The sequence below is a fragment of the Copadichromis virginalis genome, linkage group LG3, assembly GCF_057382275.1.
Source record: "Copadichromis virginalis isolate Kocher_CV1m ecotype Utaka linkage group LG3, C_Virginalis_male_GT1.1, whole genome shotgun sequence".
NCBI classification, from domain to species: domain Eukaryota; kingdom Metazoa; phylum Chordata; class Actinopteri; order Cichliformes; family Cichlidae; genus Copadichromis; species Copadichromis virginalis.
This window is the reverse complement of record NC_140620.1, coordinates 9,506,095-9,614,927: the sequence shown is the minus strand read 5'-3', so window position 1 is coordinate 9,614,927 and position 108,833 is coordinate 9,506,095. Positions and strand designations below refer to the sequence as shown.

The following is a 108,833-nucleotide window of genomic DNA, read 5'->3' as shown; positions in this document are numbered from 1 at the left end:
TGAGTTTTCATAGACCTTCTCAATCATTTAAAAAAGGACATGTTATCTTACTGACACATTATTTTTAATGCCATAGTTTATCCATAACAGTGACACCACTTCCACGTTTCCAGTGTGGCATTATTGTTAGAATTATTATGAGAGAAGTTTTTATTTATGGGGATAAAAACAGATAGCATTGTTATATTTGTATAAACTTTATCAAACCAAACATTACAATGTGCTTTACAAAACACGTGACTCAGAATAGCATGCAATCATTCAGGCACCATAACAAAGGGTTAAAATAGCACAATTGTAAATTATAAAAATGAAATAGGAACATTTGGTGTATCCAGTTAAAATAAACCTGCACTCAACGCTTTTCTTTCCAAGCTCCTTAGACTACGATGACACAAAGCAAGATAAACAATGAATGAATGCCAAAATGAATGAGTTGACATTATTATTCCTTTTTAAAACGACAGAAAATACCAAATACCATTAAAAATATGTAACAACTAAGATTTACAAGCAAGGCAACAATGTGGAGAATTGAGTAGTACTGTTGCTTTACAGCAGAAGGTTGTGGCTTTAGCTGGCTGAGATGTTTCTATGTAGGTTTTACATCTTCTCTCTCTATGTGCTTTCTCTCTCAGTTGGGTGTGAGTTCAATTTAATGTCATTTACAACAACAGTCACCTGGAGGCGTTTATATTGTAAGGTAGATCCTACAGAGAAAGTGGAGGGAGACGAGGATAAAAACACACTGTGGAACAGAGCCAGACAATAAAAGTAACTACTGCTCCAGAGCTTAATACAGGGAACTGTAATGATGAAACCATCAAGCGTGTTTCACTGCACTCTCAGAAATATGAAGCTGGGAGAAGTTAGTTTATATATGAAACTATTTCATTTGAGCTTAGTTTCTGTTAGTTTCAGTTTCCGTTTTTATTCATTATTATGTTGTGGAGAGCATATGTCAGAGGCCGGATTATGAAAGTACGTACAGGAATTACGATAAAAACACAGAACTTCACAGAATCCATCAGTCTCATCAGACAAGTTGCAACCAAACAAAACAATGCTGAAAATAATGATATGTGTTTTTATGATAAATGTTTTCATATCTATTTTTAATAACCTTGGCTATCAGATCATATTTCTGTCATGGTCTCTGAGTTCTGGCCCGCCTTCTCTCTCTCTCTCTTTTCTTCCTGTCTCAGTAAGCATGTGTGGGCATGTGCTGCTTACCTCTCTTAGATGTGGTTCCTGCAGTCTTTCCCGCCCTCCTGTCAAACCCTCACATGTTGAAGACTGACTCAGCTGCTCCTCAGCGCATGGAGGAAGAGGACGAATGATAGAGTGAGAAGCTGTACAGCAAGCGGCTTCTTGATTTTTGAAAGCAGTTTTTGGCACAATCTGGATTGAGAGTGGATCAGAACGGCGAGCTGTAGTGTGGTGTACAGTGGGAAAGAAAAAAGGAGGGGCGAAGGAAAGATTCTTTGAGGGAACGGCGTTACAAAAAACACTGGAAAAAAAGAAAATTAATTAATTAATTGATTGATTAATTTTTAATTTTGTACTGTGTAAAGGTTTGTTTCCAGGTGAAATAACTTTAATAGAATATGATTTTTAATTAATTTTTTTCTGAGTTTTTTTTTTTTTTACTTATATTTGGTTTACTCGGGTGTGAAACTACAAGGAAAGCCGATGTCCTCTTCTTTCCTCAGAAGTGATCTGTGGCCGTCTGAATGACTTTTCCATTCCTTCCACAGATGTGTTTTCACAAAGTGTGAAGCTGGATGGATGTAATCACAGCTTTTTAGTCCCACACAAATCAGCAGGAGCTCCCGCCTCTGTCTGCAAACAGGCCCAGCAGCATTATTCTGCTGGTGAATGCATTTAACTCAGTGAAGAGCATGAAACACGAGGCCTTCACCCTGCAAAGCCCAGAGTGTCAGGCTTGAACCAGGAATTGTTGAAGTTTTTGAGAGTCCCACAACATCAGAGGGATTTTTACTGCCCAAGAAAAGAAGTAAATTGTAATTTATATGTTTAAGGAATAAGCTGAGAATGAGAAAGTAAGAGATGTACGAAGTCACACACACACTGGAGAGTGTGATTAGACAGTTTGTGAAAGAGGAAACATGAAAGTGAGAGGAAAAGGAAGTTTAAAAGGAGAATTCAAAAACAAGAGAAAGAAAAGGGAGAGTAAGAAGAGGTCGAGCTCACAGGAAGAGAAAAAGTGGAGCATTGTAGAAATTTGGAGGGATGTTGGCGTTCATGCCAAATTTTGCAGATATGTAACATGGAGGGAGGAGCAGAGGTGACCTTTGACCAGCCACTCAAGGCACTTCATGATGACTGATGTCAGTGCAACAGAGCATTAGCATTTCAGCCAGGAGACCTCTGATTTCTTAGGGACGGGGATGATGGTGGTTGTTTTGAGGGATGTGGGGACCACTGACTGCCTCAGGGAGAGGTTGAAGATGTTGGTGAACACCCCTGCCAGCTGGTCGGCGCATGCTCTGAGAACCCGGTAAGCTTCTCCAAGATCGTATTCATATTGCGTTCAATGTGCACAGTCTGAGTACTCACGACTGTCCTCACTGCTTCAATCATGGCAGTCAGCTTTGTGGGGTTCTGAACAGCTGTGACAGCAACACCGGGAATGTTTTGCAGACGTCCACACACAGCTTCACAGTGGTCCCCCTGAGGGTGTCCAATTAATTTCATCTGCATACTTTCCCAGTAATTCTGCTATTACAGTTGTATACATGATTTCTGTCATGGTCCGGGTGAGTGCCGGGTCTTCCCACAGGGCGTTTCCACCCCTGGGTGGAGCCGCCACATCATGCTGAGAGGCTGCACCTGAGCCTAATTGGAATTGCCGGCTTGTTAAGAGCAGCGCTCAGACTCACACCTCGCCAGATCATCTGCAAACCTTTGTCAGTCAGGGCTTCCACAGTTTCAGCTGTTCTTAGCCGTTTCATGTTTTTTCTGACGTTTGTGCTTTCTCCACTCTCAGAGGACCTCCGGACATTGCAAAGCCACTGCTGTAATTTGTTTAGATTTCAGCGCTGGTCTGCTCACAGTTTCGCCGTGCCCACCTGCCCAGTGTTCAGGATTACCCCCCCCCCCCCCCCCCCCCCCCAGGAGTTCCTGTACTGGCAGATTACCCAGTGTTGGGTTCTCCATCCCATCCACAACAGCCCCATGGCTTCCACCGCGGACACTTCTAGTGCTCTTTTTAGCTTTATTTAATAGAAATGCCAAGTCGGCCATGTGTGTTTCACAGTGAAAGGTTATGAATTTCTGAGTTAAACCTGTGTGTCTCCAAGCGGAGTAATACGAATCATAGTGTGCCTCAAAGCTAATGTTATTGCCAATCATGTTCCAAGTTCATGTTCCAGAGTAGAGTTTCTAGTGTGTTTTTTAAGTTTATTTAGGCTGCCGCTAGCCCTCAGTTCCTCGAGTGTTTTTGAGTTATTCCTTGATTACGTTGAGCAGTTCTAGGTAATGTTAAGCTCTTTGAGCACCTCTCACTGTTTTCGCTGTTTGCACCAATTGCACCATTGCAAATAAAGCTTTGTCATGCTCGGTCCCTGCGCCTCAGAGTATTGTTTGCCTCTGTTTTTCCCACTGGCCTCAGGCCGTGACAATTTCTCTCCAATTCAGGCAGATTTTCTGCAGAAGATCACGACCCAGCAGACTAGGCATCTCTCCTTGCACCACACGTAGCGTCGCTGCAGTTTCTTGACCCTGATATGCTGATGCACCTCTATAGCGCCAAGCGGGTGAATGCATTCACCGGTGTACTGTCTCAGTCGCTTGGAAAGCCGGCATCCCGCCCAAGTGCCACAAGCTGTGGTAGGTGGCTTGGCTGATCACGGAAGCCGAGGCCCCTGGCTCAACCTCCATTTACTGCTCTTCCTATTTACATGGATAATGGCATAGATGGGCTCCACAAAGCACTTATTAAATCCATGTAAATGCATGTTTAGTTTGGGTTAAGTTTTCCCATTCCTTCTTTAGTTCTCTTTCATTTCTTGGCTTAGTGCCCCCATTTTCTTGCAGTTATGGCAGATACTGTCTTTACAAACACAGTACTTGCCAAAATGTGCCTCCCACACTCTTAGATACTTGATGTGCATCGGCTTAATTCATATTGTTGTCAGCTTTCCGTAGGTCTTTAGTGTTATTAGCTGCTGTTTCTCTTGCTTTAGTAATTTCCAACGCTTTCTTAAAGTCCAGTGTGGGCTCCGCTAACAACAGCATGTCATCCAGCATGCCTCCAACTCAGTGCTCTGAAAGCTGTCTCAGCTCCACCACATATGCAGCCATTGAAACTCCTGCGTGAATGAGTCTGGAATTTGAAATGCTGAACAGTCACGGAGGGTTTCAGGCAGTGATGATTTTGCACCAAGGTCACCAGTTCTTTGAAGCTGAAGTCCACAGGTTTCCCAAGTATTGTTAGGTTACATATCAACTCTTACATCCTCGATCCACATGCACTGAGAAGACTTGACCTTTTTTTTTTCGTCCTCAATGCCGTTTGCCAAAAAAGTGTTCCAGCCTATCATATTCAATCCAGTCACCGTCTGTGAACTCCATGAGTGACCCAATCATAGTGATAGATGCAAATTGGTGATCTGACTGCAAATTCCGTAGCAAAAACTCAAAGCTGTCTACATTTAGTTTTTACGCTCATCACCAAAAAGGTGTTATAACCTCAGGAAAATGATGCTCGGAAACTAAGAGCCTTAATCGGGACATTTAATGATGACTTTCTGAGACGTCAACAGTTAGCCACAACACATACAGAAACCTGAAACATTCCAGCAGGGAAAACTCTGAAAAACCTCTGAAGGATCCAGGGTGCAACGCCACGAACACTCTGTACAACAGCCACATTAACCATTTACCCCACATATTTAAACTATCTGTCACCATGTATTTAGGTTTAGTATTATTCACTTATATCACAACTCTGCACCACATGTTATGTGAGCTCCTGTTAACCCACTGTTTTTTGTGAGATTTAATCATTAGGATTAACATGTAAAACACTGACAAACACATTTAGTCATAATTGTTGCAAAATCAGTCTTTGTAAAATTGAGAAAATACCTGTAGTTTAAACTTAAACTAACTTGACAAGGAGTCAAAAGTTAAAAGCTGGCTAGAGGAGGGGTACAGGATCTCAGAGAAGTAGGGTCAGAAATGTCCCCATCAGCGCTTTCTGTCTAGATCCCGGTGCATGTTTCGCTTGCTTTGCAATGTTGTTTTGCAGTTCATATGACCGTTTAATAAACTGCGTTTCAATATTTATCTTTTCTAGAGGATATTTGAGTGATTTTAATTGGATCTTTCAATAAAAAGAAGGTGAATCTCTACATCATCCGGTGGTCATCATTTTATCTTCAAAATTTGCGACCCAACACCCTTAAAAAATTTAAAAAAAAAACCAAAAAACTTCGTCATCTGTGCTCATGAGCTGACATCATGTAGTTCATCTTCTCACCAGCAGAGGGTCACAAATCACCATCAATGAAGAGATCATGGAGATGTTAGTGACATGAGAGCTGTGTGTATTGACCTGATCAATACATGCAGTTTGTTTTATTGGATCAATTTTTAAAAGCAGCTGTTTTTATACAATGACAGAAACATGAGACGCTGAATGTCTTTAATAGTTTATACACAGTACTATTGGATGTCCACTCATTCAGTTATGATGGAACAATCCAATTAAGAAAGAAATGAAACATTTGGATTCATTTTAATGAGCTCAGACTTGGTGAAAATGCAGAGGAGCTGGTTGTGACCTGAGCTTCACAGAAACACCACATACTATATTCACTGTGACGCTTTGAGTGGGAAAAGACAGAAAAACAACAGGTGGATCCTGGAATAATGTGAGCTTCCATCTTTAAGGACTGAAGAGGAAGAAGTTTACAAGGAATCATTCAGAACAGTTTAAAACATCAACTGATTGAATCCATGAATCTGAAAACGTGTTTGTGAGTGAAAGAGACAGACATGTACAGACTGAACTCTCTCTTCAACAGTCAGAATCTTTCTCTAACAGGAGACACTCTTTACACTCCACTCAGCACAGGGACACTGAAGAATCATAGTCAAATGAAAACCCAGGACAAAGAGTTTCAGTGAATGTGGTGTTGAAGGTGTGGAGGTGGATCAGAGTGTCAGAGGAGACTCTGTAGAAGGACAGAGTGCCAGCAGGACAGTCCACATACACTGCTACTCTGTTAGAGACAGAGGAGGAGGAGGAGGAGGAGGAGATGGGTCTTTGTTTGTTGTTGTGCCTGACAGATTGAGGACCATCATCAGAGCAGATCAGACTCCAGGAATGAGCATTGTATCCAAGCACACAGTCAATGCCCTTTCCTTTCCTTCTGATTCTTCTGTAACTCACAGATATAAAAACTATTCCTCTCCACTCGACCTCCCAGTAACAGCGACCAGTCAGACTATTTTCACACAGCAGCTGTGGATGCCAATCAAATCTGTCTGGATGATCAGGATATGAAAAAGTGTCCCACACACGTGTCACCTTCGTGTTGTCGTCAGACAGTTTGAGCCATCTGTGAACTGTGTTTGTGTCGATTGTGAGTTGACAGGAATCTGATGGAGAGAACAAACACAATCCAGCTGCAGTTATTGATCCATCATCTGTTCATTGATTGACACTTTGATGATGACTCCTGACATGATGAAGATGGTTGAATGTGTGCTGCTTTGTTTTCATGAATCCCATTAAAAACACACTTACACTTCCTCAGACCTGGTGTCAGCCATCGTTCTCCAGCAGGCTCCACCCTGAAAGGAGGGGGGGGGGGGGGGGGGGGGTGTCAGACCAGCACAGCCTTAGCATGCACACATGAGCATTACATGGCTCTCATACACACTGTTACACACTAACAAAAGGAACAGTACAACATTTTTACAAATACACTTTAATCTAAACGTGGATAAAACTGCTGATGACTGGACTGATCCTGGATCTGTCAGTACACCACTGTATTGAATGAAATATGACTGACGGGGTTCAAACACTTTTTTCAGGGTTAAATTCAAGCACTTTAAGCACCTTCAAGGTCCATTTTAAAGGTTTTTCCAGCATATCCCCCCCCCAAAAAAAAGACAAGAATGGCAGTTTCGACTTGCATTACCTGAGCAAGACCATGTGAAAATTATAACAAATCCTCGGTGAACTGTTCCCCTTTTGTTAAAATGTAGAAAAATGCACCACACAAAAATAATGCAAAAGGAAAACTGTCAGTTTTTGTATTATTGATTGTCATTTATGCTTAGAAATATCTACTTATATATGCTTAGAGTTTTATAATTAGTTGTAGATTGGTAGAGGTTTGATCCTTAATAGTCTGCAAGCTTTGTGTGCACACCTACATCCTGGGAGCATGGGAGAGGTCGTACATTGTCTTATTGTTTTATGGCAGGATAAACGTGGCTGTATCTGTTTTAGGCTAAGTGCCTTTGGTTTAGATGAACTGCTGGACTTCCAGACCAGCAGGTTTAGGGAAGTCATTTATGGGGTCACACTCTGACCCCCCCCCCACACACACACACACGGTACTCTTTGTTTGTATGTAGACGTCATATGTTAATGAACCTATGCATATTAATGTAAGCTCAATAAAAGAGCAGTGTTACAGGGGAGCGGACGAGAGCAACTGGGGTCAAGCGAAGGAACGGCGTCTGTCCGGTTCTCTCCCGTGCACGAGAAACATGAAGAACTTTGCCTACTTCGTGTCTTGCTGCTGTGTAATTATATTGTCTTCAACGTTCCAGCGAATAGGTTCAAGCTACAAACCTATCAAAAACGTTGCCTTATATAACACACATCTCACTCCTGTTGAAAAAAAAATTAAAAAAATGAAAACCTTCTCACCAGATAGATTTTTTTCTTTTGTTTTTTTAAAGCCAATTCCCAATAAAACGAACTGTAAGATGTTTAACTACATTGCTGTTTGTATTATTGCTCAAGTCCTAAATGATCGCTTTTAAAAGTGTCTGTGCTAATAACAGTTTGTCCCGTACTTCAGCTAGAATGGAAAAAAGACAAAGCTCAAGTTATTCTGCGTCTTTGCTGCACAGCTGCCTCTTCTTCTCTCATTCTCTCCCCTCCCTCTTTTGTTGCTCCATCAATCATGAAACTGATCAATGATCAGCTGATCGGCTTTTCTCTCTCTCTTTTTTTTTTTAAATAAAATCGCCCACTTTGCGCCAGAAAGCTTGATCAGCTGTTGTTAGAATGTATTTAATATTAATTTCTAGTATCAGCTGATGTTTGCTGGAGCCACAGCTGTAAAGCTGCTGGTCATGATGTCGGTTTGGATATGTGGTGAGAGGGAAACATGAAGATGAAACCAGGAGATGTCCTTACTGAATCATCAGAGCTGTGATGGAGAAACAGGTTTACCTTTTAGGTGACATGAATGAGTTGAAGGGAAGTTATGAACTGTTTCTGAGAGACAAATAACACCAGCATCCTTTTTTAGGTAGCTGACAGCTGGTAACTGTGCAGGGGCGGGTCTAGCAAAGTGTTGCCAGGGGGCCATGAAGGGCATTAACAGGGAGAGGGATTACTTTTCTTTCTTAAGCTACGTCCACATGTACACTGGTATTTTTGAAAAACAGTTTTCCCGTTTTTGTTTTTTTAAAATCAGGGAAAACGCTGCTATGAACATGCCAAAGCAACAGGTGGCGATATATTCCTAACCGTATAGAAATGTTGGCCAATCTGAAGTCCAGAAGGCTGGGTGAGAAAGAATAAACAAAGACAGCACATAGAAGCAGAACTGAGTCCTCTGTGGAGGGACAGTAACTGTGTGTATATGTAAGCATTTAAACACTGCAGAGAGTAACAGTATTTTGTGCAAGTCCACCATTGTAGAAATTCATTTCACCGAGACAACACGGCGCACAGTGTGACGTCAAAAAAGGCGCACACCTTTGACGCTGTGTTTTCTTTTCCTCATCCACACGTGAATGCAAAAACTGAGTTTTCAAAAATATCTACCCTGGCAGGCGTTTTTAAAAATCTCAGTTTTTAGTGACCAAAAACGCCGTTTATGTTTGGACGAAAGGTGCAAACGCATAGAAAAATCTGCGTTTTCAAAAATACCTGTTACATGTGGAAATAGCATTATTCTCATTTAAAATATCTAGCTTTTAAAAAAAATTATCTGAAATTTACAAACTATTAATACATTTATACCATCAAAACAGTGTACATCACTGTCACAACTAGGGATGGGTATCGAAAACCGGTTCTTGTTGAGAACCGGTTCCCACTGTTTCAATTCCTTGGAATCGTTTGCCATTTTTGCAAACGATTCCCTTATCGATTCCAGTCGCCCCGAATGACGTCACCACGTTGCGGAGCGTCATTTACCTGGCAGGAAACACGGCGCCTAAGCGGCTCAAACGCTCAAAAGTTTGATTATACTTTATGAGAACCGATGACAACAGGGCAACTTGCAAAGTAGATATTTCATTTAAGGGAGGAAACACTACAAATATGCAAAAGCATTTGCTCACAAAACACGCGATGACACGCGTTTTTAATTCCGCTCCGGACTCGTGACTCTCAACCCAGCAGCAGCGCTAACGTTTGCACGTCCTCTCCCGTTAATGCGGCAGGTAAATAATCAACTAACAGTGCATATTATGTTAGCGCAATCTGCCTTATTACAAGACCTGCCATTACTGTACATGTAGGTGACCATGATGAGAGAGACAGACAGAGTCTGGCTGGCGCTCGCTGGCAGTTCTCGCTGCAGTCTACCGGTAGCGTCTCCTTTCAGGCCAGGATAGACGAATGTCACCGAGCAGTGACTAAGTTTGTGGTCAAAGGCTTGCACCCGTTTGCCACAGCAGATGATTTTTGGTAAGTGAATGTGTTTAATTGTAGGCAGGGACATTACTGGATATTCTTGTGTAATTGCCACAGAACAATTTATGTTATACTTTGTTATTGCTACAGAACAGGGGTGCTCACACTTTTTCCGCATGTGAGCTACTTATAAAATGACCAAGTCAAAATGATCTACCCACTACAAAAATCCAAAACATATACTTATTTATAAATATATTGAGGATTCTTTATATCTACAATGTATATACATGCATAACCGCAATATCCAATATTTCACAACACAATTAACTATGTAAATTTTTTGTCATTACCTGAGTTTACTCTGATGACTTGCACTGAATTGAATCAGCCAGGGATGCATAGTCCGGACAGTAGCTGCTGACGGCCAGGTTTAAGAGAAAAAACCGAGAGCTAAAAATTGGAGTTAACTCGCTGACTAGCTTGTCAGTTTTACTACACTTCGCGCCGCTGTTTGCGCATGCGCAGCGACCTAAGCGTCAGAAAAAATCTGCTGTCATCTGACTGGCTTCCCTGTATCAATCAAGTGACGGGATGGATGATAGGCTGGCATCTATTTTTTTAATGCCATGCGATCTACCAATACTACCTTTGCGATCGACTGGTCGATCGCGATCGACGTATTGAGCACCCCTGCTACAGAAGAATATTTATTTTATTATTTTATATTTACAATTTTTTTCCTTGGGGACCCTGTGACACCACATTGAAGAGCCATAGGCTGGAACTCTTAAGATCTCACTGTTGGGTTTGTAAGGCCATGTTACTCCTAAATTTCTATCTTGTTCAAAGAGAGGATATAAAACAAAGTTCTAAGCTAATCGACCTTAGTGTTCTCCTTTTTTTAAAAAAAAAAAAGAATCGATAAGAGAATCGATAAAGAATCTAATCGTTAAACAGAATCGAAAATGGAATCGGAATCGTTAAAATCTGATTGAGCATGCATCAAGAAAAATAGGAAGTGAGTGAAGGACACAAGAAATGTTTCCAGCTCTTCCGCCTTTGTCAGGCATTCTCTCCATACCTGAGAGTGTCCAGTCTCCAACGTGGATCCTTTTGTCCAGCCGACAACAGCTCCATTCCTGAGTGTCCTGGATGATTGTAGCTCAGGTCCAGCTCTCTCAGATGGGAGGGGTTGGAGTTCAGAGCTGAGACCAGAAAAGTACAGCCTTCCTCTGTGATCAGACAGCCTGACAGACTGCAGACACACAAAATAACAAGCAATCTGTGAACAACAATTTTATGGATGGCTGATACAACAACATCCATTTCCATCCATTATATTTAAAATGACTTTATTTATAAGATAAACTAAGTGGAGAGGAGAAAAAAAAAAGTTAAGGACATGCGGTAGTGACATATAAAAGCATCAGTAGTAAAAATAGGGGAGTGGAGAAGAAAGCAGAGAATCACGGGAAGTCCACCAACAGTCTGCGCCTGTAGCAGCATAACTAAGGGATGGTTCAGGGTCAACTGATCCAGCTCTAACTATAAGCTTTATCAAAAAGGAAAGTTTGAAACTGATCTTAAAAGTAGAGAGGATGTCTGTCTCCTGAACTCAAACTGGGAGCTGGTACCACAGCAAGTTGTCCTACTGTGAGAGAGACTTCAACACTCATATGGGTAAAGACAATGAGACTTGGATGGGTGTGATTTTAAGGAACAGCCTAAAGAGAGGGGCTGAGCTGTCAAATGATCACCACCTGGTAGGCTGTTGGATCAGATGGCGGGGAAGGATGCTGCACAGACCTGGCACACCTAAACCTATAGTGATCTTGCCCTAAGAACACTTGGCAGAGGCCCCGGTCTGCAAGCTCTTTAACCCCCACCTGTAGCTGAGCTTCTGAGGGAGAATGGGGACATTGAGTCCGAATGGATGACGCTCAACACCTCCATTGCCAAAGCTGCTGCACTGAGCTGTGGCCACAATCCTTAATTTTTATCTACAAGGGCCTGATATCAATTTATGACATCACACTGCCACTGTTCTATCAAAATTTAAAACATATGTGGATTTTATTTTTCTCAGAAACAAAAATTAGGTACAAAAAACAAAACAAATTATCTGTTAATTCTTTGTTTTTACATTCATCAGGTCCCAATCTCCCTCATAGCAAAGAGAAATTAAAAATGCATGCCATGACAGAGTTCGGGTCTTAGGAGATTAATCCCCCCACCAGCCCAACCAGAAACCTTTCTACCGGGTGCACTGCGCTGATTCATGTTTCTAAGCTACCACAGTGGTTCTCAAACTTCTCACAATGAGTACCACCTCATGGCTCTTGAAGTATCACCCTTATGATACTTTTTGTGCAAAGATATAAATCACATTTTAAACGATCCTCTGTGGAAAGATTTGAATCCTGACCTGAGAGTTTCAAGGTTACATTGTGGACTCTGCAGTGCAGCAGACAGAAACTTCACACCCAAATCCTGCAGGTTGTTGTTACTCAGGTTTAGCTCTTTCAGACTTGAGGACTGGGAGCTGAGAACTGGGGACAGAACTTCACAACTTCCCTCTGACAGGAAACAGCTACTCAGTCTGAAAAATTATCGAGAACACAACACCTGTGTTAAAGTGTAATCGTAGTGAAGAGAGAAGTTATGAAATGATATAACACATAGATGACTTTTATTGAATTAGCTACAATTATTGGTTATTTTTGGCAACTGATAAAAATAAATAATACTGTTGATCTGACCTTAGTGTTTCCAGTGTACACTGTGAAGCCATTATTCCTACAGACCGAAGATTCATTCCTGAATCCCACAGCTCAGAATTATTCAGGTCCAGCTCTCTCAGACTAGAGGATTGGGAGCTGAGAACTGAGGACAGAGCTTCACAGCTTCCCTCTGAGAACTTACAGCCCATTAGCCTATTTAAAAAAAAAAAAAAAACATCCACAAGAGTTAAAGTGTTGTCAGCATGGCGTTATTGCCAATATTCAATCCTGTTTTTTTAAGATGCAACAATGATTGGCTAAACTTTAATCAACTTATTGATTAATTCTGAAAAATAAAATGTTACTTGATCTGACCTCAGAGTAATCAGCTTGCAGTTTAGATTCTGCAGTCCAGCAGAAAGAGTTTCAGAGCTGCTCTCCGAGAGGTTACTGAGATTCAGTCTGAAAATTATAACATGAACAATGAAACACTCGTTTTACTAATAAGCTACTACATTTAGCAATGTGTTTTAAAATAATCCTTAATGCCTGGGATTAAACAGGTTAGAAATGTGACAGTTTAACTTGGGGATAATGAGAAATACTAATAAACACTTATGAGTGGCATTTTTAACCGTTTCATTTGTCAGCTGAACAAGGGAGAAAAAAAACAAAAAACAAAACAAAAAACTGAATATACTGACCTTAGAGTATTCAGTTTACAACATGAACTCCCCAAGGCTGCAGACAGAAGCTTTACACCTGAATCGTCCAAGCTGTCGATCCTAAGGTCCAGCTCTGTCAGACTAGACGACTTGTAGCTGAGTACTGAAGTCAGAGCTTCACAGCCTGCCTTTGACAGCTCACAGACACTCAGCCTAAAAATAAAGAAGCATGAAATCTGTGACATTTGTTAAAAAGAGAGGGAGGAAAAATAAATAACACCCCCACAAACACACACGCGCGCGCTGTAGGGACACTACAAGTCATGGTTAACTAAAAATTTCAAAATGTAAGCTGGAAGGAAGGAACAAGACATAGCACAGAAACCATAGAAACAACCAACATATGCAAAAGTAACCGTAAACAATAAATGTTACTGAGCAGCAACCAAGATAGTGTGTTTCTGGGATTACTTGTTTGTACATCTCTGTCCACACCTGTGTCTGAGCGCACTTGTATTCATAGGGTTTCTCCATGTAAATGTCTTATACTGGGTGTGGCGAGGAACAGCCCTGCCACATAGGACATGAAGCAGACATGGAGGAGACTCGGGCACCAGAGAGCCAGAGGCCCTTCCTCCCCAGAGCTCGAGAACCCAAGGAGGACCACAATCACACCACCCCACCTAGAAAAGTCACCCAGCAGCACAAGTCACAGGCGGCCGCAGAAATGAGCCCGCAGGCTCCACTGGCAGCTGGCCAGGCCAGAGCAGACTGAGCCCTGGGCCAAGCGAACCGAGGACCCTACACACCCCGGAAGAGGGAACCCCGTTCCCCGAAACCCAATAATAGCATGGTGTCCAGGCCCGGGCCCATCTAGATTGGGTACCCTGTGCATGCACTCACCCACCCACAACCTGGCAACACACCAGCCATGACCCAAGACCCCCAGAAGTCCAAGTCCCCAAGCCCACCCAGGACCCACCAAGGAACCACACAGCTACCAGGCATAGGACTGACATAGGAGCCTGAAAGAATCTTATTTTGGTATACCGTATTTTCGGGTCTATAAGGCGCACATAAAAGTCTTAGATTTTCTTCAAAAAGTGCGGCGCGCCCTATAGTGCAGTGCGCCCTGTGTGTGTTGTAAGGAGGACGTAGTAGAGATCACCATGAGAACGCTAAAGAGTGAAGTGTGGGCGTTGATTGTATATACCGCTACAATCGCACATACCTGTATAAAAGAACAGGTATGTGCGTTATGCAGAACTTTGTTGTTTTAACAACCCTGAAAATGGCAAAGAGACACGCTTATGAAACACAGTTTAAACTGAAGGCCATCAGCTACGCGGAGGAACATGGAAATCGAGCAGCCGCGAGAGAATTTAAGATTAATGAATCGATGGTTCGCAAGTGGAGGAAGCTGGAAAACGAGCTCCGAGAGGTCAAGAACACGCAGCTGACTTTCTGCGGACATAAGGCAAGGTGGCCCGAGTTGGAGGAAAGACTCGAGCAGTGGATCATCGAGCAAAGAACGAGTTGGAGAAGCGTTTTGACGGTCACCATTCGACTAAAAGCAGTTTCGCTAGCAGAAGAAATGAAAATTGAACATTTCCAATGAGGTCCGTCTTGGTGCTTTTGTTTCATGAAACTGTGCCATTTTTCCATCCGGACCAGGACTACGGTAGTGCAGCAACTTCCAGCGGATTATAAGGAAAAGCTGGCCATCTTCCGCTCCTACTGCAGCAAACACATCGCCGACAAACACATCCAGCCCAGCCACATCACTAACATGGAAGAGGTGCCGCTCACTTTCGACATCCCGGTGAGTCACAATGTGGAGAAGAAGGGGACCAGCATGGTAGCGATACGCACAATGGGGCACGAAAAGTCTTCTTTTACTGTTGTGCTTGGCTGCCATGCTAATGGACAGAAACTGCCGCCAATGGTGATTTTTTAAGAGAAAGACTTTGCCTAAAGAGAAGTTTCCAACAGGAATCATCATTAAGGCAAATGAAAAGGGCTGGATGGATGAGGAAATGATGAAAGAGTGGCTGAGGGAGGTGTATGTAAGGAGACCAGGTGGTTTTTTTCCACACATCACCATCGCTGTTGATCTGTGACTCTATGCGTGCCCATCTCACAGCCGATGTGAAAAAAACAAGTTATGCAAATGAACTGTGAGCTTGCTGTCATTCCGGGAGGCCTGACAAAGGAACTCCAACCGCTGGACATTGGTGTGAACCGGCCGTTCAAAGTAAGGCTGCGAGCGGCGTGGGAGCGATGGATGACCGATGGAGACCACAGTTTCACCAAGAGTGGAAGGCAGCACCGGGCGCGTTACGCCACAATTTGCGAATGGATTGTAGATGCTTGGGCTAACATGTCTGCTGGCACTGTTGTTCGAGCTTTCGCAAAAGCCGCCATAATTTCCGAGGAGCCGCACAGCACGGAAAGTGACTCTGACGGTGAAGAAAGTGAACCTGGAATGTTTGATGGAGATTTAGCGCAGCTGTTCAATTCAGACAGAGGATGAAGACTTCGATGGGTTTGACTGGTGACGATTACAGGTAATAAAAATGTTAGTACCAAACTCAGTTTTGCTCCCGCTTTAGTTTTAAATATGCATACTTGTATGCACCCTATAATCAGGTGCGCCTTATGTGTGTGTTAAATACAGTAATGGCACACATAACTGAGACTGCGCCTTTCAGTACAGTGCGTCTTATGGTCGTGAAAATACCGTAATGGATACTGGATGTGCTTGATGTTGCCAGCTGAACTGGATATAATGCACCAGATCAGGTTGAAGGGAAATAATAATGTTCCACCAAGAACACTTCTTATGAAATTTCTCAACCCAGTCTTGACTAGGTGGTGATGGAGGCGATACTGTGCAAAGGAGGTAACACCTCAAATCTGATGAAACACCTGGCGACGCATAGCGTTTTTTTAAAAGCCGCGAAATACATCGTATTTGACAGCTTGCTGCAAGACCTCACAACAAGCACATCTACTGCGGGTGTGGTGCCTGTTATCGGACCCGGAGTTAGCAACATCCCCCAAGAAACTGAAGAGTAGAGTCCTGGCCCCTAGCCCTGCCAGTGTAGCAGAAATGGCGACGGATGATGATGACAGCAGCAGCTGTTCTTCTCTGGGCGAGTAGCTTAATGTCGTTTGTGTGTAATTTACGTTGAGTAGGCTAACCACGTTATTACATTAATGCATGCAAGGTGAACTAGCAAACACTGTCGTAGTTACATGCGGCTGTCTTCTTGTTTGATGGCAGGTACTCCCTTCATGTTGTATCAACAGAAAAGGCTAACTTGGTTATCATTTTGCAGAAAAATAGAGACTGCTAAAAAAAAAACGTAAGAGGTTTTTGCACAAAGTTTGTGTTCTCCATTCTTTAAGCACAGTTTAAGAACCGGCACAGTTTCAAAAGTACTGGTTTGGCACTGTTATTGGATAAAACCTAAACGACACCCATCCCTAGTAACAGGACACTGGATTAGTCCATGAGTTTTTGGTATAAAGTAAACCGTTTTGAATGGTACTTTGGTAAGTGTTACACCGACAGATGTCTCAGAAATGTTGATACTGTCTGTTGCTTTGAATTTTTAGGAGAATCATATACTTGATTTAGTGCTGATGATCATTGCACTTTAAAGTTTTTTTTTTTTGTTTTTTTTTTTAAATGGACGAGCACCCATCACAGTGCTCGTCCAATTTGTTCATGGCACGATTGTGCCATGAACAAATTGCAATTGTTACTAGAATAAATATTTAGAAAATAAAAGCCTGATCAGAAATTTCCTTACAAAGCTTTGTTGGAGACTTTGATCACTGGCAGCAGCCCCACAAGAGCCCCTTCTGAAGCAGAGTATTTTTTCAGGTCAAACACATCCAGATCTTCTTCTGATGACAGTAACATGAAAACCAGAGCTGACCACTGAGCAGGAGACACTTTATCTGTGGAGAGACTTCCTGATCTCAGGGACTGTTGGACCTGCTCCACTAGAGAACGATCAGTCAGTTCATTCAGACAGTGGAACAGATTGATGCTTTTCTCTGCAGACAGCTTCTCATTGAGTTTCTTCTTGATGTACTGGACTGTTTCCTGATTGGTCTGTGAGCAACTTCCTGTCTGTGTCAGCAGGCCTCGTAGGAGAGTCTGATTGGTCTGTAGTGAAAGACCCAGGAGGAAGCGGAGGTACAAGTCCAGGTGTCCATTTGGACTCCTTAAAGCCTTATCCACAGCAATTTGGTAGACATGTTGTTTTTTCATCAGATTGACTTCAGAGTTGATGAAGGTCAGATGGACATGAAGAGCAGCCAGAAACTCCTGAACACTCAGGTGGATGAAGCAGAACACCTTGTCCTGGTACAGTCCTCTCTCCTCTTTAAAGATCTGTGTGAACACTCCTGAGTACACTGAGGCTGCTCTGATATCGATGCCACACTCTGTCAGGTCTGATTCATAGAAGATCAGGTTTCCTTTCTGCAGCTGATCAAAAGCCAGTTTTCCCAGAGATTCAATCATCTTCCTGCTCTCTGGACTCCAGTGTGGATCTGTCTCAGCTCCTCCATCATACTTGACCTTCTTCACTTTGGCCTGAACCACCAGGAAGTGGATGTACATCTCAGTCAGGGTCTTGGGCAGCTGTCCTCCCTCTCTGGTTTTCAGCTCATCCCCCAGAACTGTAGCAGTGATCCAGCAGAAGACTGGGATGTGACACATGATGTGGAGGCTTCGTGATGTCTTGATGTGGGAGATGATCCTGCTGGCCTGATGCTTATCTCGGAATCTCTTCCTGAAGTACTGCTCCTTCTGTGGGTCAGTGAACCCTTTGACCTCTGTCACCATGCCAACACAGTTAGGAGGGATCTGATTGGCTGCTGCAGGTCGTGTGGTTATCCAGAGGTGAGCAGAGGGAAGCAGTTTCCCCCTGATGAGGTTTATCAGCAGCACATCCACTGAGGTGGACTCTCTGGGGTCAGTTAGGATTGTAGCTTTGTGGAAGTCCAGAGGAAGTCGACACTCATCCAGACCATCAAAGATGAACACAACCTGGAAGTCTTCAAACCTGGAGATTCCTGCTTCTTTGGTTTCAGTAAAGAAGCGATGAACAAGTCCCACCAAGCTGAACTTTTTTTCTTCCAGCACATTCAGCTCTCTGAAAGTGAATGGAAATATGAACTGGATGTCCTGGTTGGCTTTGTCTTCAGCCCAGTCCAGGGTGTATTTCTGTGTTAAGACTGTTTTCCCAATGCCAGACACTCCCTTTGTCAGCACTGTTCTGATTGGCTCGTCTCTTCCAGGTGAGGCTTTAAAGATGTCTTCTTGTCTGATTTTTGTTTCTGGTCTGTCTGGTTTCCTGGATGCTGTTTCAATCTGTATGACCTCATGTTCATCATTGACCTCTGCAGTCCCTCCCTCTGTGATGTAGAGCTCTGTGTAGATCTGATTCAGGAGGGTTGGGTTTCCTGCTTTAGCGATCCCCTCAAACACACACTGGAACTTCTTCTTCAGATTAGACTTGAATTTAAGATGACGATGACACTTTTGAAGAGCCTCTGAATTAAAAACAGTAAGAAGGATGATTAGTCTATTATGGTTTTTACAGTGTCAACCATTATTTATATAATCATGCATTTCCATCTTAATAACTTTCGTTAAAATCTCAGGAGATATTTGGGTAATTTGAACACAAATCAAATTGGACCTTTCATTGAACCATCTTCAATTAGCATGAAAATGACATGTCACAAAGGTTAGAAACATACAATTCTAGATATAGAAAATACTTAAATATTTTATTGAACAAGGTCATTTATTTATATTAACATCCATGAAGATGCTAAAAATGATAGCCTAAACACAGCATTTAATTAGTTAATAGACTGAATTGGCTTCTCTCAGTGTGTAAAAGAACCCACACAGATTTAGTTTTAACATATGGAATAGAAACTGAACATCTAACAGTGTTTACTGAAAACACTCGTCTGATCATTCCCTTATAACAAAGCCTAATACAATAACGGATTACACAGCAGTGGAGAGTAGATTTCACCTGCACCTTAAAGCGGGATGAAATCTAATAAGCCAGAGATGAAACAGCGTGTCACAAAGTTAGAAGATCATAATTTAGCCTCGAAAAATAGTTGGTTGCTTTATAAGAAAGCCCTCCGCAAAGCCAGAACATCTTACCATTTGTCACTGATTGAAGAAAATAAGAACAACCCCAGGTTTCTCTTCAGCTCTGTAGCCAGGCTGACAAAAAGTCAGAGCTCTGTTGAGCCAACCATCCCTTTAACGTTAGCTAGTAATGACTTCATGAACTTCACAAATAAAATTTTAATCATTAGAGAAAAAATTACCCATAATCATCCCACAGATGTAGTATTAGCTACAGCTACTTTTAGTACCGTTGATATTCATTTAGACTAAAACAGCCTCAGTTTAATACATATCACAAAATTAATTGTGATAATGTTGTATCTGCATACTGCGCAGTCCGACCTTCATTCATCCTCTTTAAAATCGAGCTCGCCACCTCCATCTCATTGCCCGCATACGTCTGCAGCACCAGTGTAACTGTTTTCAGTCTGTCTGCATTTTCCAGTTGGCGTTTAAAGACTTTGGGGAAGTCATCGCCAGGGTCATTGTGCAGGTAAAACTGGAAATGTTTCAGCTCCTCGTCTCCCAGATTGTTCAACATTTCAAGCAGCTGCACTTTCACTGCCTTCTCCGTCTTTGGCCTGTAAAACATGTGGACATGATTCATAGTCAGTAAGTCTCATCATATGTCGAATATACTTATTTAGGACATTAAACAGCAGAATAAATCTTTGCAACTGGATTATAAGGACCGAGGTTTTTTTAAACTGTCCATTTTACTTATAGATTTTTGTGGTATTTTAGTAAACGCATGAGGAGATAAGGCTTGTTTGTGTAACAACTTGCTTATTAAATTATAAATGATTAAAAAAAGTGACTAATTTTTATTATAGGAAAACAATATTTGTTCAAGAAAGTTAGTCTACTGCAAGAGGCAAAAAGTAAGATACAAATATCAGCAACAAGGATTCATCTACAAAACATGAAATGTAGAATCAGCAGTACTACATCTTGGCAATGACATCTACTAGGCATGTATATGTCACTTGATGTAACTTCAGCCTTGACACTGCTGTTGATATACACATTTAAGGAAAATTAAGAACACTGAGCAGCTGGAGTCCTACAGACACTCAGCCTCTTCACACCTCCTACAACATCCATTCTTTACATGATGCATTTGTGGAAACACTCCAACACACACCGCTTCACATATAAACATAGAAATGTGTGTGAAACACAGCTGAGCTGACATTAAACATGATGGAGGATTTATTCACAAACACTGAGACACAACATTTAGACAGACATTACCTCTTTGCAGGAGGACAGACGTTTTCTTTAAACTCATCATCCATGTCCTTTGACTCGTCGCTGAGTGGAGGTCCAGGTTGGTTCCTGTGAATAATGATGGAGCAGTGATGTGAGTGCTGAGCTGTGACATGGAGAAGAGTCATGGACAGTTAGAGATGGTCATCTCACCTCTGAGCTTTGGTCTGGCTCTCATGTTCCCCACACAGAGTGCTTTTAGAGGGAGGGACTCCCTCCTCTCTGTCCTCACACTGATCCATGCTGCTCAGCTCACACACACTTTCTACCTGCAGAGGAAACAAATCATCAATCGAGAGCTTTTGATGTGTTGGACTAACATCCACAGCTTTCATCAGTTCACAACAAAAAGTGTCACAGAGAGATTAGCCTCCAAATCCTCCATTCCTGTAGTCCTACAAAGCAGCAGGTCAAACATGGCCATAACAATTCCCAGGACCAAGCTGACAGTTCATATTCTAACTGCTAGCTAAACTAAGTATCAGTTAACCCTTGTGTGGTGTTCGTATTTTTTGTTACTCAGCCAGTGTTCATGGGTCTGGTGGACCCGCTAGAGCTTTGGCTTTCCAAATTAACACTATCAAACAATTTTATGTTAAATTACTCAACAATGTTTACTTCATCCCACTTACAAGCCATATGAACAGCAAACATGGTTAATTTTTCCCTTTACCTCTGTTAGATCACATTTATGAATTAATGTGCTTCTCGTTTTTGTTTTGTTTTTATAAAATGTTATAAAAAATAAAATCAGTTATAATCAAGTGGAGTGGAAAGACAACATTTCTTGGGATAGAAGATCATTCAATTTCTCCATTTTTTTTTTTTTTACATCCATATTTCTTCATTTGTTGTCTGGTGGGCTTGTTCTGGTCCTGGAGCTGGCTTCTCATGGGGTACTCATCTTCATTTGTTACTAAATGGCACTCAACCTCACCCTCTTCTTCAAAGTCACTGTCAGACAAAAAATGTGATCCTCATATTCTGAAACTTCTTCCCCGGCATCATCATCAGAAGCTCCTCTGTCTTCCAAAATCAATAAGGCCCTCGCAGCAGATAATCTTTTGCCATCTTGAGCAGTTGTGATAAAGAACCACACTGGCAAAGTCTTATTTACAGCATTATGCCCCTAATTTGCAGGTGGGACAGGGTATGAGAACATAAAATTTGGATCCCTCAAGAAAGAGGGTAAAATGTGTGGGAATGTCAGAGCAGACGGTGTTTGTGCGGAGCAGGAGGGGAAGAAAACACTATCAGCAGCACCAGAAAGGAGGAAGACAGAGTGTGGGAACACAGGACCTACACTTTCAACACTTTTATTAGACCTGGGTCCAGTGGACCCGAACACCTTGCATGTAATGTAAATGCGTGGGGGGGTACAGTATGAGGTCATTGAAAATTAGTTCGGATTTATGTTCTTCACAGAAAATAAGCCAAAGCCAATGAATTTCAGGTTAAAAAATATTAACTGTTTAATTTTTCTTTTGAAAAAAACTGAGTACGGGTTAATCTGCCAGCAGTTACTGTGGAACAGCGGCCGAACTCCGTGTTTAGTCTGATTGCTGGATCACAAACAGTAACAGGAAATGGCGGACACACTCGGCCGAGTCACAACGGGCTGACTGTTTAGGAAACGACGGTTTTGTTCCAACAGTTTGTTGTTTTAAGAAATCAAACATGAGCTGAACTAATAGTAAAGTTCATGAAGACAAACTGTTAAAGGAGGAAACAAAGCAAACTTACAGTTTCTTCGCACAGAGACACGAACAACAAGCTCCACTCCACACCCGAACACTAAAAGCTAGCGTTAGCCCGCTGAAAGCTTGAAGCTCCGCGGGTATGCTTCAGAATCCCTGTCTCAAAGTGTGATTTGTTTGGCCAGAGTCACGTGATCAGTGACGTCGAAGAATTCTTTAGAACTTAACTGTTTCGGTACCTGATTTAATGGTTCGTAAGGAAATGATTAAGTGATGGTCAGATGAAGCTTTCTGAAGCTCATTATTCAAAGCTGTTCAACACAGTCTTCTCTGATGACATCAGATGCCCCAAAATATGAAGAACAGCTTTAATCTACAAAATAAAATGAACTGGTTCGTTATGAATTTCCACTCCACAGAGTGGAGTTCACAATCTGATTTTGGGCCACCGTTGTGTTGCTTTGAACATGTATTTTTCGGGTACGTATTTTTGACCTGGGGATAGAATTGGTTGTTAAGTGGAAAGAAAAAATGTTTATGAACTTGTAAAGTAAAATCATGGTGCATTTAAGGTTACCCTGTTTGGGTTTCATTTAAGAAGAGAATTTGTATAACCTTGAGACCAGTTTTCCCGTGCTTCATTCGTGTAGCCTACATTAGTTTGAAGAAGAAAAACTTCCACGGGACTGCGATGTGAAAAGATATAACAAAAATGTATTCCACAGCTTGCAAATCTTACAGGAGTAATCAGGTTGAACTTATCCTCAACACAAAAAACTTGCTCTGTTCTCCCTGGTTGCAGCGTCCCTCCCACATCGCATGCACTCATTTGCATAAATCCATGTAAAGTATTATTTGGTCAGCTTTTTCAGCCTTAACATTTTTCTGAAATTCCCTGGACTCTTTGAGGAGTGTGACATGCATGGATGATGAAGTATGAAGAGAGCCTGAATATTAGTTTAATGACATTTCCTGTTCAATTTTCAAATCGTTGAGCTCATTCAAGTGTAAAATTTCCCACGCATGGGACTAATAAAGGTTTTCTTATCTTAAGCTATCCAGGGATTTATTTCTGTTTCTCTTTCCTTGATTTTCTTTTTGGATTTTATCCATGTGTGTTCCTGGACATATCCTGATGTTTCATTCAGATTTTCAGGAATTTTCTTCTCCTTTCTTGATCTATTTGTTTTCTGTAAAAACTGCCAAATTATTCGTTCCTCCTGGCGAATGAGTTTTGACAAATAGTGAATAAGTTAGGCTGATCCCTCATTCACAAGGGGTCACTGTTGCAGTTAGCTCTTATGATAGATGATGAATAAATGGCCAAAGCATTAAAAGAGGCAACAACAAAAAAGAAAAAAAATCCCCGAATTATTGACCAAATATGTTGTCGCTTGAAGCACCTACCATTCTTACATGCAGCATGTTCTAGATTTCACCATGAGAAACCAACGGAAACAATTGTTCAACAAGTACAGTAATTAGCTGTTAAACATTTTAAATGTACATACTAAAACACAGTTTTAATTCTTTGTCATTACACTCAGTACAGTCACCCATTATTTTAATGAGTCATTTCTGCACTCACATCTAAAACTTTGTACATTCACATGAGACACGGACCTTCACAATAAAACCGGAAACAAGAAATAATTCACAATAGTGATGTGAGGATCGATACTGAAATATCGATTTCCTCTGATACCAATCATCATCATCAATCATCTATGTTCTAGAATCGATTCTTACATTAAAATATCGATATTTTAGTAATTTAGGGTAAATTTGTAGTTTATCATTAACAGGAACACAGCGGAAAGAAACTATTTCATTCGGATTGTCTACAATTGGAAGGAACTACTCCCTCTCCCACCTTTCATAGTCATGTGCGAAATAAGGCTGTATAAAAGTCTCGCAGCCCCTTGGCGTGCGCACTCACAACAATGGCTGAGCGTAATTGGAGTTATGTGCGGACGTATTTTACATCCACAAACAGCCAAGACGTGGTTTGCGATACATGTGGCAAGAAAGTGAGGTGTTGTGGCAACACCACAGATTTGTCAAACACCTCAGAGTAAATTATATCACAGAATATGACGAGCATATGTTGAGGCAACAGGTGCAGGCAGGCAAGGTGTTCAAATAGCACAACTTCAGGTTCTTTATTTCTATATGATGAACTCTGCATTATTAAGTGATAAGAACAAGTAATCTGATGTCCTGTAATCATTATGAAACTATAATTTGAGATACAATAAATAAAATACGTTTTTGTACAAAGTATCGGTATCGGATCAGTATCGTCGATACCACCCTGAATATTACTTGGTATCGGATCGGAAAGGAAATCAGTGGTGTAGGAGCCATATGAGTTGTTCCTTTTTGACTAAATGGGTTGGTTTAAATGGACTCACTGTATTGGTGCACAGGTGTGGGGCATGACTCATGGGTGTGGTGGATGATAAATGTGTTTGCACTCACCTAGTGATGGCCAAATGAAGCTTTCTGAAGCTTGTATTGAAAAACGGTTCATTACTCGAAGCTTTTCAACACAGTCCTCTCTGGTGACATCTGGTGGCCAAAAATATGAAGAGCAGCTTGAATCCACAAAATAAAACCAACCGCTTCATTATGATTGCCCACTCCACAGAGTGGAGTTCTGTCTGATATTGGGCCTCCATTGTGTTGCTTTGAACGTGTATTTTTTGGTGGTTAAAAATGTGTTTTATTTGTTTAATAAATAGTTTTGACCAGTAAACTCTCCTTGTTTAAACATGCACCATGGTGTGGTCTTCCTTTGCTTGTGACTTCTTCATGTTGGTAAATACAATAATTGAAAAATACCACGTTACATATAATATACATATAATAATGTACAACACATTATGGAGTATGCTTCTGCTGTTAGGTCCTGCCTCCTTGTACTTATGCAATTAATCGCCGGAGGGGTGTATTTATAAATAATATTATATTAAGGAAGTTTTCCCAGACATATTTTTGACCTGGGGGTAGAATTGATTGTGAAATGGAAAAGGAAAATGCTTATGAACTTGCAAATGAAAAACATGATGCATTTAAGGTAACCCTTTTTCATTTTTATTTAAAAAGAGAATTTGTTCTAGTGTGCGATGGCCGAACCTGTTCCTTTTCGTGGAGATAATTTCTCCTGCCTTAAGGAAAATCCCTTCACATGGCACATAAGAGGCTGGAGTGCAGAGAAACTGGTAGAGATGCAGTTATACAGTCTACCTGGGCCCCACAAACTATCAGCTGAAGAGAATAAAGAAATTCAATTGCTGCACATTTGGCAGACTAACATTTTCAGATTAATTAAACAATAAAATATATATTTTTACAACATTGCATGTAAAGAGTCAAGTGGAAGTTTTTCTAAAGTTATTTAATGATATTTATATAATGGAAGCAGATTTTTGACATTTTACCTTTTTCCCGTTTTCAGATATACACTCAACAAAAACATAAACGCAACACCTTTGTTACTGCTCCCATTCCCCATGGGATGGACGTAGAGACCTAAAATTCATTCCAGATACACAATATAACCATCCCTCCCAAACAGTGGTCACAAATCAGTCCAAATGTGTGGTAGTGGGCACATCTGCTATATTGAGATAATCCATCCCACCTCACAGGTGTGCCACATCAGGATGCTGATCTGACATCATGAGTAGTGCACAGGTGTACCTCAGACTGCCCACAACAAAGGGTTAATAACGTTCACCTTCACTCCATTTTCAGAGTGAAACAATCACTTGTGTTAAAATCTGAACATGCCCATGGTGTTGATTCAAAATGTGCTCTGAATGGCGTTCAGTTCTGTGTCTCCATGTTGGGTGATTGCTTAGTATTAGTACATGTGTACACAAAGGGTTGTAATGCATGTTTGTGTCTGTGTCTGAAATAAAGCATCAGTCCAGTTTGAGTTCTTCTTGTTTGTGTGTGTTTTTTATTTCAAGCAGCAGGAATAAAAAAAAAAGTAAAAATGTTAATGAAGTATTCATGTGTGAGACAGTATGCTGACAGTACTTTGTTCAGCTTTTACATTTTACCAGTCCTGGCCTCACAGCTTCTGCTTTTATTGAACCATAAGGGTTCCTTTTAAACTCTGTGACTATTTTTGTATGCAAGCTCTTCTTCAGCTTTCTATTTTGGCATCTCACTAATCTGCCGCACTCTTCATCACCTCTGTTCTGGTTATAAGAAGAATTTTTAGATATTTAACACATTATGCATCTACTGAATTTCTACTTTGAACCAACCAGTTATTAAACCAATATCAGATTACAGAAAAGCAAATAATAAATGCAGTCTTTCACATCACAAAAGCTAAATAATAATCAAAGTCACCACTGAACAGCCAATATTTAATGCGGCTGTAGATGTGCACAGAAAGTTTCCTGCTGCAGTTTATTTTAATTGGATTCTGTCACAGTCTCACAGTGAGTCATAGTCATGCCACTTTCACTTTTAATTCATGTTTTCCTTTACATTTTGCAGTATTTTATTTTTACAGTACTTTAGTGATCACTCTCCATTTACATGTTTTTTGTGATTGTGGTGTATTTGTTTCATACTAGTCAGAGATTATTTTGTAGTGTCTTCAAATGTCCACTAGATGTCACGAAAACTCCCCGAATATGGAACATGAAGTAGATTAACCTCTCTCGTCGTCTTTATGGCATGCTCTAAATACACATACATGCATAAAAAGCATTCACTCACCCATTCAGATCATTAAATTTAGGTGTTCCATCTCTCTCATAGTCACAAGTATATAATGTCAGCACCTAGCCATGCAGACTGCTTCGACAAAGATCTGTGAAAGAATGGCTCGCTTTCAGGAGCTCCTTACATGTCAGCGTGGTGTCGTGCCAGGATGCTACGTGCGCAACGAGTCCGGCCACGGTCCGTTAGGGTCATGGATGAGAAAGTCCGGTGTGGAAGAATTTGACTGGACTGCACAGAGTTCTGAGCTGACATTATTTCTTATGGATTAACTGTTGTTGTTGTTTTTGTTTTGTTTTTTAAATTCAGTATTATTAAACTTAAGAGACGTGGTCAATTATTGATTATATTATTAATAATGATTATATTGATCCTAATGATTAATACATTCATATAATTTCATGTCTACAGCATCAAAGGTCTGTGATGATTTCTTAATAATGTCGTTATGAATTTGTTTGTGGAATCGGCTTAGATGAGAAAGTGGATCTGTGAAAAAGTGTTAGAGGTGTGTGGTGTCTGCCAGCAGTGTCTGCTGCTCCTCTTCTCGCCTCACCCAGGCACTCCTCGTTTCCCCTTTCAAAAGGCTTCTTTTGTCTATTAATAGACAAAAGAAGCCTTTTGAAAGGCTAGCTAATCTCCACCTGATTTACCGGGTCTGCACTACACCCGCTAGTCGTTGAATCCAGCGCAGGCGTTGACGTTACTGTCGGCTGGACCTGCGGAGGGATTCTCAGCTGTGATGGGTTCTCATGATTAGAGTAGTTTGGTCAGAGACTGGAGAGTTTCAGGTGTGGCCTGTCATGATAACTGTGACAAAAAGATACCTGAATAAACCTGCATTTTAACAAACTATTACTTGAGATCGGGAAGCCCAGGGACCTTCATGCATGAAGCTGAGCTGTGGATCAGCTTCATGCCTCACAGCCCTGTCAGACTTCAGCCTCACGCCGACACTTCCTGTCAAACCGAACCTAGCCTGCTGTCAGAGTCACAGCTGAAGGAAGAGCAGGAGTGTGTGGGAGCTGCTAACAGGACTTTGTGGTTTTTAAAGGAGGATGATGATGTTGCTGCTGCTGCTGCTCATTAACGGTAAGAACCTCTCTGAATAATGATGGACCGCGGACTCTTTAGCGACATACACACACGCACATGCAAGAAAATATCAATTTAATATCTTTACTGGTGAAAGAGTGAGGGACGGTCTGAGGAATGCCGGTGTCCCCTGCGTCGGGAGGGCTCACTGGGCTGTCCAAATCACGGACAAACAGTATCCCACATTCTTGATTTTAGTTCACATACACTTATACTATAAAGCAGTGTCATCAGCCAATAAAGTGAATTTGAACAATTTAGACACATTGTGCATCATTTATGTACAACACAAAGAGTTTAGGGTCCAGCTCTGTGCATGCTGATATCTATCGTTAAAATAACTCATTAACAGTGAGTGTGTGTTGTGTTTATATCACATCTCTCAAGATTTTCTCTCAGTAATCTGGGCTCTGTTGTATCAAAGGCTTTTGTAAAGTCACAGAACAGCTCACACTGTATACACTGGTGTCCACTGCATTTGCTTTAGCTTCTATAAGCTGTATTGCGACGACTGGATTTAGAGCAACCTCACTGCTCTAAGTCCACACTGGTAACAACTCAAACTGTATTTTTCAATAAAATGATAAAGAAATACAGTTTGTCTAAAATCTTCAAGAGCTGGGACATTGATCTGTAATTGGAGTATGGATGTTCGTCTCTCGTTGTGTATGTTGAAATGATTTTTGCTGTTTTCAGAAACAAATACTTCACTGGATTCTTACTCTGGATGAAGAGTGAGGGTGACCTAAAGTAAGAATCCAGTGAGATATTAGTGTCACCTGTCCCTGTAATGGGAGTTCAAAGATGAGAATATTTGTAATCTGGGTAGAGTATTAAACTAGTGAAAAACTGCAGGCTACAGTAGACTGTGGTGTTTCTGAGCCAGTCGGCACCTGTACCGTAATATGCGGAAGAAAGGCGCAACATCGTTGTAGGTGCGGCTGGCTCGACTATGACTTTGCATGTGAGGGCTCACTCTAACGGGACTTTAAAACTGCGGTCAAGCGAGCCTTTAAAGGAGGATGAAGCTGCTGCAGCTGCTGCTCCTCGTCAGCGGTAAGAACCTCTCTGTTTAACCCGCAGTTTGAGCCTCATTACACGGATACATGCACTACTGTGCGTGTGTTCGTGGGCCGGACAGCCGGACTCAGACTGTGATTGTTATTGTTATTGTAACCGAGGACAAGGGATGAGTAAACGGGGCAAAGAAATAATTGATCATTTATTTATTACATGAGTTAGACATACTAATTCCCAGTCATTTCCAGACAGGACTTACAACACATCCTGCTGATATCCCAGCTGTACATGAGACTTACCACACAAACTGTGCGAAAATAACACTGCAACCCGTCACACCCCGCTTAGTGACACTGCAATCGTGGCACACACTGCAAACAATTCGGGTCTCAGCGCAGCTGGGAATCAGTGCTATGTATGGCCTGTGATCTGAGAGATAAAGGGAAGTGGCACAAACAATTAAACAAAAAAACAAAAGGGAGGTTAGTCCGCCCTTACACAACTCACTCTCAATCAATAACCGCCTCTACGGCTGGACGGACTAACCAAAACAAAATTACAAATCAATCAAAAGAATGAAAAAAAAAAAAGGACAGCAGAGACAGCACAGCTGAAAAACAAACAACATTATCGATTAAAATATTACCCAATAAAATAGCAATTTTATAAAACCATTCAAAATCATGAAGCTAAAACAAACAATATACCTACAATATTGATCAGTTTCCCTGCGAGCAGTCGATCTAGGGCTTGATCAATTCTTCTATTAAAATTCGTGGTCACACTAAAAAAGTCCAATGACACCTTAAAAACAGGCACATGCAATAGCAAACGATCCAAACAAAAATGGCAAAAATCTCTTACCGACAGTATACCCACTCGCACCTGAGTGAATTAATTGCCTCTGGTTTTTTCCACAGAAGAGCGCTGACTTCACCCCACACACCCACTACCTTTTCAAAGCTCTTCAGCCAATCACCTGGCAGAGAGCAACAAACTGCCAGGTGACACTTGTTACATTATTATACCTACATAATAACTAGAGTCATAAAGATCATTGCAAAACAGGTCATGTCTTTATTTAATATTTTCTCCTTCATAAGTCTTGTTTGTAAAGTCTCTGTATTAATATAAGTAAACATATTAGACACATCTCTGCTGTGGCTGTCAGAGAGCTGCCATCCATCAGTGAAGCTGAAACTAGATCAGATTACATGAAATGTTCATGCCGGGAGAATCAAAGCAGTTTTTCTCTAAATGGGATTCAGCATTTTATCCAATAATAGCACAAATAATGAAGTCCTCTATAAAAAGGCTGTTACACTCCATCAGTGTTTACTGGTAATACTCAGGTAAAAGTGAAAAAGTACAGACTCTGAAATTTAATCACAGTAAAAAAGTAAAAATTAGCTCCTTGAAGAACAGTTCTACTGATCATTATTGTACACAGGTAACCGAACGTAGTGCAAAATAATCATAATAATAAAATATTATTAGTGAAGGAAACGGTTTCCAAGGCCTAATCCGTGGATCGACTTCCTTCGAGGTGTGGACGTCTATCAGCAGAGAATGTACCTTCACCTATCAGCAGAGATTGTCCCTTAGTCTGTAACACAGTCAAATATATTCTCAAGTAATATTCAAGCATGCCATTCAGCGTGTTAGTACGAGCTCGGGAGCAGCTTGGGAGAACAAGAAAACAGAGACTGCTTTAGATTGTCTTCCCAAATTGACTCAACTTTATTCACAAGTACAACAGTTTATATAGAGGGTAAAATTCATGAGACAGCAGATTATCAGTTTAAACCAGTACAGACCAAGATAAGGGAGTGTTTCCCTGCCCATGGGTGAAGAAGCATCCTTTGTGTAGTTTATCAGTTCAGCTACAATTGTGATTATCTCAGCGACATATTTTCAAGGCACAAAACAAAGAGTTCTTTCATTAGTGAAATCTGTAACAAACCATTTGGTCTTCAACAGGCGTCTCCTAAAAGATTAAGAAACTAATGTAGCTGAGGGAGTGATCTCTGTGGTATTTCAACCTTGTACCAGCCTGTGATTCTCACACATCAATTCTTGGGTCAAAGAGAAAAATAACTAAAACAAAGGGGCCTTATTGAATGACAGAGTTTTCCTGCATAATGTCACTGCATTCAAACAACAGTGATCACCTGAAACAGCTGGACAACCTTTACTGTGGCCGCGGAAAGATGAACAAAGACCTGCTGAGAACTGGAGACCTCAGTCTGACCCTGAAATACCCCACAGAGAGAGACAGTGGAGGATACATCTGCACCATCTACAGGGACAAAGACATCCTGAGACAGAAAGTCGTGCTGCAGGTCAAAGGTCAGAGATGATGACACAGGTCAGAGGTCAGTGTTGTGGATTAAGGTCAGAGCTCAGAGGTTATGGTGCTTTTTATGCTTTTCCACAGAACCATTTCTAATCTGGAACATTGTTCTTGTGGTTCTCCTGGTTCTTCTTGTGGTTTCTGGAGGTCTTTTATTTCATTTCCGTCAGTATTTCATGTCAGGTGAGTGTCTCCTACTACACTACCCATAATGCCGATGGTTAGCAGGTGTCCTCTGGTGGCTCCTTGACTGCGGCTCACACAAACCTGTTCCAGAAGCTGAAAGAGTTGAGAGTTACAAACAGCTGATACAGAGAGCTGAAGAGAAACTTCCAGGTTTGTTCCAGAAGTCAGAAAACCTCCTTCAGACTCAGTCATTGATCAGTGAAACAGCTCCACAACATGACTTTACTAAACAGTGTGTGTGCTTCACTGCATTGATCTGACACAGAGGCTGCATGTGGACAAGCTGTTCTTCTTCTGTGGTGGTAAACAGCAGCTGACATGGAAACATGTGCTGACAGTAAATGTTGCAGCAGCTTCAGTAAATGTTCCTCCTTGAGTTGTGCTCAGTCATGTGGTGGAGAGCTTCAGATGTTCAGACACACGAGATCTTCATGGTTTCTGTGCTGATGTGTGTGAGACATGGCCGACTGTGGAGGCTCAGTCTGTCTGTTCTTCTGCTCTTCATCCAACATGTCTGGAGCACTTTACAGGACGCTGCAGACTAGTTACCAAAGAAGAAGAGTCAGCAACACATCAGGAACAAACTGAGACACAATCTGACTGAGACTAGAAGACAAGGAGGGACTGGTTATAATGTTGTGCTTTGTTGTCCTCTCAGCTTACCAGGTGGAGGTGGATCCAGGGGTGGAGTCTGTCCAGCTGCCCTGCAAAACCACACACTGCCTGCCCAAAGACGCTATAGTGGAGTGGAAGGATGGTTCTATGTATGACAGGAAGGTCCACGTGTATCAGAACGGCTCTGACCAGTCTAAAAAACAGCATGAGGATTACAGAGGCCGAACAGAGATGAAGAGAAGCCTACTGAAACCTGGAGACCTCAGTCTGACCCTGAAACACCCCACAGATGAAGACACAAACACCTACACCTGCACTGTTTACAGCAAGGAGGGAAACATCCTGATGAAGAAAGACGTGGTGCTCATCTTCAGAGGTCAGTGCTGTAGATACAGGTCAGAGGTCAGACTCATGATGGTGGTTCAGTCTCAGTGGCTCCATCCAATAATGTTACAGTGTTAGCATGTCTGATGTTTGTGGCTGTTTTGGTTTTTATTTGATTTCCAGCCAAATGTAAAAGCTTCAGCAGATGAACTGTAGGAGCAAAGTTCATGTGTGAGACTTCATCTGAAAGGTAACATCTTCTAGTTTCTGAACATGTGTTTGTTTAGCATGTGGCTAAAACACAGGCTAAGCTAAGTCAGCTCAAATCTCAGTAACAACCTTCTTTGGTCCTCATCTATAATCAGTCATATCTGAGTCACAATAACTAGAAGATGATTTCTAGCAGAAGTGTGAACATCTCCACATCCTTTCTCCATGTTATCATCCAAAGCTGTGTGAAGTTTCAGACCTCTGCAGGTAACAAACGGAGACTTAAATGGAGTTGTGATGCACTTCATAACTGACATGGAGGTTGATGATGGGGTAGGTACAGGCTTGGGGTGTCTGGGGACACTCTTTCGAGGATGCCAATGTTCACATTTTGGACAGAGAGGACAGACGGTTTGAAAGAGGAGTGAAAGAAGCCATCTATGTCCACTGTGAGCGACCATCTTTGAACAGAGGCGGGGGTTTACGACACCAACTCTCTGCCATCTATAATCCAGTTTTGAGATCCCTCCCCAGACGCCTTAACGCCCACTCACATCCTGGGTCATTTTTACCTCAATAAGTCATCTTGGTGGGGCAAGGTCTAACAATTGGTTTACCCAATAATGGCTGATAATGGGCTACACCCTTTCTCACATCTTGGTTTATGTGATGAGTCACACATCAAAGGCCCATAAACCACCAACTCTGTTCAAAGATGGTCGCACAGTTGTGTCATACGTTTGTGAAGTGGCTGTTTGGTCTCTCCAATGTAGAGGTCTGGGCATTCCTCGCTAAACTGTACAGCTTACACATTCAGTTCAGTTCAGTTCAGTTCATTTTTATTTCAAACATTTCAAACATGTGCCTTCACAATCATTACAAAATATCATTCCAGTATTTGTTTGAAAAGGAGTAGGCTGAAGTATTTACTTATTTGTCCCTACCCCCTCAAGTTTTACCTCTCATTCATTTAATTTTTTTTTGTCTTAAATTAAACAAACAACATATGAAACATATGAAGTAAAACAAAACATAACATACATAAATCAAAAACAAGAAATTAGCAAGCCCCACCACAGTATAGTTTCTTTCATATGAAAAATACAGAATGTGTATATTTGCAGATACACAAGTTATGGAAAAACAACAAAACAAAAAAAAAAAAAAAAAAAAAGAACCACAACACCATTACCAGCTACATTACCGTCCTGGGTTAACCCCGTTTTCTTCATTCTTATACTTATTTAAAATTAGGTTTTTATATTTTACTTTAAACTGTTTTATGTTTTGACTGTCTTTTATTTCTTCTGTTTGACTGTTCCATAATTTAACTCCTGCAATTGACATAGTTCTTAAAGTTGTTCTAGCACTTTGTATTTTTAAATTCCATTTCCCTCTTAAGTTATACCCACCTTCTCTTTCTATGAACAATTTACAGATTTCTTTGGGAAGCAATTTATTTCTTACTTTATACATTATTTGCGCTGTTTTAAGCTTCACCAAGTCTTGGAATTTAATAGCTTGCATTTTGACAAAGAGTGCATTTGTATGGTCCCTGTACCCTACATTATTTATTAATCTAATGGCCCTTTTCTATATTATAGTTATTCTTTGTGTGTTACTTTTGTATGTGTTTCCCCAGACCTCTACACAGTAGCTCATATATGGCAGTAGTAAAGCACAGTATAAAATGTGCAGTGCTTTCTGATCCAACATATGCTTTGCTTTCCCCAGGACGGCAATGCCCCGTGCCAATTTCCCCCGAACATAAGTAATGTGTGGCTTCCAACAGAGCTCGTGGTCAATGATCACCCCAAGAAATTTTATTTCATTTACTCTTTCTAAATATACATTGTCAACACATATTTCTACTTCGATGTTTTTCTTTTGGTTTCCAAACAACATAAATTTGGTTTTATCGAGATTCAATGATAATTTATTTATATCAAACCACTTCTTTAATATCGTTAATTCCTGTGTGACCATCTCCAAAACCTGTGGCAATTCCTCTCCTGAACACAGTATGTTTGTGTCATCTGCAAATATTACAAACTTTAAAATCTCCGATACTCTGCAGATATCATTTAAGTACATAATAAACATTTTTGGACCCAGTACTGAACCTTGAGGTACTCCACAAGCTATATCCATCAAATTAGATTTATATTCATTTATTTGTACATATTGTTGCCTATTCCCTACATAGCTTTTTAACCATTCCAAAACCACTCCCCTAAACCCGTACTTTTCCAGTTTTTTTAATAGAATTTCATGATTAACAGTATCAAACGCCTTCTTTAGATCTAAGAAAACTCCAAGCGCATACCTCTTATTATCCATACATTCCGTTATCTTTTCCATTAAATCTATCAGTGCCAAAGCTGTTGATCTGTTGCTTCTGAACCCATACTGACTATCTGTCATTAATTCATATTTTTCCACAAAACTATCAAATCTTTTTATGAAGAGTTTTTCCAGTATCTTAGAGAACTGGGAGAGTATTGACACTGGTCTATAGTTTGTAAAATGATGTCTTTCACCGGTTTTGTAAATGGGAATAACTTTAGCAACTTTCATTTTTTGTGGAAAAACTCCTTTTTGAAACGACAAGTTGAATATATATTTTAATGGTTTTACGATACCATCAATAACTGTCTTTACCGTTACCATATCAATATCATTCCAGTCTGTACTGGTTTTGTTCTTAAGTCCTCTAACTATGTCATAAATCTCTTTCTCTTCCACTGCTCTTAAAAACATTGAGCTACTATTCCTTTCAATATTTTCACCAGTGTCCCTTTCTATTCCATCAACCTTTATTTCTTCTGCCAGTTTTGGCCCTATGTTTACGAAGAATTCATTAAAGCCATTTACTATCTCCTCCATGTTATTAATACTTCTTGTCCCTTCTATAAAGTACCCAGGGTAATCATTATTCCTTGTTTCATTTTTGATTATTCTGTTTAATACATTCCATATATCTCTTGTGTTATCTTTATTGTGTTCTAACCTTTTAATGTAATACTCTCTTTTACAGGATCTCATTATATTAGGTAATTTGTTTTTGTAAGTTTTATACTTCATTTCAGTTTCTATTGTTCTCTTTTTTATGAATTCTCGATATAGGGTATTCTTTTTTTTGCTGGCATTTTGTAGTCCTTTTGTCATCCATGGTCTTCCTGCATAGTTGTGTTTCCTATTGATTTCAATTACTGGGCAGTTTTTATCAAGTAATGTGTTAAATGTTCTTAAAAATCCTTCGTAAGCTTTATTAACTTCTGTTTGTTCATATACAATATTCCAATCTTGCTTTAAAAGTTCATTTCTAAGACAATTTAAGGTCTTCTCTGTTCTTATTCTTTTGTAAATAATCTTATGTCCATCGTTGTTCACTTTATAATGGCATTTATAAGATCAGAATCAGCAATCAGAATCAGAATACTTTATTGATCCCTGGGGGAAATTATTTTTTGTTACAGTGCTCCATTTTAAACCAAGATGCAAAGACTGGTAAATGGTCACTTATATCATTGATTAACAGCCCACTTTTTATCTTTCCTTCTATTATATTTGTAAATATATTATCTAATAGAGTTGCACAATGAGATGTTATTCTGGTCGGTCTTGTTATCAGTGGAAATAAACCGATGCTGTACATGGAATCAATAAATTCTTCTGTACTCTTCTGTACACATTGTTAAGTCTGTGTTTGAGTTTTGTCTTTGGAATGAACCAGTTTCTGTCTGAGTGTGTTGCTTGGTCTGAAATATACTAGGGGATGGCAATGTTGTTTCATTTGTCTTTCTTATCCTCCCTAGTTGGTGTCTGGTCTTCTTTTCTGTGCATCTTTGCTACCTTGATGAAAGCCCATCTAGGATAACCACATGTTTTGAGTGCTTCCTTTACATGTGCGTGTTTCTTCTGTTTCCCTTCAGGCTTAGAGGGAACATGTTCTGCCCGGTGGTGTAGGGTCCTAATTACTCCAAGTTTGTGTTCCAGAGGGTGATGAGAGTCAAAGAGGAGGTACTGGTCCGTGTGTGTGGGCTTCCACTAAACTTCAGTGTTTACGTTTGTTAACACCTCAATTCTTTCATCTTTGGGCCGAAGGAAGGACAACACTCGTTGTTCAAATGCTTAATCAACAATCTCTTTATTCCATACAATTCTTATTATTCCATACAACACTTTTGAGCATAAACCATCCAGAGGGGAGATGAGCGCGGGAGGGTGTCCGCCTGATCTCGATGTGTCTGAGCATTTCTCACATTCTTATAGCTTCAGGAGGCCCCCACCTAGTCATAAAACCTAAACATCCACATTCTTTCTCTCTCAGTGAGCTTATGACCTTGGCTTCCTGTCCAGTATGTTCTGTTCTTTTCTAATTAGACAAATAAGGCCATGACTCTCTGAAAACAGTATTTCTTATAACTCAGTATAATGCATCATAAAACAATATCATTCATTCACCATAAATCAGCAGTCTAATGTAATACAAATATAATAGTCAAACACAAGTGTAACTTATAAACACATGTTCATACTTTTATTACACAATCAGAGAGAAAGAGAGAGAGAGAGAGTGCAGGACAGATAGACAGGTGACAGTCTCAGGTGTGCACACTGCTACAAACAGCAGGATATAGTGTTTGTGTTATTACGAGTGTAAACAAGAAGAGTTCCAGATGGTGCAGTGGACACATGTGTGACTGCTGTGATTAAAGCATCTTTCTTTCAGCTTAACGAGTGAACCGTCAGCTCGTTCAAACACACGTTAAAGTCCGTTTGGCTCGACACCACCGAACAGAGGCAGCAATATAACATGGCTAACATTAACAGTGCAGTGAATCCTGCTGGTGCCGTGATATTCAGGACTGCAAACAGAGCAGCATCACTGACTTTCAGCTTGTTGTGTTTGTGGATATATGACTGACTTTAATTATCCATAAAATCATCACATCTCTGTAGGATTAAGGTCGACTATCGAACGGCGTATGAAGCATATTCAGTACTTACTTTTGAAAGTTTACTCTTTGGCCGCTCCACTTCTTTGAAGTGTCTCCCAGTCCCAGTGCACTTTGTGACACACTTGTTAGCACTGTCACTACCCGATCCGTATCGGAAACCCGATCGGTGCCCCGCATGCGCGAAAGGTGTCTACTTCCGGTCGAAGCATTTTACGATAGTTACAGGTCAGAGTATCTGTTAAGATGTTAAGAATAACAAGTATCTCTTAAAATGTTTCCGATAATGAAACATTTAATATAATGTAGACAAAAACAAAAAAATAAAAAGATAGTGACAGATCGGGACTCCCGATCCTTACTGCGCATGTGCAAAGTCGGAGCGTACAAATCAGGTCTACCCGATCCGTACCGCGCATGTGCAGGGGTTTTCTTCTTCTTCTGTTCCTTTAATGGCAGTGTACTCCCCAGTGTACGAGGATACCGCCACCTGCTGACTGAGCGAATGAACCCTATTGTAAACTGAATTAGCGTCATTACAAACGTGTGTTAAATTTGATTTAGTGATAGTCGAGTGTGTTTATGCTTGTCTGTGCGGAGAGGATTGTTGGAAAAGTGATGATGATGTCCACGATCACTGTCAATTGCCAGTAAACACTTCATCTGGCTGATGAATCTTCACGTGACATATTACAAAGTCTGTATTATTAACTCTGTAATTAGGCGCCATTCTTCTTATTTTACGGCGCTGTTGTTCAATCGGGGAACGCTCTCTGTTGAGGAGAAAAGCAAAAATTTGTTGCAGATACGGATTATCCATTGTTTAAATGTCCCGGTAGTCGAAAAGGAGGCAGAGCTGCTGAGAAATGCTAGGAGCTAACTGGGCGCTAACCGTGTCATTCAAATATATTGAATGTCGCAATGTTGACAAAGAGAGGAAGTGACGTAAAATTTGCGCATGCGGGGTACTGATTGGGTTTCCGGTACGGATCGGGTAGTGACAAGCATGTTTTGGTTCATGCAACTGGTCCGTCCGGTTATTGTCTCCCCAGAAACATTTCCGTTGTCTTTTTTCCTATTTCCGTTGTGCTTTGTGTGCTTTTGCAGCATTTTTCTTTTTGCAGCGTTTTTCTTTTTGCAGCGTTTTTCTTTTTGCAAGTGTTTTCTGAAGTTGCAGTCCGTTTGGCCTCTCAGGGCCACCGTACCATATTGTTTGTATAACATCTTTTTAAGTTTTGTGGATATTATACATGGTTATGCTGAGGATATGTTGGCCAATTTCCACTGGAAATGCCTTTTGGTTAAACTGTCAGCAAGGAATTTGCATTTGCACTGTTAATTGTTTATATAACTTTAATTCACATAAAAAACTGCTGCTCGTTTAAGTGAAAATACATTGATGGGTTTTTTTTGCACTAATAAAGTTGTGGAGTTGTATTTTGTCTAGTGTCAATTATATCATCAGTTATATCGTTATGGCAAATTTTCAAATGTATATCGTGATAAATATTTTTGGTCATATCGCCCTGCTCTACTGTGAAGGATTCCACTTCTTGTGTTTTGATTTTGACTCAGTTGTCTCTACGTATCTGTACCAGTGGCTGGGTACTCTCCCCTTGAAAGAGCCAAGAGCCTTTCTTTCCACTTCCTCCATGTAAAGGTTGGCTACATGGCACAGCCATGTTTTCGCCTGTAGAAACCCTTGTTGCGTTTGAAATATGTGGTGGTGAGGCAAATCTGATCAGGGGTGAAGTTGGTTCTGTCTTCTTGTAGGCGTTTTCTGACAGTCTCCACGGCCTCCGTGGTGGGTGTGCATGTGAAGAGAGAGATTACATCAAAGGACACCATGGTTTCATCTGGATCCAGGGTAAGTTTCTGGACCTTGTCGGTGAAGTCGGTGGAGTTCTTGATGTGGTGTGGGGTGTTTCCCACAAGAGGTGTAAGGATGCAAGGTGTTTCAAAATGTTGTAAGTGGCTGAGTTTATGCTGCTAACAATGGGTCTGAATGAGGTACAATGCATTACCAGTGAAGCAGCAGCGTGCAGCAGTCAACACAAATGTCTCCATCCAACCTTGTTTTCTCCTATGTTGTCCCACAGATTACGCTGAGGTGAAGCCAGAGCACTCTGAGGTTGAATATGTCGAGCTGCCCTGCAAAACCACACAAAACCTGCTTGAAGTTGCTAAAGTAGAGTGGAAGGAACGAGGCAACAGGAAGGTCCACCTGTATGAGAACGGCTCTGACCAGCCTGAAGAACAGCACCAGGATTACAAAGAGCAAACGAAGATGAATGAAGACCTGCTGAGAACTGGAGACCTCAGTCTGACCCTGAAATACCCCACAGAGGAAGACTACTCCATCTACACCTGCACCGTCTACAGCGTGGAGGGAAACATCCTCCTGAAGAAGCAAGTGAAGCTGAAAGTCAGAGGTCAGTGCTGTAGATACAGGTTGAAGGTCAGAGGTCATGTAGGAGTTTATTTTCTAAAAGCTTTTAGTTTTAATCTATTTTTAGTTTATTCAAATGATATAAAATCTTTAATGTTTTGATGTAAAAGCCAAAAATGTCAGGTGGAGCAACTGTCCATTTAAATGAACAGACTAAGAAGACGATTAAAAATGAAGTTTTAACTATCCTAACTTCAAAATAAAAGCCTCTGGTGTGATTGAGTTTGGATCAAATCAGTAGTTTTGTTAGTTTTGTCTATCAGAGTATGAATGCATGTGATTGTCAGCACTATATGAGAACCAGTTTACCATTTACCATGATCCAGTCATTTGGGTGTTGTCAAATGTCAGGGTGTAGCAGCCATAAATATGAGGCTTTTATTGTGAAGTGAAAGATAATAAGAGTGAAAATGATGTGTCCATGGATTCTAAGTTAATACAGATAAAATACTATTTAAATTGGCAATTTGACTCACTGACAATAAACAGAGCCACACTTGCTGCAGTAAGTTTGACACCACAGCATCATGTAGAGGTACTTTACAGCTGTAAATGAAAATTCAATACATCCATCCATCCATCCATTCGCTTCCGCTTATCCTTTTCAGGGTCACGGGGGGCGCTGGAGCCTATCCCAGCTGTCATAGGGCGAGAGGCGGGGTACACCCTGGACAGGTCGCCAGTCTGTCGCAGGGCCAACACACAGGGACAGACAACCATTCACACTCACATTCATTCGCACATTCACACCTAGTGACAATTTGGATTATCCAATTAACCTATCCCCACAAATTCAATACAATTTTATTTATATAGTGCCAAATCACAACAACAGTCGCCTCAAGGTAGGGCTGCTCGATTATGGCAAAAATGATAATCACGATTTTTTTCACTGAAATTGAGATCTTGATTATTTGACGATATTTATTTAACAATAACAATGTGTTGAATAATGGCTTTAAAGATTGTCAAAAAATCATATAAAATAGTTTGCAAATACTGATAACAGTGCAAATGTTTGCAATATAAAAAATAAATGAAAAATGTAAACATCTATGTTTAGTGAACTTCAAAATACTGCATAATATTTATGCATACAAATAACCAAACATCAAGGCAAGCTGTGTAGCCACACAATGCACAATTGCATCAAACTGACATTGAGGTATGTCAATTTGTAGTGTTGCTCTGTGGTGCAGCTACGACACCGTAGCAAAGTTTACACACTATGTCTGCTTGATCCACGTCTGACTCCGCCAACCCATACTGTTTCCAACCACTGAAGTTGTTTTACTTCTCTTTTCAACCAACAGCATTCTTTCTTCAGCAGCCATTATCCTCTCATCTCTACAATTAACTTCTGCTTGGCTTTCCGAGCTTGCCTCGGGTGCTCTTAATTGTTTTGACGTGTGTTTGAAATGCAGAGAGGTGCGCTCGATTTGCCACACGGAGCAGCGCGAGAGTAAAGGACGAGGTGCTAATAGGGCGAAGTCAAGGAGGCCATTTACATGAAAAGGGAAAGACCATCTCTGAATCGAGGAGGGTACATCTGTGACCATCTTACAATGCTGTGATTGCAGACATTCCTCAACTCTCTGTGAATGGTACTCATGGCTATTGATCAGTGGTCTTTGATCAGTGAGCTTTGATCAATGGTCATGACAACTTGCAAATAAACAACCTGACCTCTCAGCCCCTTGTTCATTCAGTGGTGCTAGTTTCAGTCATTATGCAAATGTACTGTACTGTTCTCAGTCATCCAGGTCATTGTAGTCTAAGGAGCTTGGAAAGAAAAGTGTCTGGACTTCTTTAAGTTTCTTGAAGATGGGCCAAGCTCCTTAGAATGCAAATGTATTGTTTATAAGATTGGGGAAACCTGCAGTCAGCTGAGACTGAAGAAGTCACTTGGATGATGATGAAACGTTTTTCCCACTGAAAACACTATGTCCAGATGAACAGAATTTGGAATTTACTTACCTGGATGATTGAGCATGCATCAAGACATTTGAGTTGTTCCAGGCATGTTCCACTGGAAGGAGGCCCTGGAGTAGACCCAGGACTTGATAATGAGATCATATCTCTCACCTGGCCTGGGAACGCCTTGCTGTTTCCCTGGAAAAGCTGTAGGGGGTGGCTGGAGAGGGAGGTGTGGGCTTTGTTGCATAGACTGCTGCCCCTGCGACCTGGCCCCAGATAAGCAGAAGAGGATGGATGGATGGAATTATTTCTCTCCATGAGCTGTTTCTCTGCCTGAAGGAGGCGCCACTCCATCGCTTCATTTAGTGCAGAACAAGAGTCACATGATGCTGCTCTGAACACCAATCACACTTTGTACAGCTCATGTTGTGTTTGTTGTCCTCTCAGTCTGTCAGGTGGAGGTGGAGGAGGGGGCGGAGTCTGTCCAGCTGCCCTTCAAAAATCACAGAACCTGCCTGGAGATGCTGAAGTGGAGTGGGTACACTATAACCCAAAAAAAGACGATCCATGTATATAAGAACGGCTCTGACCAGCCTGGAGAACAGCACCAGGATTACAGAGACCGAACGAAAATGAATGAAGACCTGCTGAGAACTGGAGACCTCAGTCTGACCCTGAAAACCCCCAAAGAGAGTGACAGTGGAGAATACAAATGTGTAGTGTATGGGAAGATCTGGAGAGCGAAAACTGTGCTGCTCAAAGTCAAAGGTTTGTTGGTTTGTGTTTGTTTGCACGTGTGTGTGGGTGGGGGGGCAGGCAATCGTTCGTGTGTCTGACTGTCTTTTGTCTCCTCTGCAGGTCAAACAAGGGACAATATGAACAGAAACAGCTGCATTGATCCGACTCCTCGGTCAGCTTAGGCCTGACATCATGTGCAAAACCTTTATACAGTGGTCCCTCGCTATAACGGGGTTAACTTTTCGCAGCCTCACTGTTTCGCTGATTTTTTGGGGTGCAATTTTGCATGCTTTTCTTTCTTTGTTTTGTACAGTGCATTGTGTTCTGCGTCCTGATTGGCTGCAGACCATTGTCAATCAATGTCTTGATGCATGCTCAATCAATCTTGTGCCGTGTCTCCTGTCCAGTACAAAATGCTTCTCAAATATACATAAATCTTGGCTAGCAGAAGACAACAAACACAGCAATGTCGACATCAAAGGCACCTGCGGTAGCACCCAAAAGGCAGAAGAAGATGCTAACCATTGCACAAAAAGTTGGACTTCTGGATTCTGGGCTGGACCAATTACAGCCGAGGAGGTCGAACTTTAAAGTTCCATAATGAGGTAAAAAGGAACATGATTTGTCCCGTACTTCAGCTAGAATGGAAAAAAAGGCACAAAGCTGGAGGTATTCCGTGTCTTTACGCTGCACAGCTGCCTCTTCTTCTCTCATTCTCTCCCCCTCCCTCTCCTGTTGCTACTTCAATCATGAAACTGATCAATGATCAGCTGATCGGCTTTTCTCTCTTGTTTGTTTATCGCCCACTTTGCCCCAGAAGGAGGAAACCAGTGGATAAACTACAGCACGTTTAAGCTTGATAAACTGTTGCTAGAATTTACTCAATATTACTTTCTAGTATCAGCTGATGTTTGCTGGAGCCACAGCTGTAAAGCTGCTGGTCATGATGTCGGTTTGGATATGTGGTGAGAGGGAAACATGAAGATGAAACCAGGAGATGTCCTTACTGAACCATCAGAGCTGAACAGGTGATGGAGAAACAGGTTTACCTTTTAGGTGACATGAATGAGTTGAAGGGAAGTTATGAACTGTTTCTGAGAGACAAATAACACCAGCATCCTTTTTTAGGTAGCTGACAGCTGGTAACTGTGCAGGGGCGGGTCTAGCAAAGTGTTGCCAGGGGGGCCAGGTAGGGCATTAACAGGGAGAGGGGGGCACAAAGAAATTTCTTTCTTATTCTCATTTAAGATGTCTGGCTGTTATTAAATAATTATCTGAATCTTACAACCAAAGTGATCATCTGATTAAATGTATAGAAGTCCATTATTGTATATAGTAACTATTAAGTCTTATATATACCCTAATAAGCTATAGTACTTTTTTCCTTTGGGAATCCATCCATTCACTTCATTTTTCATCATGTCAAAGAGACTGAATAAAGTCCTGTCCCACTAACAGCAGCTCCATTGTATTTTGGACATTAGCGTGTCCCCTAATGTATTTTGTAATATATTCCGTTACTTTACTCAATGAGAGTAACATATTCTGAATACTTAATTACTTAATATATTGTCATGCTTTTTACAACTACATGAATGTACTATTGCTGTGTCATTTATTACTATAACTGAAGGTCACTCGCCATACCAACACCAACTAGATGTTTAAATCTTAATATAAATGAGTAACAGTAGGTGGACATTAGGTAAGGCTGCACTTTTTGCAGCGATCTCGTGTAGAAAACTATTCCCGTGTATATAAAACAGGTCCGCGGCTCCGAACCGTAGTAAAGGGACCTCTGGCTAATACGTCGGGCTCTGTGTCGGGCTCGTAGCTGAAAACTAGCTTTACTTTGTTGTGTGGGTCAACTTTGCTTGCGAGAGACAGAGAGAGGCGTTGAAAGGCTGCTCCAACGGAACTTATTGTTTTCGGAGGAAAACACCAACACAGTGTACAGTCGAGTTTTAATAGCTTACTTACAGCTGGGCTCGTCAGGCACTCTTCTTGGCTGCAGTGGTTATTATTATATTTACATGCTTCATACATGCTATGCCCGTAACTCTCTGCCTATTGCCTTCATATTAAATCATTTTTGAATAATACTTTTTAAAAATATTTCTTCACGTTATTATGTGGGCCGCAAGTAGAGGTGACATGGGCCGTGAGATTGAGACACGGGCATTAGAGCCTCCTAATGCGTGTTTTGTTTGGGTTTCCACCGGCGTTGAATTACCCATAGAGGGCACAGCCTAAAATATGAAACAGGAAAAGACCGCCGTGTAATCAACAAAGTAACTGTATTCTGAATACCACCTTTTAAACGGTAACTGTAACTGAATACAGTTACTCATATTTTGTGTTTTAAATACGTAATGCTGGTGCATGTATTCAGTTACTCCCCAACACTGGTGACAGCTGGCAACTTTTCAGGGGCGGGTCTAGCAAAGTTATGCCAGAGGGCCAGGTATGGCATTAACAGGGAAAGGGGGGCACAAAGAAACACTTCTCTTTCTTATTCTCATTTAAAATCTCTAGCTTTAATAAATAATTATCTGAACCTTACAACCAAAGTTTGTATTTGCTGTAACATGTATAGAAGTCCATTATTGTATATAGTAACTATTAAGTCTAATATATACCCTAATAAGCTATAGTACTTTTTTCCTTTGGGAAGATACCATCTGTGCAGTCTGCAATTCTGTTAATGAAAGATGTTGAATCTATTTAATTATTGTAGAAAAAATGATTTATTTGTATTTGTTTTACACATGCATTAAATTAAAGTCAATTACGTCGATTAAGCATCATGAGGCAGAGGGGCTGTTCCCTATTTTTTTTTTTTTGCTGGGAGATGGCAACCCTGTTATTTAGGTTGTTTAATATTTCTGCTAAGTACTGTTTAGAATACCAGAATATGGAGGATGGTGCAGGTTTAAGTTTATTAGATTGATCGTTATTGCTGAATTGTAAAATATTGTGGGTGCAGTGTATTTTTTGCATACAGGTATAACAGAATAGCTTTAGTGTTTTGTTTTTTAAAACTTGTGCATGAACGTATACAAAATGCAGTAAGATATTAAAAATAAAAACAGTTTCATTGATTATAAAAAACACTATCGGATTTCTATTGGTAGCAATCTTAAGCTCCTCCATTGTTCATGAATGTGCACTGTCCCTGTGGAAAAAGTCCAAATAAAAACAACTGGCTAACCGTTAATCTGATCCAGTGTTTTTCTTCTTCTGTGGTGGATGTGTTTGAGGATAAAAGCGATCCTACATGTTCTGAAATTAGATTTAAGACTTTTTAATGTCACCAACAATGAAACCGTCTGTCTGACTGCCATCCATCAGACAGCAAGAAAGAGAGATCTGACTTCTCGTGTTTCTGAAGGTTTGATTTAAGACATTTTAATTTAATTAGACCAATTCAAGACTGTTTTTAAATAATTTAATTAACTGAAAGATTCAGCTTCATTTGCTTTATTTTTTTAAAAGAAAATTATCTTGTAAAGTGTCACTTGCTGTCTGCAACCAGCAGTGAGCTCTGCTGTCAGACTCTGCTTCTCTCTTCTTGTTGTGTGATGCCATCTAAAAGCCTCCAATCACCTTGCAGTAACAGTTTTAAGGCTATTTCCATGGAAATGGTAGGGTCAAGCAGGTATGAGCTCACTTCCTGTTCAGTTTTCAGTTTTATTTGTCATATGCAAGTTAGCACAGGGTCAACATTGCAATGAAATGTGTTTGACGAGCATCAGTCACTCAGCAGCATGATACAGTAGGAGAAAATATAATAAAATAAAGTAATAAAAAAACAGAAAAATAGTAAAGAGCAAAATATTAGAGAGACATGGTAAAAGAGAAAAGATGACTGAATATATATGTATCTATAAATATAAATATATGTACACTAGTGATTAAATAAGAAAATCTTGAAAAGAAATATGACGGGGGGCAGATGGGATATTGCACAGGAATGAGCAGCAGAAAATTTCAGTATTGCACTTTTAAATAGAAATATCAATGACAATAAAGTGGAGTGACCAGTGCAGATTAAACAGAGTACTTGTGAAGCTGCAGGGTAGCTTCTGAGTGCTGTGTTGTGTGTGTTTAAGTGTTGTGGTTGAGGTGTCGTATGTCTTGGTGGTAAAAACTGTTTTTGAGTCTTATAGTCCGAGCAGACAGACTCCTGTAACGTCTGCCAGATGGTAACAAGGAGAACAGCTGATGTGCTGGGTGGCTGTGGTCCTTGATGATGCTGTGTGCTTTACGGAGGCATCGCTGGAGATAAATGTCCTGAATGGCAGGAAGCCTCGTGCCAGTGATGTGCTCTGCTGCCTTCACCACCCTCTGCAGTGATTTACGGCTGCTGGCAGAGTAGCTTCCGTACCAAACTGTGATGCAGCTCGTCAGCAAGCTCTCAATTGCACACCTGTAAAAATTTGAGGTGATGTTGGCGTTCATGCTAAACTTCCTCAGCCTCCTCAGGAAGTAAAGCCGCTGGCGAGCTTTCCTGATAGCAGTGTCTGTGTGAAGGGTCCAGGAGAAGTCCTCTATGATGTTGACTCCAAGGAGTCGTTGGTGTCGTTGTTGGTGGAGCCTTTGTGGAACAGGTGGATCGCTGATTACCTGGAAACACAAACACAGCTCAGACCACAGAGGAAAGGATGGCAGAACCCTAAAGGAAGCGTGTACAATTCAAACTGAATTGGTCCTAGCACAGAACCCTGTGGCACTCAACACACTAAGTGTCTGACATCGTCAGTGGCATTTCTGCTTGTGTTGGTGCCTCAGTGTTTAATGTGTGGTGGCATCTGAGAGAAACAAATAAAATGCTGGGACTCTTTACTTAAATATCCTAGCCTTTTTTTTTTTTTACTAAATTGACTAGGATTTTTCATCAAAAACTACCAAAAATCAGCATTTGATAGGAGAAGGTTACACCATGTAGGCTCTGTGAATTTTTGTGGCCTGAATAATTGTTATGATTCATTACATAAAACATGAATGTAATTTTTAATCCTGTTTTCCTGAAACACTGAACAATCATTTTGCCAACAGCAACAAAGCTACCTTCTTCTTGTTAGTGTCTATAGAAACACTATTAAAATTTGCAAATAAACAAATGTACAAACTGGTTAAAGAAAACTGTAGAAGAACTATTTTAGCAGCAGACAGCAGGTAGGTGTTGATGTGTGGCGTTTCCCTGCAGTCCACAGGAAATTTGAGTGATGGATCTACAACAGGCACGACTGTGAGAACGTTCAGAGAGGTGTACTTCAAAGGAAATTCAACACTCACATAGCCTAAATTCATTTTTAACCTGTTCTCCTTCGGGCTCTGAGCATGCTCACGTCATTTCACAGTAATAAATAAATAAATAAATAGTATTATGTATATGTGGCCATCTCCCTGTACAACCCTTCCCCATAACACACTGTTTACTGCAACAGCTACACATGTTCTTTTTCAGCTATTTCTTAATAAGTGACTTTTATGTATATATGCCTGTATATATTGTACTATTCTTAGTTAGTGTATTGTCTGTCTTTGTTAATGTTTGTTTATAATGGAGCACTGTAACGAAAAATAATTTCCCCTAGGGATCAATAAAGTATTCTGATTCTGAAAAATAACAACAGCATTGAAGCTAAAAAATGGAAGACGCTTTTACTAATTGAGTTTAAATAAACTACAGCTGTTTTCTTTTAAATTGATGCCAAACACAAGAAATGACCACCAACATACTGTGATTTTCACTTTGCACAACAATGAGTAATTGTTGAACACAAAAAGCCCCACACCTTTCACCACTACTATCCAGGCTCCCTCTACCAAACGCAGAATCACTGATATCTGCGACACACGGAGACTTCCTGTTAAAACGAAAGTAAACTTTGTGCGTGGGCGTGTTTGGGAGCTGCAGGTGTGTCCAGGTGTGGGTTCGTTGGGTCAGCAGAGGATCTAACGGGACTTTGTGTCGGTTTGAGTTGTTTTTAAAGGAGGATGAAGACGCTGGTGGTGTTCCTGCTCCTCATGAACGGTAAGAAAGTCTCTGTTTAACCTGCAGCAGCTCCACAGTCCTCTTTGACCGTGCTACACTCAGGCGCAGCTCGCTCCTCTGACGAAATTCACACAGTGTTGGAAATACAGATTTAATCATGAGGATTTAATAGTGAAAGTAAGAGGGAAGGTTAGAAACAGACCAGACTAACAGACTGTGGACTTTGTAGTCACAGATTGGATACTTCTGATATGGCAGAGCTAGCTAACATGCTAAAGTAGCCTCGGGTTGCGCTGTTTCCGGTTTGAGCTGAGCACGTTCAACCCTCTGAGTACTAAAATTCACGTCACTGTACCAGATTGACTAGTGTACATATATATATATATATATATATATATATATATATATATATATATATATATATATATGTGTGTGTGTGTATATATATGTGTGTGTATATATATATATATATATATATGTGTGTGTGTGTATATATATATATATATATATATATATATATATATATATATATATATATATATATATATATATATATATATATATATGTGTGTATATATATATATATATATATATATATATGTATATATGTGTGTATATATATATATATATATATATATATGTATATATGTGTGTATATATATATATATATATATATATATATATATATATATATATATATGTGTGTGTATATATATATATATATATATATATATATATGTGTGTGTGTATATATATGTGTGTGTGTGTATATATATATACACACATATATATGTATATATGTATATATGTATATGTATATGTATATATATGTATATATATATATGTGTATATGTATATATATGTGTATATATGTATATATGTATATATATGTGTATATATGTATATATGTATGTATATGTGTATATATGTATGTATATGTGTATATATATATATGTATATATATATATATATATATATATATATGTGTATATGTGTATATATATATATATATGTGTATATGTGTGTATATATATATATATATATGTGTATATGTGTATATATATATATATGTGTATATGTGTATATATATATATATGAGTTATACCCACATTTATATATGTATAAAAAATAGCATTTGTTCGGCTTTTCATTTCGCCATTTGTTGATTCACTTGAAGAGCAAGTAACGTAATATTGGTCAAGTGATCAGTTTGATATCAATCTTTCGTGATGCACCGTCATATTTACATTATTTGTACGGTACGAATGATTTGCTTTGGTACCTGCTCAAACTTAAGCTCTCCTTAGTATGGCTGGCTCCGTTTCTCCAACAGCGCACTCACAGGCAGCAGCTGCCCCGCCCCCTCGCTCAGTCGCTTAGTGCCTGAGCTCGGATCATACCAATATCAGGGGGGATTCACGCACAGTCATAAATTCCCACAGTGTGCACTATGTGCTTCGAATATTGTGTGTACTTTTTGTTTTATACAGTTGTCAGCCAGGCATCTAACTATGAAAAATTACACTCCAAAAGACCCCGGGCTTCTGACAAAACAACCCGGGCTTAAGCCCAGTAAGCCACCCCCACGCTCCGCCCCTGATTGAGAGTATACCTTGAATTGTTCCATGGAGTACAGTCTGCCTTCAATCTCTCTGGTGTACCTCTTCAAGTGACTAGCCAAGGTGGTGAATCTTTGCTTAGCAGTTTTCAAGGCTTCAGGCATGGACAGCTTGCTGTACTTCTTAGACATCCCTTTCTCCATCGCACAATTATGCAGCTCTGGTAGTTTGCTAACTTTCTTCCATGCTATATTGATCTTGGCCTCTAGTCTCCTTCTTCATGGAGGGTACTGATTCTTGTGGCTGTTCATCACTGATCAATGCTGCCGTGGTTTAGATCAGTTGATTAGTCTCAATGATGGTCCCACTGGGGATTGCCTAGAATACATAATACAAACCTGGCCTGACATTCTTGCTCCCCCTTGGCGTAGCACCAGTTGTGGTCGCTTCTTCTGAATGTTATCCTCTTAATGCAACCCCCTTCTGCTTGAGTTACTTGCTTAGTAGCATTCCAACAGCAACATGTTCTCATCCTTTGCCCATTTATGTCTTCTTGTTTCAGTAGCCCACTTCTCATCAGTGTAATCTGACCGTTCACATCTGAGGCCGGCTGGGTTAGCATGGGGGTTATAGCCTGGGGACGCATAAAGGATAGAGACACCCTGGTTGGGAGTCAAACCCCAGACAAGAAGTTCCAAAGGCTACTCAGTACACTGGATAGCATAGTGTCATGTAAGCTTTGTGTCCCTGATCACTGATGTTAGAGTAAGTGGATCCAGATAATGAAAAGATATCCAGGGTATGCAGAACTCATAATATTTATAGAATTTCATAATAAAGGGCCAAGGTTTTGGTTAGCTGGCTTAGAGACCTGCAGCCAGCAGGTGTAGGCTCAAATGTCTCTGTCTTAAGCGTCTGATTTAATTAAATTTTTATTTGAGTGTCTAACTACAAAAGTGTTCTTTTTGCTCTCTGCAGATAAATGTGGGCTCTGAGACAAGCATCAACAAACAGTTAATTTGTTTTTCTGTTTGCGTGTTTCTTCACAGTTTTTCAGCATGCCCTGGCTGTCGTAGTGGAGGTGTATGAAGAGGAAAACTCTGTAATGTTGCCTTGTCAGTTCTCCAGTTATATACCTATACACCCAACAGTGATGTGGAATCGCAATGATATTGATCCCAAATCTGTCCATGTGCAACGAGAACGAGGAGATGATCTCAGAGGACAAAACCAGCATTACAGAGGACGCACATCAATGAAGCCTGATGCTATGGACACTTCTGATTTCAGCCTCACTCTGAGAAAACCAACAAAAGCTGACAGCGGCAACTACACCTGCTCCATCACAGATGGGAGCGAAGAAACAAGACTGGGAGATATACAACTGCAGGTCAAAGGTCAGCAACAGACCACAACATCTGCTGTAATTTCAGATTACATTCAGTTCTGTAGATAAAAGTCAGATTCAACATTTGCTAAATTGTTCTGAAACACCTGAAGAAATCAAAAACAACATTTCCCACAGATCTAGCCTTAGAGGAATTAGCAGCAAAGCTGAATAGAAGAGAACCTTACTGCTACAGCATTTGGAGTGTTTATTAAACATGGAGGCTAGATTGAGAACATTTAGAATGTTTTATTTACTCTAAAACACGGAGCTACCTGGACTAATTGGACTGATAAAATGCAAGTCCTGTAGGTTTTTAACTTGTCAGCAGAAATGGATCATCACTTTTCATCCATTTAGATATGATGTGAATGAGACTTTTAGGTTGGAACCACTGTCTTAGGATATGTCCATTAGGGTTGGGCGACTGGACGAATATATCGACTTTCGATAGTTTTTACAAGGGCTATTTATTTATTTACCCGTGAGTAAGTTTGCTAATAACGATGGAGCTAATAGAAGCAGTCAACAGAAAAAAAACTAATAGCGCTGTTTTAACAGCACCCTCTTTCATCTGCGAGCAGATGCACCTCCTCAGAGTGCCCCCAAGTGCTTGTCGATGGAGCTGCAGAATCTGGTGATAGCTTAGCATACTCAGCCAGATGGTGGACACGTACATGCTCATGCAAGTTAGTCGTGTTTGAGTGCTTTGCTCGCACTATATTTCTGCACAAGTGGCACACCGCTTTGATTACATCCTTAGGTTTAAAGCCAAAGAAATCCCAAATTGGCAGCTTTATATTTTTTTCCTGCTGTCAGCGTTAATGCGCCGTTATCACGACTAACGCGATTAACAATTAATCCATCTGGAGCGCGTACTGAGTCAAAACCCCAGAAATGTCTCTGTCAATGCATTTCGGCAGTTTGTCCATTCTGCGCTCCAGATAGGTTGAGAGCATTAAAAATGTTAATTGTGATAACTGCGTTAACGGGGGGGTTAGTTTTTCCATGTTTGAACTTCTTCTGTGTTGTAAACGCACAAATCAGTCCGCGCATGCTTACATTGCCCCGCCTGTTTTTCCAAAGATTGAATTTGCAGAGGTTCTCCACTCAGGAGCCTCAGCAAACACACCCCTGATTTTGCAGTAGTTTGTAACTGTAGCAGCATTTTATCACTTTCAGTTTCCATTCAAACAAAAATGATCCAGAGACTATTATTATATATGATTACTGGTAACAGGTGAGTCAGAGGTCAGAAATGTAGATACTCAGCTGTGCTTCAGTTACCATCAGTATGACTACAACTACATCTACTGCTGATACTTTGGTTTATTGTCCTCTCAGAAAAGCAGGTGGAGGTGAGTGTGGGTGAAAGGTCAGAGTCTGTCATCCTGCCCTGCAAAACAAAACCTGACCTGCCTGAGGACGCCACAGTGGAGTGGACTCGCTCTGACCGAGAACTGAAGATCGTCCGTGTCCATGCAAACGGAAGGGACCGCCAAAATAACCAAAATGACCTTTACTGCGGCCGTGCAAAGATGAATGAAGACCTGCTGAGAACTGGAGACCTCAGTCTGACCCTGAAATACCCCACAGAGAGAGACAGTGGAGGATACATCTGCACCATCTACAGGGACAAAGACATCCTGAGACAGAAAGTAGTGCTGCAGGTCAAAGGTCAGTGCTGTAGGTCATAATAGACCTCTGGTACAGAGGAGAGATTTCCACCTCCTAAAAGACAGTTGTCTTGAGGCAGCTGTTGTTATTTGGCACTATATAAATAAAATGTAATTAAATTGAATTAGAAAACCCTGATGGGCGGTAACATACACTCAACAAAAATATAAACGCAACACCTTTGTTACTGCTCCCATTCCCCATGGGATGGACGTAGAGACCTAAAATTCATTCCAGATACACAATATAACCATCCCTCCCAAACAGTGGTCACAAATCAGTCCAAATGTGTGGTAGTGGGCACATCTGCTATATTGAGATAATCCATCCCACCTCACAGGTGTGCCACATCAGGATGCTGATCTGACATCATGAGTAGTGCACAGGTGTACCTCAGACTGCCCACAACAAAAGGCCACCCTGGAATGTGCAGTTTTTTTGCGCTATTGGGGGTCTGGGGACCCAGAACCGGTCAGTATCTGGTGTGACCACCATTTGCCTCATGCAGTGCAACACATCGTCGCATGGAGTCTATCAGATTGTCAATTGTGGCCTGTGGAATGTTGGTCCACTCCACTTCAATGGCTGTGCGAGGTTGTTGGATATTCGTGGGAACTGGTACACGCTGTCGTATACGCCGGTCAAGCACATCCCGAACATGCTCAATGGGTGACATGTCCGGTGAGTATGCTGGCCATGCAAGAACTGGGACATTCTCAGCTGCCATCTGCCCTGAACAATGTGAACCATGATTCATCCGTGAAGCGCACACCTCTCCAACGTGCCAGACGCCATCGAATGTGAGCATTTGCCCACACAAGTCTGTTACGGCGACGAGCTGGAGTCAGGTCAAGACCCCGATGAGGACGACGGGCATGCAGTTGAGCGTCCCTGAGACGGTTTCTGACAGTTTGTGCAGAAATTGTTTGGTTGTGCAAACCAATTGTTCCAGCAGCTGTCTGGGTGGCTGGTCTCAGACGATCTTGGAGGTGAACCTGCTGGATGTGGAGGTCCTGGGCTGGTGTGGTTACACGAGGTCTGCGGTTGTGAGGCCGGTTGGATGTGCTGCCATATTCTCTGAAACGCCTGTGGAGACGGCTTATGGTTGAGAAATGAACATTCAATGCACGGGCGACAGATCTGGTTGACATTCCTGCTGTCAGCATGCCAATTGCACGCTCCCTCATTGCTTGTGGCATCTGTGGCATTTTGCTGTGAGACAAAACTGCACATTCCAGGGTGGCCTTTTGTTGTGGGCAGTCTGAGGTACACCTGTGCACTACTCATGATGTCAGATCAGCATCCTGATGTGGCACACCTGTGAGGTGGGATGGATTATCTCAATATGGCAGATGTGCCCACTACCACACATTTGGACTGATTTGTGACCACTGTTTGGGAGGGATGGTTATATTGTGTATCTGGGATGAATTTTAGGTCTCTACGTCCATCCCATGGGGAATGGGAGCAGTAACAAAGGTGTTGCATTTATATTTTTGTTGAGTGTAAATAAAATCTCAGATTTCCTGCTAGGTCTCTGTGATGTTGATGATGATGCTGGATTACAGTAAAACCTTTGGGATTGCAATGATCATTGAATGTTGTGTCAGTGATTAAGGTCCTTGTATTTGAAAAAAAACTTAGAAAAGCTGTCCTCAAACATCAGCAGTGTGTGTATGTGTGTCTTCACAGTTTCCCAATACACCTCAATTATCAAGCTGCATGTAGGGCACCCACTTGTTATGCTGCCCTGTGAGTTTCACACTTTTGAACTGAGGGACCCTATAGCGGTGTGGAGTCGCTCCGACCTCAGTCCTCCAACCGTCCACCAGCGTCAGGTTCAAGGAGATGAACTGAAAGATCAAAACCAGCTTTACAGTGGCCGAACATCCATGAAGACTGACGCTCTGGAAACTGGAGACCTCAGCCTGAACCTGACCAACCTCCAACTGTCTGACAGCGCCACCTACACCTGCTCTGTCAGAGCATTTGGGCTAGGACACCACACACTGAGAGAGGTGCAAATGCAGGTCACAGGTCAGCAACAAACAGCTGCTGTAGATACATCTCACATCATTAATATAAAATATTATATTAACAATGTTAGAATAACCATACTGGCTCTTTGAACAAGTTATAGGGCTGTTCATTAATTTTAGTTTGTTTGTTGTTTTTTGTGTTCCTCCACAGAACGGTTTCCATCCTGGGCCAAAGCTCTCCTGGTTCTCCTGGTTCTTCTTGTGGTTTCTGGAGGTCTTTTATTTCATTTCCGGCACTATTTCATGTCAGGTGAGTGTCTCAGAAAACCTTCAAACTCATTGATCAGTCACCATGTTTCTGAAGTTTTTGGCACTAAGTACAATGAACTCACTTTATCTGAATTTAGGAGAAGAAAATTGTCGAACATCCAAGCCTTCATGTCTTTAACACATTCCTGTAGTTTAAATCATTGATTTGTGTCATCTGGCATCATAGACAAATAAAACGGGGTATCATCTGCATAGAAATGAAAAGTGTATACAGTGTTTTCTAATATTATTACTAGGGGTGCAACAATACTCGTATCGATATTGAACCGTTTGATACAGTGCTTTCGGTTTGGTACGCATATGTATCAAACAATACAAAATCTTTTATTTATTTTATCAACTTTCCTTCTGACGATGCTGTCTGTGTTGAGCGCTCAGTGGATCTGCGTTCAACTACTCCGCCTAGGCTGCACTGTCGACTGCAGATCCACTGAGCGCAGCACAAGCTAGCAAGACAGAAGCTAAGCTCGTTGCAACATGGCAAATTGAACCTCCCCCACCCTCATTCAGATCTGGCGTTTGGTACTATCTTGGTTTCATCATTTCATGTGACGTATGACCCTGAAGGTAAGCGCGTCATGGACAAAAGTAAAACAGTATGTCGGATGTGCCACGCAATGCTCAATTACATGGTGGGAACTACTGCGTTAGCGCAGTTTGCTCGTTAACGTGTTGACGGCATCCAGCCCCACGCACGGGGCGATCCGCGGTAACTTGTTAACGGAGATTTGCCGCGTTATGGCGTTAACGTCATTTCAACGAGATTAACGCTGACAGCACTAGTGGGAACACAACGAATATGACTGCACATTTACGCCGACATCATCCTCGTGCAAAGACAAGTGGAAGCAGACAAAAACAACAAGCATGCATGCTACAAACTTTACCGAGTCATTTAGACAGCCGTTAGCACATGATTCTCCTCATGGGGACCTGATATGTTTAATATGCTGCTGAGAATATAGCCCAGAAGAAGCGGATAGTATAGCTTTTATTTTGGAAAGAGCCATTTCTCTGTAATAAACTCTCTTTTCCAAAGACGAGTGATTCCTCAATCAGATATTTTTTTATTATTATTTTGTTGTTTCAGCAACATTAAATTTAAAAACTGTACTTTTGAGTTAAAATATATATTTATAATTTTAATAAATGACAAATTAAAAAAGCATGAACATTTTTTTGTATCGAACAAATATCGAACTGTGACACCAAAGTATCGAACTGAACCGAACCCATTACCTAAGAGAAGCATGTATAATGTAAATAGAATTGATCCCAACACAAAACCCTGTGGAGCTCCATAACTAATTCTTGTTTGTGAATTCTTGTTTCCGTTACATGGAAGCTGGAATCTATCAGATAGATATGCGTCAAACCATTGCACATTGTCCTCTGGTGCATTCTGGCAATATCTATAGTAAATTACTGTGATAAATGGTATCAGATACTACAGTGTGGTCTGTCAGAACAAACCACACTGCCTCATTTCTTCCTCTCTTTCTTTCCCTCCAATGTCCTGTCAGTCTTCAGTACATCTATCTTATAAAGCCTGAAAAAGGCCAAAGATTTTTTTTTTTAAAGTCTACTGTCCGGAAAGACTATTAGTAACTTCACTACAGCTCATGTTCTGCTTTGTTGTCCTCTCAGTCCCCCAGGTGGAGGTGGATTCAGGGGTGGAGTCTGTCCAGCTGCCCTGCAAAACCATAGTTTGTCTGCCTAAAGACGCTAAAGTGGAGTGGAAGGACAAAGACAACAGGAAGGTCCACATGTATGAGAACGGCTCTGACCAGCCTGAAGAACAGCACGATAAATACAAAAACCAAACAAAGACGAAGAGAAACTTACTGGAACCTGGAGACCTCAGTCTGACCCTGAAACACCCCACAGATAGAGACAACTCCACCTACACCTGCACCGTCTACAGCAGGGAGGGAAACATCCTGCTGAAGAGAAAAGTGGAGCTGAAAGTCAAAGGTCAGTGCTGTAAATACAGGTCAAAGGTCAGAAGTCAGATCCATTTCATGCACTTTATTCCACTTATTCAGTCTGATGTTCTCTGATCTGTTTCTCTTGTTTAGTGTCTTAAAGGCTGCCAGTGCCTCTCTTTGCTTTAACCAACCTTTCTCTTTATTTCTGAGCTTTTTAAGGACTTTAACTGATGCTTCAACCTTTATAAACCCCACAGTGTGTCAGACTGTCAGTCTTTGCATAAGTTGTTATTGGTTGTTAGTGAGACAGCGTATTAAATTGCTTTCTAACTACTGCAATTTATTTGGCCTTTCTGGTGGCTCTATAATGTGCTTATAATATCCTTGTAAGCTCGAGATGATCCTAACTCCAGCTCAGATCACGCAAAAAACGAATTCCAGCATTTTTTCAACAACTCAAATCACATAGTAAGGCATGAGTTTGTTTCAGAGAAACAGAACCTCATTTATCTTTGGTCACATGATATTCTAAAGAACGATATAGGTCTAAACCAGGGCTTCCAAATGTCTCCATCCAAGCTCATGTTGTGTTTTGTTGTCCTCTCAGTCCCCCAGGTGGAGGTGGATTCAGGGGTGGAGTTTGTCCAGCTGCCCTTCAACACCACACTTCACCTGCCTGAAGACGCTATAGTGGAGTGGAAGGACAGTAGCTATGATGAGGTCCATGTGTATATGAATGGCTCTGACCAAAATGAAAAACAGCACCAGTTTTACAGAGACCGAACGAAGATGAACAAAGACCTGCTGAAAACTGGAGACCTCAGTCTGACCCTGAAACACCCCACAGATGAAGACAACTCCACCTACACCTGCACCGTCTACAGCAGGGAGGGAAACATCCTGCTGAAGAAACAAGTGCAGCTGAAAGTCAGAGGTCAGTGCTGTAGATACAGGTCAGAGGTCACAGGTCATGCAGGAGTTTATTCTCTAAAAGCTTTTAGTTTGAATCTATTTTCAGTTCATTCAAATAAAATAAATTCTTTGATGTTTTGATCTAAAAGCCAAAAATGTCAGGCGGAGCAACTGTGTGTTTAAATGGACAGACTAAGAAGACGATTACAAATCATCCTAAGTTTGGGGTGGTGACTTGTACAGAATGAGAGGCACCCTGAACCAAAACGGCTACCACTGCATTCAGCAACACCATCCAGAACCCTCTGCTAGTTGGTCAGGGACTCATCCTACAGCAAGATAATGACCCAAAAGTGCAAGCTATGCCAGAACTACCTCAGATAAAAAGAACAAGGTGGTAAGCTTGAAAACATGGAGCGTCCATCAAGTATCCAGACTTAAACCCCATCGAGCTGGTTTGGGATGAATTGGACAGAGGAGTGAAAGCAAAGCAGCCTACAAGTGCAACATTTATGGGAACTTCTGCAACAGATATAGAAAGAACTTTCTGAAGAATATTTGATTTCTATTGTAGAAAGAACGCCCCAGGTGTGTTCAGCTGAAGTGCTCTAATAGGGTGATATGATACTACAAGGTCATTAAGATAGAGATAGAGAAGAGGGGGCCTGATTATTTAAGACCTTGTATGTGAGGAGCAGGATTTTGAATTCTGGATTTAACAGGAAGCCAAAACAGGAGAAATCTGCTCTCTCTTTCTAGTCCCTGTCAGGACTCTACTGCAGCACCATTCACACTTTGTACAGCTCATATTGTGTTTGTTGTCCTCTCAGTCTCTCGGGTGGTGGTGGAGGAGGGGGAGGAGTCTGTCCAGCTGCTATGCAAAACCACAAAAAACCTGCCTGAAGATGCTGAAGTGCAGTGGGAACGTGAAGAACCTGAACCTTCATTGATCGTCCACGTGTATGAGAACGGCTCTGACCAGCCTGAAGAACAGCACCAGGTTTACAGAGACCGAACGAAGATGAATGAAGACCTGCTGAAAACTGGAGACCTCAGTCTGATCCTGAAACAGCCCAAAAAGAAAGACAGTGGGAGATACACATGTAGCGTCTTGACTAATGACAAAGTCACAATCAGATTCAAAACAGTGCTACTCAAAGTCAAAGGTTTGTACGCCCGCGTGTGTGTGTGTGCGCGTGTGTGTCTGTCTTATTTTCTGTGTGTGTGTACGGGTTCTTACTATCTTGGTGGGGACCAAAATCCCGGTCCCCACGGGGTTAAAAGCTATTTTCACACTCAAAATGTGGTTTTAGTGTCAGGGTTACAATTAGGTTATGGTTTAGGGTAAGGGTTAGACATTCATTTTTGATGGTCAGAGTTAGGGTAAGACGCTAGCGAAAACATTATGTCAGTGGGATGTCCCCACGAGGATAGCAATCCAGACGTGTGTGTGTGTGTGTGTGTCTGACTGTGTTGTGTCTCCTCTGCAGGGAGAGTTCAGGTCCAGGATCAAACAGGGGACATCAGGAACAGAAGCAGCTCCATTGATCCGACTCCTCTGATGGCTGATCAATCAGTTTGATCTGTGTGTTCTTTGATTATTGATCAGTGATGTCAGAGTGGAGTCAGTGTGATGTTGTTGTTGTGTGTTTGAGACTTTTAGTGTCCATGAAGGTCTCTGCTGCCGTAGATCCTCTGAACTGTGACAGAGGTCTCACTCTGGAGGAAACTCTCAGCACTTTCCAGCAGCTCCTCCATCATGGAGGACGTTCCCTCACTGTAACAGGTGGAGGAGAGAGGAGAGGAAGCACAGGTGGATCCTCTGAGGAAGAGGAGCGTTCTCACAGTAATGTTACAACATGAAAAACAAAGGACATTATCACATACAGGGCTCTAGAGTGCGACCAATTTGGTCTCAAATGCGACCAAATTTTTCAGTGGTGCGACTAAAAACATATTTGGTTGCATCTGTGCGACCAAATGTTCGGGTGGAAAAAAAAAAAAAAATCTGCAACCTTCCCTGTGGTCAACAACAGACACACATTTTGCCCCTATCGTGGACTAAACCAATCAGAGATAGTCAGGGGCGGGACCTCTCTGATTGGCCGTGGTCCAGTAGAAAGTGTAGGTGGAAGTGGGAGGTGAGTAGCTTGAATAAAGCGATATCAATTCATTAAATCCTGAATTGACTTTTAAATATAACTTTGTTTTGCCAGAAACGCCAGATTCTCAGATTAAAGCTCACAAAACCATTTCAACAACAACCAAACAGCAGATGAGAGCAGGTACACGGACTCCACGCAAAGACGTAAACACAGAGCCGACGCATCAGAATCAGCTTTGTCTTTCTCGGCTTTCTCACCCGACGGCCTGCAGACGGACACGCTGTCGGAGCTTAGCGATCCTGATGCGTCCGGTCCGCTGTGATTACGTCTTTTTGCGCTGATTCTGAGCTGCAGGTTTTGTCTCTCCAACCAAAATCCACCGAGCCAGCAGCAAAAGAAGCAGCAAACTGCGCTTCACATTTGATCAATGTCATCATGAACTTTGCTGTTTTGCTTCCACGACTATTAAAATCACACTCCATGCACAGCTAGCTCTCTCTCTCTCTCTGTACTCCAAGAACAGTTTCCCGTCTCCAATCTCTGTTTTCTGTATTATTCATTCGCTTATTACCCACCAGTCTACCGTTGTTTACAGCGCTGTGGCTGCTGTCTTTTTCTTTTTTCACTTAAATGACCTCGGACAAGAAAGCCTATTTTTTCTGTTATTCAATACTGAATTGAAACTTTATATGCAGAACATTGTAGAATATTTTTAAGGTTATCTGCTATAAAAAGCCAGACCAGGGAAATCTCCTTCATGTTTTTCTGTTTTATTCTCAGTTACTTTCACACAAAGGCATCTGCTGTGATGTTCACAATTCTGATGAAGTCAGTACTGATAAATGATCAGAATTATAATATTTCTGACTGTCTGAGGCTAAGTTGAATCGAATCGGGACTTTGAAAACCGGAATCAAGTGGATTGTAGAAATCAGTGATGATACCCAGCCCTATGAGCAGCCTAGGCCCGACAGAAGTGGATGTAGCTGTAATAGGAAAGGAACTATTGCTAACTTTTCTGTTAAGTTAAGGCCTGATCTGAAATTCATAGCCAGTGCTCTGACACGGTGTCATCAATCTTTGAATGCTGAAAAAGCCCAGTGTATCCAGAAAAACACATTAGATTATATCAATTATTATACAATTTGTGTGCGCCTAACTTTTGTGCCGGTGCGCCCATGGCAAAAAGTTAGTCTAGAGCCCTGCACATAGTATATCACATCAGTCCATGCTGTGCCCTCACTGAGTGTCTTAACATTATTTACTCAGTAACCAACATGAACTTGTATTATCAGCAAGTGTGTGTATTTTTTTTGGTTAGAATATCAAATTAGTTTTTGATTGTTTTTGTGCAGCACTTTGGTCAGCTGTTATATTGTTTAAAAGTGCTTTAGAAATTGAAAGTGAAAGTGAAATAAAGAAATGTGATAATATCGATCCTTTGACACCCCACATTCAATGGTTTTACTGTGAGATATTACAGGTGTCTATCGCTCCCTTCCATACACCTGAGTGCTGTGGCCCTGACACCATCGTGGTATAAGCACCAATAAAAGTCCACACTCATCTTCATTATGAAGGTCGACGGCAGAGTGTGAGCTCATCTCCATTAAAAGCATCCTCAGACCTGGACTGAGATTCAGAGTGAGAGGAGAGCTCAGGGACCGCCTACAAAGTGCAACACCAACAAAAAACCCAATAAAGTTTGGTGACTGTGTTTTTAATGGACGTCTACTTTAAATTACTTCCTCAAAGTGTGTCAAGTTCATCACTGTAAATGTACATATTAGTAAAAATGGTTTGATAAAAGCAGATCATGAGGAATTTTTAGATTTTTCACTGTGAGAAGAAGTTATTTAATAATTCTAATTTAAAAAGATCACATTTGTATTTATTACGGCAGAATGATGGACAAGATGGCCCTGCAGTATAAAGTGATCTGGGAGAAATGCCACTGTACATGATTGGAGCAGCAACGTCTTTGTGGTGTTGCACTTTGTAGGCGGTCCCTGAGCACTTCACTCCACCCAGCTGCACCTGGAGCCTAGCGGCATTTATTTCACATCCACCTTGATGTTGTGATTCACGCGCTGATGGTGTCCTTTCTGAAGTGTTATTGATCCTGGAAGTTCAAATATGTGACATCATGTCAAACTTAACCTTGAAAAGTGACTAATATGGTTCTTTAAATGAATCAAATGATAAACTTGATCCACATGCTCACGATAATGAAACGTGATCCACACTGAAGCCGTCGTATTTCAGCTGCTTTGGAATCAAATGGAGCTTTTGCCACAGTGAATTCAGGGGCAGATCTAGAGAGATCTTCTGAAGGTTCCATTGAAATCAAATGAGGTGGCAAAATTAAAGCAATTTCTTCATGCATATGGTGTCACATCCTGTAATGTGCATTATATATGCTTAAAATACATCAAATGCAGTAAGTATACACTTTTTTCATATAAATATAGTGTATAACCTTCCTATTTTCTTTAGCCCACATAATAAACTTTACAGTTACATAAAACATCTGAATTTATGTATTGTAAAGTTCATATAATAAATAAGTATGTAACCCAATAAATACAACATTCTGAAAGCATAATTTGTTGATCTGAGGTCCAAAAACTGGCATTTTTTGACTACTTTTGATTCTACATTTGTATTTCACCTTTAAAAACTATTTTCCTTGTTTGGTATCAACCTCATGTGTTTGAATGTACAGTTATTTTTTCATTGACATACTGTATTAACACAACTGATCTGAAATTACACAAAAACATAAAATTCTAGCAGTAGTTATATTTTTTTTACTGTAAAAACATGTTTATTGAATGATTTTCATATTATGAAATGCAAATATGCATTTGTACATTTCAAAAACCTATGCATACATTTTGTAAACAATAAAGTTATATACAACTATTTACCCAAAAATGCAGCCCCTGCATCTGGCATTTTTGTACAACCATTTAAAAATACTCAATACACAATAAGATGCCCTCAAATCTTTTGTTCCAGCACAAAAAATACAGCTGTAGCCAAAAGTTTTGAGAATGACACAAATATTGGTTTTCACAAAAATTTGCTGCTTCAGCTTTTATGATGAAAAAAATGAAAATTAACTTGATCTCAAAACACCCATTTCCACTGCATTTCATTGCCGCCATAAAAGGAGCTGCTGAGATCATTTCAATAATCTTCTCGTTAACACGGGTGAAAATGTCTATGAGCACAAGGCTGGAGATCATTGTGTTGCGCTGACTGAGTTAGAATAGCAGACTGGATGTGTTAAAATGAGGGTGAAGCTTGAAATCATTGTTCTTCCTCTTAACCAGACCTTCCCAAAGTGTGGGGCAGAGCCATTGCAGGGGGGCTGCTGGAGGAAAAGGGTGGAAAAAAACAAAACGCTTGGACACTGCTAGCACGGGGGCCTACAGAAACGCAAAGCAGGAGCTGAAGCATCGCTGAATATGTTTCCAAACCAACTTCATTCTAAGCCAAAGACTAGAAAATATGGTGAAGCAAATCTTCCCTTTGGTTTCACCTGCACAAGTGCCGAGGTAGGTCTCCCTGCAGAATTGGTTTTCCCTGCGTCAGGAGCACACGCTGGGCTCTCCAAATAACGGACAAACAGGATCCCACATTCTTGATTTTTAGTTCACAAACACTTGTTGTAATGACTAACTACTCCTGACATTTTGGAGATGTTAGCTCTTTATACAGTTAAGTTACAGCAGGATACAAATAATATCAGGCTGATCCTGCCATGACTTGTTCCCCTGGTTCAAATCACGGACAAACAGGATCCCACAGCTGTTTATGTTTTTAAGCCCATTTTACACAGAGAGGCATTTTTTGAAAAATGTATTGATAGCAATGTTGAATATTATTATACAGGAAAAAAACAACTACACGTAAAATAATCTGCCTCTGCCTTTCTAAACGGAGGGACAGTAACTGTGTGTGTGTGTATGTAAGTGTGTAAAACCTGCAGATAGTCAGATTAACAGTATTTTGTCTCTATCTGCAATTCCTCTCATGTAAACAATAACGTGGCGCGCAGCATGACGTGAAAAAAGGCACATACCTTTGACGTTGAGTGACCAACTCTGTATTCCTTGTCCACACGTAAACACAAAAAAGGAGTTTTTAAAAAAATCTCAGTTTTCGGTGATTCGTTTACGTGGACGAAACAGCTGCGTTTTCAAAAATACCCGTGTAGGTGCGGACGTAGCCTAAAAGAGTTAGTAGTTTATTTTCTTACTACCTGTAACTTATTGCAGATTACTTGTATTTGCTTAATTGTTTACTAAATGTTTGAGGTGTGAAATAAACCGCAATGGAGCAAAATATGGGCGTGTGTGGTTGGATGGTGTGAGCGCGTGCACGCGGGGGCGTGCGGACATTTTTCTTGTAAAACAAAGGGGGGCCCAGCAAAAAAAGTTTGGGAACCACTGCTCTTAACCATGGTTAAGAGGAAGAAACACATGCAGCCATCATTGCATTGCATAAAAAGGCTGTTGTTGCTACTAAGATTGCACCTAAATCAACTATTCATCAGATCATCAACAACTTCAAGGGAAGAGGTTCAATTGTTGTGTGCGCCAGGACCGTGTCCTTGTGACAAAGTGACTAGAATGGAATTAATTTGCCATTTGTCACTTGCATATATTGTTATTTTGTGTTCTGTTATTTTACAGTCAGCCATAATGCTTTGATTTAGACATTGCTGGTGTAACTTCTCTTAACACACACTATCCCTGGTTTTGTTTGTGGTCGCAGTAGTTACATCCTTTACATCCATGCATGTGTTTTAAAGCAAACACTACTAACTATCAGGTCATCTGAATTTTCTTCTGTTTACAGACACATGTCTGGTAAATTATGTTTCTTTATGTTGCTTTGGTTATACTTACCATGTTGTGCATTCAGGTCCTATATGTGAGACAGGTGTAGGGGAAGGGCTGCCCGCTACTTCCTGTTTATATAGGGTCATGAGGTCAATGATTGCATCACTGGGTGTAACCAAATGGAGAGTTTTTCATTTTGTATAGTATTGTTTGTTTTCTTTAAAGTAGCCTTTTGAGTTATATTGTATGCAGTGTTTTACTTTACAAACTATTTAGTTGAGTAAATGAGTTTGTCAGTTTCATGCATGACTTTATTCCTGTTCTTTGTTTAGAATTGTATTTTATTTGGTTTGACCTATTTTGTTTCAATGGTAGGGACTAACGAGGTCAGGTGTGGGCAAAGTCCTGTATAAAGCAAGTGGGATTTTTGCATGCCTGATTGATTGTTTTATGGTAAAAGTAACTTAAAGAAGTCCAGACGCCTTTCTTTGCAAGCTCCTTTGACTACGATGACCTGGATGCCTGAGAATAGTGATGGCCAAATGAAGCTTTCCGAAGCACTGAAGCTTGTATTGAAAAATGGTTCATTACTCGAAGTTTTTCAACACAGTCCTCTCTGGTGACATCTGGTGGCGAATATTTTGAAGAGCAGCTTGAATCTGCAAAATAAAACGGACTGCTCAATTATCACTGCTCACTCAAGAGTGGAGTTCTCTCCGATATTGGGCCACCGTTCCGTTGCTTTGAACATGTAATTGGTTTTGTTTTCTCGATTGGGGGGCTGAAAAAATGTAATGCGTATTTGCGTAATACATTTTGATCAATAAACTTTCCCTATTTAAACATGCACTATGGTGTGGCCTTTCTCTGCTCATAACTCCTTGATGTTGGTAAATACAATAAGTGAGCAATATATATAATATACATATGAGAATGCACAGCACATTATGGAGTATGCCCCTGCTGTGGAGTCCTGCCTCCATCTACTTGTCATTTAATCACTGGACAGCTGGACAGGTTCATACAAAATATTAGATTAGGCCAATTGTCCTATACATATTTTTGACCTAGGGGTGGGATTGATTGTGAACTGGAAAGGGAAAATGCTTAGGAAGCTGAGTACGGCTGCATCGTCACTGATTTGTAGAATCCTTTTGATTCGATACAGGATCCGATTTGATTTGATTGGAATCTGGAAAGTTTTGCCTCAGTCAGAAATATTACAAGTCTGATCATTTAACAGTATATATCCATAATTTCGTATCTATTAAAAGAAAGCTGACACATGTGAGACTTAATTAGAGATGTAAACAGAGAGTTATGAAACCTGCAGCTGCAGAAGCCAGCGAAGAAAAAAGAGGCAAACACAGCGCGGACCCGACGACACACCAAAATCTGACTCTGACGCGTCGGGTCCGCGCTCTGTGTTCACGTTTGTATGCAGAATCCGTAAACCTGCTCCCAGTTACTGTTTTAGCTGCATGGTGTTTGACAACATGTTGTGAGGTTTAACCTGAGATGCTGGCGTTTCAGGCATAATAACGTTAATTTACAAATCGACACGGGATTGTAATGAATCAATATCACTTTATTCAATTTAGCATGGATTGTAATCAGAAAGGCGATAATCAAAACCCACCCCTAATCAAGAACTTGCAAAGTAAAAACATGCTCTATGTAAGGTAGCCCTTTTGTTATTTACATTTAAAAAGAGGATTAGTGTTACTGTGCGCTGGCTGAGTCTGTTTCTTTTCTTAGAAATAGTTTCTCCTGCCTTGGAGAAAATCCACTTGCATGGAACAGAAGAGGCTGTGGAGTGCAGGAACCACACTGCAAGCTGGTAGATATGCAGGTATTCCTGGGTCCTGCAGACTATCACCTAAAAACAATAAACAAAATGATTTTCTAAACTGTAGCAATGTAATGTACGTATAGTGTCAAATACATTTTTGTAGTCTTCATCAGCTTTAATTCACATGGAAGTGTTCCTAAAGTCATATGCTGTAATGATATTTACATTATGAAAACATGATTTTGGACATTTCAGGTTTTTCACTTCGGCAGATAAAATGAATTGAGCAAAATCAACTCAAAATATTCCCACACGCCAGAACGTCCTCTCTTCCTCGCTGGCTCCATATCTGTCAGTGGAATGATCACCTCGTCGCTCTGTCACCATCAACACACTCCACGAATCCCGTGGATGATTCACTTCCTTATATCCGTTTGAATCAGGTACCGAAGCAGTTACGTGCGTAATGAAGCTTCGGACGTCACTGGTCACGTGATTTTTGCCAAACGAAGCAAGCCTCGACACAGTGCTTCTGAACCAGTGTGTTGTTTTTTTCGACACACGCTCCAGAGCGCCAGCTTCAAGCGGGCCATCACTACCTGAGAACCTTCACAGACATATGGTAAAAGGGAGATGCCAGCAATAAAGTATGCTTAAAAGAACTTCAATCGTCTGCTAATGCTATTTACTTATCAGCTTCCTTGCTGCTTAAGTTATGCTACATCACACTCCTAAAGATGATTCAGCTGCGGGATCAGACTACCACCATTGCAGAGCTTGCTTAGGAATGGCAGCAGGCAGGTGTCAGTGTATCTGCATGCACAGTGAGGTGAAAACTTTGGGAAGATAGCCAGGTGTGAAGAAAGGTAGCAAAGAAGCCACTTCTCTCCAAGAAAAAAAACAGAGACAGACTGATATTCTCCAAAAAGTACCGTGAGTGGACAGCTGGGAACTGGAATAAAGTCATTTTCTGTGATGAAGCCCCGTTCTGATTGTTTGGGGCATCTGTAAAAAGGATTGTCCAGAGAAGAAATGGTGAGCGCTACCATCAGTCCTGTCTCATGCCAACAGTAAAGCATCCTGAGACCATTCATGTGAGGGCTCACAGAGCCATGAATAAAGAATGGTATCAAAACATCCTCCGACAGCAACTTCTTCCAACCATCCGACAACAGTTTGGTGAAGAACAATGCATTTTCCAGCATGATGGAGCACCGTGCCATAAGGCCGAAGTGATAACTAAGTGGTTCGGGGAATAAAACACTGAAATTTTGGGTCCATGGCCAGTAAACTCCCCAGACCTAAATTCAATTGAGAACTTGTGGTCAATCCTCAAGAGGCAAGTGGACGAACAAAACCCCAAAATTCTGACAAAATTCAAGCATTGTTATGAAAGAATGGGCTACTATCAGTCAGGATTTGGCCCAGAAGCTGATTCACAACATGCCAGGGTGAATTGCAGAGGTCTTGAAAATGAATAAACAACATAGAAAGTATTGACTCTTTGAATAAACTTGATGTAATTGTCAATAAAAGCCAATGAAAATTATGAAGTGCTTGTAATTCAACTTCAACACGTCACAGAAACAAATGACACAAAGATCTAAAAACACGGATTCAGCAAACTTTGTGAAAACCAATATTTGTGTCATTATCAAAACTTTTGGCCGTGACTGTAGTTTCTGTCCACCACAAGACAGAGGAGCACATCACAGGCCTAAACCCTGCAGGCGTCAAAGCAGGAGGTGTTTCACTCCTGTTTTGCACCTGGAGACGGTTTATACTGCAATCTGCAACAAACACGCTAAACATAACAAATCTCTCACATCTTAAAATTGACTGTTGATATCGTTCGATCTCTCTCTCGCTGCCGTCACTCCCAAAACTTTCCCTCTTCCTAAATAACCAAATCCCAGATGTTTCCATCTCATGTTTTTTTATTGGTTGACATGGTGCATTTTTCAACCAACAGGAAAGTGGTGGCATATTGCGCTGTCCTTAGAAAATAGTCCTAGAGCTATTTTGTAAACTTTGTAATATATTCTATTATTTAATTAGTCCAGTGTGTTACTGTTCTTCTCTTGGAGTTAATGTATCCACATATTTTTCTTAGGCATTATTGAAGTATTTTGATTCTGACCATGTATTCTGAAAAAAAGCTTTTTTAATGATAACTCTGGTTTTAGTGGCCTATCAACATATTTTAAAAAACAGGATTTAGAAGCGTCTGTCAACCCCAAAGGGTTAATAACGCTCACCTTCACTCCATTTTCAGAGTGAAACAATCACTTGTGTTAAAATCTGAACATGCCCATGGTGTTGATTCAAAATGTGCTCTGAACGGCGTTCAGTTCTGTGTCTCCATGTTGGGTGAGTGCTGAGTATTTGTACATGTGTACACAAAGGGTTGTAATGCATGTTTGTGTCTGTGTCTGAAATAAAGCATCAGTCCAGTTTGAGTTCTTCTTGTTTGTGTGTGTTTTTTATTTCAAGCAGCAGGAATAAAAAAAAACAAGTAAAAATGTTAATGAAGTATTCATGTGTGTACTGACAGAATGCTGACAGTACTTTGTTCAGCTTTTACATTTTACCAGTCCTGGCCTCACAGCTTCTGCTTTTATTGAACCATAAGGGTTCCTTTTAAACTCTGTGACTATTTTTGTATGCAAGCTCTTCTTCAGCTTTCTATTTTGGCATCTCACTAATCTGCCGCACTCTTCATCACCTCTGTTCTGGTTATAAGAAGAATTTTTAGATATTTAACACATTATGCATCTACTGAATTTCTACTTTGAACCAACCAGTTATTAAACCAATATCAGATTACAGAAAAGCAAATAATAAATGCAGTCTTTCACATCACAAAAGCTAAATAATAATCAAAGTCACCACTGAACAGCCAATATTTAATGCGGCTGTAGATGTGCACAGAAAGTTTCCTGCTGCAGTTTATTTTAATTGGATTCTGTCACAGTCTCACAGTGAGTCATAGTCATGCCACTTTCACTTTTAATTCATGTTTTCCTTTACATTTTGCAGTATTTTATTTTTACAGTACTTTAGTGATCACTCTCCATTTACATGTTTTTTGTGATTGTGGTGTATTTGTTTCATACTAGTCAGAGATTATTTTGTAGTGTCTTCAAATGTCCACTAGATGTCACGAAAACTCCCCGAATATGGAACATGAAGTAGATTAACCTCTCTCGTCGTCTTTATGGCATGCTCTAAATACACATACATGCATAAAAAGCATTCACTCACCCATTCAGATCATTAAATTTAGGTGTTCCATCTCTCTCATAGTCACAAGTATATAATGTCAGCACCTAGCCATGCAGACTGCTTCGACAAAGATCTGTGAAAGAATGGCTCGCTTTCAGGAGCTCCTTACATGTCAGCGTGGTGTCGTGCCAGGATGCTACGTGCGCAACGAGTCCGGCCACGGTCCGTTAGGGTCATGGATGAGAAAGTCCGGTGTGGAAGAATTTGACTGGACTGCACAGAGTTCTGAGCTGACATTATTTCTTATGGATTAACTGTTGTTGTTGTTTTTGTTTTGTTTTTTAAATTCAGTATTATTAAACTTAAGAGACGTGGTCAATTATTGATTATATTATTAATAATGATTATATTGATCCTAATGATTAATACATTCATATAATTTCATGTCTACAGCATCAAAGGTCTGTGATGATTTCTTAATAATGTCGTTATGAATTTGTTTGTGGAATCGGCTTAGATGAGAAAGTGGATCTGTGAAAAAGTGTTAGAGGTGTGTGGTGTCTGCCAGCAGTGTCTGCTGCTCCTCTTATCGCCTCACCCAGGCACTCCTCGTTTCCCCTTTCAAAAGGCTTCTTTTGTCTATTAATGAGGTGGTTAAACTAGCTAATCTCCACCTGATTTACCGGGTCTGCACTACACCCGCTAGTCGTTGAATCCAGCGCAGGCGTTGACGTTACTGTCGGCTGGACCTGCGGAGGGATTCTCAGCTGTGATGGGTTCTCATGATTAGAGTAGTTTGGTCAGAGACTGGAGAGTTTCAGGTGTGGCCTGTCATGATAACTGTGACAAAAAGATACCTGAATAAACCTGCATTTTAACAAACTATTACTTGAGATCGGGAAGCCCAGGGACGTATCTGCCTTCATGCATGAAGCTGAGCTGTGGATCAGCTTCATGCCTCACAGCCCTGTCAGACTTCAGCCTCACGCCGACACTTCCTGTCAAACCGAACCTAGCCTGCTGTCAGAGTCACAGCTGAAGGAGGAGCAGGAGTGTGTGGGAGCTGCTAACAGGACATTGTGGTTTTTAAAGGAGGATGATGATGTTGCTGCTGCTGCTGCTGCTCATTAACGGTAAGAACCTCTCTGAATAATGATGGACTGCGGACTCTTTAGCGACATACACACACGCACATGCAAGAAAATATCAATTTAATATCTTTACTGGTGAAAGAGTGAGGGACGGTCTGAGGAATGCCGGTGTCCCCTGCGTCGGGAGGGCTCACTGGGCTGTCCAAATCACGGACAAACAGTATCCCACATTCTTGATTTTTAGTTCACATACACTTATACTAACTTATTACTCTTGGAATTTTGGAGGTTTTAGCGCTTTATACAGTAAAGTTGCAGGAGGGTACAAATAAGTATCAGGCCTCGTTTTTTTAATAATCCCGTCCGATAACACGTGAGAAGAATAAATGTAGCATTTTCTGTTGTCACCAACAAACAGATCGATTATGTACCGACACTCATCTTTCACTTTTTCACTGAAGTAAACCTCACTACTTCCACGTCTAGTTGTTGGATTGGAGACGGAGTCAACTGAATCCGTTCTCCCTTCCGAGCGCGCTCCCGACTGGTGGTTATACCTACCTACCTTGGCACGACACATGGATTAGGACTGATACTGTGGATTATGTAGTGAAAGGTGACATTTGTGTCAAGGCTGCTGTGTGGCCAGGTGAGCCAGATGAACAGGTAAACGGTGAAATGGGCGTGTGGTGGATGTGGTTTTTCTTTCGATCTTTAAAAAAAAAAAAAGTAAACGCTGGAAATATTAGAATAACCAACCAGTGCAAAATTAAAAAACACCAAGTTACATTTAACGACTGTTTAATGGACAAAACTGTTTAAACCTGTGGTTCTCAAACTTTTCACAATGAGTACCACCTCATAAAATATATGGCTCTTGAAGTACCACCATTATGACCGACATTAAAGTACAGTAGTATAGGCCTATTAACAGTTTACAGGAGACAATTTTATTTCTTATATGAACGTTATTTATTTTAACTGTCATGAACAGGATGTGACATAATGATAACAACTATACTGCATTAAAACATTCACAGCAGGTGGGATATCCAATCTTTAAGTCATGACCTGATGAAACCTGCTTCCAGGTCCAAACTACTGTGTTTATTAAGGCTGTGATCAGTCAGTGATCACTCTCTGGGTTTTAATCATCACTATTCATTTTAAAGCTCAATTTTTAAAACCTTACGATGTAACTACAGCCCAGCCCATGCAGCAGTATATTAATGACTAACCTTATATTGTGGATGGATTATCTCAGTTGTTCTCCTGACTGAAGTTTGGTCTGTGTACAACCTCCTGCCATGCGATTGCATTTGTCCCTAACCATCGGGAACCCTCACGTTAACTTTTATGGAGTGGAAAAAAGTTAGCGTTCATCCTCCAGCTTCACTGTGCCTTGCCAACTCCCCGCCTCTGACCTCAAAGGACCTCATAGACAGAAGACTGGCTACTAGGAGCTTCTTCATGCAGGCGATATTTCCGATGGCATCTCCCATGCCCCCACAATTCTCCCCGGGGCCTCAGACTCATTGATAGTGACTGGGATCACGGCACCGCGGAAAAGGGCTGTGTTTTTACGATCAGCGTTTTGTCCCCACAGCAAAACGCTGTCTGCTGCCTTGCAGTTTTAAGGTCCAAATTGGAGATTTCCCGCGTACCACCAGAGAGAGCCCAAGTACTACCAGTGGTACGCGTACCACAGTTTGAGAATGACTGGTTTAAAGAAGTGCATCTGAATCCATTGTAGGTAACAGAGACTTCATGAAGGCCCAGTACTCTAGTGAGACACTTTATATTGTTTTTGTTTGTCTTTTTTACTTTTATTTGTCAACATTCAGTACAGTTTGAATACAGTTCATCATTAATGCAGACTGGTTCAAACCAAATCAAATCAAAATTTATTTATATACCACATATTAAAACAACAGTGTTGACCATAGTGCTTCACAGTCAGTAAAAACATGAGACAATTAAAACAAACAATAAAACAGGACAACAAACAATAGGTAACAACACAATAAGCTAGACCAGCCAACTAGAATCAAAGGCCAAAGTAAAAAGATAAGTTTTAAGATGTGATTTAAAAGACTGGATCGACTCGGCAGTACAAATATGAACAGGGAGGTTATTCCAGAGTCTAGGTGCTACGGATGCAAAGGCCCGGTCACCTCTCGACTTCATTCGAGACCTAGGTTGTGCTAGGAGCATGTAATTGGATGATCTAAGTGCTCTGTTGGGATTGTATAAGTGGAGTAGTTCAGAGAGACAGCTGGGCGCTAAATTATTCAGAATTTTAAAAGTGAACAAAAGAATTTTAAAATCTATGCGATATTTAACAGGGAGCCAGTGTAATTATGCTAAAATTGGAGTTATGTGTTCATAGATTCTCGTACCTGCTAAAAGACACGCAGCTGCATTTTGAATTAACTGAAGCCGGTAAAGAGAAGAGTGTTGGAGGCCCGAGTAGAGGGAGTTACAGTAGTCCAATCTGGATGTGATAAATGTGTGGACAAGCTTTTCAAGGTCCTTTAAAGGAAGGAATGGCTTTGCTTTAGATATGTGACGCAACTGGCAAAAGCTGTTTTTTTACCACAGTGGAGACCTGTATCTCAAGTTTAAAAGAGCCATCCAGGAACACTCCAAGGTTTCTTACAGTGAGCGAGAGATGGCTAGCGAGAGGGCCTAGGGCATCAGCTAACTGGTCTAGCGGAGTGTGACTACCAAAGACTATGATTTTGGTCTTATTCTTGTTCAATGTAAGAAAATTATGTGATAACCAAATTTTAACTTCATGCAAACAGTTGAACAGATGCAAATGGTATTAATGAAAAGTTTCAGTCTGGTTTTAAACCTCGCCACAGCACAGAGACAGCCTTACTTAGAGTTTTTAATGATCTTCTTTTAACTGTTGACTCTGGATATTTCGTGGTTTTAGTTGACTTATCTGCTGCTTTTGACATGGTTAACCACAATATTCTTCTATCAAGATTGGAACATGTTGTTGGTCTCAAAGGTACGGTTTTAACTTGGTTTAAATCCTACCTCTCAGAGAGGTCGTTCTCTTTTGCCATGGGGCAACACTCCTCGGCTTCTGCCCCTATTTATTGTGGTGTGCCTCAAGGGTCTGTGCTCGGTCCTGCTCTTTTCTTTTTGTACATGTTGCCGTTGGGATTAATATTTAGAAAATACAACATCTCCTTTCACTGTTATGCTGATGATATCCAGATTTATTCACCTCTGAAATCTGATGTGTCTGCTTCGTTGCAACCTCTAAAAAGGCCTGATGTTGTTTTAGAACTACCTTTTCCAATATTTTGGAAATAAAAGGGAGTTTGGAGATCGGTCTGTAGTTAGTGAGACCATTAGGGTCAAGATTTTTCTTTTTTCATAATAGGTTGCACAACAGCATGCTTAAAGACAGACGGTACACAACCTGATGACAATGATGCATTCAGCAGAGATAAGATACTAGGACCAATAACATGTAAAGCTTCCTTAAAGAAATGAGAAGGAAGAATATCATGCGGGGAGCCAGAGATTTTGAGATGATCAATTATATCTTTTAAAGCAGAATAAGACACTGGCTCAAACTGTTGAAAGACAGTCAAGCATTCAGAGGCTGGAACTGGGTCTAAAACTGATGATGAATGAGATGGATGAGAAGCCCTTAGAGCTGAGATCTTTCCAGAAAAATATTTTAAGAAATTATCACAAAGAGCAGGGGAAGCATCCCTATAAGTGGTAGTGCAAGGGTTTATCACAGAGTTAAAAGTATTAAAAAGGGCTCGGGGGTTGTGGCTATTAGTCATAATAATGCGAGACCAGGGCCATAACAAGACAAAAAGGCAGATTTGGCAGCTTTAACAGACTTTTGATACTTAGATAAACAATTATGGAGGATGTCCAGAGAGACGTGGAGTTTGTCTTTCCTCCATTTTCTTTCAGCACGACGACATTCACGCCTAAGGGCGCGAGTAGTATCATTTAGCCAGGGTTGTGAGGATTTGGCACGTTTAATCCTCAGAGGTGCCACAGAGTTAAGAATGTCAGCGCATGTAGTATAAAAGAGGTTAGTAAACTCATCCGCTGATAAAACCCCATTACAGTTAGCATCAGAGAGGGGAGAGTCAAGGAAAGCATCAATGAAGTGGGCGATTGACTGGGAGTTAATCGTGCGCGTTTGCCACACAGGACCATCACTGTTCAAATCCACTTCGCTCGCTATAGTATTAAACAAAACCAGGAAGTGATCAGAAATCCCAGAATCCTTTATGTCAATGATGCAAATATCCAGACCATAAGATAGTACCAAATCAAGTATATGACCTTTAGTGTGAGTTGGTTCACTTACCCATTGTGTGAGATTGAGGGTGCTAATAAGAGCAAGGAAATCCTAAGCTAGTGAACTGTCCTCACAGCAAACATGAATGTTGAAGTCACCAACAATTAGTATACGGTCATAACGTAGCACAAGGCTCCCCAGTAGATCAGCAAATTCTGGAAGAAAATCCTTGATAAGTTTCGGGGCGCGATACACCACAGCGCAGAGGATGGAGGGGACGCAGTTCACTTCCAGTAACTGCATCTCGAAACTGGGGTACAGAACAGGTGGCAACTGCCGACATCGAAGTTTGTCTTTAAAACCTGAAATTAGCCCTCCACCTCTTTCAGTGGTCCGGGGTGAGCTAATAAAAGTGTAGTCAGGTGGGAGCAGCTCCGAGAAGGGAAAAAGTTCACCGGGGCGAAGCCAAGTTTCCATCAGGAATAAGAAATCCAGTCCCAACGATAGAATAAGATCATTTAAAATAAAAGTCTTATCCGTCAACAGAGATGGGCAGTAACGCGTTACTTGTTACACGCTACTGTAATCTGATTACTTTTTAAAGTAACGAGTAAAGTAAGGGATTACTATCGCAAAACGGTAATTAGATTACCGTTACTTTCCTGTAGGAATGCTGCGTTACTAAAACCATGATTTTTTTTTCTTTTTTCTTGCGAGAATGTCTCATGGCAATGACATAAGCGAGCGCGACGTTCGTGACAACAGCTGTGTGCAGATCAACAATGGATAATATATCGATTGTGGGAGAGAGTATGAGCGTGCAGCGTTTAAAGCGTGGAAGTACTGACCTTTGAGTTTGATTCCATAAAAAGTGAAAAAACATTAGTGTCCGTTGTGCGTGGGAAGAAAACTTCTTTTTACAGCGAAAAAAAACCCCATAAACAAGCACCGAGTGCGCAACAACATAATGGGAAATTCACAGAGAAACTCGCTGATTCTTCCACTGACCGCAGCACACCTGCACCAGGGTAAACCTCCGCCTACCCCACTCCTGCTTTACAGGTGAAAATAGAGCAACAGGACCGCTGAGTCTTTGACTTTATTTATTTTCTGCTGTGTTTTACTTGCATCTATTTGAAAGAGTGAGTGTAAACACACAAAAAAAATATTTTATGTGCTGGAATGTGCAGAAAATAGGTTTAAATGTTAAACTAATTTCTTCAAGTCAGAGAATGTTGCATATAATTAAATTTTTGCTTGATGCATGAAGTTAAAAGATTAAAACTGATAAAACAAGTTTTAAAAAGAGACTTTTCCATATTATTACATTTTGTATGATGGATTATGCAGAAAAAGTAGAATTGGGCTGAAAGATCTATCACTTTATCACCTCTTCAGGTTGTAAATCGTGTTTTTAAAAAGTAACTAAGTAATTAATTACTTTTGAAAATAAGTAATCAGTAAAGTAACAGGATTACTTTTTTGGGGAAGTAATCAGTTACTGATTACTTTTTTCAAGTAACTTGACCAACACTGTTCGTTAATGACCTTGTATTTAGCAAGGCCAGAGTGGTCACACTGTTACTGGTAGGAGAACGCCGCACCAGGCGAAGGTTGCCAAGATTCGCACCTCCTCTGGAGGACCGCACCCAGCACCGAGCAGGTGGAAGATCAGCTGGGAGGTCCAGGTAACCATAAGGTACAACAGGGCGAATCAAGCGGTGACAGAATAGTCTGAAGTTAGCATGGTCCCAGAAGGCAGGAATAGATGACAAGATGTTTATAGAATAGCGATCATTTGTCGCAACATAGGACTTTAAAAAGGCCTTGATACAAACACGGATGCCGCCACGTTTACCCCGTCTCCGTGAACGTTTCCTTTGAGAGAAGGTAGATGGTAAGTGGCGGAGGTAATCAGGAAAGTCCTTTGAAAGCAAAGGAGGATTCACAGATCTCCATTTAAAATCTTGTGGCTGGTAGTCCAATGGCCGGAGATTCAAAAGAGTTTGCCGATCATAGGCAAGTAACGTGGAGACATCAGGGCAGCAGGTAGAGAGAAGGACGACAAACAACAGCGGAGGAGACGGCTTGGCGTGAACACTGGCGCCATCTTGTTGTTCACAGTAAATAGAAAACCTTCTTTCCTCCATCGGGCTGCCACAAACGATTATTTTGATAGTCGACTAGTCACCGATTATTTTTACGATTAGTCGACTAATCAGATCATGCATCTATTGGATGTAAAACATACAGCTAATTGCACCAGCATGTCTTATATAACTATCATTAACTTACAGCTTAATGTGTTTAAGGTATGTGCTAATATAAAGACAAGATGATAGTTTATTAAACTTTTAATGAAATTTGTAGACTGTCTCTGTGGAGTTCAATAAACTCAGCCGTCTGCTCCTTGCTATCTAAAATATAACAGGACACTGGAGTACACTCTCGATTCTGTCACATTTTGGTTTAATCAGTTTTCTGTTTGACGTTTATTCAGCTTTGTGAAAACTATTACTTTAATCTCAGCCAATCTCAGACTATTAAATTAGTCGTTGATGTTTTTGATAGTCAATGTAATCGTGACTAGTCCACTATTGGTGGCAGCCTCAGTCCTCCAAGACATTTAAGAAATTTGAAGCTGCTTCAGGGTTTAAAGGCAGTCTTTGGAAAGTACAGTAAAGACCAGGAAGAAGCAAATTTTCCAACATTTACTCCAGACCCAGAAAACAATAATTGATAATCACAAAAAAACTGAATGATTTTACCCTCCAGACCCCTGAAATGAATAACAAACCATGTTTTGGTTTGGGGGATTACATCCTGCACAGTTCTTTAAGCTTTGCGAGGTCTCACGCAAGCAGTCAGTCAGTGTGTGAATGGGTGGATGACTGGATGTGTAAAGCGCTTTGGGGTCCTTAGGGACTAGTAAAGCGCTATACAAAATACAGTCTATTTACCATTTAACAGATTAATGTTTATATATTTTTGACTTCACTGTCTAAATTAAATTGGATTGTCTCACTGTAAACTGTTCTCTCAGTTCCCTCAACATAAACATGGACTCTGAGACAAACCCACTGCATGCAGTTAATTTGTGTTTCTGTTTGTGTGTCCTCAGTTTCCCAGCATGCCCTAGCTGTGGTGGTGAAGGTAAATGAGGGGGCAGAGTCTGTCCTACTGCCCTGTGAGTTCCCAGGTTTAATACCTCATGATGACCCCACAGTGATGTGGAATCGCAGTGATCTTCATAACAAATCTGTTCACCTACTACGAAAAGGAAGAGATGATTTCAGAGAACAAAACCAACGTTACAGCGGGCGCACATCTATGATGCCTGATGCTCTGACTAACAAAAACTTCGGCCTCACTCTGAGAAAACCACAACTGACTGACAGCGGCAACTACACCTGCTCCATCGGTGATGGAAGAGAAGAAAGGAGACTGAAAAATGTACAGCTGCAGGTCAAAGGTCAGCAACAAACCCAAATACGTGCTTACAGGTCAAAAGTCAGTACTATGGACAAAGGTCAGAGGTCAAATTTAAGGGAGTAGTTCTGATGCATCTTATGGCTGTAGTGCTGAGAAAAACTTCTAAGATGGTGTTCTTGTATCATCTGGACAGAGAAAAGAAGACAAGGAGACTTTGGTGGAATGAGAAAGCACAAGAAGTATTCAAAGGAAGACATTAGCAAAGACAAACTGAGTAGGTCAGCTAGAGGAAGAAAGTAGGCAGGAGTAATGGGAGGCATACAGCAAAGAAAGAGGTGGCAAAGTCTTAGTTTTTTGTTTGTGAAGCTGGATAATAAGGAAAGAGAAAAAATAACTTGTATTGATTGGGTAGGCAAAAAGATTGAGATGAAAGGCATGATTAAAGTTTTTCTTGAGTGTTTCTTCTTCACTCACCTATTTTTACACTGCTTTGAAAGCCTGGTTCTGCCAGAGGTTGTATATTTGTTGGGGCTTTCTCTGTAGTTTTGTACGGTCTTTACTTTTGCTTTCCTACAGTAAGTCTGGTCTACTTTCCTAGACCAGACTTACTGTATGTTAATGTGTAAGCACCACATAGGATGTAACCCTCTAAAATAGCTGTAAAAACAGAAATGAATGCACAGTATTCTTCTTTTCAGTGGGCTGGTCACGATAATGGTTAAAGATGAGCAAAAGATTCTAGTTTGATTTAAGGAGGCAGACACTTTGACATGAATGTATACAACATTTTGTGATATTATTTCTTTGTGGTTAGCGTCACTTGCTCTAAATCTAAAGTGTTTACAAACAGCAGACGATGATCCTCTTACAGTTTTTCACCTTCTGCTATGCCAGTCGCATATGCAGTCTTACACGCCTCTCTGCAGCTTCTCTCCTCCTGTTATCCCCCAAAACCATATCTCCATAGAGAGTGTCAGCTCCCAAACATACAAAAAACAAACTACCAGCAAAAAACAACTTAAACATAAAAAATCACAAAGAAAGAACAATACAGTATCCACAGCTGAACCAAAGAGTAAAACAGTGAAATGTGGATTATTAAACATTTGGTCTCTCTCTTCCAAGTCTCTGTTAAAGCGCTATACAAATACAGGCCATTTACCATTTGTTAGTACATGACTTAATAATTAATCAATAATAATGACAATTCATTTGAAACTCTAACTCCTAACACTGTTTCCTGAAAACCCTATCTTGTCTGACCATTTCCAATTAATATTTACATTTACAATAATAAATTACACAGCAGTAAAAAGATCTGAAAAATCTGGCCTCAAATCAGAAGTACTTGACCCCGTGGTATAATCTCCAAACAGATAGCCTAAAGCAGATAATGCGTAATCTCGAGAGGAAATGGCGTGTCACAAATTTAGAAGATCATCATTTAGCCTGAACAAATAGTTTGTTGCTTTATAAGAAAGCTCTCCGTGAAGCTAGAACATCTTACTATTCATCACTGATTGAAGAAAATAAGAACAATATATGTATATCTGTGTATATTAATGTAGGGTCTAATTTTCGATATTGTGGCGAGTTCAGGAATCACACAGCAGGGACTTCACAATTAGATGCTGACTCTTTAGATGATCCTCTTACCCCACTGGCACACAAGGCTGAGCTCCTTTTTTTTTTTTTTTTTAACACTGTGCTTCCAAGATGGTAAATAACCCTGCACATAACTTCACTCATGGTGTAACATCTCTTTTCCACCTTAACAACAGCTGTGCATTAAAACAATTCAGCAACATCTGCAGGAACAAAACTAAAAGAGTTGCATACCAATAACAAATATAGAAAACAAAATTTCCTTAAACTTAACAAGAAGTTTTCCAGAGGCATGATGGGAGATTATATTTTTAGGTTTTCGGCATGGTTATGTGTAAAGTGCCTTGAGGTGAATGTTGTGATTTGGTGCTATATAAATAACATGAAACTGGTTGTTTTTATTTTTATAGAAATGTGTCAGAAGCTGTTTGTTTTTTAAAATTCTATAGAGAGATTTTAATGATCTGACACCAAAAATAGTCATTATGATCGCTCAGTAATTGGTAGCCAAAGCAATGTTTCATAGACTACAGTTTAGCTGACATTCAAAACAAAAGAGCCGGAGAATATTGTTATTATATGATTATATAATTATATGATTCAAGGATAGAGTTAGAAGTCAGGAATCTCAATGTAGGTCAGAGTTCATATTGTTATTTTCTTTGTTTCACCACAGAACGGTTTCCATCCTGGGCCAAAGTTCTCCTAGTTCTCCTGGTTCTCCTGGTTCTTCTTGTGGTTTCTGGAGGTCTTTTATTTTATTTCCGACAGTATTTCATGTCAGGTGAGTGTCTCCTACTACACTACCCATGATGCCGATGGTCAGCAGGTGTCCTCTGGTGGCTCCTTGACTGTGGCTCACACAAACTTGTTCCAGAAGCTGAAAGAGTTGAGAGTTACAAACAGCTGATACAGAGAGCTGAAGAGAAACTTCCAGGTTTGTTCCAGAAGTCAGAAAACCTCCTTCAGACTCAGTCATTGATCAGTGAAACAGCTCCACAACATGACTTTACTAAACAGTGTGTGTGCTTCACTGCATTGATCTGACACAGAGGCTGCATGTGTGCAAGCTGTTCTTCTTCTGTGGTGGTAAACAGCAGCTGACATGGAAACATGTGCTGACAGTAAATGTTGCAGCAGCTTCAGTAAATGTTCCTCCTTGAGTTGTGCTCAGTCATGTGGTGGAGAGCTTCAGATGTTCAGACACATGAGATCTTCATGGTTTCTGTGCTGATGTGTGTGAGACATGGCCGACTGTGGAGGCTCAGTCTGTCTGTGCTTCTGCTCTTCATCCAACATGTCTGCAGCACTTTACAGGACGCTGCAGACTAGTTACCAAAGAACGCGTCAGAAACACGTCAGGAACAAACTGTTTGTCTGAAATCCACTTTAATTTTTATTTGCCTATATTTGGCTTCTGAGATTATTTTTATGAAGTGACTTCTTAACTTGAATGGAATATTTTTCAGACCGTAATAATTTGGTTCATTTGTTGTGCTAACCTCTTAATAAACAATTAAAAGTTGAAATCCGTTTTTCTTCAGAAAGTTCATAATAACCATCCCGATGAACATTATCTCTTACTGGGCTTCTTGGGTTTGTTTAGCCACAATGACAGTGTGGAGATGTTTAACTTTCATCATAATATATCCCTCAGCTAACAGGGTTAGAATTTCACTTAAGCTTAACTTTTTACCTGAAAATCCTGGCTCTGTCACGCTTGTCACCACTATTGCGCTTCATACCAGTCGAACATGTTTTAACTACAAATATTTGATGTCATCCAGTCAAATAAATGGTGCTCAGTGCTGCTGATGTCTGTACAGCTCATGCAGTGATCTGTGTCCTCTCAGACCATCATATAGTGGTGGATTCAGGGGTGGAGTCTGTCCAGCTGCCTTTAAAAACCAAAGTTCACCTTCCTGAAGATGTTAAAGTGGTGTGGAGTAACTCTTACGACAAAAATGTCCACGTGCATGAGAACGGCTCTGCCCAGCCTGGAGAAATGGACGATGAATACAAGAACCGAACAAAGATGAAGAGAAAGTTACTGGAACCTGGAGACCTCAGTCTGACCCTGAAACATCCCACAGATGGAGACAACTCCACCTACACCTGCACCGTCTACAGCAGGGAGGGAAACATCCTGCTGAAGAAGGACGTGGAGCTGAAAGTCAGAGGTCAGTGCTGTAGATACAGGTCAGAGGTCATACTAATGATGGTGGTTCAGTCTCAGTGGCTCCATCCAATAATGTTACAGTGTTAGCATGTCTGATGTTTGTGGCTGTTTTGGTTTTTATTTGATTTCCAGCCAAATGTAAAAGCTTCAGCAGATGAACTGTAGGAGCAAAGTTCATGTGTGAGACTTCATCTGAAAGGTAACATCTTCTAGTTTCTGAACATGTGTTTGTTTAGCATGTGGCTGAAACACAGGCTAAGCTAAGTCAGCTCAAATCTCAGTAAAAACCTTCTTTGGTCCTCATCTATAATCAGTCATATCTGAGTCACAATAACTAGAAGATGATTTCTAGCAGAAGTGTGAAAATCTCTACATCCTTTCTCCATGTTATCATCCAAAGCTGTGTGAAGTTTCAGAGCTCTGTAGCTAATAGAGACTTTTTTTCCCCCGCCTGTCCTGTTTGTTTCATTTGCCATCAGAATTATTGTCTAAAGGCAAAGAAAGATGCCCAACGGATATACTTTACCAATTAAATTTTATGTGGAGTGAATAAATAAAAGTATATTTACGGTACAAACTCCAAAACGCGTACAAAAGACAACAGAAGTGCTCCAGGATGGTAGGGCACAGTATTGAGCTTTTGTTACCTTGTGGCTACACAAGCCAGGAAGTACCAATGACTGGATTTTGTGTGTGGTAGTAACAGGTAAATGAACATTTTTTTTAAAATTATTTGAATATATATGAGTGCTTGTGTATAAATACACAAACAATACACATATGCTTTCAATTGTGTTATTTAAGTGATCTAGGTAGCTCTGTTTTGGAAGTTCAGTTAACGCTAGAAATGTCTGTGAAGGTTCTCAGTCATCCAGGTCATCGTAGTCAAAGGAGCTTGCAAAGAAAAGCGTCTGGACTTCTTTAAGTTGCTTGAAGACGTTTCACCTCTCATCCGAGAAGCTTCTTCAGTTCTAAGGTCAAATGGTGGAGAGTCCCAGATATAAACCTAGTGGGAGTATCCCCCCACAGAGGGACAAAAGGACCCCCTGATGATCCTCTAATCGCCTGAGACAAGGTGTGAAACTGGGTGTGGGCTCCAATCAGCCAGAGTTTCGGGTGGGTTCATTGTGAAACCTGGCCCCACCTTATCATGCGAATTCCTGAGGTCAGATGGCCCAGGATGTGAGTGGGCATTAAGGCGTCTGGGAAGGGATCTCAAAACTGGATTATAGATAGCAGAGAGTTGGTGTCGTAAACCCCCGCCTCTGTTCAAAGATGGTCGCTCACAGTGGACATAAATGGCTTCTTTCATTCCTCTTTCAAACCATCTGTCCTCTCTGTCCAAAATGTGAACATTGGCATCCTCGAAAGAGTGACCTTTGACCTTAAGATGCAGATGGACTGCTGAGTCTTGTCCTGTGGAGGTGGCTCTTCTATGTTGTGCCATGCGCTTGTGAAGTGTTTTGGCGTTTTGTCTTTCGGGTGAACCAGTTTGTGTCTGAGCGTGTTGCTGGGTCTGAAATACACTGGGATGTCATGCTTGGAGAAAACTCTCCTGAGTTTTTCTGATACACCGGCTACATAGGGGATGACAATGTTGTTGCGTCTGTCCTTCTTATCCTCCCTCGCTGGTGTCTGGTCTTCTTTTCTGTGCCTCTTTGCTGACTTTAAGAACACCCATTTAGGATAGCCGCACGTTTTGAGTGCTTCCTTTACATGTGTGTGTTCCTTCTTTTTTCCTCCAGGCTTAGAGGGAACATGTTCTGCCCGGTGGTGTAGGGTCCTTTCTAATGCTAGAAATGTGTTTTGGAGTTTGTACGTGCTTTTTGGAGTTTGTACGTGCTTTGTCTCTAGGGGCCACCGTATATATTTATATATAAACATATATAAATAAAAACATTAGTAATTCTTTTTGTGCATAATTTTATATTATTGTTAATAACAAATAAATTAAAGCAACAAAACAACCTGAAGAGCCAGTTGGGAGCCGAAAGAGCCGGCTCTCCAAAAGGAGCCGGAAATCCCATCACTATTCAGAGTGTGCACTGACAAAAACGTGAAAGAATGAGGGATCCTCAACATTTGGACCATATACACTTACAATACAAGTATCTATCTATCAAGTATAGAGAGTTTAATGATTAAGAAGTATATACCGTTTTTAATGTTGGGGAAACCTGCAGTCAGCTGAGACTGAAGAAGTCACTTGGATGATTGACGAAACGTTCCTTCCACTGAAACGGCCAGATGAACAGAATCAACTTTTAGGATTGTTGTCAGTCTTCATCTTTCTGCTGCGTCTCCTGTTCACACTGACCTCTTTCTATCTAACAGTGAGCTCCCAGTGAAGCAGCAGCCTTCATCACCCATGGGCTGTCCACCAGCGTGTCCTCTGTTGTTGACTTGGCTGTCTCTGACCACTACTGTGTGTTTTTTAACATCACCGGTTTTATTCAGCGGGAGACCTCGGTGCGACCTGTGAGGAGGCGCTATCTAACCTCTGAAGTGGCTGCAAATTTTACCAGGGTTTTAGACGAATGCCCCCCTGTGATTTTACCTGAACCCTGTGATTTGATTTTTAATCATTTCAACAGCAAACTGAAGAAAAGCCTTGACTCCGTTGCTCCACTCACCACCAAAAAGATTAACGTAAAACATGCATCACCCTGGAGAAACGAAGAAGTTAAAAAACTCAAAAGAAATTGCAGGGCAGCAGAAAGGAGATGGAGGAAAAATAAAAATACTATCAACCATCAAATATTTTCCGAGCAACTTAAAATGTACAATAATACATTAAGGAAGTCAAGAAATTCATACTTCGCCAAAATAATCAGTATTAACAAAAACAATCCCAAGGTCCTCTTTTCCACCATAGATCATTTATTTAACCCTGATTTTAACAGCTCCCAAAGAACCCCCACAGACTCACTCTGTGAGCAGTTTGCAGACCACTTCAGGGGAAAGATCAGCGCCATCAGATCTGATGTTTTATCTAATCGCGATATGATTGTAAACACATCTGAGGGCTCGATTGTACCTGAGGAGACACTGGACAGCTTTGTCCTGGTTAATGCTGAGAACCTTCAGAAAGTTTTCTCCACAGTGAGACCCACCACATGTCTTTTAGATCCAATCCCTTCTTCACTCTTTAAAACACTTTATGGATTCTTTGAGGCTGAGCTTTTATACATGATGAATTGCTCTCTTCAGTTGGGTGTCTTCCCTGCTGCCTTTAAAACGGCGGTGGTGAGGCCCCTTCTGAAGAAGAGCAATTTGGATTGTAATGATTTTAATAACTACAGACCTGTATCCAACTTACCATTTTTAAGTAAAATCTTAGAAAAACTTGTTTTTACTCAGATTAATGACTTTTTGAATGATAGACAGATCCTGGAGATATTCCAGTCTGGATTTAGGGTGAACCACAGCACAGAGACGGCTCTCCTAAAGGTTTTAAATGATCTTAGATGTAACTGGGACTCCCAAAAGCTCTCAATCCTGGTGCTACTGGATCTAAGCGCAGCCTTTGATACAGTAGACCACGCTGTTCTTTTAAACAGACTAAAACACATGGTGGGCCTCTCTGGTGCTGTACACAACTGGTTCACTTCATATCTCTCAGACAGAACTTTTATGGTGAGTATGGATACATGCTCCTCTAAGATCCATAGAATGACATGTGGTGTGCCTCAAGGGTCGGTTCTAGGCCCTGTACTTTTTAATTTGTATATGCTCCCTCTTGGCTGTGTCATCAGGAGTGAACTTCCACAGTTACGCTGATGACACGCAGCTGTACATCTCTGTGTCTGCTGATGACACCAGACCAATGGATGCCTTTTTTAACTGTATTTTAGATATAAGATCTTGGATGGCAGAAAACTTTTTACAGCTTAACCAGGACAAAACCGACGTTTTAATCATCGGTCCTGAGGCTCAGAGAGAGAAACTCTTGTCTAAATTAGAGGCATTTTCACTATGTCCATCGCTACAAGTGAAAAACCTGGGTGTTATTTTTGACTCTGAGCTTGGTTTTATCCCACATATTAAACATGTAACCAAAATTGGATTTTATCATCTAAAAAATATAGCCAGAGTCCGCCCTATTCTCTCTCGGGCCAACACGGAGATGCTGATGCATGCTTTTATTACCAGTCGCATTGATTACTGTAATGCCCTGCTCTCTGGTCTTCCTAAGAAGAATATTTCACCTTTACAACTTTTACAAAACTCTGCAGCTCATGTGCTGACGAAGACCAGAGGGCGGGCCCACATTACACCGGTTTTAGAAGCGCTGCATTGGCTCCCCGTGTGTTTCAGGATCGATTTTAAAGTTCTTTTATTGGTTTTTCAAATGTCTTAATGGTCTTGGGCCTTCTTATTAGTGATGGGATTTCCGGCTCTTTTTAGAGAACCGGCTCTTTCGGCTCCGAACCGGCTCTTCAGGTTGTTTTGTTGCTTTAATTAATTTATTATTAACAATACTATAAAATTGTGCACAAAAGGAATTACTAACGTAAAAAAAGTGGTTTTATTTATATATGTTTATATATAAATATAAAACACATTTCTAGCATGAATTGAACTTCCAAAGCAGAGCTACTAGATCACTTAAATTACACAATTGAAAGCATGTGTGTATTGTTTGTGTATTTATACACAGGCACTCATATATATATATTCAAATAATTTAAAAAAAAAAGTTCATTTACCTGTTACTACCACACACCAAATTCGGTCGTTGGTACTTGCTGGCTTGTGTAGCCAATAGGTAACAAAAGCTCCACACTGCGCCCAGCATCCTGGAGCACTTCTGTTGTTTTTTGTACGTGTTTTGAGTTTTTATGTGCTTCTGAGTTTTTACGTGTTTTTACATGTTTTGGAGTTTGTATGTGCTTTGTCTGTAGGGGCCACCGTAAATATACTTTTATTTATTCACTCCACATAAAATGTAATAAATAAATCATATAATACAAAAATCAACTATTCACATTTCAACTTTTAACTATTTAAATTTTCCGCTTTTTCCTTTTACAAATTTAAAGTGAAACAACACAAAACACTGCAAACCACAACACAATTAAATATAAATTATAATATGAAAACAAAAAGAAGATGCATATTCTCTGTCATATGGGCCTGCATGAATAAACTTTCTGAATCCTTTATCATCTGCAACCGAAAATAGTTGTGGATGATTACTATACCTTTCTAATGTGACGTTGTTGTCCCTGGCTCTCTTTCTCTCTCTCTGGCTCTGTTCCTGCTACTGAGTGTAACTACCGCCCCTCCCCCCTCTGCCCAGCGTAAAGCACAAGGCTCGCTTGCTGAGTGAAGCGGAAAAAAAGTGCGAGAGAGGCTGAGAGAAAGAAAAGAGAAAAAAAAAAGTGACGGCTCGCGATAAGGAGCCGGCTCGCGTCGTTCACTTCAAAGAGTCGGATCTCAGAGCCATTTCGTTTGCGAACGACCCATCACTACTTCTTATCTCTCAGATCTGCTTTTACCATATGAACCCTCGCGGACCCTGAGGTCCTCTGGTACTGGCCTTTTGATTGTTCCTAAAGTCAGGACACATACTCACGGAGAGGCAGCTTTTCAGTGGTATGGCCCTCGTCTGTGGAACAGCCTGCCGGAGGAGCTCAGGGGATATGTGTGTATTCACATCATTTATGTTAATGAGAGTGTGGGGAGTGAGTTGGAGGGTGGGGTGGACTGCTTTTAACTATGTAAAGCACTTTGTGCTACATTTTTTGTATGAAAAGTGCTTTATAAATAAAGACTGATTGATTCAACCTGTTAGAGTCAACGCAAATGTCTCCATCCAAGCTCATGTTGTGCTTTGTTGTCCTCTCAGTCCCCCAGGTGGAGGTGGATTCAGGGGTGGAGTCTGTCCAGCTGCTGTTCAGCACCACACTTCCCCTGCCTGAAGACGCTAAAGTGGAGTGGAATAATTACAATACAAAGGTCCACGTGTATAAGAACGGCTCTGACCAGCCTGAAGAACAGCACCATGTTCACAGAGACCGAACGAAGATGAATGAAGACCTGCTGAGAACTGGAGACCTCAGTCTGACCCTGAAACACCCCACAGATGGAGACAACTCCACCTACACCTGCACCGTCTACAGCAGGGACGGAAACATCCTGCTGAAGAAACAAGTGGAGCTGAAAGTCAGAGGTCAGTGCTGTAGATACAGGTCAAAGGTCAGAGGTCATACTCATGATGGTGGTTCAGTCTCAGTGGGCTCCATCCAATAATGTTACAGTGTTAGCATGTCTGATGTTTGTGTCTGTTTTGATTTTTATTTGATTTCCAGCCAAATGTAAAACCTTCAGCAGATGAACTGTAGGAGCAAAGTTCATGTGTGAGACTTCATCTGAAAGCAGCGGCAGTTTTTGATATGGGCAACATGGGCCATTGCCCAGGGTGGCATCATGGATATCAGCAAAAAAGAGTTTCTTGCAATCATGCGGCCCTGGCATCATGCCAGCACATCTTTGTGATTGCATGGGCACCGATCAGTTTTCTATTGCCTATTTGCTGTAGTTAGGCTGCCCTACTGCTTGCGGCACAGAGTGGAATGCGGCACAGGGCAGCAGGGGATTCTCTGACTAGCTGGAGCGGCATTTAATAATCAGCTCACAAAATAAAATAAAAACAAACCAATAAACACAAAAGCACCAGACATTATGATATAGACTTATAATTTGCACTGATATATTTTCTAAATATATCAACTTTTTGGGATTGCTGTCAGGCTTCATCTTTCTGCTGCGTCTCCTCTTCTTACTGACCACTTTCTATCTAAATGTAGTGGAGATATCAAAGATAGGCACGGCTGTGGCACTGATTCAGTCTTTGAGCACCCGGTGTGTCGGCCAGAACACCACTTAAGGCCAAATTGTCCCAGAGTATGAAAGAAGGGAGCTTGAGGTTCCGTTTGAGGCACTTTATTGTCACCACTCAATTTCTGGGGCTGTAAACACAGCGGGTGTACATAGTGTCATGAGTCGCTGTGTGGCAGGCAGGAGTTGGACCCAAAATGCAGGCACTCAGGCATGAGGTTTAAACACAAAAACTCAGCTTTATTTGCTGGCAGGGGCAAGTCATAAAAAAGCAAACTAAACTAAAAACTCATAAACAAAACACACAGGGAGATCCAAACAGCATGAGGGACGACACGACACAGACACAGAAACACAAGGCTTAAATACACAGAGGGAGCAATCAGGGAATGAGTAACAGGAGGGAAACACAGCTGGGGCAAATCAGGCCTAACGAAACAAAGGAAGCACAGCCACACGCATTTACATGAGAACACGGACTTTCAAAGTAAAACAGGAAACATAACACAGACTGAACTTTAGACACACAGACAGGCACTACAGAGGGAACAGAGACGTGGGACCAGGGCAGACACTGACTGGACACGGGGATATAACCGACAGGGGAGACAGCAACTAAGGATTACACAGAGACATAAACCATAAGAAAGAACTCTAACAAAGAAACCAAAGACTAGAAAAGATAAATATTATAATAAACTCAAAAACCCTGGGTCAACGACCCAGGCATCCTAACACATAGGTGTGTGTGTGTCTGGTTTCCTACAAAGGAAATAAACAATGGAAATAGCAAGAAATAAAGAGAATAGACAAGTAAAACACTCAAATACAGACATACAATATACTTAAATGGGAAATAAGATCTACTTCCGTTAGTTGTACGAAATAAAAGCATCCCCATTATAATCAGCTGTAATGCTCTTATTGTGAAGGGCAACTGGTAACGCCATACTTCCGGTCGAACTACGTTCTTTATTTTACTAATCCTCGTACCTAATTGTTCGCTATAAACTCCGCTACTTTAAAATAAACAATCACAAGCATCACATACAACATACAAAGAAGGTCTGATAACACAGGAATGACGTTATGGACATACGAGCGACCGTACATGCGTCAGCAAAGTTAAACCGCGGTAATCTAACAACATAAATTAGCATATGAAATGAGGGTGAACTCACGCGTTGCATGTGCGGCTCCCACTATGGACTACATTAGCTCCTAAATGGTAACATACTACAGTACTGATACAAATGAAGGCAAAATACAACACAGGCCAATACTTACTTGTCATTTACGCACACATAACTTTCCCCAGGAATCAGTGCACCCCCAACACTGCTCATCCGACATTAAACTGCCCACCTTACTAACCGGATGATGTCACTAGAAGGTGGGCTGGCCCAAACTGACAGAGGACTGAATATTAAATGAACTTATATAAACTTATAAACACCAATAAAACTATTCTATGAACGTTGGGGCCTTTTATACACTAACAGTGAGCTCCCAGTGAAGCAGCAGCATTCAGCCTGTTAGAGTCAACACAAACGTCTCCATCCAAGCTGATGTTGTGCTTTGTTGTCCTCTCAGTCCCCCAGGTGGAGGTGGATTCAGGGGTGGAGTCTGTCAAGCTGCCCTTCAACACCACACTTCACCTGCCTGAAGACGCTAAAGTGGAGTGGATGGACAGATACAGCATGAAGGTCCACGTGTATGAGAACGGCTCTGACCAGCCTGAAGAACAGTTCCAGGCTTACAGAGACCGAACGAAGATGAATGAAGACCTGCTGAGAACTAGAGACCTCAGTCTGACCCTGAAACACCCCACAGATGGAGACAACTCCACCTACATCTGCACTGTCTACAGCAGGGAGGGAAACATCCTCCTGAAGAGAAAGGTGGAGCTGAAAGTCAGAGGTTTGTGCTGTAGATACAGGTGAAAGTTCAGAGGTCATGCAGGAGTTTATTTTATTTGAATAAACTGAAAAAAGATTCAAACTAAAAGCTTTTAGAGAATAAATTCTTTGATGTTTTATCTAAAAGCCAAAAATGTCAGGTGTGTGTTTAAATGAACAGACTAAAGACTAAAAAGATTCTAGATTAAAAATGAATCTTAAATGATCTCAATGACTACTCAGTCATCTGGGTAAGGAAATCCCGCAAGGCAAGGCAAGTTTATTTGTATAGCACAATTCAACAACAAGGTGATTCAAAGTGCTTTACAGAGACATTAGAAACAAAAACAAATAAAAAGCATGATTTAAAATTGATTAAAACAAGCAAACTAACAAACTAATTAACAAACAAACAAAACAGTATATAAAATCAAAACAGATAAAATCAGAACAGTAGATAAAATCAGTAGTTAATGTAAGTTTTGAAATTTAAGCTTAAAAGTGTGGATTTGGTGCTTTATTCAAATGCAGCTGAGAACAGGTGAGTCTTCAACCTGGATTTAAATAAACTGAGTGTTTCAGCTGATCTGAGGCTTTCTGGGAGTTTGTTCCAGATATATGGAGCATAAAAGCTGAATGCAGCTTCTCCGTGTCTGGTTCTGACTCTGGGAACTGATAAAAGACCGGATCCAGATGACCTGAGGGATCTGGAAGGTTCATACTGGGTCAGGAGGTCACTGATGTATTTTGGTCCTAAACCATTCAGAGCTTCATAGACCAGCATCAGAACTTTAAAGTCTATCCTCTGACGGACAGGCAGCCAGTGTAAAGACCTCAGAGCTGGACTGATGTGGTCCACTTTTTTGGTCTTAGTGAGGACTCGAGCAGCAGAGTTCTGAATGAGCTGTAGTTGTCTGACTGATTTTTTTTTAGGTAGACCTGTAAAGATGCTGTTACAGTAATCAAGCCTACTAAAGATGAATGCATGGACTACTTTTTCCAGGTCCTGTTGAGACAAGAGATCTTTTATCCTTGAAATATTCTTGAGGTGATAGTAAGCTGACTTTGTTATTGTCTTAATGTGTTTTTCTAAGTTTAGGTCTGCATCCATCACTACACCCAAATTTCTCGCCTGGTTTGTGGTTTTTAGATGTATAGATTGAAGTTCTCTGGTGACCTGTAATCGTTTTTCTTTGGCGCCAAAGACTATTACCTCAGTTTTGTTTTTGTTTAGCTGGAGAAAATTGTGGCACAACCAGTCATTAATTTCCTCAATGCATTTACCAAGAGCCTGTACAGGGCCTCGGTCTCCTGGTGACATTGTGATATATATTTGTGTGTCATCTGCATAGCTGTGATAGTTTATTTTGTTGTTCTTTATAATCTGTGCCAGTGGGAGCATGTAAATGTTAAACAGAAGGGGTCCCAAGATGGAACCTTGGGGAACTCCACATGTGATACTTGTCTGCTCAGATGTGAAGTTACCTATTGATACAAAGTATTTCCTGTTTTCTAAGTATGTTTTGAACCAGTTTAGTACAGTTCCTGAAAGACCTGCCCAGTTCTCCAGTCGTTTGAGTAATATGTTGTAGTCAACTGTATCAAATGCTGCACTGAGATCCAGTAAAACTAAGACTGACATTTTTCCACTGTCTGTATTCAGACATATGTCATTAAACACTTTGGTCAGAGCGGTTTCAGTGCTGTGGTTCTGTCTAAAACCTGACTGGAAGGCATCGTAGCAGTTATTCTGTTTTAAGAAGTAACTGAGCTGTTGAGAAACTGCTTTTTCAATGATCTTACTTAAAAATGGGAGATTTGAGATCGGCCTGTAGTTGTTCATTTGTGTCTTGTCAAGATTGTCCTTTTTCAGTATAGGTTTTATTACAGCAGTTTAGTGATTCTGGAAACACACCTGATAATAAAGAAAAGTTGACGATCTGTAACAGGTCTGACTCTAAAGTCTTTGAGACCTTTTTGAAAAAACTTGTTAGCAGGACATATAAACAGCAGGAGGAGGAGTTCAGTTGACCTAAGATGTCCTCTAGGTCTTTGCTGTTAATCGGGTGAAACTGTTTCATGGTGTCACGGCTGGCGGAGGGAGCCGTGTGGTGTGGAGGAAAAGGAGGACCCAAGATGCAGCAAACTGATGATACGAGTGATGTTTTATTTACAAAGGTGGTGGTGACAAAAAACAGGCAACGAGGTATGAGTACTTTACAAACGGAAACCTAAACTGGGAGAAACTAAGTGACAAACCTGAGACCATACAAAAGGGGTGCGGGGCAGAGAGACGCAGAGACAGGAACACCATAGAACGCAGAGGTAGACGGATGAATGCAGACGAGCCGACAACAGGCAGGAGAACACACAGGGCTTAAATACACACCAGTAATCAGGGGATGAGGGACAGGAGGGCAACACAGCTGGGAGAAATCAGAACTGACGGGACAGGGGAAATGTAAACTGAACACACTCACATCAGACAGAGACCTTCACAATAAAACAGGAAACTCAGACACGGGGAACCAAACAAGACACAGATCTAAACAGACAGCTTCACGAACAGATGGGGTGACACCATAGACAGACAAATACCGATGCAGACTCAGAGGCAGACCGAATATAACACAGAACTAAAACAATAATCATCATCATCATCATCATCATCATGAAAATGACAAACTAAAAGCGCTGGGTCACCGACCCAGGACCATGACAGTACCCCCCCCCCCGCAAGGGCTGGCCCCAGACAGCCCAAAACAAAAACAGACGACCAACCCAGGGCGGGCGGCGGGGGACCAGGACGGAGGGACCAACACCAAACAAAAACAAACTCCAGTGACCCAAAAGAATTGACCAAAACACAACACACACTGGAGTCCCCGAACAGGGTCCCAAAATATAGCTCAGGAGGCCGGCCCGGCGGCTGACAACTCAGGAGCCTAGAATAGTTCATCTCCGGGGGCCGACCATGCGGAAGGCAGTGGCGGCGACGGGGAAACCGTTCAGGCGGCCGACCGTGCGGACAGCAACGGCGGCGACGGAGAAACCGTTCAGGCGGCCGACCGTGCGGACAGCAACGGCGGCGCGAATGCAGGTCCGGGGGCCGACCGTGCAGACGGCAACGGCGGCGTGTAGGAGGTCGTCCACGCAGCAGGCGGGGGTGGCAACAGAAGTCCGGAGGGCGGCCACGGTGGTGATGATGCCCAACAAGCGGCCTGGCAGACGACCGATGATGTGAAGGTGGTAGTAGGGGAACTGAAGGCTGCGTGGCCCCTGCAGCCCCAGGCGAAGCGGAGGTTGGACCAGACAAGGCTGAAGCCGATGCGGAGGCTGGTCCAGGCGACGGCGTAGGTGAAGCAGAAGCTGGACCAGGCGATGCTGATGAGGATGCTGAAGCAGAAGCTGGACCAGGCGATGCTGATGCTGGACCAGGCGATGCTGATGCTGAAGCGGAGGCCGGACCAGACGAGACTGAGGTGGAGGCCAGACCAGGCGTGGATGACGGCAGCGGGACGGCTGCAAAACCTGACGGCAGCGATGCTGCAGGAGGTGATGTGGAGATGTGCTGGCTGGGTCCTCCAGGACCGTCAGCAGGTGTGAGGATGTGCTGGCTGGGTCCTCCAGGACCGTCAGCTAACGAGGCGTGGTGCTGGGTGGGCTCCTCGGGCCCTCCAGCAGACGGCACTTGAGGCTGGCTGGGTTCTCCTAAACCCCCAGCAAACGACACTTGAGGCTGGCTGGGTTCTCCAGAACCCCCAGCAGACGAAACTTGAGGCTGGCTGGGTTCTCGGGCCCTCCAGCTGACGAGGCGGGAGGCTGGACGGGCTCTTCGGGCCCTCCAGCGAGAACAGTCTCAGGACCAGTGGGCACAGGGGCCCCTGGAACACACGCAACAGAACCAGCAGGCACACGGGCCTCTGGCAGGAACAGGTCAGAACCAGCAGGCGCACGGGCCTCTGGCGAACACAAAGCGGACTGCAGCTGCACAGAGCAGTGACTCAGTTCAGGCAGCGACAGCCGGATGCAGTCCTCAGCTGGCTTCTTGACCTCCAGGGGTCCAGAGTCGGCTGGGGGCTGGAACCCAGCCTCTGGGGAGGCCCTGGAGTGCGTCACAGTCTCTGTACTGGCCAGCTGTTGGGGACTGATTACTGCGTTATGTGGCGTGTCTCTCTGCTGGACATGAACAGGTGAAAAACAGTGCTTTTTGGGTTGGATGGACTCTACCAACTGAGCTATTGACTGGGCTATGGACTGTAACATAGTGTCTAATGAATCTGACTGTGACTGTAACTGGGCTATGGGTAGTGAGGCTGAATGTGATGGAGGTGGCGACTGAGCGGCTAACTGAGCTAGTGGCTGCTGGGCAGCTAACTGAGCTACCGGCGGGGCAGCTGACTCAAAAAACACAGCCCCGGAACAAACAGTCACACAGTCCAAAACAGAAAAAGGGTCCTTCTCACTCACCACAGCCAGCAGTTCCGAAGTCCTAATCTCCGGCTGTGGGGTGACGCGCCAACGGCGCGATCGTCGCTTCCTCCCGGGCAAAACCTCCGGCGGGCCGGGCAAAACCTCCGGCGGGCCGGGCAAAACCTTCACCGCCGGGCTGGGTTGGGAAGCGGTAGCGGCTGGTGGGTGAAGGTGCAGCTCGTGAAGAAGGAAGTCTTGTGCTAGCGGGTGAAGCGAGTCCAGCAGCCAGGAGTGGGCAGAGATTAGCTGCTGTAGCCTGGCTTCTACCGCGCGGTGAAACCCTTCCCCCTCGTGCTCGAGCCACAAGTTGACCAACCTTGAAACAGTGTCAATTAATTCCTCCCGAAACTCCTGGGAAGGTGCGGATGCTGCTGGGTCCATGTTGGTCGGCTCGTACTGTCACGGCTGGCGGAGGGAGCCGTGTGGTGTGGAGGAAAAGGAGGACCCAAGATGCAGCAAACTGATGATACGAGTGATGTTTTATTTACAAAGGTGGTGGTGACAAAAACAGGCAACGAGGTATGAGTACTTTACAAACGGAAACCTAAACTGGGAGAAACTAAGTGACAAACCTGAGACCATACAAAAGGGGTGCGGGGCAGAGCGACGCAGAGACAGGAACACCATAGAACGCAGAGGTAGACGGATGAATGCAGACGAGCCGACAACAGGCAGGAGAACACACAGGGCTTAAATACACACCAGTAATCAGGGGATGAGGGACAGGAGGGCAACACAGCTGGGAGAAATCAGAACTGACGGGACAGGGGAAATGTAAACTGAACACACTCACATCAGACAGAGACCTTCACAATAAAACAGGAAACTCAGACACGGGGAACCAAACAAGACACAGATCTAAACAGACAGCTTCACGAACAGATGGGGTGACACCATAGACAGACAGATACAGATGCAGACTCAGAGGCAGACCGAATATAACACAGAACTAAAACAATCATCATCATCATCTGGAAAATGATAACAAACTAAAAGCGCTGGGTCACCGACCCAGGACCATGACACATGGTGTTTAAACAGTTTTTCGGTGGACACAGTACATATCCTGGATCTGCTGTTGATGTACCAATTGCTTGTCTAATCTTTTGGATTTTTTCTGTGAAGAATTTGGCAAAGTCATTGCAGGCCATGGTCGAATGAAGTTCAGCTGCCACTGACACAGGAGGGTTTGTTAGCCTGTCAACTGTAGAAAATAAGACCCGAGCATTATGGCTGTTTTTAGTGATGATGTCAGAGAAGTAGGATCTCCTTGCACTCCTCAGTTGTAAATTATAATTGTGAAGTTTCTCTTTATAGATGTCATAATGAACCTGGAGGTTTGTTTTTCTCCATCTGCGCTCAGCTTTCCTACACTCTCTTTTTTAATTTTTCACCAGTGTGGAGTTTCTCCATGGAGACTTCTTCCTTCCAGAGATAACCTTCACCTTAATGGGAGCAATAGTGTCCATTACATTTAACATGTTAGCATTGAAGCTATTGACGAGCTCATTGACTGACCCTCTGGACAGGTCAGGTGTTAATGGGAAGACCTGGTTAAAAATTGTACTACTGTGTTCAGTTATACACTGTTTTGTGATCACTGTTGTTGATATATTTATGTGGGCTGAGATTTTACTTTCAAAGAAAACACAGTAATGATCAGACACGCCCACATCAGACACAGTAACCTTTGAAATGCTCAGGCCCTTGGAGATCAGTAGGTCAAGAGTGTGTCCTCTATTATGTGTGGCCTCTGTTACCACTTAGAGCCCCAGAGAGCAGCCAGTTGGCTTTTCTACCTTTAAAACCCTCCTACCAGCCAAATGGCTTTTAGCTAGGCTTTAGCTTCAGCCAAGTGGAAGCTAAATTGGCTAGTCATTCATATGTAAAATAGGTTGTTACCTGGGAATTCTGGAGGGAGGGGAGTGGGGGTGTGTGAATGAGGGGGTGGGGGAGCTTCTAAAAGCTGTGAACTTCCTTTTGTGTTCGTCTTGATGCATTCTCAATCATCCAGGGAAATAAATCTCCAAAAGTCACCAACTTGGAGTGTTTCAGTTTGCCATCTTAGGGAGAAATCAACACACATGGGTGTATGTCCTTTGTTGCTGAGATTTATTGATAAAAACAGTACAAAAAACCAACCATTTGTACACATATTTACAAATAATAATAAAAAGTGAGTGAGTACATTTCAACATTTTCAGCAAGACTGAACCACGCTGTGCATGCTGCTAAGAATATAGACTGTCTTCTTCCGTTTGGCCGCATACGCCGTCAGCGTGGCAGCAGAGGTTGAAAACACCTAAGAAATAAGATAAATTGTTATTTCCATAGCCCTTTTACACACAATGAAACACATAAACATAGAACCACAAAAGACCTGCAACATACCTGAGTGGTGAATTCATTGCGATCTGTCTGTCTAGTGGATTGAGGAATTTCCCTGCGAATCTTGTTGACTGTGCCGAGGATGGTGGTTTTCCGTCTAAGAAGTTTTTGCGCAAGTGAAAGCGATGTGAAAAAATTGTCCGTGGTAACATTTCTGCCCTTGTCTAGGAATGGTTCCATCAGCCTCATTACTACATTTTCAGAAAGTCTCTCCCCAGGGGGACGATTGGGGTCCTTGCCAAGATATGGGAAGACATTGCAAATGTCCTTGGATTTTAGGTCGCAAGCCACCCAAAACTTGATCCCAAACTTGTCAGGTTTACTTGCAATATACTGCAGGAAACAGCACCGAGTCTTTGATGGGAAAAGCTGTTCATCAACGGTGATATGTAGACCAGGGTTGTAGCACGTGATGCAGTTGGTGACAAATGATCCCCACACACTGGAAATTGCAGCGAACTTATCAGTCTTTGCTCGATCACTGCGGGTGGACTTGTCATCAAAGCGTAGGTGTTGCATGATGTCTTGGAAGCGGTTTCGTGCCATAGTTCCAATTATCTGTGGGTTTCCCAGGTTTGCTGACCAGCAGTCACGTAGAGATGGAACCCTGTTAACCCCCCGCAAGATGACAATTGCAATAAATGCCATTAGTTCAGGGAGGTCCATGAACCAATGAACATGCTCCGTTTGCTGTGCATGTTGAATAGTCCATTCTCGAATGCTACGAAGCATGTCAAGAGTGATGAAACACAGGAAGCTCTGAAGGCGACTCGAGATACTTCTCCTGGCCTTAGCCGTTGGCTCTCCATCTGCAGCGTACGCTTCTATTGGGGTGAAAAGGAGACAGGTCCCCACCTGTTCTTCACGCCACACTGTGCCATCTTTCACTGTCTCAGTCCCGAAACAAGCTCTCTTTTTAGGTGGAAGCAGTCTCCTCATCTGCATAACCCTAACCAGTGGTCTGATTGATGCCACTGGTATAATAAAAGCATATTTATCAAAGACCAGTGGTCTGATTGATCAGACCACACAAATCTGCTGCAATGACCCAGTTACTGTGTTCACCAGATATCAACACAACTTCGATCCGCTCCTAACATGTTAACCTCTTCGACATGTCAATGGCTGTGAACAAAGAGAAACTTGTAAATAACTCATGAAAGAATAAAGTTAAGTTGAAACCAAGCACACCATTGTTTTTCTTGTGGCATTACCAATAAGTTTGATGTGTCACATGGCCCTCTTCCTATTGAAAAAAAAAACAAAAGTTGTATCCAAGATGGCCGACTTCTAAATGGCCACCATGGTCACCACCCATCTTGAGGAGTTTGCCCCCTCACATATACTAATATGCCACAAACAGGACTTTAATATCACCAACCATTCCCATGTTATTACACTGTATCCATATAAATGGCCCACCCTGTAGAGTCCTTCACTGCTCACATTTACTCTGTGAAGAAAAACAAAGTTCAAAAGGATAAAGAAAGAGGGAAATAAAAACAGCGGGGAAGAGGAACGGTGATAAAGGGCAAAAAACAAAAACAAAAAGGCAAAAATACATATATCAACCACCTGGATCACTTGTTGAGAAAGAAAAAAGAGAAAACAAGCAAAAAAAGAGAGAGCAATATCATAAATAACATCCTCGCGATGATCTTTGTGAATATAACAGTAAATACTAAACATTGAATATTATTGTGCAGCACGTAAAATCGACAGCTCACAGGGTGCTTTGAGGTAGGAGCCAAAAAGGGTGTAGTTTGTGTGTGTGAGCACCCGTGTGTACACCTGTGAGCATGGACGCGCTTGTATTTAAAAGGTTCCTTCATGTAATGATCTGCTAGAGGGTGTGGGGTGGGGGGGGGGGGGGCACAGCCCCGTCCACCAGGGCATGAAGCAGGTATGGAGGAGATCAAAACTCCAGACATCCAGAGGCCCTACGAGGAGGCTACGAGCCCTCCTCGTAGCCTTTTATTGAAAAACTGTTACAATTCACAATAGTTTACACAAGCAAAACCCCCCCAATGGTTCTAAAAGACAAGGCACTATGTGTATGTGTGTGCACATGTATGCATGTCTATGCATGTGCAAGAGTGTGTGTGTGTGTGTGTGTGTCATGGGGGTACGTTTGTGTGACCTCCTTTTCACCAATAGGATCATAAAAGCAGGAAGCTTACAACACAAGAAACAGATATTTCAGATTGGATGTACAAACAGAACCTCATTTATCTTTGGTCACATGATATTCTAAAGAACAATATAGCTCTAAACCAGGGCTTCCAAATGTCTCCATCCAAGCTCATGTTGTGCTTTGTTGTCCTCTCAGTCCCCCAGGTGGAGGTGGATTCAGGGGTGGAGTCTGTCCAGCTGCCCTTCAACACCACACTTCACCTGCCTGAAGACGCTAAAGTGGAGTGGAATGACAGATACATCATGAAGGTCCACGTGTATGAGAACGGCTCTGACCAGCTTGAAGAACAGTTCCAGGCTTACAGAGACCGAACGAAGATGAATGAAGACCTGCTGAAAACTGGAGACCTCAGTCTGACCCTGAAACACCCCACAGATGGAGACAACTCCACCTACACCTGCACTGTCTACAGCAGGGAGGGAAACATCCTCCTGAAGAGAAAGGTGGAGCTGGAAGTCAGAGGTCAGTGCTGTAGATACAGGTTTTATTGTGAAGTGAATAGAATAAAATGGAATAGAATGCCTTTATTGTCACTATACATATATACATATAAAAGGGAGACACACAATCTCCTCCTCAGCGTAAACACGTAGAAGGGGGGCACAAGTGTATATATACAGGGAGTGCAGAATTATTAGGCAAATTAGTATTTTGTCCACATCATCCTCTTCATGCATGTTGTCTTACTCCAAGCTGTATAAGCTCGAAAGCCTACTACCAATTAAGCATATTAGATGATGTGCATCTCTGTAATGAGAAGGGGTGTGGTCTAATGACATCAACACCTTATATCAGGTGTGCAGAATTATTAGGCAACGTCCTTTCCTTTGGCAAAATGGGTCAAAAGAAGGACTTGACAGGCTCAGAAAAGTCAAAAATAGTGAGATATCTTGCAGAGGGATGCAGCAGTCTCAAAATTGCAAAGCTTCTGAAGCGTGATCATCGAACAATCAAGCGTTTCATTCAAAATAGTCAACAGGGTCGCAAGAAGCGTGTGGAAAAACCAAGGCGCAAAATAACTGCCCATGAACTGAGAAAAGTCAAGCGTGCAGCTGCCAAGATGCCACTTGCCACCAGTTTGGCCATATTTCAGAGCTGCAACATCACTGGAGTGCCCAAAAGCACAAGGTGTGCAATACTCAGAGACATGGCCAAGGTAAGAAAGGCTGAAAGACGACCACCACTGAACAAGACACACAAGCTGAAACGTCAAGACTGGGCCAAGAAATATCTCAAGACTGGTTTTTCTAAGGTTTTATGGACTGATGAAATGAGAGTGAGTCTTGATGGGCCAGATGGATGGGCCCGTGGCTGGATTGGTAAAGGGCAGAGAGCTCCAGTCCCACTCAGACGCCAGCAAGGTGGAGGTGGAGTACTGGTTTGGGCTGGTATCATCAAAGATGAGCTTGTGGGGCCTTTTCGGGTTGAGGATGGAGTCAAGCTCAACTCCCAGTCCTACTGCCAGTTTCTGGAAGACACCTTCTTCAAGCAGTGGTACAGGAAGAAGTCTGCATCCTTCAAGAAAAACATGATTTTCATGCAGGACAATGCTCCATCACACGCGTCCAAGTACTCCACAGCGTGGCTGGCAAGAAAGGGTATAAAAGAAGAAAAACTAATGACATGGCCACCTTGTTCACCTGATCTGAACCCCATTGAGAACCTGTGGTCCATCATCAAATGTGAGATTTACAAGGAGGGAAAACAGTACACCTCTCTGAACAGTGTCTGGGAGGCTGTGGTTGCTGCTGCACGCAATGTTGATGGTGAACAGATCAAAACACTGACAGAATCCATGGATGGCAGGCTTTTGAGTGTCCTTGCAAAGAAAGGTGGCTATATTGGTCGCTGATTTGTTTTTGTTTTGTTTTTGAATGTCAGAAATGTATATTTGTGAATGTGGAGATGTTATATTGGTTTCACTGGTAAAAATAAATAATTGAAATGGGTATATATTTGTTTTTTGTTAAGTTGCCTAATAATTCTGCACAGTAATAGTCACCTGCACACACAGATATCCCCCTAAAATAGCTAAAACTAAAAACTACTTCCAAAAACATTCAGCTTTGATATTAATGAGTTTTTTGGGTTCATTGAGAACATGGTTGTTGTTCAATAATAAAATTATTCCTCAAAAATACAACTTGCCTAATAATTCTGCACTCCCTGTAGATCTGAGTGCGGCATTTGACACAGTGAATCATAGGATTTCCAGGTGGTGGCCTAAGGGTACATGAGATGAACAGAATCAACTTTTTAGGGTTTACTTTCCTAGATGATTGAGCATGCATCAAGAGACTCTTTTTTGCTAGACTTCCTTGATGACATTAAATGTTTTGAATGTAAATGAACAAAAAAAAATTGTACTATTTGGACCTTCTGACCCTTAAACGGTGACCTTGCCCCTCTGGAAAAGTCCAGAATTCCCTTTGTAAAAAAAATCTGAGAGTGTTCTCTGATGGTGGTTTTTCATATGAGAAACAAATAAATTCAACTTCTTCCAGCTTACGGTTGTTGATAAGATTAAGAACAATTTGTCGTCTGCTGACTTCGAGAAAGTTCTTTATTACTGTAACATTCTTTATTTTTGGTGTCAGCCTGGTTCTGCTCTCTCGTCTTCAGCTAGTTCAGAATGTTGCAGCCCAACTCTTCACAGGCATATATAAACACCGCCATATTTCCCCAGTCTTGGCCTGTTTACACTGGCTTCCAGAACGTTTTAGAATTGCTTTTATTGTTTGTTTTTCAATGGAGTAGAATCATATCTACACAGCTTGATGAGCGTTTCAGTTGTGCCACAGTCCTTCAAAGCTCCTCCACAGAGACTGGCACAAAAGAAGATCAGATATGGTGGCTGGGGTCGGGGACATCAAGAAAAGAATCAGGAGCTGCTGTTTTGGATTTCCTCTCATTCTTTTGATCCTTCAGAAAGTTTAGAAAGTGAAGACGTTCCTCACTCGATGCCGTAATCTGATGAGAACTTGCAGGATTTCAAAGACGCTACACTGAGCTCCAAAGAGCTCCAAAGAGCTCTGGGCTGTGCTTATTAGAATGAATTAAAGGAGAGAAATAAATTTACTTTAGCAAGCAGCATGTTTATGTGCAAAACATCAAATCAAGCTGATGGGAAGTTGTAAAATCCTTCAGAATAAAAGCCTGACTATTCAGAGCTCCAACATTAAGAAGAGCAAAGTGAACCAAGGTGGATGGAGGCAGCAGAGAAACTGTAGGGTGGAGCTGAATGCTTCATCAGTGGGATGATGCAGCAGATTTCCTCCACCTTGCACAAACTGTCCTGTTAGTTATTATGACTGGAACATCCAAAATGTCTCCAGAGGCTCCGAGTCCAGCTGAACATGTATTAGTGTTTAGAGTGGAACTGAGGTGATAGGGACTAGGACCTGGGGGACGTCAGTCAGTGACAGAGCGGTCAGCAGGTGTGGGCAGGTGTGGACAGGTACTTGATGGAGTGTTTCCTGCTGGACTCCATATGATATGTTAGCAGAGAGGATCTGGCTCCTGATTGGTTGAAGTGGAGCCCGTCTGCTGCAGAAAGATGCCTCCTGTCCCAGAAAACATTGAAGTTGTCTCTAAAGCCCAGGCTGTGGGAGTCACACACAGAGGAGAGCCAGGTGTGGAGGCCGAGCAGCCGCCCAAACGCCCCACGGCCACAGGTGGGAGTGGGGCCGCAGATACAAACACTACGGTGGGCTTGTTTCACAGCCTCACAAAGACACACAAAGTCCAGTTTGAGGAAGTGGGAGCGCTGTTTGGAGTCCGGTTGGTGCCCATGTGGATAAGGATGGTGTCGGCCTCCGGACGGGATCGTATTCTGCCAGGAAACTTGTCTAAAACGTCCCAGAGCGTCGGGCCGGGAAAAGACAGAGCGCACGCCTCCTTTATTGTGAAATTCCTCACCATGGTAACTGAACACATCAGCTGGTCTGCAGCAGGTCATGTTCAGAGTTTGAGGCTCAAAGTGTCCCATTTTCACTGATTGTTTCCCGACGACATGCTTCACGTGTGATATGGATCCTCTGCTGAAGGAATCTGCTTTCTATCCACAACCTGTTGATCCGTGTCTGACTAACAGCAGCGCAGGAAGCCCTGCAGTTACAGAGAAACTGTCTGAGTCGCATTGTTGCTGCAGTTTACCTGCAACTGCTGTGAAGAAAAAGTCTCACTGTGTTTGTGTTTGGTCCTAATCTGCTGCCTGTCTGTTTGACATGCTGGATTTCCAGCTGATAGATGACAGATTAGAAACTGATCAGTCTATTGATCACACAATATTCCATCAATAGAATTGATTTGACTTTGATTTGTGTAACAAAGTGATTTCCACGTCTCCTTCATGATGTGACAGTGTCAGAGCTGAATGCACTTGTAGAGTATCATGTTTTTATGGCTCACATTTAAAGTGTTGCAGCTCTAATGTACAGCTGTCATATTAGAAATAGAAGCAGCTCTGATTTTAGTGCTCAAAGAAATCTATGAAGTGATGAATTCACACATGAACAGTTTTCTGCAGCGTTCCTCTCGGCCTTATTTGCAGCTCCACTCTTGTTTTTGCTCTAATAATTATTTCTCTCCATGAGCTGTTTCTCTGCCTGAAGGAGGCGCCACTCCATCGCTTCATTTAGTGCAGAACAAGAGTCACATGATGCTGCTCTGAACACCAATCACACTTTGTACAGCTCATGTTGTGTTTGTTGTCCTCTCAGTGTGTCAGGTGGAGGTGGAGGAGGGGGCGGAGTCTGTCCAGCTGCCCTTCAACACCACACAAAACCTGCCTGAAGTTGTTAGGGTGAAGTGGCGACATTATGATCCAGTCAAAATGGTCCACCTATATGAGAACGGCTCTGACCAGCCTGAAGAACAGCACCAGGTTTACAGAGACCGAACAAAGATGAATGAAGACCTGCTGAAAACTGGAGACCTCAGTCTGACCCTGAAACAGCCCACACAATGGGACAGTGGGAGATATGACTGTGGAGTCTACAGCAAGAACATCTCGAGATACAAAACCGTCATGCTCATAGTCAAAGGTTTGTGTGTGTGTGTGTGTGTGTGTGTGTGTGTGTCTCTGACTGTCTTGTGTCTCCTCTGCAGGGAGAGTTCAGGTCCAGGATCAAAGAGGGGACATCAGGAACAGAAGCAGCTCCATTGATCCGACTCCTCTGATGGCTGATCAATCAGTTTGATCTGTGTGTTCTTTGATTATTGATCACTAATTTCCAGTGTAGGGACTAACGTGTTATTAAGTAACATGTTACAGTAACTAGTTATCAAAGCCAAAATCAGGAACGCATTAATATTTACTGGGATTTAGATATTTAGATATTAGTGTCGTTACTCGTTACTTTGTGTGTTGTGTGTTCGACTCACCTTGGAAATTGGAATACGGACATGGGAATGATGTCGCACTCGAGCAAACAGCGTTCTGGTTAGTGTCCTGAGTGTGACGACTCAGTGTTTTGTGTTTCTTTATATTATTCTATGTTCTTGTTTATTCTGTTATATCTTTTGTTAAGGTTTGCCATTTGTTAGGGTTTTTGTTCTATGACTGCTCCCACTTCTGTGTTTCCTCTGTCATCGTCTGTTTGTGAATTTGTCTGTCAAGTTCAGTGTCTTGACTGGTTCTGTGTCTGTGAGTTTCCTGTTTTATTCTGAAGGTCTCTGTCTCATGTCAGTGTGTTCAATTTATGTTTCCCCTGTCCCGTCAGCTCTCATTTCTTCCAGGTGTGTTCCCCTCCTGTCTCTCATTCCTTGATTACTGCTGTGTGTATTTAAACCCTATGTGTTCTCCTGTCTATTGCTGGTTTGTATGCATTATCTCCCGCTGTCATCTGTGGCCAGTCCCTGCATCATTCTGTGTCATCTCCCTGCGTCTCCCTGCGTCGCCATTTCAGGTCTGTTTTGTAGCGATGGTGAGATGAAACCTCACGATGAACTGAAGCTTTCCACTCAATTGGTCGACTCATGGTTCGAAGCATTGTGATGATTCATTTGCTCTACTGCGCCATCAAGTGGACAATTCAAGTGAAGCGGGCTCTGTGATTATAATGATGTGTAAACTCTAAACTGAATAAATAAATTGTTTTCATGGTTATTTATCCCGAATATTGTCTCAGTGTGTGTGATACAAAAGAGAAAGTGGGAAGTATCAGGACAGAGTTTTGGTATGAATGTGTAACTGTCAGCCTCAGACAGTCAGTCAATAGTATAATTCAGATCATAGATCTGTACATTTGCATATTTGTATAACTATAAAAAGAAAGCTGACACTATCGAGACTTTATCTGAGGTGTGAGCATCACAGCAGATGCCTTTGTGTCAACGTAGCTGAGGCTAAAACAGAAAAACGATTTTATAAAAATATTCAGCATACCTGTGTAATCATGCTTATGTACATTTGGATAATGACACAAATTAGTGTTTGGTGCTTCACTTTTTAATAAACTAAAAGACAGAAATCAGATTATAGGATGTGTAGTGTTGTTTATTTATATTTTGGTGTTTATCATTTGTGATATTTATTACTGTGTGCATACTTTATTAGGAGAGACAAAATTAAAAAAAACATCTCTTCCTTGCTGGTTCCATTGAAGAAGAAATGCTCAAGTAACTATGTAGCACGTACGTAATCCAATTCCACAACACAGTGTGATGGGGAATCAGCTGTTTTTCTGCCCATTTTATTTCGAATCTGGCGCGAACCGGTGAACCAGTCCCTGAATCAGTTACGTGGTACAGACTGCCCGCGAGGCCTCGAGCGTCACTGCATACGTAATCAAAGCAAGCCTCGATACGCGCTTCACAAAAACGCCCCCGAGATTACTCGACACACGATTCGACGCTTCGACACACAGGACACATCACTACAGTTTTGTTAGCTTTCTCCAGTTTAGGTTTTGCTTAGTTTCCATCCACACCTTTGCCTTTTCTGTTTGTATTCCTCTTCAATAAAAGCCCACTCACATCACTTATGCCTGCATCTTGGGTCCTTTAAAAAGTTCCACACGGCTCGCCTCGTTGATCATGACAGTTAGCCTCATCAGAGAAGTCAGGAGTCTGGGTGCGGTTCCCCCCTCCAGGGGCAAGGGTACCTAGACCCGGTTTGTAGAGTACGCTTGGGGAGTGTGATCGTGTCTCCACGTCGGTTGAGTGTGGAGTAAGTGCATATGAGAGCATGAGGGTGGGAATGGATGTTTGTATCTGTGTGTGCCTGTATGTCTGTGTCTATATGTCAGGTTGGGTATCAGACACCACCTCTCTGGGGACACCTCAGGCCCTCCAAGGTTTGGAGGCCTATCTCCACCCACCACCACTTCCCCTGCCGGTGGCGGACTCCCTCAGGTGTCGGTGCGTTGGTGGTTCTTTGTGTCTGGGGGTGGGCGTCCAGGTACACACCGGCTCACTCCTTGGCGGCCGCTTATCGGGGCCTGGAGCCTGGGGCTCGCTCGGGCCACTTCGGAGGTGGGGTGCCCCCGGCCTCTCGGCCTGGGGCTCGGTCACTCAGGCACAGCTGGCTGCCGGCGGAGCTCACGGGCGCGTCACTGCAACTCCCCCTGGCTTCTGCTCCGCGGCTGCTGGGCGAGCCCTCATCTGAGACTCTCCTTAGCTCTTTCTGGGACAGTGGCGCAGCTGCCCCTCTGTTGGTCTTCCTAGGTCTCTTGTGTTCTG

At 41.7% G+C, this 108,833-nt stretch overlaps 4 protein-coding genes across 9 annotated transcripts; 3 read left to right on the top strand and 1 right to left on the bottom strand.

Annotated features, from left to right (window-relative positions):
- Positions 1–5,657: 5,657 nt before the first annotated feature.
- LOC146712636 (NACHT, LRR and PYD domains-containing protein 3-like) lies at positions 5,658–22,540 on the bottom strand. The gene is made up of 12 exons (XM_085452081.1): positions 22,444–22,540; positions 20,854–20,969; positions 20,686–20,769; positions 19,774–20,012; positions 17,072–18,827; positions 13,293–13,466; positions 12,964–13,050; positions 12,628–12,801; positions 12,294–12,467; positions 10,950–11,123; positions 6,779–6,825; positions 5,658–6,630 (listed from the first exon to the last, which is right to left on the bottom strand). Exons 2-12 carry the CDS (start codon positions 20,940–20,942, stop codon positions 6,095–6,097), a joined length of 3,534 nt encoding a protein of 1,177 aa, XP_085308207.1. The 5' UTR covers positions 20,943–20,969; positions 22,444–22,540; the 3' UTR covers positions 5,658–6,094.
- An 8,859-nt stretch (positions 22,541–31,399) lies between these two features.
- Positions 31,400–45,848, top strand: LOC146712635 (butyrophilin-like protein 2). The gene is made up of 7 exons (XM_085452229.1): positions 31,400–31,607; positions 31,696–31,794; positions 32,456–32,778; positions 35,614–35,631; positions 40,018–40,339; positions 42,721–43,041; positions 43,132–45,848. Exons 1-7 carry the CDS (start codon positions 31,400–31,402, stop codon positions 43,191–43,193), a joined length of 1,353 nt encoding a protein of 450 aa, XP_085308355.1. The 3' UTR covers positions 43,194–45,848.
- A 3,068-nt stretch (positions 45,849–48,916) lies between these two features.
- Positions 48,917–62,061, top strand: LOC146712634 (uncharacterized). 2 transcript variants are annotated; one of them, XM_085452251.1, is made up of 9 exons: positions 48,917–49,051; positions 51,621–51,968; positions 53,303–53,635; positions 55,328–55,672; positions 55,826–55,924; positions 57,592–57,918; positions 58,480–58,806; positions 59,615–59,950; positions 60,275–62,061. In XM_085452251.1, exons 1-9 carry the CDS (start codon positions 49,015–49,017, stop codon positions 60,364–60,366), a joined length of 2,244 nt encoding a protein of 747 aa, XP_085308377.1. In that variant the 5' UTR covers positions 48,917–49,014; the 3' UTR covers positions 60,367–62,061. The 2 variants fall into 2 exon arrangements, with proteins under 2 accessions (XP_085308377.1, XP_085308376.1); XM_085452250.1 differs by lacking the exon at positions 55,328–55,672.
- Positions 62,062–71,855: 9,794 nt separating this feature from the next.
- Positions 71,856–107,374, top strand: LOC146712633 (butyrophilin-like protein 2). 5 transcript variants are annotated; one of them, XM_085452103.1, is made up of 9 exons: positions 71,856–71,892; positions 79,260–79,610; positions 81,852–81,959; positions 83,029–83,355; positions 89,206–89,529; positions 91,791–92,117; positions 101,286–101,612; positions 105,872–106,195; positions 106,260–107,374. In XM_085452103.1, exons 1-9 carry the CDS (start codon positions 71,856–71,858, stop codon positions 106,349–106,351), a joined length of 2,217 nt encoding a protein of 738 aa, XP_085308229.1. In that variant the 3' UTR covers positions 106,352–107,374. The 5 variants fall into 5 exon arrangements, with proteins under 5 accessions (XP_085308229.1, XP_085308231.1, XP_085308233.1 ...); XM_085452105.1 differs by lacking the exon at positions 81,852–81,959 and adding an exon at positions 84,463–84,481 and having other exon boundaries at positions 79,260–79,631; positions 83,041–83,404; positions 89,178–89,529; XM_085452107.1 differs by lacking the exon at positions 81,852–81,959 and having other exon boundaries at positions 79,260–79,631; positions 83,041–83,147; positions 89,316–89,535; positions 91,704–92,117.
- The last annotated feature ends 1,459 nt before the right edge of the window (positions 107,375–108,833 follow it).

What these genes read in the sequence shown, in the direction of transcription:
- LOC146712633 (XM_085452103.1), top strand. Translation starts at nt 71,856, where the DNA reads ATGATGATGTTGCTGCTGCTGCTGCTGCTCATTAACG. An exon ending in GCTGCTGCTGCTCATTAACG is followed by an intron (nt 71,893 to 79,259) that starts GTAAGAACCTCT and finishes GTGTGTCCTCAG; the next exon opens with TTTCCCAGCATGCCCTAGCT. An exon ending in CGTCATGCTCATAGTCAAAG is followed by an intron (nt 106,196 to 106,259) that starts GTTTGTGTGTGT and finishes TCTCCTCTGCAG; the next exon opens with GGAGAGTTCAGGTCCAGGAT.
- LOC146712635 (XM_085452229.1), top strand. Translation starts at nt 31,400, where the DNA reads ATGTCACTGCATTCAAACAACAGTGATCACCTGAAACAGCTGGACAAC. An exon ending in AGTGAAGCTGAAAGTCAGAG is followed by an intron (nt 40,340 to 42,720) that starts GTCAGTGCTGTA and finishes TTGTCCTCTCAG; the next exon opens with TCTGTCAGGTGGAGGTGGAG. An exon ending in TGTGCTGCTCAAAGTCAAAG is followed by an intron (nt 43,042 to 43,131) that starts GTTTGTTGGTTT and finishes TCTCCTCTGCAG; the next exon opens with GTCAAACAAGGGACAATATG.
- LOC146712634 (XM_085452251.1), top strand. Translation starts at nt 49,015, where the DNA reads ATGAAGACGCTGGTGGTGTTCCTGCTCCTCATGAACG. An exon ending in AGTAGTGCTGCAGGTCAAAG is followed by an intron (nt 53,636 to 55,327) that starts GTCAGTGCTGTA and finishes GTGTCTTCACAG; the next exon opens with TTTCCCAATACACCTCAATT. An exon ending in GGTGCAAATGCAGGTCACAG is followed by an intron (nt 55,673 to 55,825) that starts GTCAGCAACAAA and finishes GTTCCTCCACAG; the next exon opens with AACGGTTTCCATCCTGGGCC.
- LOC146712636 (XM_085452081.1), bottom strand. Translation starts at nt 20,942, where the DNA reads ATGGATCAGTGTGAGGACAGAGAGGAGGGAGTCCCTCCCTCTAAAAGC. An exon ending in TGTAAACTGAATACTCTAAG is followed by an intron (nt 13,051 to 13,292) that starts GTCAGTATATTC and finishes TATAATTTTCAG; the next exon opens with ACTGAATCTCAGTAACCTCT. An exon ending in TGCAAGCTGATTACTCTGAG is followed by an intron (nt 12,802 to 12,963) that starts GTCAGATCAAGT and finishes TTTTTTAAATAG; the next exon opens with GCTAATGGGCTGTAAGTTCT.